This window comes from Sebastes fasciatus, chromosome 20 (assembly GCF_043250625.1).
Source record: "Sebastes fasciatus isolate fSebFas1 chromosome 20, fSebFas1.pri, whole genome shotgun sequence".
Classification (NCBI taxonomy): Eukaryota; Metazoa; Chordata; class Actinopteri; order Perciformes; family Sebastidae; genus Sebastes; species Sebastes fasciatus.
This window is the reverse complement of record NC_133814.1, coordinates 10,668,387-10,810,877: the sequence shown is the minus strand read 5'-3', so window position 1 is coordinate 10,810,877 and position 142,491 is coordinate 10,668,387. Positions and strand designations below refer to the sequence as shown.

The window sequence follows — 142,491 nt, the reverse complement described above, 5'->3', positions numbered from 1 at the left end:
AATGCACCCTAAGATTACCAACCACGAATGCAAACAATGCCTTTCATACACCTTAATGCGCTGTTGTCTCCACTCACACACTGTGACATCCTTTAATGTGGGTGGAAAACTCAGGTTTTAGTGATTGATATGCTTCATTTGACGCAAGTATTTTTGCCGCCATGGTGACTAAATCCAAGCGTAGGAGGAAACAAGAGCAAGACTGGAAACGAGAAGAACAAGGAGATTCAGATGATCATGTTGGTTGGCGTTATTAAAAAAAAACAACAGGATGAAAGTGCTATCATCATGCAGCTGACGCATATAGCGTCCGCTGTGTCAGGACATTGAGAATACTGTAGGTATATCTATCAGCGCCGGCTCCACTTGTTTGTTTGCCATTTGCAGGTATCTGTCATTCAAGCGCAGAGACACAACAAGCTCGCCGCCTGTTGTTGAGAACATTCACTCCCCTGGAGATGTACAGTATTACATTTCAAAGCCTGGGCCTGACATATAGAGACAGGCATTAGCAAGTCTGAAGCAACATATAAAGTTCAGTGGTGAGGAAAAATAAAAGTATATCCTCATGAAGAGAACGACCTGGTTCGTTAAAGAGGCGTTTAATTAATTTTACTCCTCTGTGGAAGCAGTCTTTCTGGTGTAGCTACTGTATCATGTGCTCGTCTTGTAAACAAGGTCGTCTTGCATTTCCTGTTGCCTGCCTGGCACTCCACGATCCTCGATCCACTACACTGAGAAGCTGGAGAGGTCTGTGAGTTTGATATATAGATATGTGCTTCTGTGAAAATGTGCGTTCACATGTGCGCTCGGGGAGTGGGGTGGATGTAGGCTTGTGGAGGGAAGGTGGTTCAGCCACCGCCCTGACTGGCTTCCAGGCTCCCCCGGCAGAAACCGCAAAACCCCGCTCACCCCCCCCCTCTGCTCACCCCTGCAGAGGCCGACGCCAGATTCAACACAGCATCCACCAAACAAACACAAACTCCCACTGTCCTCCTCTACGTGGCTCGCAGCGGGTTGTGCAAGACGTTCTGGTAGAAAATCCTTGTTTATATCGCAACCATAATACAGTAGATCCACAAAAGAGAAACTCCGGCCCACGCCAGAACCACTCAAAACATTACTGACCACCTTCTAAACACTGAAACTGAGCCTCATTGCAATGTAAAGGTTTGGGGCTGCGGAGGTTTGGCTCAGCCTGGGAACATTCTGCTCATACTTTTTAAAATGCATAAAATACTTTTTTTTTCCTGATGACCGTGCAGTTTGTTTGTTTGTCTTACGTGCTCGACTGTACAAGTATTTCGGTAAAAGTCTTGTTTCTGTACGAATGTGTGGGGCATTCGAGTCTCTACGTCAGATTGCTGAAGAGGCTCGGGAGGGCTGGTCCCCTCATGTCCCCCTCCATAAACCTTCAGCACGCCTCCCAGTCTAAGCACTGCCACTCTGTAATTGTGGAGAAACCACAGCACACAGCCCCATATATAAATACCCTATTCTCCCAGCCTTGTCAAAATAAAGGTTGTATGGGGAGAAAGAAATAGGGCTTTTTTTGGTGGCCCTCTCCCCCACTTTGGAGCTATTTTCGAGCAAACTGACTCTACCTTTGGGTGAAGCTGCAGAGATTTTGAGTATGATACATGAAGACAAATTTGAGGAGGTTCCCTCCTTCAAAGCTGAACATCAAGAGAGCTAAAAATACCGTTTTACAGCTGTGAAACTTCCGCAGCGGAACGAGAAAAGGTTACTACATGTCAATATGTTGACACTGACACTGTAGCGTGTCTGACACGGCGCCTTTATTACAACACACAGGTGAGCTGACACGAATGGGTTAAATAAGGCTTAAAATCCTTTGACACGCCGGTAGAGAAAGAGATACAGAGCTGCGTGGAAGAATTGCCCGCGATGTGTACATACGGCGGACCGTTGACGTGCAGCATGCTTTGATCTGTGTTTTTCTGTGTGCAGAGACTTCCTCATTGTCTTTGCAGCCCACTCACCTGTCTGTGTCTACAGCAGGTCTCGTCTCCTCTGAACACACACACAAAAATGCTTTAAAAATGCTTTAGTCACCTGCTGAGAGAAGCCTCTGACCAGGCATGAGACTAAACCTCATCACTTAACTTCCACCGATAGTGATGCAACACCTCATCTCAATAACTGGGACCCAGACTCGTATGAATATAATACTTGTTTTGTCAAATAGGGACCCACAAAAAGAGGGTCATTCACCCACATTAACAACAGATGTGAGTTAACAATGTATTTGGAAGTTTGTTAAAATGTTTCCTGGAAAGAAACATGTGGAGTTTTTATGGTAATTATAAGGAAAAATGGAGACGATTGATCCACTGGCAGTCAACTAATTTCACGAGCCTTTTATTAATTAGTGCAGAACAGGTCAGCTTACCGTGAAAACGTGAAATGTGTCTACAGATAAGGGACGTGTCTAGATGGTAATCCACAAATTGCGAAATATGGCAAAAACTTGCAAAAACTCTCTCGAGACTCGCTGCTCGACGGCGACGACCTATCCTAACATTAACCATTCAAGGTCAATGCCTAATCTTAACGCACCAGTAGGTAGAATAGATATGATTTTAAAAAGTTATTTTTATAAATTGGTCACTATGTCCTGACAGTAGTGCATGAGACACGTATCTGAAAAAAATTATGTGCCTATGTGTCCTCCGGAGAAAATGAGAAATGAGAAAGTTTGTGACCCGGCAGCCGTGTTGAGATCAGTTGAGGAAACACCAAGCACCGCCAACCAGCCGGAGCAAACTTTCTAATTTTACATCTAAACAGTACACTACAAGATGATTCTGAAAACATTTGAGGGGAGAAATAGGCTTTACAGTAACAAAATATTGATTCATATTTCATCAGCGCTGCCTAGTTTGACCGTTTGATCCGAGTTGGCGGGTGATTGACAGCTGCCTCCGTTGAATGAACAGCCAATAGGAACGCTCTCTCTCTCTGAAATGACCTGTGATTGGCCAAAGTCTCCCGTCACAAACTAGATTTTTTAAAGCCTGAAAACAGAGCCATGAGGAGGTGTAGAAGTCTAGTTTTCTCTCAGAACACTTGAATTACAATATGCTGAAAGGTTATTATGGGATTTTTGCCCAACGATGACAAAAACATTCTGCCTACTGCAGGTTTATCTATTCAAGGTCAATGTCTAACCTTAAGTATTAGAGGTCAATACCTTACCTTAACTATTAGAGGTCAATGTCTAACCTTATCTATTCAAGGTCAATGCCTAACCTTAACTATTAGAGGTCAATACCTTACCTTAACTATTAGAGGTCAATGCCTAACCTCAACTATTAGAGGTCAATGCCTAACCTTAACTATTAGAGGTCAATGTCTAACCTTAACTATTAGAGGTCAATGTCTAACCTTAACTATTAGAGGTCAACGCCTGACCATAACCATCCCGCGAGAGTTTCCCAACTTACAGGTTACCTTCTAGACACAACCATAGGTAAGCACACTATTCAACATACAGTATACAGAGAATTAAGTTTTCTAAATTATTGAATAATTAATGATATTTAATCCTATTTTTTCCATTAAAAGTGCAAAGTGTGGGATATGGTTACACATTGCAACCAATTGAAATTTCTCCCGAATAGCCCTATGGAGAGCCAGTGTTCGTCTGTTCTGGGCTACTGTAGTAACATGGCGTCCGGCTCCATCAAGAGGACCCGCTCTTTATGTAAATACAAACAGCTCAATCTAAGGTCACAAAAACACAACAATTTGTATTTTCAGGTGATTATACACTAAAGAAAACTTACTTATTAATATTAAATTCCATTTCTGCCAATAGATCCCCCTAAATGTTACACACTGTTCCTTTCTTTTCAGGAAACTTTCAATGAAATTATGAGGAAATTATTAGGAATTACAAAACGGAAAAAACTAAGTTTTACCGTTATTGCAATTCAAACAAAATTACTAAATCTTTTAGTGTCACATTGTTAAGCAGTTAGGTTGCAAATATCATGTCTCATGTTAACCCTGTATGAAATATTGTTGCAAAGGATTGTTTAAGAGCAAAACGTATGTTGACTGTAAAAGACTGAATTAATTTTATCTTATGCTAACCCTTGCATAAATACATTTTCCTGCTGTCTCTTATACCCCGAATGTGTTGTCTGCAGCCAACAGCCAATCTGTCATGTCATATTAAAGTAAACCTCCATAGAGGAGAAACCTGAAAACATGCCGATTGTGGAACTGTATGACGGTAACGTATATAACGGATATAAGGGTGTTTCTCTGTTTGTTCATTAATTAAAGTTCAGGTTTCAGACGTCTCTTATTCATTTTCATACTGTATAATGGTAGTCAATCAAATATTTGCACAACTTTTCTGGCGTTTGCCTTCAGGACAGAGCCGTTCCTCAAGTTGGAAAAAAACACATGAAACTGAGCCCTGCTCTGCATTAAACAAAGTCTACAAGATATTAGACTAGGTTCTGCATGTCAAAATCATTCAAGTGCCACTTGTATAAGCGTGCCAAAGAAATCTGTCTATTCAATGACAGCAATATCATTGAGGACTTAGAGGTCCTTCTCGCTCTCAGCTCAGATGTCACGACTCTCGTTGGGATGGTTGATACTGCCTCGTGTGCACTATCTGTACAGCCCGGATGCAAAACATGATGTGTACATGTCCTTATGAACATGCACACATATTGCATCTTTCACACATTTCCTTCCCTTGCTCCTCTGCCTCGCACACATCCACGCATATGCACACACACACGGGCAGGCAGCCATGGGAGGAGGGAATGCGAGGAATGCTCCAAACCCCGGGCTGGTGTTCTGACTCGTCCCAGACTTCATGCCGTCACCGCCGGGGTCTGTGGCCAGACCTCCCTGTGCCAGACCCACTGGCTCCAACACCCGCCCAGGCCAGCCGAGCTGCAGCTCGCGACCCATAATTAACCAGCAAGCCGCACTGCAGCGCACATCCCCCTCCCCCCTCCGCACACCACTGCAGGGGCCCCTTGGAAACTCAAGAGGAAGAATATATACGACCACGTACTGCAGCTTGTAGATGAGGATGCTCTGGAGGACGAGGAGGTATCGATGATGTATATAGTGTGTATTAACAGCATTATGTGTCAACACTTTTAATCATTTGCTTTCAAGTGTCATTAATTCACTCGCTGCAATTTACCGTAATTATAGCCAGTCTCTTGGCAAAGATCAAAGTCGCAAAGCCAAAATGGTTTTCTGGAGAGTTTACGAACTCGAGGCATGAGAAAACAAGAGTGTAGTACCTTTTGAAGAAGAAGAAGTAAGTGTGTGTGTATCTTAGAGTGTATTAAGTAATGCCAGGGTATACCTGTAATTCTCCCAGACTGGCATAATTATGGTTGAGACGTCTGGAGGTACACTTGAGGAGTAAAGCAGTGATCATCTTCATTCTTCCAAAGGCTGCTCTCTTGTTCAGGCAGGATAGGGCCTTTATTCAGGGTGAGGTTTCTTTAGATCAGCCAGAGGGTCTTATTCAGGAATCTTATACCAGCCTAGTTTGGGGTGCATGAGCGTCAAAGCACTAAACGGCGACAGAAGTGCCCCAAGGTGAATGATTTATCGCCTAAGAATCTTTTTTATGCCGAGCCAAACTCAATCGACCTCTGATTAAAACGAAGACGAGATTCTGAAAAGCAGCGACACAGCTCCATCAAGTGCTAGACGTGAAGTTTTAAAGCTCCATCCAACGCTCCTTCTTCTTCCCTGTCAGAGGAGCCTCCTTCCCCGCTGATGTGGGGTCATGGCTTGTAAATTTAACAGGGCTTCCTCGAGGAATACCTCATCCTTTGAAAGAGAAACAGGAAAATTACATGGTGGACGGCCCACTTGGTTTTTCACCCCCTTTCTTGCACTGTAATTTGCTTCTGGAGCGGGTCGGCCTAAAATAACCTTAACCTAATATTCACAACATAGGGAGACTTTGAGAAATGCTGGAGGTCTCCCCTTGGGTGGCAGTGGACCGTTCTCAGCCTGTAGGCGTTTAACAGATTGTTTACTTGCTTACCTCTCTCAGATACATCAAGAGCACGTAGGCGAGGTACTCATTTGAGCTCCTGTGCATTCCCTGCCACAGCTTGCGATACGGCTATAAAAAATCTGCTCAACTGATTTTCCCAATTCTCAACACATTGAGTCATGTTTGTATTCATTAGAAGCGTAATGTGGTTCGTCACTAAAATACTGCGAATATACAACAGATCCTCTGCGTCTTGGCGAACGGACCCGCAGCCCTGTTTCAGCATTATTCCACACGTCTGCAGGGCTCAGCCAGAAAACCACTAAACCCAATTGATGGGCATCAAAAGAGAAATGCCCATGATCTCACTTGAACCAAAGTTTCCTACAGGCAGGTTTCTCATTAATCTGAGGCTCCGCTCTTCTCCGTATCCTCATCGTATTTCCACGATCAGCAAACCATGACGCCCCAGATGTTTATACGGGCAAGGTTAGAAAAGGATCTCGGCTCCGCTGTGCCCTCTATAGATTCAAAATTCATAAATCAGAGAGTGATTTATGGAACATGCGTTGGCAGGTTCGTGTTCTCATTGTAGGGTTTAATGAGAAGTGTTTCGTCATGCTTCATTTATGACATGTGAGTCAATTCAGGTAAATGTGTCTTGTTTACTTTGCTGCCAATTATTTGTTGGCCGCAGGTCATAATCAAAGTGGATAGTCTCCTATAATAGGATATAATGGATTTTAATAAAGCACTAAATACACATGCATTTGTATGACAGCGCACACCGCACAATGCCTGCAGACATAAATATAAAGCCGGCATTTCCTCATAAAAGCACTTGCATTCACATACACACGCACACAGAAAACTTACCCCGCCACCTCCCTCCCCTTCAACCCCCCCAACACTCACACACACACACACACACCACACCACAGGCACCACACACACACTGGTTCTCATATGGAATATCGTGGGTGGCGCTGGACCGGTAGAGGGCTCTGTAAATAGCTCGGGAGCAACCCCTCCATTTGAGCGACCCAAATTTCCTTTTCTGAGGTCGGCTGCCTGGGCTGGAAGTGCTGTGCAGCAAGCCTCCAGTCGCCACGGGAGACCGCAATGGCCACGCTGACAGCACTTCACAGGGACCATGGCATGGCAGGAGTGACCAGATGGCCCTCCACATACACACACATCACGTTGGCACACCGGGGCCTCTCACATACACACAGCGTTTGTGCATATACCGCATGCACCAGTGCATTTAGCCATGCATTCATGCACCTACACATGTGAGCGTGTAGGTTCGTGCACATGCATTAAAACACACTCCTAATGTGTTCTTTTGCTTACAAGGAGATGCACGCAGATCACACAAACCGTGCGACTATATTCTTCTGTCACAGACACTGTCAAGGAGAGAGACAGTGGGTGGGAAGGATGTGAGGATGTGTGTGGTGCATGTTTGAGTGTTTGGTTTGTATCTGTGTGTGTAGGAGGCAACTAGTTTGCTCTACTGTTTGACTTTAAGTATTTGTGACATCGGTTTGTATTATATATGCGTGTTTGTGTGTTTGTCGGGAGGGTAAAACTCCACGAACGAGAGATGGAAAAACATTGAAATGGAAGTGCTCCTTACCGCCGCCACCACATATCAGTTCAATTTCACGGCTAGGCATTTACACTGCAGGTATACTGTACTTTGGTAAAGTTGTAACTCTGCCATCTGCAGTTGTGGAACTGATTTTAGGGTTCGAATTACTGACACTTAAAAAACTGAAGTGTCTTCCAAATGTTTCAAAATATTTTGATTTTATTCAGGAGATTCTGACTGGGCTGATGGTTTACAATGCCTCTTAGAGTGGTGCTGTACCATTGCAGTAATATTAAAGTAATATTTTGTCATTTTGAGAAATTCACCTACATGTCCACAGCGTCCGTTGTCTATTGTCTATGTAAGCAGCCGTGCAATATATGCAGGAAGGCTACTTTATGTAAATCGGGGGCGTACGGTGCGACTCGCCACCTTTGGAAACTCCAGAGAAACTTTTAAACTAACCGTTGTCGATCTAAAATATAGACAGATTCAGCAACTCCATGGCTTATTTCTCGCATGCAGTGCTTTCAGAAACGCATTTTGGTGAAGTATTTTCGTGATATAAGAGAAGAAAGTTTCCAAACCAGCCGCCATGTTGGTTCCGGTTTGAAAGCCGGGAGTAGCAGCCCACGAGGGAAAGCGCTCGTCCAATCAGGTGCCTTGTGTCTAGTGGCAGCCCATCAAGCGTCCAATGCTTGGAAGCGAGGCGATCCCTCGCGATAAAAAAACGCCCCTGTGGACATGTAGCATGAGAGTTAGAGGAGAAGATCGATACCACTCTCTCATGTGTGTATGGTAAATACCATGCTGCATCAAGCAGCTGGTTAGCTTAGCTTAGCATAAAGAATGGAAACAGAGGGAAACAGCTAGCCTGGCTCTGTCCAAAGGAATCAAAATCTGCTTAGCCAGCATCTCTAAAGCTCACTAATTAACACAAGATATTCAGTTTGTTTAATTGCCAAGAAATAGTCTGGCACATAACACGCCTAACGACATCAATATATAATTTCCACAATGAGTTAATTGCTGCAGCATTTCCATTTTCATTAATTGCCTAGACCGTGGCGGCCTGCCATAACCTATTTTGTCCGGCCGCCGTTTCATAATGAACCATGAATATTTTTACGCCTCTCAAGTACTGAATGAGAACGTATTCATTATGCAGAATCGCATTGCTGTGATATAATCACAACATACCACGGCCTGTCGTGAGCTAATGCTTAATTATATCACTGGATTATAATTATGGATGCATTAATGTTTTCGTCACTTTAATGTTGCAGCTGGTAAAGGTGGAGCTGATTTTAACTATTTTATATACTACTTAATAATACATCGTAGTTTATTAGTTGATATATATTTCATATTAAGAAATTGAATCTAGCTAGTAGCTAGTGACTAAATGTAGCGAAGTTATTTTAATTTTGCTCTCAACGTGCTCCAGATTGATGCATTTAACTTTAAAATGTATCAAATTTTCCTATCGGTATCGATCTTCTCATCTAACTCTCGGCAAGAAAACAAATCATATTTCCCAAAATATCAAACTAATAGATTAAAGAATTTTCAAAATAAAATATCCTAATTTTTGAAGATAGATATTTAGCATGTGTTTTCTTTATCTACGAAACCAGAAATGCCCAGGAAAACCACATACTAACTATACTTTTAGCGACTGAGCAGCTCCACTGGCGGAGTTAGGGGTGTGGATGTCTTGCTCAAAAGCACATTAGCTGCAGTAAGTGTATCTCGTTTTCCCAAGATTTTCCCAGCTGCTTTGTGGATTTGAACCAGGGAGGTTCCAACCCCACTTGACAGATATCAAATTAAACTATGTTAGTTAAAATAGTAGGTAACTAGAGTCTTTGGTTGAGAAAATTACACAAACATATTTACAGACTTATCAGTTTACCGTGTATTTCCAAGACATGTGTGGAATTTTAGAAATAAGCTGTGTAGTGATAGCACTTACAACCTACATTAGATGGTGTTTCCAGGTAATTTGAAGCCATAACTATGCAGCGATGGTGCCAATAAACAGTTAAAGTGCAGTTCTCAGAGGTTATTACACCATATCATGCACTATATCTCTGCCAGAAAACACAAAGCACTTACTAGAAACTCAAAAGAACTATGAGAAAAACAGTAAAACACAAGGGTTTGTGCAGCAAAGGTAGCAAAAACAACAGCGACTGCACCCGTGTCTCTCCTTCAAAGACCTTTTGTTTGTAGTGGAGAGACTGAATGTTGCCATTCACATTGGCCATTTTTACCCGAGACAATATTTTATGGGCCCTTCAGAGAGGACCTTTCGCTTCCTTTTCCTGTGGTTTGGCCCGGGCTGAGCTGTCGGGAGAGGGGAACAGCCAAACCCAAATGTAGATGCTCAACTTGGCAGGCTCTCCACGGAGTGTCCTGACCAGACAAAAGCAGGGAGAGAAATACAGCCATTTATTTATATTCGCTGTGGTTTTGCGTGTTGCGTCCTAGACTTCCAGACCCCGGGTGGATATTCCGTCTGAGGACGAAGACAGATGGATGGCTTTCCATTGACATACTTAAAGGAACCTTCAGGATTAATGTCAGATCCATATGTGTTAATCGAGTGCGAGGTTTTGATGTGTGGTCCGGCCCCATCCCCCCCCAAACACCCTCTCTTGTCTTCAAAACAAAATGCTGTAGGTCTATCTTTCAGAACAGGTTGTGGTTGAAGACAGACTATCCTCCTGTAAAGACTTGACATTTTGTATGATGGTCTGTAATGACAGCAGCGGGGAAAGTATGAAATTTGAGCATTGACAGAAAACACCAGCTTTTTTTCTATGGGGGATGACCTCACCACTGTCAGCCAAGGTATGGAACCAATTTAGAGGAGCTCCCCTGAATTGCTTGTGCGTTCGGATTTGTCAAACTCCAGTACATCTGGGCCCTCCTCCACTTCAGTTTCATGTACTACTGGGGAGACTGTGTGTATACGAGAGGGGTAAGGATTGGGGTTTATGACAAAAGCTCTTCCAACAGAAACTGTGCTCGAGCCTCTCTGACTCACACCTAGGTACCGTTTCTATGTGGGAGAGCCCATAAATGAGTCAACCAAAGCTATTTCTATATAGGCTTAGAAGTTAGGAGTGGGGGAGGGCTGTATATGTTCACACACACATACACACACACACACACACACACACACACACACACACACACAGTGGCTGTGGCTAGCTAGACCTCTCTGGTCAGGAGCTGGTGCCAAGAGCGAGCCGAACAGTGGAACACTGGGAGTCTTGTGCCTGGTTTTGGAGCCTCTGGCTCTCTCCCGACCTTGCTTCAAAATACACTGCGGCTTCGAGGAACAGCACTCTCAGCAGTAGGGAGGCCAGGCATGGAAAATTTAGACGCAACAAGAAAGACGGAGAGGGGGAAAAAAAGAAAGAGGCAGGCGAAATTTATGTGCCCGTCCACATTTGCGGCCGCGAGCGTTTTCCTTAATGCTTTTAACACACTTACTGTAAAAGGGAAGAGTTCTCTGAGAAAGATTCAAATCTGAAAGTGAAAGAAAAAACTGCACCGTAACAGTTAAGTTTGTGACTCTATCCAAACAACGCTGGGATTATATGTTGCAATGTGATGACAAGTCGCACAGCCAGATGTTTGAGAATGTCATGTTGTATCAAATTCAATGCAGGATATTTCACTTTTAAAATCGAGAACCTGTTCAGCAAAGTCGTGGCTTATCAAAATACAAAAGCAGTGAATCACATTCAGAATATGTTTACATTGTTGCCTCTTAGTTCATGTGTTTGTATTACTCACTTGTTACTGTGTAAGCCTGCTGATCCAGCAATTGTGAGCATGACACAGACTAGCTGCTCTGACATCTCACCTGACACCACAGGCATAATAACACCTTGTCTTGCTAATAGTGTGTGTTATTACTGCAGTACCCTGTAATCTCTTCCCTTTCTGACGCTGGTAATGACTTGAAATATCGAACTGGCCTGCAGTGATACAATCCATGCAAAACACACGCAGACACAAATAGTATGTCATACGGTGACACAAACACAAACGTATGCGCACAGGTCGACACGGCTTCCAGTGAGCTCACCCGAGCCCGAAAAGGCAACTTAACTCTTTTGTTTTCAGTATCAGGCTATCTGATCTTGTGCCGTCTTTGTTGATCTGAAAGTAGACGAATAAGACTCCAACCAACCCACACGCTAATTTAAGATAACATTAGAGTGGTTCGGTCTCTTTTGGGTACTGAATGATATATCTTCTGTCTGTACTTTGAAAAAAATACCCACCTAAAAAGTCCCCGTCGGTGTTTTAGAGGGTGCTTTCTTTACAATGTTTTACTTATGTGCGATTGCTTTGAAAGAACACAGGTGAGAAGGCAGCCACATGAGAACAAGCAGGTATGGTTGAAGTACCATCAGAGGCCCGTATCAAAGCCAGTGGAAACTTTTTTTATACCCCAGTGGAGACTTCTTTTCTCCTTTCATCATTTTATTTGCTTGACTGGGAGAAATCACCGTGTTTTCTCTGCGAGACAAACAGAGACGAGACGATGCCACGCGCTTTCAACGGAGCATATCTGAGAGGATGTTTGATCACGTCTTCTGTGTGGGCCCCATCCTGTCTGTCTCAGTGCTAATCCCTCTGCTCTGATACACTAATTTGTACACAAACCCGGCATTCCTCTAGCGGAAATATAAACAGTTAAATACCTGAAAGCACAGCCCACGCTTCCAGGTATTTTTAGTAGGCTGTAGTAGGCTTTCTTGAGTGTTTGGGAGAGACATTTATTTTAGTGGCATTTATATGATAGGGGTGGGGAGAAGAAAAAAAAATCGATTCACCTATGTATTGCGATTTTTGAATGCCAGAAAAAAAAATATTTGCTTCATTTGAGTCTATGCGGAGGTAGAAGGAAGATACCGCTTTTATTGTTGTAGTCAGAGTAACGGGACGTCATATCCATTCTGTATCCGTCACTCAAAACAAACAGTAGCCGGCCAGACGTAGCGAGCAGACGCCGGCAGATACGACAGAGCAGAAAACGGCAAAAGGTCGACGTGGATACGACCTGCACTTTCACATTTTAAATCCAAAGTGGTAAACACTACACATACAGTAAAATTAAGGAAACACTTTGAGTTTCACACATTGCCAGGAAAAGCAGACGGCTAAAGCTGCATGCTAACTCTGTCATGGACAGGAAACGTTATCGTATTGCGGTAACGTGTGGTCAAGCCAGCCGTCATCTCTGTGGTCAAATGGGCCGACGCTACAACTGTAGAGCACCCATATACTGATATTGCTGTTCAATGCATTCAAACGGCCCCGATGGTGCTGACCATGGATGTATAAAGAGAACAGAGCTGACGGGAGAGCTAGCGACAGACTTGGAGGAGTTAGTGGAAGTATACACGAGTGACTACGTCTGGTTTTCAAAATAAGGCGTTAACAAAGGGAACTGTAAATACAAAAAACATATATATATGGAAATAAGATTGATTGGATTATATTCACCAAAAGTATAAAACATTACATGTCCCTTATAAATTAAATAGAAAATACCACTCAATTGTGAGGGTCTTTATTCTTTGATTTTTGGGTTGCTGACATTTTTTTTATAAATAATGCCTGACAATGACTGATAGATTTGACATCAGGACATCTCTGACTACATACATGCTGAAAATCAAACATTTTTACTGTAACAATTTAGATATTTTCCAAAGTAAAAGTCCCGAGAAGTGTATGATTCAACTTTTTCACATGGTCTAGTGTTAAAAACTGACAAAAGTGTTAACAAGAATCGCGATAAATCGTCATATCGAAGCGCAACACTTCGGAATACAGAATCTCAATACATATCGAATCAGCACCCAAATATCGTTATAGTATCAAATTGGGAGATAGGTGTGTCGTCCCAGCCCTAGTACCTGTATATGATACTGTATGTAGCATATATGAAGTATATATATAAATATATATATATATATATGGAACTACATATTTGGAAAAGTACTGTTGTGTTCCTTTCTCAGGTGAGAGGATGAGTTACGCCTGGGGGTCTGAAATCAAACATGTTTTGTCTGCTACTCACTCACAGTTTACACCTCAACACACCTCAGCACACCTCAACACACTTCAACACCAAGTGAGTTATGATGCATGGGCACGCCTGTGGGTGAGGGAGGGAGAGGGAGGGTGGGGAGGTGAAGTTTGGGAAATTCACACAACAGAAACTGCATGGGCCCAGAGAGGGGAGAGAAGAAGAAGCATGAGCGGAGGGGTGGAAGGTGGGATGGGGAAGAGGAAAAAGGGGGTGGTGTGGAGACATGAGGAGTGAGTGACTGAGTGAGTGAAGAGCTGAAGGAGGGAGAGGATGAAGGGAGGAAGGAGGTGGTGGTAGTGGTGGTGGGGGGGGTTTTGCTTCCTGTCGCCATTCCTGCCTGCCCACATAGACAGCCCGAGAAAGAAAGAGAGAAAGAGAATATCTGGGCGGACTGCAGGCCACATGACATTCCCTCTCTGGGTCCCTTGCTTTTCCTCCGCGCCGAGTGATGTGCTCCCTCCCTCCCTTCTCGTTCCCTCCCCCTCTCCCTCCCTTCCTCTGCCCTTCAAAGCTTCGACATGTCATCTCCCACCACAAAAACAGAGGTGGGAAGACTCGCTGGCGCTACCGCTGCCTCAGGGTGTCTGGCACTAAAGCTGCCTGCAAATACAGCAGGGAGAGGAGGAGGAGGAGGAGGAGGAGGAGGAGGAGAGAAGAGACAGAGAGAGAAAGACAGAAGGAGGGAGGGAAGGAGGAAGAAGGAGATAGAGACAGAAAACTCAAAAGAGAGACACAGGGAGAAGCAGGACGGTGTGCATTAAACAGGTCTCGTAAAGCCCCTGGCATCAAAGTGTGTGTGTAGAGAGGAGCTGTTATTAAGGTGGAGATGTCTATTTATTTTTTTTAAAGCGACACACTGCTGCAACCGCACTGTCTGCCTCTAACGTCTCTCTGTCTCTCACACACAGCAGCAGCTGACTGAAGTTTATGGAGAGGCATTGAGGGAAAAATATTCTCAAACTCTGGGGGTGAACAGTTTCAGATGCAGAGCCGGGACACAGTTTTCTAGCTGTGTGGCCTTTCCCACCAACAGAACCACAAAAAACACAATGATACCCATAAAGGTTGAACAAATGAGATGAATTGGACTAAGCCTAATGTAAAATGTATGTAAACCACAAGCCCATAATTGAACATATCTTCTCTGATTCAAATGTAATTTTCTCCAGGACGCTGTAGCATTTTGTGTGACTGTAAATACACGCCATGGACAGCCGTTCCTCGTGAATAAACGATTCCAGGCCAACTGTTTGCAGCTCGGATACCGCGAAATTTGCAGATTGATTTAAGGAGCAATTATGCACTTGGCTTTTGAACCTCTGAGGCTTTGGGAATGAATTGGCGATTGGCTCCCCGACAAAGTAAGCACATCTGACCGAACGAGGCCTCGCCATAGGCTGAGAGCGTCGAAGAAGCCACAAGATTCCAGCAAACAAGAACATCACTAAGCACGGCCAATTGTGGGCCTCTGGGGACCCGTGGGCTCTGACCTAAGAACCAACAGGTGAGCGCTGTAATGAGGCTGGGAAAAGACAGCAAACATACTGAGACAGAGGGATTCAGCATATTGATGACGAAAGACTATAACTTAAAGGAAAAGTTTGACATTTTGGGAAATCATTTATTGACTTTGTTGTCGAGATTTAGATGAGAAGATGACACCACTCATGTGAACCTACAACCAGCAACTTAGCTTAGCACAAAGACTGGAGACGGGGGGGAAACAGCTAGTAATTCATAAACAATGCAATTAGTTGACTATGGGCTAAGTCTTTAACATGACCTAAATATCTGAAAGTCGACAAGTTCAATGCTTTGAGGTAAGGCTTCGTGCCAGCAAATTAATTCCTCAACTAATTGCGAACCACCCCTAGCGTGAGCAGGAAACAACACCTGTAACATAACTTGATATACCAGTAACATGCAAATATGCAACAGTAATTAAGGTCATGACACAGTTCCAACCCATCCATCAATGAAAGAATTCTTACTGACAAAGATTCTAGAGAAGTAGCACTGGTATTTTAATTAGCATCTTCTCGCAGTCACGAGGCAACACTGAAACTCAAATCTCCTCACAGACATTTTGAAAAATTCAAAGCCAAAGAATCAGCTGCTTTTAACACAGACAGGCCTCTCAAGGCAAATCTTTGCATCTGAGGAAGCTCCAGTGAACCTCCACCGCCTGACATCATCTCCAAAAAAGCGTGACCACTGCGATAAGACATCCGCGCAACCTGCCGACGTCTGAGTGTGCCGGCGGCGGGGGGAGGGACGCCTTTATTATATAATAGTGAATGATGACATCTGCTCTTTACACTGGAGCCCGCTCGGTGTGCCATCGAGTGTGGTCAAGCACTGCTTTTTTTGATACGGTGGTGTGTTTGGTGCTGAGATGCAAACACATTTACGCAAATTACACCTCCCATACTCATTTTGGTTCAAGATTGGTGCAGCCAATCCCATGACACTAGCCTCCCTGTCTCACACTGTCAGACGCATCGAGACAATCACCGCAGTACCAGCCCGAAGCCCCCAGTCTGAGCATGCAAAGGCAGACAGTAATATTTCATTCTCGGAGAGCCTTGAAGAGCCAAAATGTGCTTCTCTGGAGAAACCACACGAAAGCGCCACAGGGCACCCAAACGGGAAAAACAACTCGGGGAACAAGAGAGTTGGGAGGCATTCAGCGCAACAGTGAAAACTCCTATGATAATTTATAGTTACATGTACACTAGGTTGTACCGCCTACCATTGTATGGACGCAGTCTTTGTCATACAATGTCTGATCTATTCTGGTGTTTGATACTTTAAAAACAACTTGTGTCATCTCACTGAAAGTGAGATGGACAAATAGTGATTGCCTTAAGATATATGGTTGTGTGATACAGAAATGAAGAAATTTATCTTTTTTACGCATAGATTTACCTTTGATTGTTAAAAAATTTGGCTTGTGGATCTAAAATAATTAACAGAGTAGCATAATTTCTTAGTGATGGTGTTGTGGTGCTAATTTCTAAACGTTCTCTCCTATTCTGAAAGCGTTTTTTACGGTTATCTGCATCGTGGTCTGAGCAGATGTCATCCTACAAAGTCCCAAGATTTTCTTGATTTGTGCAAAACTAGCATTTTACAGCACCAAAGTTTTCATCTTTTATTAATTTAACACAGCAAGAACGTCACCAGTTCAGTGTGCAACAACAAAATATGTGGTCAACACTGTATGCTGACACTTCAAGTTTAAAAACTCACAAACAGAGCACAAATGAACCATAAAAATCAAAGACAAATCATAATATGTGTCACATTGCCCCTGACCAAGGCTGTACTTGCACATTCTTTCATTTTTTGTTTGGATATGTCAGCCAAGTACACGCAACAAATTCATCATGAGGACTTTAAAGTCCTCTTAAAATATGAGGGGGAGGGCAACACTTTGGTAGCACTGCAGGTTTCGGGGGTTTGATTTTATCTGTTAGACAACACTGCCACCTGCTGCATGTAGATGTACCTTGTCACAAACATTTAACAGCAGAAAAACTCATATAACTGATACAAAAATACTTATTGGGGAGAGAATTAATGCACTGGTGAAAAGTATACATTTACAGAGGTCATGTATAGTTTTATATCTTGAAAAGTACTTGCATATTAAATGACAGAGAAGGAATAGGTGTGTACACTTTTAACTTTTAACAAGATAACATCAGACACAAATAATGTAATGTATTTTTATGTCACTTTTCTTTACTTGACAGACCAGCTGCAGTAATGCCCACTTAGTCTTCATGAATGGACTAATTCGTCCGTGTTAAGATAGGTCTAGATTGTGTGGAGATAGCAGGTCAAACAGTCGGCCTTAAAGCCGCTCTGTCAGGCTAAGCGGTGATGATATCACGCCTGTAGTCTAAACTCACCACAGTGCAGAATCTAGACTCATCTGATAACACCGTGTCTGTCAACAGGAGATTATCCGCTCTAACAATGAGCCGTCCTCGACTGCCACCTTTTGTCATTTACATGTACAGTATGTACCTGTATCTTCTTATAGGTGAGGAACAAAATAAAATGATTTAGTTCATTCTAAGACTAATTTATGTAAAAGTTCTATAAGAAAAGCAGTGAGTCTTGTGAATTGACAATATGGTGGCATTTACTAAACGCCATATGAAAGCAGTTATTCCTAGGACACACACGAATAGCAAATATGATGGTTTATAATACTTCAAACCACATAGTAATGATGCACAGATACTGTTTGCTGTACCTGCCATGTACAATTCACCTCCCTGCTGATGATCAGTGTAACCAGCACTACTACTTTGAAGTAAGTTTCTTGCTGTCAAAATAATTCCTCAGGTAATTGCATAACCGCCCAGTGGTGACTAAATGATGATAGCGTGAGTGAGCAGTCAACATAACTTATAATTTCACTTTGTAATGGTGCCAATATGCAAATATGAGACGACAAAAGGTCATGATGACACCCACTACTGCAGTATGATGCATTTCAGCAGAGGTGAAAAGGGCACTTGAATACTGTGCTCAAGTAAAAGTTCTTTAAAGAAGTCTTAGATGCACCGATCCGACTTTTACAGACACGATACGATACCTGGGCTTATTGTATCAGCCAATATCGAGTACCGATCCAATACCACTCTTTAATTAATAAACTGTATGCCTCACTGAGTGGAAGTGACTGGGATCGTTCTTTTATGTGTAAGACATCAGGCTTGACTTAAACATCGCTTTCCTAACTTTGTAAAACAAAATGTAACAAATATATATTAGATATCATAACATAAATTTAGTGAATTGTTATTTATTATTAAAATAATAAATCTTATACCAACGTCTTGGCAAACAAATCCTCAAGATTAACATGAATTACAATCCAGGTGTCCGTTTCAATGCAGCAACAAATTGGTCAAAACTTAAACAGGAATTCAAATTCCACTATGTATGTAATAGGCCTATATAAACATGGAATTGAATTCAATAGATTGGCCCCATTGTCACCGATACCCAATCCAGCTATTTGAGTCAGTATCAGCCCGATATCTAATCCGGTATTGGTGCATCCCTGAATTTTACTCAAGAAAAAGTAAAAGTTCTTGTGCTTAAAAAAAATTGTGCTTAAATCAAAGTAAAAAAGTAGGTCAGTTAAAATGAACTCTGAGTAAATGTTACTGCCTTACATTTTTAAAAAGGAAAGGGGGGTGGATATATACTGCATGATACTACTGTGAAATTACCTAACATCTACAAAATAAATTGCATTAAATGTCAACGCCTACACAAGGGGGAACAACACCAGCAACAACAGCCCTCATGTTCAAAAAAACAATAATTTTTATAGACCAAGATGAGGCTTTGCAGCCTGGTACAACTGTTATCAGTTATAAATATACAATCGCCTTCCTCTGTGTAGCCTTTTACTGTAATTAACCAGAATAGAGACAATGTTGAATAAAAAGAATTGTGGACACCATGGCTGGTATAACAAGCTACATAACAATTAGCCCAACAGGTGTTATAGAATGAACAGTGGAATAAAACATAATAAAACAAGACAAACAACGTGTATATGTATATATTCCATAGCAGCTGCAGCCCATAAACACACATATTAATGCAGAGGAGAGATATACAGTTCAACACACAGCCCATACACACAAAATGCTAGGTTGCTAGGTTGCCAGGTTGCTATGGTGCTAGGTGGTAGGAGTTTGTTGTACTCACCTGTCTGACGTCATTGTGACTCTTGAGCGCCGTGAAGTCCTCCTCTTGGCTCGTTCATGAAGCATAACATAACCATTCTGTCCACTCAGACACTTTGTCCCAGTATAACCAGTCCACTCAGCCTCAAAGTTAAAGGTAAAAGCTCCACAATGAAGCAGAAGTCACCACTGGAGGGTCCAGGAGATAATACTAATGGTAATATAGCATTTAGCCAGACCCAGAATGTACCTGTTGGAGAGGCATGACGGGTGTGTTTGATTTGAGTCACTTAGCGCCCGCGGTGCGTTAATTAAGGTAGATGCTACCTTTTTTTCTTTTCTTTTTTTCTTTTATTTCAAAATGACAGTATACATAGTAACAGCAGAAAACATTAAAACATTTACATACAAAAGAAGCATAGCGAAAACATAAACAAAGAGCTGTGCCAAACATAAAAGGACAACAGAAATGAAACCAAACCAACATAAAATAAAGAAATTAATAAAAAAACACAATAAAAATAAATAAATAAATAGATAATAATAAAAAAAGACCATGCGAGAGTATGACAATAATTTCACTTAAAAACTTTAAAGATATTGCATACATTAATTGTTTTCATTGCTTTTTTGTTTTGTGATTGTTGACAGATATAGATCCATTTCTTTCATAAATACAAATAAATTAGTTTTTTTGGGGGTAAATTTACACTTGTGAATGTGTGAACTTCGCGAGAATTAAAATTAAATTAATAAGAAAAAATGCATTACTGTCTTTGTCAGATGCAACCTTTTTTTTTAAACAATGCCGAGGTACTATGATGCTAACCGGGGATATACTGTATGATACTACTGTTAAATTACCTGACATCTACAAAATAAATTGCATTAAATGTCAATGCCTACACAAGGGGGAACAACACCAGCAACAACAGTCCTCATGTTCAAAACAACAATAATTTCTATAGGCCACACAGCCACTTTGTCCCGGTATAACCAGTCCATTCAGCCACTTTGTCCCGGTATAACCAGTCCATTCAGCCACTTTGTCCCGGTATAACCAGTTCATTCAGCCACTTTGTCCCGGTACAACATTTAGTAAGTAAGTAAGATATAACATAATATAATAGTATAGTACAGCAATATAACATAGAATTGAATATAATATCAAATATGATATCATATGGTATCGTATAATATATAAAGAGAAATATAGTATGGCGAGGTATATAATCAGTCCAGCAGAGAGACAATGGAGAGGGAGGCGAGGTGACTGTCTCTAGTAAACCAGATACTGTGGAGAAATGGGTCTGTGTGTGTATGTGTGTGTGTTAGGGGGGTTATAGTCTGTGGTTTCCACTGCTGCAGTCTGATAGAAGCAGGTACAAATGAGCACCTGAAGCGCTCCGTTTTGCACCTGGCTGGGATGATGCATAGAGCTGCCCATCTGCTACAGCTCATCATGGAGAGACGGATGGTTTTGATCTTGTCCCTCATCCTCCCTCCTCTCTGCCACTGACTTCAGACTGTCAAGTACAGAGCTGGCCTTCCTAACAAGCTTTGTTGAGTCTACCGGCCTCGCCTGACGTGATGATGCCACCACCCCAGCACACCACAGCGAAGAACAGTGAACTGGCAACTACAGACTAGTAAAAAGGAGCCTGTTACACACACTGAAGGATCTGAGTCCCTGCAGTGTTGTGAGACCAGTCCAGTTTTTTTATTGATTCAGACTCCAAGGTACTTATGAGTCCACCCTTCAGGTGATGGATGGTGATCGTCCACATCTCAAAATCATAGCCTACTCAAACAGAGGACAGCGTGTTATTGTCTAAATTAACAATTGTATTGCAGCAGGGGATATGAGATTGACTGCTTATTTAATTTCCTCAATAAAAAACAATAGCAATACTTTATAGTGACGCATGCTGTTGTCTCTGTGGACAAGTCTCTCCCAATAAATATGAACCACAGTTAATCTCTCCAACCATGCATGCTCTAAAGAAGCATGAAAAGAGATTGTACTCGTCACATTACAGTTACAGTTAGGTAACATGTTTCTTGTCATATCAGAATCAAGGCTCTCTAAAGAGAAAAAAAACATGCCCATGGTTCAACTTGTTGAGCATCACTTGAAATGTATATTTTATAAATGAACAAAAAACACTAGAGGAGTCACATATTTGAAGGTGAAATATATCCAAGGTTAACACCAGACTCAACACCCGGAGTGAGCAGTGCAAACCCTGAAACGGCCTACAGAACCGCTGCCCGGTGTCTCATGGAAACACGGCGTTCTGTCATTACGAGAGCTCTTTGTGACTCAACCATTTCATATGCAAATGTTGTGCCTCTGATTTCTTTTGATTTCGGCACTCCACGTTAGCTGTGGGGTTAGACTACGTGCACACGAGAGGGCTGTTCAGGTGTAATTGCCTTTCAGGGCCTAATTGTCCCGGGCTTTTCTTGCTTTTAGAAGCACCTGTGCGCGGATCAAAGCATTTGATGTGTGTGTCAGCTTTGTTTCGAGTGGGTGTCCTCACAGCACACGCAGATTGTCAAGTAATTGCCTCTCCAGAAATTTCTATAGTGTTGGAAAAAAGAGCTCATCTTTCATAAGAATAGAGTATTTAAATGGCTAAGTAAGTAAAGATTATGAAAGGGTTTAATAACAGCAGCGTAATCATCTCAGGAGATGGAAAATAAATGATCTTACTGATACGTTGCGTGATCAAAAAGTTACAAATATTGACCAGGTTATGACGTGCAACACATTTCATACATATTCCATCGCACTTGAAATGTCAACTCCATTTGCAGGCGTTCATCAATAATGAGCACTTTTGACACTCAGTGTTAAATACAGCCTTCAGCGTTTTAGTCTTAAGTCTTTATAAATCAACACAGATGTGAGGTCAGAGGTCACGTCTCTATGTTGTCCTGATTCATAAATCCAGAACTAGCTGCCAGAGTCAATTGGCCAACTAATAAAGCAGTCCATTCAAAGCAGATGGTTATATTTGCCCCGACGCGCCTGCATGTCCTGCCCTCCTCCGTCCTCGGTGATATCAAAGAAGCACATCACAAGGGTTTTTTATAACCAATAGCAACCCAGATGTCTAATAAAAATGGAAATGAAAGGTGACCATCTGAAATGTAAATATTTAAGCTTTAATAGTATTGAACATGAGGGCGTTTTCTTAGAATTTAGCTTGTAAATTGTTGGATGACATCCTTATTGGTCCAACTACAATTCAAGAAATACTGTTCAGTGTTTTCAATTGAAAATATTCTTTCATTCATCTGATATTTAATGTGTAATTGCCGCAAAATACATATTAATACTTGAGGTGAAAAGAGACCTCATGTTGTAATGTAGCAAATCTGGAAGTTGAATAATGCAATGGAGGCATGAAGTGCATAATCCTGTTTAGAGGGGAGGGGTCTAGCAGCATGGGGTGTAGAGGTATAAATGCACCCTGGATACAGCTGCAGGGGCAGATAGAATAACACTCAATCACATCTGTCCAATAGCATTATTACATGTATTTTTAGCTAAAAGAAAAACTACTTTGATTGAAGAAGCCAAAGCATTTTACCCCTGACCAAGAAATGGATAGCTGGAAGATTCAGCTTGTTGTTGTGACTTTTTGTGCTTTGGTGCAAACCCATCAGGCGCTGTCTTCTAGTGCGGAAGAGGAGAGAGGGTTATCTAAAGGCTGGCAGGTGAGCATATATCATTTAATGTTCTCTTTTTTAAACTTAGTTTATATTTCAGTTTCAGCAACTTATACAGTGATATTCACAATATTGCCTGCTGTTTTTTTTCTATTTATTTCCATCTGTATCTATATGGTTTATAAATCATTTAACAAAATACAAAATTAAATAAATAAAATCACTTTAACTTTAAGTATTGAAGTTTAAACCCGTTGAAGGGGAGTTTTTCCTTGCCGTTGTCGCATAAGAATGCATGCTCATGGGGGGGGGTCTCTTGTTGTCTCTAAATTATAGAGTACGGTCTAGACCTGCTCTATATGAAAAGTGTCTTGAGATAACTTCTGTTATGAATTTAACGCTATATAAGAATAGAATAGAAAAGAATTAGAATAGAACAGAGGTACAAATTAGGAAAAAAAAGTGATTTAATGTGATCAGAAATTAGAGAGAATATGACTATGGATACATTATTTGTTTTTATTGCAGAAATGCAAATTTATAAAACAAAAAAATATATTTATCTCTTTAATTTCTTGATTTCACTACAATAAAAAATTAAAAGTGTTTTTTTTAATATATTTTTCTGGCAGGATGAGTCAGTGGAGGCCGGTCTGACCCAGCCGATAGCCGGTCTGATGAAAAGATCTAAAGCCCTTCGCTTCTATGGACTCATGGGGAAACGTTCAGGTGGCCTCTAACCTCACCTCTGCATTAAAAAAATGATTTAAAATGTATTTTTTAGGGCTCATTATACTGTATGTGTCTGTGGTAATGAATATGAATGGACTGGTACATGACTATAAATACATCATTTCTAACTTTGGTGTCTTTTTATCCTTCACAGATATAAAAAAACCTTTTAAAGTAAATAGACGTGAGTAGATTAATGTCACTTTCACACTGTAGTATAATGTAATGCTGCTTAATCCTCTTTTAACTACTAATATGTCTGACTGTTGATACCTTTTCAATCTAAAGAATGTATTTCATGGCAGCATCATTATTATATTATAACCATGAAACTGCTACTTTACAGGAAACAAAGGAGAGATGTTTGTGGGTCTGATGGGAAGAAGCGTTTCCAGAGGTGGTAAGCACAAATACCAACAAACAAAATCTAACTCATGTCAAAATATCAAAGCAGCTTTATTGATATTAAAATTATCAAATTGCTAATACACATGTAACAGCTATGATTTAAAAGTACAAGTCAAATACAGTCCCATTGAAATGTTGAGTTAAAATGTTCTGTTTATTACAGAATCTTTAACAACCACTGCGATCGATGTTTCGGAGAAACCACACAAGCAAGGTGCGATTGGATCAGTATAAAAACCTGAGGTTGTTTTATTTCTGTGTGCATTCTTACAGTGGTGTTGTCGTCATTTTCTATTCTCAGCAAATTAAAAATATTCATAATTTATATATTCCATTATTTGGCAGGTTCATCAGAGGAATGGGTCCAAATCCTGTATTGATGGAGCTAGAAAAAAAGAAGTACACATTATTATGATCTATACAATTTTACACCAACCAAAGAAGACGTTACCATACATCATCATACTCCTCAAAAATACACTCCGCTTACGGTTTCGGTTCATGCTAACAGTTATTGTATTAAGCCCAAACAAAAACTACTATCTTAGAAATGCACATTTCTTGAATGAAATAAAAATAACAGCCTGTAAATGCTGCTAAATGTAGGTATGTATTTTTTCCTTTTTTTTTGCATGAGCTAAAGCAAAACATTCATGTTATCCACCACACTGGACCATTTATCATTTAACATTCAAAGCTTAGTAGATGTAGGCAGTTTTTTTTTAAAAAAGAAACAGGACAAAGAGATTCTCTACTGTTAATTGTTTGACAATGTTTAAGTCAAGAATCGTTGGACTTGGAATCTAAAACGAAAGTAAAATATAAAAGTAAAAAAAAAAAGTTCAGCGACACAAATAAAGCAGGGTAAAATCCTGAAAAAAAAAAAAGAATGAACACTGGTCTTTATTGACAGTTCGTAGGTCGAGGCTACTTGTGGCTGGTGAGGCTGGAGGTGAGTTCATTCAGTAGCCTGAGGATCTTAGTGCTTATGTCCCTTTGGGAGGGGTCCATTTTAGCGAGCTCGGGTCGATGGTTTTGTTGCTGTTGCCTCGCTTGATCTCCTTCGCTTTCCACTCATCAATAAGGTCCTAGGAGGGAGAAGAAAGTAACAAACTGGGCTGTCAAATACACAAATTATATTTAAGGGAAGCTGCATTTTTTCTAAAAAGATTTATGTGATAATTATCAAAGCATTATCTTGAAATTGACTTTACTTTGAATTTATTGTCCACCTTAGTGGAAATTTGTCTTTGGCTTCTCTAGTACATACAAGATCAATACAAACATGACACAGCATATCACCAGGACAATACAACATACAGTCATAAAGTCAAATTTAAGGTCCAATATTTACTGAAATATACAAAACATGAGTCAAATATTAACTCTGGAACCTAGTTAATTAAATGCTTTGTTTGTTTGACCAGAAGAAAAGGTTTAGGTTTATTACCGTCCTGCGGCAGCCACAGATACCAGATTGTTTTGTAAGAGCTTTTGATTTATTGATTGGTGTCGGGATGTAATGAGAATTTCAACAAATATAACAAAAAATGTTTTTGAAGAACACTACGGAACCTAGCTTTAATATAAATATGATGTTAAAATAAAAATGATTTAGAGAAATTACAGTAAAAAAAACTAAAACAATGGACTGGCATCTTACCTGTCGCTTCAACACCAAGTGCTTTCCCTTCCAATACTTGAGCATCTGAAGAGACTGCAGGGTGCTCACGATGTCCACCGGATTGACGGCCGTTTCCTGACTGATCTCTGTGCATCAAGCAAAAAATATTGCAACAGTGAATATCTTCTGTATAAGCATGTGTGTACTTTGTTCATCTTTTCCTGTGTTAATAAAGCTTTCACAACCAAACCTAAGATGAAACACATTTTGTATTTTATCTTAACGGTGGTAGAGGAAGGCAAGTGGACTTCCTGCTTGAACATCTATGTCCTCGCTCACCTTTGATGGAGATCTCTTTGCCCTGGAAATTGCACATGTATCTGAGTAGCACCTCCTTCCAGTAGCTACGGTAGCTGATGAGGCCCAGGTCAGACAGAGGCCTCTCGGGGGAGCCCACCTTCTCCTCCACTTTGGACAGCAGGTAGCCTAAACAAAGCACAGACAGTCAGAGCAGTTAGGAAGAACACCCTTTACATTAGGGTCTGCAAACAGGGCATAATAATATTCAAATAATATTGATTTCTTCCCAAAAAATACATCAAATTAAAACAGACAATTTAATCAAGAATAAATCTGAGATGACAAATCTTGCAATGGCTCATAAGTCTACACACTAACGGCTTAATGTGCTTCAGCTAATTACAAGTGGAGATACAGAGGGTGGACATAAAGTCACAAACAACTGAACAATCTCATACAATCTAATGCAAAAGCCCGGGATAAATATTACTTAGTTGAAACTTATATTAGAAATATTCTGCATTTTGTTAACTAAACAAAAACGGATTTAAGATTAAACCATTTTTCTTTAATGTGCCTTAATCTTTTATTTTGACATTTTAGTTTTTCGGTGTTCATACTGTTAGGACACTCGTTTAAATCATTTTGGCACTGTAAACAAATGATAAAATGAGAGAAAAAATAAGTGAACATACTGAAGTCAATGAGCATCTTGCCAAAGCCCTGCCTCATGTACTGTGGCATTGTCAGGATACAGGACACATTGTAGTTGAGGAAGGAATTCTTCTCCTGGAAGTGATAAAAAAAAAAAGAAAAAAAGAAAAGAAAAACATTCCAGTTACTTCTGTATACAAAATATAATTTATACAATATATAATTATTATATTCTGTATTTACACATAGCTTAAATGTGAACTTGTTTTCCCTTTTACCTTGGAAAAGTATCCCACTAAATGGCAGCCGGTGTTGTCGGCCTCGGTCATGACGTAGAAGAGAAAAGGCTCGACGTCGTAGTACAGGGTTTTGTGGTCCAAGAAGAGCTTGGCGAGTAAACACAGGTTCTGGCAGTAGATCTGGGGGAGAAAAATGGCACTCATTAGTGAGATTCCACTGTGTGTGACGCATCACTTTACAGATGTACGTGTAACCGATCTCTAAATATCGAGTCTCCTTACCTTATTCTTTTTACCATCAACTTCAAACACAGATATCCCCCCCTTTCTGTACACCTCGTCTCCTGGAGGATGCTTCCACACACACTTGGCCTGAAAGGACACGTAATAAAACACAAATCAGCGTTATTTCATAAGAACTCAGGGGGTATAAAACACATGTTAAATACATATAATTGAAGGCCATAATGCACTGTTAATAGGCATGATATGTTATATGAATATTCTTTATCCAAATGACTGGGGAAGTGAGTTGGTCAGCCATCAGATTTTTTTATAATGTAGATATCTCAGGAACAGACAGAAAAAAATATATATATATATTATTGAAAAAACTGTCACTCTCACCATGTGTCGCCTGAGAATGGTCTGACTTTTCATGTACTTGAGGCAGAATTCGCAGACGTAGAGGCGACCCAGGCGTGCATACTCCTCGGGATAGGGCGAGTGGTACCAGGTGTCCAGCTCGTAGCGACCAAACAGGATGGTCTTGATCATGTTACTGCCCTCAGTGATTTGACCCTGGATACGCAGCTTCTCCTGTAGGGGGGGGAAGTGAAACAGTGTTACTGCCGGCCTTAGCATCATTTAACCTGTGCGAGTTTATTTTAGTATATCAAATATTGACACTGGTGGAGATGTGAAACACCCCGTTACCAGATCTTCAGAGGCACGGGCCTGGGCTTTTCTGAAGAGCTCCAGGTCGTATTCACTGGTGATGTTCTCCAGCAGAGGCTCCCTGGTGTTGCTGTGTGTCTGCCGATGCTCCTGTGGATCAAACAAGACAGAGGATTATACCATCCGACACGCAAATATACAAATGGAGTGGCAGTTGTTGTAATAGCGACAGATGGAGTGCGAGAGTCAAAGTGTACAGCAGCGAGTGCCAGCGATGTACCATGTGCTTTTCTTTCTGCTCCTTCTGAAGGCCAGAGTTTCGCCCCTTCCTCATCTCGGACACCTGCTCTTTGTATCGGCTCTGTTTCGATGTCGGTGTCTGAAAATCAAGATAGAAATACATTAACTTCCATGATAATATCAGACCTGCACAATAACAACTATATTTGTAATTTGATATATACTAGGGGCGTAACGATCCATCGATTTCGATCGATATATGGATTCAATGATTCAATATCATCGATGCAGAGTGAAAACATTGATACATATCATCATCTTTAAGATACGCCTTTATATAGAAATTCCCATGGCATGTCTGTGTCACCATTTCCATTCAAGCACATCTCCTTACTACAGAGCCCAGTACTAAAATGGTTCAATCATATTTGAGTTGCTTTTTGTGAGTTTATATAAATTTAACAGATTGTGTTAAATGGGCATATGATATCGCCTCATATCGATCGCACGCCCCTGAATTTGATCTAATCGTATCATGGCAGACTTTGTGACATCAGCAAATATTATATTGTCTAAAGAATCTATATATCGTATTGTGATGAAACTGGTGAGTTCCTGCATATTTTCCATTTAAAAATCCTTACTCTTCCAGACTCAAATATCCAGACTTCTCGGTAGAGTTTTCAGACCATATTTGACTTTGTGACTCTGGGGGCAGAAGATGCTGTGCAAAGACTACAGTGCTTGCATATGGCTTACAATTGCCACCTCATGTTGGAGATGTCGAACGATTTTACACAAAGTTTGCATCCAGCTTTCTTTTCCCCATTTGGAATCCTTAGCCAACCAGGCTTTGTATTTGGGATAGTCAAGCCAGCCCCTCGAAAGACTTGCATTTACACACTGTGGTCGTTCAGTCCACACAGAAAGTTGGACGATGTTCCGCTGTCAAACATCTTGCACTTGGAGCAGAAATGTTTTGCAGGCTGTGACGTACAGGCGTAGAGGCACCTCTGCATAGGAGTGTGCGTTCAGTCTAGGGCTGTCCTCGACCAAAGAAGTTCTTAGTCGACTAACACTCATACAATTTTGTTAACTAATCGATTAGTTGATTTAATCGACAGATCTGTAAAACTGAGTTTCTCCACAAAAAAAAATCACAAAAATCTTATGTTTACAGAGATGTGCTCATAAGTTTCTTGGAAATGAGGGATTCAGCATGAAAAAATTACTAATTGACTAAAAAAATGTCAGTTGACAAAGACCAAAACGACAGATTAGTCGACTAATCAACTAAGAGGGAGCAGCCCTAGTTCATTCTCACGCCATATTTCTTGCCTTGCTTTCGACAACATTAAGCTCACTCTGGCTCGTGCTCTCTCACACAGCGGTAAACATTTTGGCTGCCCTGTCTGCCTGCTCCAAACACCATGAAAAACACTCTGCATGTATGATCAATTTGTTTTTAGAAATTCTGAATTTTATATTTCAGAAAACAGAATAGGGGCATTAGTCTGGAAACACAAACACTTTTCCATAGTATCTTTTCTTTTTTTCATACTTATCCAGACTTGGAAATTACTTAAAATTAAAACTAAAGTCAGCTAATTAGAAAAAGCAGTAAGCAATTATGCGGCCGACCACCACCTGCTCACTATCAATTGTGCGGTCCTACATAATATTCATAATATGCTTCCTGTTACAAAGTAAAAATAATGAATGTGATGCCAATCATTGCAAAAAGAGGCTACCTGGTGACGAGTTGCATGGCGCGAGTTGTTTTCTTCCTGCCCCTTCACCTCCTCTTCTTGTTTCTCACGGCTGATGGCTTTCACCTGTAATGAAGAGTAAGATGCAGCTCAAACAGTCAAATATGTTTTCGTATTTTTCCATTAACTTATTGTATGGTGCTGCTTTGTTTTTGTACCGTTTGTCTGTAAGTCAGTGTTATGGCCAGGACAATCTAGTTGAGCATTCCCTTGCTACCATGAAGATGAAATAAAAGCACAGTGCTACACGATTGTGTCTGACCATGATATTAATTAAACTGACTGATGTAACTCAATGCAGACACTCCAAAAGGTATAATGGAAAAATGTATGTACAAAATATCATTAATATTAGCGGGATTACATCATGAAGGGAAAAATAAATCATGGAAGATGAAGAGGAATAGATGTGTTGAGCAGCCAAGCACAATGCTTACAGTGTTGGTGATCCTCATCATAGCTAAGGACAGTAGACAAGCAACTGAACTATATCATCATCATCATCTCACCTTGCATTCATCAGCAGAGAGATTGTGGTAAAGAGGGCAACCTGATACAGCAAAATGACGCTCATGTTTTCCTGTGAGGTGACCTGGGCAAATTGAGAAAAGGAGATAATTTATATTAATACAATGACATTATAACAGTACAGGATGTCACATCAAATTCAGTATATTCTAATAAATAATCAGGGATCCCATTGATGAACCTATGTAAGAACAATTTTTAAAAGGGCAGAGATTTTACCGAGCGAATTGCATCCCGGCGTAGGGCATTTCATGTTGAAGTTGTAGGTCTCGTGACAGCGGCGGCGCTTGGGTCGATGGGAGAGGTCCTTATCCGAGTCTCTGCTGGCTTGATCTTTGGCCTGGCTCTCATCGTGGGAGGCGTTGGGGCTGGAGATGTCCAGCTCAGATTCAGAAGAAGGCGCATTTCCTGTGGGCGTCAATGGTGGAGATTCATCATGGTCGGCAGCTCGCTTCAAGTCCGGAGTATCTAAAGCAAAAGGAGTCAAACAACCATGTTGATTAAACAGCTGAGATGAAGTACACTGTAAAAGATGAATATTGTATTTATGGGATGTTTGGCCAACCCTGAGAGCTTTGGCTAAGGCGAGTAGAGGCTCTGGTGAGGCGCTGTCTCTTGGGCATGTTCCCATCACTTTCTGAACTATTGGTCTGTTCTCTTTCAGCGGAGGAGTCAGAGTCTTCAGTTCCATCTGAACCACTCCCGACCATATGTCGCTATCAGGGGGAAAAAACACTTAAATGAGAGGCATGCCATACAAATTCCGTAATTATGGTACAAAAACATAGGTGCTGATGTTCCATGGCATGTGCCAATGATGTAAATTAGACCTGGCAATAGGAGTCTGTCCTTTATCTTATCTTATCTTAATAGCCCTTCATTAAACACTCCCAATAAATCTGACAAAATGTCAAGATCCACAGCTGTTTTGTTCTGAAGCTTTCAACCTTATCTAATGGTCTTCCTCAGTGGATGGAGTTTAAATACTTGGGTTTAATGTAGGCCTAAAGTTTTACTTCTTTTGAACTTAAAATAAGAGAGTATATACAAAAATATAGGTGCTGATGTTCCATGGCAAGTGTACAATGATGTAAATTAGACCTGGCAATAGGAGTCTGTCCTATAAAGCACAATCAATGAAGTTAGCTATTAATTGTTGATTTTGGAATAATAAAACCAGCATCCCAAAAATGTGTAATAAGAGCTGGTTATGGGTCTGCAGGCTGTTTTTATCCAGTTTAATGATTCATTGAGAGAAAGGCCACAGACAGCTGATAGCTAGTTGTTAGCTGGGCTTGTCATAGGTTAAACAGCTGTGACTAATATATTCTACCACCATATTCAAAGAGAGGCTGTCAAATGATGTAGTAGTGGCTACATGTCAATGTATCCAGCCTGGTTATCACCTCAGCAACCTACCGGTATTATCATAGTTACCTTCACTTGTCATGTTAGCTAAGCTGCCCTCGTCTTCTCATCCGGCTAATAGACTGTGGCACCAAACTGCATTAACAAATCTCTCATTTTAAGATGCAATGCTTATTTGTGCTTTTCTCTCTGTGCCTATTTACATACTATTGACATTACCTGAGTTATTATGGTCTTATGGTCAATTCGGCATACATATAACGCACAAAGCACCGTTTTATTTATATAATACTCAAGGTTTTAGATTTGGTTTAGCTGCTTTACCACCACCCACCAAAGGTGTTAGCTATCTTATTTTAATGTTAACTGTTGACAAAAGCAAAATATGACAACTAATACAAGTTGGAAATTAAATGGGACAAATGGTGCTTGATTGACTGAACGTATGTATGAGAAATATCCATGCTTTGTGCATGTTAAATTGTCAGATTATTGAATGGAGTCTGGTGGAGCGTCATGGAGAGTGAAGCTAACTTAGCTAACGTTACCCTCATTTGTTCTTACCTGTCGTCTACGAGGCATGTTCACCTGGATGAGCGGGACTTCCTGCTGGTGTGTAATCACAAATGGCAAAATTCCCCCAAACTTAGGATAAAAAGAGGAAAATAAACAAACTATTTATTGATTTATTTGCAGACAGAAGTTTATGTACACAGCGTTGCCAGGGAGGTCTAGCGCGCCACACAGACACAGCAGAGAACTGCACTTCCTGTGAGGAATCTGTGACGTGTGAGGAGCCGCCGCACCTGCAGGGGGCGACTCTGTGCAGCACTCCTGTAGACCATGCTGTAGACTGGGTGGTTATCAGACTCTACTGGGTTCTAGTGAACCACATTTAGCAGCACCTTTACAACAGATTAAAGCATTGAAAAATTGCACCGTGCTTTCCTATTATATGTATGATATGTGCAGTATCATTTTCCCAGTGCAATATCATTTTCTCTGTGCAATATCATTTTCTCTGTGCAATATCATTTTCTCTGTGCAATATCATTTTCCCTGTGCAATATAATTTTCCCTGTGCAATATCATTTTCTCTGTGCAATATCATTTTCTCTGTGCAATATCATTTTCTCTGTGCAATATCATTTTCCCAGTGCAATATAATTTTCCCTGTGCAATATCATTTCCCCTGTGCAATCTCATTTTTCACTTGTGCAAATTTGTAATAGTCTGTTTATTGTCAATACTGTATATACTGCACCTATTTTTTTACTGCCTTCTATTTAAATGGTTCACATCTTGTTACACTTTGTTTAGCTCTTATTTTACTGTGTAAGCTGATGCATCTTGTTTTTTGCACTATCCCCTTTGCTGCTGTACACTCGAATTTCCCCACTGCGGGATTAATAAATGAATATCTTATCTTATCTTAATAGCCCTTCATTAAACACTCTCACCAAATTTGACAAAATGTCAAGATACAAAACTATTTTGTTCTGAAGCTTTCAAATGTAATGGTCTTCCTCAGTGGATGGACTTTAAATACTTTGGTTTAATGTAGGCCTGAATTTTGTTTGTTTTTGTGTTAAACTAAGGACACCCTTAATTACAAAGGTGTAGAGGCACCCATAGCCTACTTATCGTACCCACCAACCTTTTTACATGGAACAAAAATGTAAAATAATGTTTCACTTTTTTGGTGAAGAACCCTTTTATTCAAGTGTGCTATTAGTATACTTCTTTTAAACTTAAAATAAGAGAGTATAATTTCAGTTTACTTTTTATGTACTTATCAGAGATATACTTAACAAAAGTATACATAAGTATACTTGGCTCAAACTGACAAGTATACAGAAAAGTCTAAGTATACTTGGCTCCTACTCACAAGTATATAGAAAAGTCTAAGTATACTTGGCTTATACTGACAAGTATACAGAAAAGTCTAGGTATACTTGGCTCAGAGTGACAAGTATACAGAAAAGTCTAAGTATACTTGGCTGAGACTGACAAGTATACAGAAAAGTCTAAGTATACTTGGCTGAGACTGACAAGTATACAGAAAAGTCTAAGTATACCTGGCTTATACTGACCAGTATACAGAAAACTCTAAGTATACTTGGTTTATACTGACAAGTATACAGAAAAGTCTAGGTATACTTGGTTCCTACTCACAAGTATATAGAAAAGTCTAAGTAGGCCTACTTGTACCCAATCTTTTGATCGAGATGAATAAGAAGTATAATTAAGTAATCTTGCCTTACAGGCCTACAGAAAGTTATACTTGGTTTGTAGTTGTGCTTACTTTTTGATAGAGTAGCCTATTAAAGTGTGTGATCCATTAGTTCCCTTACTTCCCTTGATGAAAATATAGCCTATTGAAAATAAATGTAGTCCATCCTCCTCCACAGTTTGGTAGTTTTCTCATCACTTATTGTATTTACAAAGACAAACAACTAAAAAGAATAACACCAAATCTGAAAAGAACAACCCAAATAGTCTGAGTAGACATCTAAATAAAGTGTTTACTGACTTCTACGGTTCCAAATGCTGATTCTACAATTTCAGATGCCCCAGTTTGTTGTGATACTCCTCTGTTTTGTGTCTCCCTGCCTCCACCTTCACCCTCTCAGCACCGAGGGTCGGGGGTGGCTGAAGTATTGGAGAACCCAGAAAATGCATCTGTTTTCCCGAGAGTTCCACAGACAGACTATATAAAGTGCAGTGGCTGTGGCAGCCAATCTCCAAGCAGCTGATACCAACTGCTCTCTATATATAGCCTCCAGGGCCTGGACGCTGCATTAAAGCACACAGCCAGAGCGAACAAGCCACATGCTGTTTGCTTTCTGGCAGTCAAAGGAATAAGAAAGTAGTTTCTTTTGTAGTACTGCGCAGGAATTAGAATGAACAAACCCAAAATTGTCAGACCTGAGGAGTGGTAAGTGCTGCCAATCTCTATTTTGACTAACACATGCTTTATTTACTATTCCTAATATGATCATATATTTGATTCGTACAGTTTCTCTGTGTCCTCACAGCCAGCCAGCACATGCGGTGTGGTTTGACAGAAAGAAATATGTCACCATCAACTTCATGGTTCAGAGACCTAAAGATGTCCAGGTTGATATCCAGCCAGATAAAATGATTTTATGGTGAGTTTAAACGGGTGCCATCTTTTCTCTTTCTTGCTCTCTATTGTATCTCGGCCTTGTGTAACATACAAGTGCAACAGGGTTCATATAAAATCTTAGCCATTATTTTCAGGGAGTGAAATAATAATGTGTCGAGTTGTATATACAATAAAATGTTGTAAACTGTGTGTATATTTTGTACTAAATTGTTCCCTTGACAACCCGGTCCCTGTCTTTACAACAGCTGCAAAAACGACACAGATGACTGGATCTACAATGAGCTGTACTTCTACGAAAAAGTTCAAATCCATGTAAGCATCTCAGATTTTTAGGCATTATGAGAACAATGCAATATAACTGATTATAAATGTTGTATGCTGAGATATACACTCAGTGTGATGTTAAATATATTGTAAGTGTGTTGTTATATCTTTCAACGCTTTAAAAGGACTCCAGAGAAAGAGTCTTCGACCGCACCATCAATATCTTGCTGAGGAAGGTGAAGCCCGATTACTCATGGCCACATCTCCAGAAGGATCTAGCTAAGGTAAGTGTGAGTGTGTTTGTCTGTGTGTGTTTAAATTGATCGGTCACACAAGGTTTTCTGTGTCATCAATACTCAAAATTGGCCATATTGCCCAACATATAGGTCTAAACAACACTCATCACCAAGTTTTCATGTGTATTTTATGACATGTTTGTAGGCCTATTCTATTTTTAAGAGCATGGATCTATTTCAGAATGATTTATTGTATTTCTCACAACGTCATTTGCAAATCAAGTGATACCACACAAGAGGACGCGACCCCTCGGTTGAAAATTCTTGCCACACCATAGCTGCCTAGGAAAAACCTCCTGATATTTGCAAGTTTAAATGACACTTCATCTAAAAGTATTAGGCTGCCTGTAGGCAATACTATAAACCTCCAACAACTGCATAAATATGAAGGAAGGTGCTGCATGCATCCCCTCCCAACTTTACTTTGTGTTGTCTCTCCTTCTCTTTGCAGCCCAGCTGGATTGCTGTAGACTTTGATAACTGGAGGGACTGGGAGAACGAGGAAGACGATGGAAAGGAAGAGTTCGAGAGATACATGGATGTGAGTAAATGCAATGTGTCCAGTAATAAGTAATAAATAACTGAATTCTGTTCTACGAAACGTGAGAAAACGTGATGAAGTGCCCTCTAGGGTGACCTTCCAGTAGAGAAAACGTGATGAAGTGTCCTCTAGGGTGCCCTTCCAGTAGAGAAAACGTGATGAAGTGTCCTCTAGGGTGCCCTTCCAGTAGAGAAAACGTGATGAAGTGTCCTCTAGGGTGCCTTTCCAGTAGAGAAAACGTGATGAAGTGTCCTCTAGGGTGACCTTCCAGTAGAGAAAACGTGATGAAGTGTCCTCTAGGGTGACCTTCCAGTAGAGAAAACGTGATGAAGTGTCCTCTAGGGTGCCCTTCCAGTAGAGAAAACGTGATGAAGTGTCCTCTAGGGTGCCCTTCCAGTAGAGAAAACGTGATGAAGTGTCCTCTAGGGTGACCTTCCAGTAGAGAAAACGTGATGAAGTGCCCTCTAGGGTGCCCTTCCAGTAGAGAAAACGTGACGAAGTGTCCTCTAGGGCAGGGGTTCTCAACCTTTTGCAACTGAAGGCACACTTGTGATTGTCAAAACATTTCCGAGGCACACCTTCCGTGTTGACAGAGAGGGATATTGGTTCTCAACCAATGTTGAGAACCAGTGGGCACACTGGTTGAGAACCCCTGCTCTAGGGTGACCTTCCAGTAGAGAAAACATGATGAAGTGCCCTCTAGGGTGCCCTTCCAGTAGAGAAAACGTGATGAAGTGCCCTCTAGGGTGACCTTCCAGTAGAGAAAACGTGATGAAGTGTCCTCTAGGGTGACCTTCCAGTAGAGAAAACGTGATGAAGTGTCCTCTAGGGTGCCCTTCCAGTAGAGAAAACGTGATGAAGTGTCCTCTAGGGTGCCCTTCCAGTAGAGAAAACGTGATGAAGTGTCCTCTAGGGTGCCCTTCCAGTAGAGAAAACGTGATGAAGTGTCCTCTAGGGTGACCTTCCAGTAGAGAAAACGTGATGAAGTGTCCTCTAGGGTGACCTTCCAGTAGAGAAAACGTGATGAAGTGTCCTCTAGGGTGCCCTTCCAGTAGAGAAAACGTGATGAAGTGTCCTCTAGGGTGCCCTTCCAGTAGAGAAAACGTGATGAAGTGTCCTCTAGGGTGACCTTCCAGTAGAGAAAACGTGATGAAGTGCCCTCTAGGGTGCCCTTCCAGTAGAGAAAACGTGACGAAGTGTCCTCTAGGGCAGGGGTTCTCAACCTTTTGCAACTGAAGGCACACTTGTGATTGTCAAAACATTTCCGAGGCACACCTTCCGTGTTGACAGAGAGGGATATTGGTTCTCAACCAATGTTGAGAACCAGTGGGCACACTGGTTGAGAACCCCTGCTCTAGGGTGACCTTCCAGTAGAGAAAACATGATGAAGTGCCCTCTAGGGTGCCCTTCCAGTAGAGAAAACGTGACGAAGTGTCCTCTAGGGTGACCTTCCAGTAGAGAAAACATGATGAAGTGCCCTCTAGGGTGCCCTTCCAGTAGAGAAAATGGTATAAAATGCCCTCTTGGATGCCCTTCCAGTGGAGAAAACATGATGAAGTGCCCTCTAGGGTGCCCTTCCAGTAGAGAAAACCTGATGAAGTGCCCTCTAGGATGCCCTTCCAGTAGATAAAATGGTATAAAATGCCCTCTTGGATGCCCTTCCAGTGGAGAAAACATGATGAAGTGCCCTTTAGGGTGCCCTTCCAGTAGAGAAAGCGTGAAGAAGTGCCCTCTAGGGTAACCTTCCAGTGGAGAAAGCGTGAAAAAGTGCCCTCTATGGTAACCTTTCAGTGGAGAAAACAAGATAAATTGTCCTCTGGGGGGCCCTTCCTGTAGAGAAAACGGTATAAAGTGCCCTCTTGGATGCCTCTATGGTAGATAAAACGTGATAAAGTGCCCTCTAAGGTGCCCTTCCAGTGGAGAAAATGAGATGCAGTGAACTACTGGGGGCTCTTAAATGGAGAAAATGTGATAAAGTTAACGATGGGTTTTTCTTTTTCAGACGCTCCAAGAAATGGCTGCCTCTAATAAAGGACCAGCGCCAGATATGGGAGATCTTAGTGATGTAAGTGTAGTACCAGTAGTTTTGGTGTTTACTTTTAAAATGTAATATGGATTATTTCCTTTTGATCATTTAAATGTTGTTTAAATATGACCATTTTCTTCCTTCTTCCCTTGCAGTCTGACTGAGACTCACAGTACCCTCTCGCCCGTGTTGGAGGCCACTATAACTTTATTGCTCATGAGACTGAAGACAAAGCTTGTGATATTCACTGATGATTTGATATGTTATTGTCCAAAAAAAACTGTTAATATATATGTGATATTTTCTATGGGATTATTTATTGTCATATTATTGTCCACTGTACGCTGACATATTATTGTCAATTTTAATAAAAATGAAAAATATTTATGGTTTGAAAGTCATTATCTATTATCTGTTAATAGGCTTTTACCAGTGACTGGATTATTAATGGGTAAGCATGGCAGAACATGGTTTCATGTTTCAGTAACTCCAGAAGATGGCAGTAATGAGGCAACATGTATGCCAGCTTCATTAATTCTTTCTTCATTCTTGGTACAACAGTACAAATACACAGACACCATAGACACAGGCAAGAAAAAGTGCCTTGTGCAAAAAACAAATCTTGTCTTGTTGATATCAGCAAGATGTTTTTATGTTTTGTTTAATATCATTCCATCAATTTTAAATGCTTATATTTCAGCAGATGATTAGTCTTGGTTGGTGAAAGGTAGCCTAATTATGTCCAGGTTCTAGCACATGTTTAACCTATATCATATGTTGTATGTATTTTATTAGCCTATTTTATTACTTATGTACCCACATGGCCGGCTAAACCAGAACCAACTCTTGTCCCTAACCCTAACTACCGAGAGGGGTGCTATCATTTTATGAGGAGGGAAACACTATTTGACAGGGGAAACACAATTTATTGTAACACCTACCAAGTTTATTCAATGTTTCGCCTGCAAAACTAAATATTTTCGGACAGAAATAAATTAAAATCAAAAGTTCTCTATCTATGTCATATTTAATTGTGTTTTTAAATTAAGTTTTAAAAGCTATGTCATAGAAGAAGAAAAAAGGAACACAATATACAAAAACATGTTGGACAGGGAGAAAGGTGGGCTGGAAAAGAAGGGAAGAAAATCTCATCACTCCACTGAGAATCGGACATACAGGTCTTAACAATACATTATATAGAATAGGCAAGCACCCAAATGGGAAATGCACACACTGTAACCAACCAGAAACTGTCGAACATGTACTGATACACTGCAGGAATTAAAGTATCCAGAGGAATCACCTTTTACAGTCACTAAGGAAGGCAAAACATCAGGACTTTTCATTGTCAGGTCTATTGGGGAATACAGCAGATAACATATACTGTGAAATTATTCAGTTTTTAAAGGGACTATTTGTAACTTTCAGAAATGCTTCTTAACAGCGACACCTGTGGCCGTGAAATCAACGAAAGTCAGCGTCGGGCTCGCGCTTGCTCGCTCTAAATATACCTGAACGAGCATCACTCAAAACAGTGAGGCGACACAAGTCAGCTAAAACCACGATATCACTCTATATTTCAGCTGCTTGGCAGTAATGTTAGCTGACCAGACGAAGGTCTCTCCATGAACATGATTTAGATCTGATCCTAGTGTTGGCTTTTCCTGCCTAAGTGCAGGCTGAGGCAGCGGGGCTCTGCAGCGTGTCTCCCCTGCTCTCTCCGCCCGCAGCCGGAGAGAGCAGAGGAGACACCGGCACCCGGTCGGTAACGAGAAGACAACTCCGTAGAGCTCCGTCACTTCACAAGACACGGAAAACCTCTGTTGGTCTGGAGGAGCTGCAGCAGTTATTTCTGCACAAACGTCCCCTGTGCATTCACTAGATATTCTCAGAGCTAAACTAACTCGTCTGCAGTGTGGAGTGAGCCGCGTTCACGTCTAGAGGTGGAGCGAGCTGAGCTGTCTGAGTGAAGGCGAGCAGGCAGAGGAGGAGGGTACAGCGGCTACACGCGAACGCGCATATGCGAGCGCGCATGTGTGACGACCCGCTACATTTATGCGCGTACAAAGTTACAAATAGTCCCTTTAAGAGAAACTGATTTAGTTAAACAAATCTAGAGTTTTCCTCATTATTATTAATTATTATCATTATTATTATTATTATTATTATTAATTAATTAATTAATTTATTAATTAATTAATATAATTTTTTTGTTTCTGCACAATCTACTGCTCCACACTCCAGTCCAGATGGTGGTGGTAATGCACCTCTAAGATGGTTTGCCAATCGCCAATAAACAACAGAGAAGAAGAAGAAGAAAGTCGGTCTGATGAAGTTTGGACTCTGTCACTAGCCGTACTAGCTGACAGCTGTACTGTATTTGTTGCAGTAACTCGTGTTTCAGGTAGTTTCTCCTCAAAAACACTCCAGCATGGCTTTCCAGTGTCAACGAGACTGCTATATGAAAGAGGTAAGGAACAGTTTCAAGACATTTATCAGCTTAATAGTGTGAGAAAACACCAAATGTATCATTCATTCTCTGCTAAAGTGGAGTTAGCACGGTCGCTAACTACAGTGCTAGTTACACTGTAACTATTAACTTTGTTTTATGGCACTGCACACTATATGGTATTTGTCAAGTTATATACTGTTGTGACAACACAAAGGCAGAGCAGTCTAATGTGTTAATGTTATTCCTAGCTAGCCGCTCACATTTATTGTTTATTTGTTTATTTGTTTTGCACAATTTAAGACTATACAACATAACAAATACAAATAAAAGAATCATATACAGTGCAGGAAGAGGCAAAAAAACAACACTGGGCTTATCTGAAGCCTCCACCTAGAGACACGATTAATATAAAGAAATAATATGACTACATAAGTGATAAACAATCAGGACAAGATATATATATATAATAACAATACAGTAAATATATCAGAAAAAGACATCCCTGATAATTCATTCATTTTCAGAGCAAAATAGCCCATTGTACAATCCTGACAATGTCATTAACTGTATTATTTGTTTATTTGTTTATTTATTTTGCACAATTTAAGACTATACAACATAACAAAAAATAATAATATATAATAATATATAGTGCAGGAAGTGGCAAAAAAAAAACACTGGGCTTATCTGAAACCTCCACCTAGAGACAAGATTAATATAAAGAAATAATATGACTAGATAATAGTGATAACAAACAATTAGGACAAGATTAATATAATAACAATAACAATACAGTAAATAAATAAAAAAAAGATGTGTGTGTGTTGCGTGGAAGTGTATGGTTAGTGTTTGTGAGGAGGATATTGATTTAAATATCTATAAAGACTTCTGAGCAATCGTAACCAAACAACATTGTGAGTGGGAAAAATAAAAAACATAAAAACAGATACATGGACAACATGGGGAAAAGCAATTTCAAGACAGCAATTAAATGACCCTTTAAGCGACTTTTGAAACATTTGACAGATGAACAGTTTATTGATAAATGTGAAAAGCTACGCCATAATTTGGTTCCCCTAAATCTTATCGAAAACTAACCTCTACTAGTGAGGAATTTAGGAGGATGAAGATCTAGAGATTGACGGGTTGAGTAAGAATGGACCTGAGAATTTGTTTTCTTGAACTGCTCAGAACGTATCTTATAAATAAAAACACATACTTGAGAAATATTGATATCATAAATAGTAAGAATCTGGAGTTTCTTAAATAGAGGAGCAGAGGAGATGTGTCATTCATGTTTTCAACCAAAACCCATTGACAAAATGTAGGATTTTCACATTTAATAGTGAGTACTGAGTACGCTTCTCTTTTTGTGCAAACCCAGACCTAAAGTAAAGTTAGTAAAGTTATATATAAGACTGAAATCCCACGCCACTTTAACACCTGCATGCCATGGTTTTTCTTTTAGTTTGTTACCTCTGTAGTATCCTGCTGCCCAGCTGAGCTCAAACATGAAGTCAATGGAAAGAAAGAAACTCTGAAGGGCTTCAACGTCAAGCTCCAAGATACCATCTTGTTTCCTGAAGGAGGCGGCCAAGTAAGCTGGTTTTTCCAAAATCATACTGTAGTGATCACTACAAATATGTACATAAATGTTCATGTTGCTCATTTGGGAAATTGTTTGTATCAACAGTAATTCACCAAAGTCTCCAAAAAGGTCATACTACATGATATTACTCGCATCATTATGTGTTGTCCTCTTTCAGCCAGATGACCACGGGCTGATTGGAGACGTCCCGGTGTTGAGGGTGACGAGGCAGGGGCCTGACGCCGTTCACTTTGTGGGCTCACCTCTGGAGGTGGGTCAGGAGGTGCAAGTGAAGGTGGACTGGGAGAGGAGGTTTGACCACATGCAGCAACACTCAGGTGAGTAACACTAAGTAACGAAAAAGGTCAGGGACTGTTGCATCATATATTGTTATTACACACTTGTTCTAAGCTACGATTCCTGTTTCTCAGGTCAACATTTGATCACAGCTTTGGCAGACAGCATGTTTGGATACAAGACCACATCCTGGTACATCACCACCGCACAGATTCCTTTCCCTGTAACCTTAAAAACTTGTGAGTTAACCTCTCTTCTGTGTTTTCTCAGGGACCTGGGACGTCAGAGAAGCACCATTGAACTGGACACTCCCTCTGTGAAGCCTGCCCAGCTCCAGGCCCTGGAGGAAGTCATAAACGAGAAGATCAGAGTCCATGTCCCGGTCACGGTTCAGCTTCTCTCCATAGATGATCCTGCTGTGGAAAAGGTGAATATACGGATATTACTGGTGCTAAAACACAGTCCTCTGCGATCATTCAAGTTTTAGATTCAAAACATATCTTCTGTTGATTGAACTGCATCTATTAAAAAAAGGAGAGTTTACATGTGCAGTATGTTACATGAGTTTTGTGTGTGAACCAGGTGAGGAGTCGAGGGCTGCCGGACGACCATGCAGGGCCTATTCGGATCATCGATATCGAGGGCGTTGATGCCAACATGTGCTGTGGAACCCACGTGTCTAACCTCAGCCACTTACAGGTTCAACTTCAGTTCAAATATACATGCATTTTAACACGTTAACACACAAGCACTTAGATGCGCCTATTTCTTAACACATATTCATGCGTATAACATTTCTCTTTATCTGTATTTTAGGCTATAAAGCTACTGGGAACTGATAAAGGAAAGAAAAACAAAACCAACCTGATCTTCCTGGCGGGAAACAGGGTGTTGAAGTATGCTGAGAAAAGCTACAGCACAGAGCGATCGCTGGTGTCTCTCCTCAAGTAAGTCTGAATCATCTAAATATCACCAGTGTGAGTTAGGGTGCTTTCACACCTGTAGTTCAGTTTATTTGGTCTGGACCAAGGGGAAAAAATTATACATTATTGCATTTTAGTTCTTCTCCAGTTCCTGTTTACACTGCCTTTTTACAAACAAACCAGAGGACAGAAGTTTATGCAGCACTTTACACTCCCAGATGTCTGGTGCATAGTCTGAACGTCAGGGAACAGACGGGCCACGAACATGATCGGCGTACTGTGGAATGCTGTCACACACTTTTTAATGGAGTTAATGAACTGACAAAGTACACGGAGTCGGATACAAGCACAGCCGTTTTAATAGCTTTTGACCTATGAATGAGGGAAAATACACGCGCTGATGTGCTAACATACATGGCCTTAAATACAGATCATTTCCTGAACAGATTGTACGATCAGCAGATGGATTTATTAGTAGTTTAACTTTTGAAAAATGATAAAATCACATATCTGCTATCATAAAATCCTGCGGTTGCTTCGTTTGCTTTCACATCACAAAACGAACCGCACCAGAGTCCGCTTGGAAGCGTTCGGTTGCTTGGTCCGCACCAGAGTTCGATTGACAGCTTTCACGCCAGCGAAAAAACAAATCGTACTAACCGGACCATGAGTTAGTTTTAACCGAACCAAACAGGTTAGTTGTGAAAGCACCCTTAAACTCATTCAGGAAGTTTGAAGTGAAAAAATCCTTATTGTTGGTGTACAACAGGACTGGACCTGATGAGCACGTTGAGGCCGTCGACAAGTTGCAGAAGTCTGTTAAGCTACTACAGAAAGTAAGAAAAATGCCTCACCCTCATTAACAGAGCCCCATTTAGATGAGAAGCTTTCCATTTTGACATGTTCTGTGTCACATATATGTTTGCTGCAACATAACACATTGCGCAGAATCCCTAATCATCATAAACATGTCTTGGTCAGACTAACCTGGGCCTGCTACGAGACATGGCGGTCCTCATCTCTCAGAACTTTAAGAACGACCCCCAGAAAGGCGACTTCTTCAGCTTGCACAAGTAAGAGACGTGGTCGAGTTTAAAGCACAAGCATCAATATGCTGTATATATATTTTATAGTATTTCAGAAAGAAAATGCCGTTTCTTTTTTTCCTACAGAAAAGACGGTGACAATGAGTTCATGAATATCATTGCCAATGAAATGAACACTGAGGTAAGTTTATAACCGGACTGCTCACTTCTTGGTGTTAAATATTTTTTGTTACGCCTTGTTTGGTCTGCTCTTAGGAAACGTTGGTTTTCCTGACTGTTGGAGAGGAGAAGGGACCTGGCTTGTTTCTTCTGGCTGGACCCAGTGGACGAGTGGCTGAGATGGGACCACGGTAAGAGACGCCACCGTATCATTTATTTAGCCTCTGCTTTTAAAAAAACATTAATAGGTTGTTACTGTATGAATTCTCTGTGCTCTGCAGGGTGTTAGAGATGCTTCAAGGGAAGGGGGCGGGAAAGAACGGACGTTTCCAAGGAAAAGCCAACAGCCTGGCACGAAGAGGGGAGGTGGAGGCTTTCCTGCAGCAGCACTGCAAACATCACACCTCAGAGGAAGAATAAACCCTTCTCTTTTATGAAGAGAAACAATACGTTTAGAAGCCAATCAGGATATCATAATTGATAATTTCTGTGAAACTGTATATAACTGGGAATTCTGTACAACATGCGCTGTACATATCTGAATGTTAATGTCATGTACAGTTTTTATTCATTAAAACCTCATCCGTTAAACCTGATTTTCTGCAGTAAGATTTCCATTCCGGCCTCTTTTTTCCGCAGTATCATGCCGTTTTATATTTACACCTTGGGGCTGCATTAAGTGCCTGGCTCAAGGGCACCTCAACACAGATTATTACAAATTATTAATTAAGAAAATCACCCTTTTTAGCGTCCTGCTGCTCATACCGTTTACTGCTGTTTTGGACACATTAAATATGCATTTCTCCCTACTGATAATAAACACCAACACCGGTTGAATAATGTTTTCATACATTTAATTTAAAACATCTGAAAATGTAATATACAAAAGACAGACGCACTTCGCTGTGCATGACTGTAGCTGAAGTCTTAAGTTGTTTTTGGCACAGTTACTTTGAGTGACCAGAAAAATAGAAACCCTTGTACATTGTAATGCAATCCAATACAACAGCCCTGTAATAAGTGCTATCTTGGTGAGACTTTTTTCATAGTAATTATATATTTATTATTATTTATTATTAATTGTTGTTATACACCTTACAATAATGTGCATTCCAATACAACGCAACCACTGCATACAGCTTCAAAACACTCCTGAATCTCTCGCGCACACCATCACCAACAAATAAACATGATAAGATTACAGGACGATGGTACTGGCTTTGCATTAAACTGTACAGGAGCTTCTAGTTTCTCATCCCTCAGTATGTGTGTGTTATGAAAGCAAGTGGTTTGGAAGCAAATTACAAAAGTATTGCTCACAAGTCTGTCACAGTTTAGCGGTGTAGACAAAGTGTTCATGGTAAAATACAGTAATATAGTGCAATTGTGCAAGCACCCCTTCCCATTTAAACCTTTATAAAATACTATAGGCAGTAAAAAAAAAGATATTGAGATGCTTTGGCAGTTAGTGTGATCATCCTGTAGACATTTTGACTCATCCTTTGACGGATTATGACCACGGCTTCACTATCTTCATTGAGATGTAGTTCTGGAAGAGGCAAAGAGAGAACAATCAAATCACTGCTTCTCACCACGTCACAATTTGACATCATCACATGGCCCATTGGAACCACTGCATGCATTTTAGGTTATACACAGCTGGACCAAATGAAGTCAGAATATATGACTAATATTCTCAGATCCCTCTCGTCTGTCCTTACCGGTAAAGAGTACAACAGGATGCCGAGGAAGAGAAGCACTAGGAAGAGGAGGATGAGTCCGATGAAGAGGCACCTGAACCTTCGCCACACGATGAACTTCATGGTCTTACATGGGTTGGTGAACCAGAAGAAGGACGTTTCTGGACGTCTGTTATGGAAAATGAAAGACGGAGTGTATTTATTTATCTGCAAAACTTAACTAGCAGTTAAGAAAAATGGATGAGATACGTTTTTAGAGATCCAATCTGCAGAATGTCAAATAGGATGTTTTCACAGGGTGGGTTCTTACTTGGGAGGGTCCAGTGTTGGGTTCATGTTGGGGTCGTCTCTGCCTTTTCCTGCAGGTCTCTCATCTGCTTGTGCTTCACCTACAATCTCCAGTGTCATCTCCACCTTTCCCTGTAAGCACATAATGAGCAACATGTTGTATAACAACGTAATGCTTTCTGACTATACTAATAGGGCAGAATCCACTCGTCAGACATCTGCAGGTAACTTGTAAAGCGTTCATTTAGGAGTAATGAACATGAAATGCAGCATTTGGTGCTAAAACTCAAGCAGGTTTTCAGTCAACGGTGTTCTTGATGTCATTCCTAATCTATTGCAAAAACTCTGAATTTCCTTCCCATCCAATCCCACTGTTTGAACAAGTCAATTTCTAATTTCTACTTACGCCCAGGACCGTCTTTCCGTCCTGTTCAATGGAACAAGGCCACCAGCCTCTGACCGACTGCTGAGCGAACAGAGACTTGGCGTCTTCCGCCTTCTGTGGACCTCCAATTTCCACATCATCCATCATCTTCAGAGAGCACTTCTCTGGCGTCTTGGCAGGAGCAACCAGGTTACGCAGATCCAGCTCCAGTGTGCCTGGGATCACAGAGTATTATATTACGATGGTCAGGGTTTATGATGGTGGTCTGCAGTGGTGGAATGTTACTATAGTACATTCGAGGTACTTGTATTTTACTTGAGCATTTCCATTTGATGTAATTTTATACTTCTACTTCACTATTTCTCAGAGGTATATATTGTTCTTTTTACTCCACTACATTTGTCTGACATCTTTAGTTACTCTTCAGATTACAGTTTTTCACCCCCATCCTGTGTGTGAATGTTTGTGATAAACTGAAGGCTGAAAAGATCCTTTATGGGTTACTTCTTAAACTAAATAAACTCTTTAAAAAGCCTCTTGGATCAGCTGGAAAAAGCAAAACAGGCTGTTTTTCTGACACCATGAGAAGTTGACTTTTTAGAGATACGTGATTCTAACAGGACAGCAACGCTACAAACATGATGATCCTATAGACCATGATGCATTGCTGTAGATTTAACTACCCAACAGTATACAGTATAAAGGAGTTAAAAACATCTACAGCAGTAAAATGCAACATACACATCAATTCAGCAGTAATCATATGTAATAGAACATTTTACTGCACAATAAGTTATTTTATTTTTGATACTTTTAAGCACATTTTGCTGATAATACTTAAAGTTTTATATAATTAAGGTTTTGAATGCAGAACTTTTACTTTTAGTGGAGTATTTTCACAGTGTGGCATTAGTACTTTTACTTCAGTAAAAGATCTGAATACTTCTTCCACCACTGGTGGTCTGTAGGTAAAGCAAACACCCAAAAAAACAAGTAAAGTTTTTCTTTGTTTAACTTTAAATGACGTGTCTCACCGAGGTAATCGTCCAATGAGAATTTGTCGTTATCCCAAATCTGAAGAATCAGCTTGGGGGGAATCCTGAACTCCGATTTGTCAAGACTCCAGAATTGCTCCTGTTGAATGAAGGACACGTGAAAACATGTTTTAAATTTGCTATTTCAACAACGCAGGCTTTATTTTTTTAATCTGCGGTATTAAAATGGTCCTTGGTCTCACCTTCTTGGACACGAGGCAGAGTTGTTCAGCTGGCAGGTACTCAAAGTCAAAGACGAACCTCCAGTTGAAGTTGCCATCTCCGTCCAGAGACCTGTAGTGGACGTCGGTCTTCTGCTTGTCCTCCTCCATGCCTGGCATCCATCTGGCAAAGGGAACAACAAGCGTGAGCGTTCATTGTCCTGTCCCAACTGGTTCCACGATAACCTTCTACTATACAAGTCTGCTTTTAAAGAATTAAATTAAATCAATGTAAATCAGCTAGAAGAGGATTTTAGAAATGGTTGCTGATGAGAAAGCATCTTAAGGCAGGACTCCAACTATTATATATAAAATTCAGAAACCAAAGTTCATTTGAATGATTCATCAGCCTTACCCTTTGACATAGATGTCACTCATGTGTTCTCCTGTGATGCTGGCCTCATCTAAAGTCACGTCTGTGGTGTTCCAGATGACGGCACGCAGGAAATACCTGAACATTGAAACACAGTGAGCAGTGACATCTTAATGTGATCACGAGTGATGAAGCACTGAAGAGCGGCACAGCACTCACTTCTTAGGCTTGCGTGGTGTGATGTCAAATGGAGGTCCGGGGAGGCCGATGCTTTTGGGGAAAACGTCCACCCACATCTGAAGCCTTCCCTAAATCAACACAATATAAAAGGTTGTATGAAATAGCTGTGAAGTGGACGGATACAATATGTGTGAGCTGCGACGTCTAACCTGAGAGAGATTGGGCTGGAAGGAGCTGTAAAGGGTCCTGGTCTCCACGTGTTCAGGGACAAGTCCCTGTTTCCTGAGCACGTGCAGGCAGAGACGTTCTCGGGCCGGACCCAAGTGCTCATGGATCTCCTTGTTGGTCTCTGGATGGGAAAACATGTTTAACAGGCTTTAATTAGGTTTCTGTTGCGTTATGAATAGTCAAATTAGATGTGGAAAAAACATTCAGTCAATAAACATCAAGCATTCAAACAACAGCCTTCTATTATTAAATTAAGAAGTGCAATAACATGTTTCTAATGATCTCTAGCACATTATGACCATACTGTGAAGATTTATTCAATATTTGGGTTTATGACCAAATACTTTCTAATTAATTAAATTAATTAATTAATGCAAATTTCACTGAGAATTAACTGTAAATGAACTACAAGCCATCACAACGTGTGCCAAAAACATACAATTTTCCAAGTCCTTTTATCAACAATAGAGTGATAACAAATGACAAAAGTACATTTGTGAGGACGGTTGAAAATAAAACCATTATCACTGATGTATATAAGATGTGGACGTAGGCACCCATTGTTTTATGGACTACAATTTTGAAGCCTCAAGTTCGGTATTTTGACTGTCGACATGTTGTTTTTTGGCAGTCACCGTCTTGTTTTTTTGCAACCAGAAGTGACAACAGAGGGTGGAGCTAAGCACAACTTAACGCTGAATAAGACGTTTTTAGGCGACCAAAATGTTACAATTAACTTTCATGAACTGAAAACACACTGTTGAAAAGGTTAAAGTTGTAAGACGAAAACATGGACAATTCCCAGACCGGACAACGCTGTGGTAGCGACCTGTCAATCACAAGGTAGCCACGCCCTAAAGCATACCCTGCTTTATGGTCTATTTGACTCTAAATGGGACCATAATTTACTAAATGAACATCATGCTGTATTGAAGAAGACTTGAAACTAGAGATTGAGACCATAAACTCATGTTTACAATGTTTACTGAGGTAATAAATCAAGTGAGAAGTAGGCTCATTTTCTCATAGACTTCTATACAATCAGACTTCTTTTTGCAACCAGAGGAGTCGCCCCCTGCTGGCTGTTAGAGAGAATGCAAGTTTAAGGCACTTCAGCATTGGCTTCACTTCTCAGACCCGGAGAAGTGAAGCACACTCATTTAAACTATTATATCTTAAACCGTTGACCTTACCAAACTCCGCCAGCGTATATTCTTTGCTGTTGAAGGTGAGCGATGTGCCGTTGTCTTCTGTCCTGGGTTTGGACAGGCCTTTTAGACGAGCCAGGTTCTCCAGGACCTGAGACGGCTTCAGCTGGTCCCGCCACCTGTTGATACCAGAACTGAGACACAAACAGAAATAAAAGTGAGGATCCTGACTGCAGGTTTTTAGGAATACATCCTAAATGTTCCCCCCTAAAAGCTATTTCCTTACATGCAGTAGGATTGTGGCAGGCCGCAATAGGAGTTATATCGGGACAGGAAGCGGTTCTCCAGGTCGATCACGGTCTCGCCAACCTTCTCGTCGCGGCTCAGGAGATCATAGTCATAGATGGAGATTTTCAGGTCCTTGTCCTGGGGCAGGAAACACGTCATCTCAAACATCCTAAATAAAACAAAAAGGAGCGTTTGAGAAGGTTTAGCCTTTAAGGAAAATATGGTCTATTTACATTACTATACTCATATTCATAGCATTTACTGTACCTTCCAAACACAGGACTGGTGGTGTTGGGGGCGTAATTGTCACGGTCATCAATCGTGTTCTTTCCCAGTGACATCTTTATGTATGGATCACACTGAGCAGGAGAGAGAACACAAGGTCAAGCTGACTGGGTGTGTTGAAATATGCTGCTTCTATTCCTGGTAATACAGATTCATCCTCACTCTGCCGTTATTGTCTTTGGGCTGCAGGTCTATGCCCCGGACCACATAAAGCCTGACCAGACACTCCTGAGGACCGCTCTCTGGCAGCTCTCTGAACTGACGGGGAGGCGGAGCAACACCTGGGTCGTCCGGCAGAGGGTACACCTTGAATGAACCCTGCAGGTACAAGAACACATTTCTGTTTTGTAAATCTTCAAGAACTGGGCTTGGTCCTGAGCTGAGGAGATTCAGCTAATTTTGCAGCTTTACTTTTGATAGATTCCGATCTAGTGTTCGTCAAACTACCTTCAACTCTCCGACCACAGTGGGGTCATCATCCCCATTTTCATTCTTGCCCCGCAGCAGTTTGAAGGTGTTGCAGAAATCAGTCAGCCCTTTGAACTCGGGGACATCCTCCAGGTCGCACTCATACACCTGAGGACACACAGTCACATTAAAGTCATCCACAACACCTGTGATGATCATTATTTATACACAAGTGAATTAACTATATTAAGCGTTTTGTCTGTGGGACGAAATAAAGCCGACTCACTTTGAGGGTGTCGTATCCTTTTTTGAGGTAAGGGCCGCATTTCTGCTGGTCTCCAGTTGAAGCGTAGAATTTACTCCACCAATCGACTGTCTCCTTTTCCTAAAGATTTAATAGCACAATGTTAATCTCCTGTCTGCATTTGGTATAAGAATCTGAAATCTCAGTCCTATTCTCTGGTTTACTCTCACCTTCTCTACATGCTTTGGAGAAAGGACACAAAACAGAAGAGAAGTCACAAGTACGTACATACACACACACACAGCGGTAACAAACACGCAGTTCGTACAATAGGCCACAAATATTGACAAGAAAGTGAAAGAATGAAGGAAAGGTTGATGAGGAGATCCCGATTGTAATTTCACGATTGGCAGCAAATCGGAAAACAAGGGCGTAACAAAGGGCCGCTGCAGAATGTGCAACTGCATTAAGGCCCCACTAACACCACCTGTTCCTTGACTTGCAACATGGCACCAGGTGTGTAGTAATATCCATGCCTGCCATGAGACCTGGCTTTGACTTCTGTATGTAATAATAATGTAATACACTTATTTGCCTGGAGTTAGATGTGAAGATTGATATCACTGGCGTGTCTGTATGCTAAATATGAAGCTACTGCCAGCAGTGGCGACTGGAAACATCTAGCTTGTCTCTGTCCAAAGGTAACAAAATCTGCCTTCCAGCACCTCTAAAGCTCATTAATTAACATGTTACATCTCGTTTGTTTAAATCGTACAAAAACCCAAATGTTAAAACTTCCTGGAGCCTTGTCATCAGCGTTGCTAGGCAACTAACGGAGACTACAGGAAGTGACTGAGCCTGATGTGTTATTTTTACACAGGTTTAAAGGACCAATATCTAATACATTTACTGTAATAAATCATAAAATGACCATAACCTGTCATCACAGATTAAGGAAACATGCTAAATTGAAATACTGTCTTCTCTGACAACAACGCTACAGCCAGTATGTTCTCCTTTGAAATCTCCATTCCGGTCCGGGACATCTGTTTTTGTTTTGGCCAGTGTGATCCCGTCCACTGCCCATTTCAACACCTTGTAGCCACATATGAAACAAACTGGCACGCAAATGCAGCCTTCTGTAGCCGTGGAAGCAAGCAAACCAACTGGATCAACAGAGATAACGTTAACGTTAGATTCTACCGACCTGAAAAGCCTCGGCACGTCTCAGACTTTATGTTGAGCTGTGCGGCTGCTGGCGGTAGCTTCAGCATACAGACATGAGTGGTATAAATCTTCTCGTTTAACTATTGGCAGGAAATTAAATCAAATTTCCCCAAAAATGTCTAACCTTTGCTTTAAGTGGAATATTGGAAACTGTACTTCCAGCCACATCATGGCAGTGATGGTTCAATAGCAAAATCTACTTCCATGTGAGTAGATGCCTGCAGGCTTGATTTGCTACATGTTACGCCCTTGCTGTGAAAAAAATCATTAAAATGTGCTCATTAAAATAGTGACAAATTAAGTACAATCGCAGTAATTGAGACAATTCCCAACGTAGATTAATGGCATTGTGACGTTATTATGGGGGCCTTTTTGTCGAGCCCGCCGCAGCGCTGTGGATTAAGTGATCTCAGCCTTCCTGTGTCATTGGTGCCCAGCCTTGTGAATTAGAAAGCTCTAATAAGTAACCATACATACAAAGTAGGAGGTAGGGGAAGCCATTTTGTTGACAGCAGCTGACATGCTGTGCATGAACTGTAAGCCAGAGTAATCAAGTTTGTCAAATTTGACCGGGGGAGTCAAATTCTGCACTTCTTAGTGACAAGAGGAAAGAAGAATAAAACTGGTTACGAACAACACGAGGAATACGTTTCGGTGAGGTGGAAGAGTTTACCTGAGTTTCCAGTAGTGGTCTATTCTCCTCCATGTTAATAGAGAGATGTTTGGAAGGAGAAGCCATCATCATAGCCACTGGAAATGGTGGGAGGACAACATTTAAATCAAGGCTTTTTGTCTCTCTGTCTTAATTGTATCAGAATATTCTGTCGTTTGTATTTTTTTTGGATGCCTACTTACTTTTGGAAGACATGGCTCCCTCTGCAGTGATGACATATGGGTCACATCTGAACTGCTCCAGAGTAGTGATGGTGCACTGACCCACCACGGGCTTCCTGCCAAACGGACGGTGGTCGATTATCTTTAGCACGATGGGAGGTGTGTACATCTCCTCCTTTGGAAGGAGCTGGGGGAAGGCGTAGACACGGCGTCAGATGTCAGGTTTTTAGTGCAACATATTTCCATATTTTACATAACACCTATTGATTGTGGCAATTTTTCTCCTCTTCAATCGCTTTTTTCTACTTTTTTTTCTCACAGATACTTGTTTACTCGTTTGCTTTAGTTCCACACACTCATCCCATGTGGCATGTGTAACCCTGCCATTACCACTTTGACGAAGAGGACGGAGCTGGGGAAGTTGGGGCTCTTCTTCATGTTCTTGATGACGGCTGACTCCACCCTCTGCCCTCCACACTCCACCACCAGGCTGGGTGAAGATATCGAGGCCAGCTGGTACGCCTTCATGTTCCTGAGGCCCCACGCCAGAATCTGAACACAGAGAGACACACACACACACACAGAGATGATGGTAGAGACATTATGGATATCAGTTCAGAGGGACGGTGTCTAAAGGTTGTGTTTTACCTCCACAGCAGTGAGCTGCACCACAGGCCGGATGCCCTGAGGAACCATGTAGAGGTTCTCTGCTCTCATTGAGGGAAGCAGGGGAAGATCTGACTCGCCCGACTACAAAGACAGAGACAAGGGAGTATGGATTATGCTTACCTTTATGTTTTTACCAGTAACTTTACATTAATTCACACAGTAAAACATCAGACAACCACAGGCCTAGAGAACATAGCTGTGTTTTAAATACTGTAAAGTAGCCGTTTCTCCATTACGTTCAGGACAAACCTTGTCTTTAAGGATGAGTTCTGCAGCGAGCAGTGCCTCCCCCGCCTTTTGACCTTTGTGGATGATGGGGTACCACAGCAGTTTGGGTGTCTGATCTATGCCTGGGTTCAACTTCACCATTGGCACGCAAACACTGCGGCCCAGCAGCTCATCCTTCCCCTGGGCAGAAGACAACATATCACAGTTATGTTTGTTTTTTTACTTTTAGCTGATGCTCTCAAAACATTTTTTTTTTTTAAACATTACAATTTCAGCGTAGCGGAAAGGTGGACATTACTATAAGAAAGAAGAAAACGTAAAGAAAGACATCAAGAGTTTTTTTTGAGGTAGTTCATACCTTAAAAGTAAAACTTGAATTTTCACTCATATTTTTCTGTTAATTTGGTTACCAAAGTTTCTAAGTGAAATATGTTTCACTTTGTTTTTCTTTATAGCAATTATCTGCAATAATCCACTGTTAGATGTATTATATGGTACATCATTAAAGGAACAGTGTGAAACATTTCGGGGGATCTATTTGCAGAAATGGAATATAATATTGAGCAACTGTTCGCTGATCACCTGAAATTAAGAATCGTTGTGTTTTCATTAGCTTAGAATGAGCCCTTCATATCTACATAGGGAACGGGTCCCTCTTCATGGAGTCTGCCATGTTGCTCAAACCAAACACTGGCTCTAGAGAGAGCCTTTTTCGTTTTTACGTTACCTGAAAGCCACCTTAGTTCTCCAATACGCTTGTGAAACTGTGGTAACGTGAGCCGCAGATTGCAAAACCGTGGTACCGTCAGCCGCCGTCTGACTCCCGTTGCTCCTAAAGTAGTGTTAATATGGTAAGGATGGCCTTTCAGCAAGGAAACGGCGTTACTACGTTTTTGCACTCGGCAGCTCATGTTACCGCAGTCTTGGAAAGAGTGTAGTGAGCAGAGGGTTACTCAGTTGATTGCAATCTGCAACCACACCACTAGATGTTGCCAACTCCTACACACTGTTTCACAACCTACCACTTGGTCGTGGTCGTAGAACTCCACCACAACATCAGGGGGGCGCTGAGAAACATTCTTGGGGTCTCCATAAATCTCCACGTCACTGAAGATCAGAGTTTGGTCCCAGGTCGGGTTCAGTGTTGCCCGCAGCTTCTCTGTTGTCTTGCTAAGATGCAGGAAGGAGATGTGTGCATACGGATCTACGAAGGAATAAAAACATATGTGGTTTAATGGTCATCTTTTCACATCAATCATTAACAGCTATTTTTGCAATGAGACTCCTTTCATTTTAAATGTAGCACTTGAAATCCATCAACAGTCTTAATATTGATATTAAAAACTATATCAAGTCAAATCTTACCAGAAAAACTATCTTTATCCATAGACGCCAAGTTCTGGGCCTGATAGACGTAGACACGAAGATGGTACACATGTGACCCTGTGGAGAAAAATAACATTATTCAGTAGCATATATGTTTTTATATTTATTTGTATGAGCATTATCATTCATATGTGTCACTGTATGCATCGCTCACTGTCAAAGGAGCAGGACACGGTAGGCGTGTTGGCACCGAACAGCTTGGTGGCGTCGGCCTTGGAGCCTTTCTCTTTCTCCTCAGTATCGACACCCTGCAGAATAAACCAGAGCAGAGCCTTTTACCTTTTCATGCGTCACACACTGTCGAATAAAAAACACCACCATGGAGCTGCAGATGTGTTTAAGACATAAGTAAATATTTGGAAATAGTTGGTGACTCATAGAGCTCAGATCCGGTTCATGCCCTTCCTCTCCGACTCATATATGTGGACGGATACTTTAATGTTGCATTCTGACTATTTAAGCCAAACTATCTTTATTAAAGCAGATTCCGACTAATCATAGTGGTTGATATGGTAATACATTACTGAATCTTGATCTCAAACAAGAGATTCAAATCAGAATATTTTCCTATCTTTACTCACCAACGCCCCCTCCAGTTGGAAGATGGCGGCTGCTCCGAGCCGGTCCTCTGGCGCCATCTTCCGCCTCCAGCGCCTTCGACGGAAAGTATCCGATGAACGCTCCTTCCTGTGGAACTTCCAGCCAATCAGAGAAGAGAATTCCCAGCCCTCAGGGTCACTTAGGTCCCGCCTCTGTGAGCAAAGAAACATTTCTTTTATGAAAATCTGAGCAATACAATCATTAGTAATGCAAGATTATATACTGTGAAATAAAGAGACACCGTTGTCTTCCGGCAACACGTCACCTCGCCAGATTTCAGAGCGAGACTTCTCCTCGAGCGGGACTCTTTCCATAATGTCAGACACTTTTAATAACAATGAGAGCCGGACATGGCAAAAACAAGCACTTTTAGTGGACGTAAATGACGGTGCCAGCTTGCCCCAACAGCAACATATTGCAGCCTGTGAGCAGCTGCCGTCTACAGCGCTCTATCTCAATACTGGACTAGTTTCAGTAATTGCTGTCCGTATTGGTCAGTTAGAAACAAAACCACGGGAAACTATGGTCCAGGTTGAAAAATACCAAAGTCACTCTGTATCACATAATCAGTGAATCTGTATCACATAATCAGAATTTGCAAAATTAACTTCCTACAGTATATATAAAATGTATGGCACCAAAATGCAAATGATGCTACAGTATATACAGTAGCACTGCCATATTGACCTCCACGACGGCTCCAGCAGCGAGTGCAGCTCTCTTGCGAGGTCGAACCAGCCTTCTCCGGCGGTGGATGTGGTACACCTTCTCCGCGGGGACCCAGGACCGGGGCTTGTCATCTGGGGGAATGGTGACTCCATACTCCCAGCCTGTGGAGTGCACACACAGACACATGCGCACAAACAATTTTACTTTGTTTCATTATTGTTTGGATATGAGAACACATGGTTTAAATCTCACCATGTGAGTTTAATTTATTATTGTTATTATTATTACAGTCTAACAAGGAGGCAAGAGTGAGTCAGAGCCCTGGGAAACCAGGAGAGCGAGAACAATAGAACTGTAAATACAAAACATTCAACACATTTTTGTCATTTCCTTTCTGAATAACTACGTATGCATCCAAACAGCTTGAAGAATGCTCCTCTCTAGATTTTAGCCGGTGTCTGCACCTTGATCATCCACAGCTCTGTTGTCATCCACAGTCCACTTGTCCTCCCAAACCCAACCTGGAGGACAATCGAACTCTCCGGGGTTACGGCTCTTCTCTCCATTCTATGCAACACAAAACCTCAGTTAGCTGAACACGTTTTTAACATTTTTTTATTTGTTTTCTTCATGTGTTTTGGCCTACTCATATATTAGAATAGTTTTTTTTTATTACTTTATTACAATGTTTCTTTCATCACCTTCCAGACAATTGTTTACTTTAAAGTTCAATGCACATTTGTATACTTTATTATGCAAGTTAAATTAATAAACTAAGAGACAATACTCAACCATAACCAAAAACTAAATGAGATAAAACACACAAAAAAGAAGAAAAGAAATGTAGGGGAAAGGGGGATTGGGATTTTTATATTAGAATAGGTTAAAGATTACTCTTCCATCATAGGCATCTGGAGGAAACCTGAGTGGAAGTAATAATGGAACTGACTCCAAAGTCAATGAGTAGCTAAGAGATGTGTTTTTGTGTTGCGTGTCACAGACACAAGGAAACATATTAACTGTGCTCGTGTGGTATTTAAAGCCACCCTGCACATCATTTGCATGTGAGCGTGCTGCTCTCACCACATCGGTGAAGGGCTCGTCGGCAGCCTTCCACTCTCTGCCGGGGAAGCGAGTCTCATTTTGGAACGCCTCGTCCATGAACTCAGTGTGTCCTGCGTCTGCCTCCGTTAAGAGACTGAAACACAAAGTCAAACATATGTACCAGCTGTGTGCGAAACACGTAAACACATTTTACAAGAGGCTACTTCAAAGCCATAACCGGGGAAATCTGGCACCCTCCAGTGGTATTACCAAAAAAGACACGCCAATGCATGCCACAACTTTTTGACATCTTTGCTTCAGTGAAATTGTGTGTAATTCCAAAGAGGTTTTTCTAAATAGACAGAATAGCTCGTCACCCCTCGATTAGAACGCATACATTTACCACCTATATACTCAATACAGTAGCCTATAAATGTAAAAATAAGGTTTGTGAGTACCCACAATTACACACAAATCATTGTACACTCTTATACATCTTATTTTACATTTGAGGATCATGTAATACACACAGTTGTGACCATTTCGAGACTAATTTCACTCCATAAGCGTGAGCTATAAACGAAAAGGTTTGCATGTTTTGACAGAGACCGTAATAATCATCAAACATTTAATCCAAAATCAAGCTTTCAAAGTGTGTGTTCCTCTTGTTGCTTTTCATGTATTGTAATGGTTCACTTATGATATTCAGATGGGCGGCAAATTTAAGATAAAAAAACACTATAAAGATGTTTTCCTCTCATACCCGGTATGAAAGAATCTACATTAGTTATGTTTCTCCACTTTCTTCAGCCCTTTTCTATATTTTGTCTGTACATAGCAGAAATATAGCAGTTAGTGCTCGAGGGGTACTCGCTCACAGAAATGTACTGATGGCGTTGGCATCGAAAACCTAACATTTATACATGTATATTTGAGTCAATATTGAAGTGCAGAAAGTCAATGGAGGTGTTTTAAAAAAGTAAGTGTAAATAACCTCCAGCTCACTGACACGTTCTGGTACAACACTATCTAATACTCATGAAATAATGCTTTAAGGCATGAGAGGAATGTAAACAATGGAGAGTAGACGTTGCTCACTTCCATTACTTAAGTCCACAGAATGTGTGTGTTCAGTGGAAAGAAAGCGCATTCAACCACTATAGCCAGTAACGAAACTTCCAATACATGAAGACAAACTTGTGTTTTTTTTCCCCTTATTAATGTAACTAGTCTGAATCCTGATATAACAAAATCACATGGTCTTCCTCTTGGTCAAATGTTTTGAATTTTAGGAGGACAGATGCCAAGTAGTCATCTGCAATTATACTCACGCTTTCTCCGGGTCGATGAACCATTCACCTTCCCATTCCCATCCTCTCGGAGGCAGGAAGTACTCCTGTTTCAGCTTCAGTTTGCCCGTTACGTCTGAGTATTTGTGGCGCCCCACCAGTCCCGTGGTCCCCCACTTCCCAAACACCACGGCCTGGTTCTCGTACTGGAATGAAAAGGAGGACATGTTTAGTTTTATACGCTGACTTGTCCGCTGGCTCTGAATAACATTCAAAAGAAAATTTTCAGACTTTGTGAAGATATAAAAAGTACACATTTTTGCATTTTTTATTTTGGAGTGATATACCATCTCAGCAAACACGCTGAAGGTTCCCTCAGAGAAGGAGTTGAACTTCTTCTCATGTGCAGACAGACCCAGCCACATGTTGACCCGAATCTGAACGGGCACCTTCAGGCCCTTGTTCTTGTCCATGGGGTACTGAGGGGAACAAAAATCACATGAGCATTAAGATTTCAGAGAAAGTAATCATAGTGCAGTACCTTTTAGTCTAAAGCCATCTACACATGATCAGCGGTAACATCACTGGCTGTGCTATTGTTTTTCTATGGGGAGAGCGGTGCCGCCAAGATTGCCACCGAGCGCTAGGCTCAAATTTCTAATTATTTAAACTTTGACCTCGGCTGCCGCTGACCTTTCAAACACAACCAATTGAAAACAGCTGCAAACTGTTGTTGTTGCCTGGAAACAGTGAATGGCGTTCCTTGCTCTCTGTTTGGGGAGATATTTTTACCTGCTGCCTCTGCAAGTCTCTGCACCCTACCTCGCAGTGAGTCAAGAGCAAATCTCTAATCATGTGAATGCAGCTTAACAGCAAAGTACAAACTGCTACCCCCTAGTGTCAAATTATTTATTTAGCTGACAGACACCAAAACCTGTTCGGAAGAAATCTAATAGAATACAGATGTGTACCTGTAAAAAGACAGTCTGTGTCTTGCCACAGTTCTGGCCGCAGGCCTGCTCGCTGTATGTGGAGAAGAGGACTTGGTAAGCGGGGATGCGACAGTAGGCCACCCTCGTCTCCCCCCGTAACATCCAGATGATCACATCTGGCATGCTGTTCTGGGGCTGCACAGAAACATGTAAACAGAATTATGGATGGGCAAAACAAACAACGTAATGCTCGGAAACGTTATTTTAGGTCCCCCTTTTGTCCAAGCTTTGCTATACCTCCTCAGCCAGCTGTTGAAGTTTGTCGGCCCAGGACTCTAAGTCGGGCAGAGTGTCACGGACCTCTCTGGCCTCCTCTCTCATGCATCTGGCTCCGTCCTTGATGGTGGTCAATGCGCTGTCTCGCAGCTTCTTGATTTGGATGTCCAGAGATGTCAGGTTGGAGCGGCCCTCCAGGTCTGGTGTCGGGAGACTAGAGGAGAGCAGATACAAAACATGGGACTTAATTAATTTCAGTTGAACACATAATGAGATTATACTAAATAATTAACCACTAAATGACCACTCTTGTTTCATTTGTTTTATGGTGAAACTGAACACATTTTCCTTCCTTTTCATCCAACCCTCTTGGACTCATCTGACTTTTTATGACATTAAAAGATGTGCAGACAACAGAAATGATCTTGATGTATTTTTCATTATCCTCTATTTACCTTTCTAGGTCTTCAATCAGCTGAGTGAGCAACTTCAGCCACACCTCCACAAGCTGGTTTTCAGACACTTTAGCCGAGATGGCAGTTTTGAATAACTCCAGGTTGGATTGCTGCAACAACAACAACACCACAATAGGGATGAGGACTACACTCCCATCTTAAACCTCTATGACTCTCACACCGACACATGTACACACACGTACCAAACATTACTACAATACGGTATGCTTTAATTGCTGCAAAGCTATCAATAAATCATAAACTCAGAGGATAATGCAGTGTTACCAGGCGGTGAGTAATGTAGAGGATGATGTTGACAGAGTCCATGCGGTGGCTGATGTCCTCCCAGAATGAGAGAACCACAACCACTGGTTTAGTGTCCACCCAGGGCAGGTAATAGTAGTGGTTACCTGGAGAAATTACACACCATTTAAAAATCCATGTGACAAGACAGCATGTTTTTAAATGCGTCTTTACTATTAAGAATCACATTGCAGCTTCCTCACTCACCATCAAATACAGCACAGCTATACTGAGTGGTGGAGGCCAGCGGTTTGCAGGTGGTGTCCAATTTGTTGCCGTAGTTACCGATGCTGACCTCAAACTGGATCGGCTCTCCCGGTTCCTGTATCATGGAGGCGCTGTGGAAGACTGCACACAAGCTGTACTTTCTCCTCCTCTGGTACTTCTAATGTAGTGAAGAAAAAAACAGAAAAAGGTAAAGAGAAGTAGAAAATATTTTAACAAACTCAAATTTACCATCAGGGAGAGGCACGTGAAACCGCACCTGCACCACCAGGATGTCATCGTTGTTGATGCTGTCTATTGTTTTGTCCGCTTTCCCCTCCAGCTTAGTGGACAGCTCGACCAGGACCCTGCCCCTGTACGCCACTCCTTCTCCCTGCAAACGCATTGATATGAACTGCTGAATAACTAATAGAGAGGATGTCGGACAGGGATAGACGTGAAGGGAAAGATTAAAATTGCAGATAAGATTCTGAAAAAGCAAGTCTTCACTACCTTGCCATAATTGAGATCCTCATAGGGGTCTGGCAGGCCGGAGAACTCTCTGGGGCTGCCGTACAGGTTGACGTAGCAGGGCCCGAAGACGGGCAGGAAACCCACTTCAGACTGCCCTGTGTTTGCTGGGAGAGACGGAAGTAGACTTAACCTCTTTATGATTGGACTCACGCTAAGCCAAGCAAAGCTTTATTGTTAGTATGTCAGTGTTGCGGCATTTCAGGCGGTGGTGATGGACAGATTGGGATGGAAACAGTGAATGCTGGGTTAAGCAGGTGGCAGGGATTACGACAGCAAAACGGTTAAACACTTAAATACTAACAAAAACAGAGCACAGTTTTATTTAGCAATGTGCACGCACAGAATGAGATTTGTTCAGCAAATTGGCGTGCACGACATGCTTAACGCGCTACATCTCATGCAACACAGAGCAATAAAAAGAGCACAGTTGAACCTTCGTAGGACGGTATTTCCCCATTTCCTGCATGTTCCTCTATTCCAGGAGAAAAAGGACAATTCAAGTACCGTTTAGAAGATAATAAAAACACAAAGCACATAAGAGTAACAACTGTAAAATAGAAATTTTCCAGACTTATTAGGCACATTATTTCCAGCTGAAACATTTCTTTTTGAAATAATGTTTTATTCAAAACAAAATACCTTCTATCTCTCCACCAGAGGAGGCTATCTTGGCCAGGTTCAGGTATGTGGTGCCAATAGCATCATTTCCTGTCAAACGATCCCTGCAATCACACACGACATCTTTACACTCACACTGCACACACACACATGCTGTAGCACTACACCCAATATGAACTGTTAAATAGCATGCAAATTTCACAATGTAGGGGCATTGTTATGCTCGGCTTTTTCACTACCTCTATGAGGGGAAGTACGTGGAACTGAAAATCTCTTAGTTGTTGATCATGTCTACATGTTTTCAACATTGTATGTATTGGCTCAGGGATCCCTGTGTGGTTTTCAACACCTTCTGAGGCACACACAGTTTTTCTAACCTTTTCCTTTTGCACTTGTTTCCTTTCAGCCTTCCTGGACCCTTGTTATCAGACCGTTCATTCGCTCAGAAAGACACAATAATGAAAATTGGCTGAGCGACGGTGCCAACAGGGGAAGGGATGGGCCGGCACAGCCTGAGTCATAGGCTGCTACATTATTGTCTTCTGATGGGGCATGGAAACACAGCTGACCACACTGTAGAAATGTTGTGGGAGACTTTCTCAACCCCAAATAACTCTAAGAAACAAAATAACATGACCTCTTCTTGAACACAAAACGACACAGGCCACAATCTCTTAAATATAAATTGCAATCTCCTTTGACTTACCAATCAAAGACGGTCAGTTTGACGCGCTCACACATGGAGGGGAACTACAGAAAACACAAGAAGAAGCAGGTTAAAAAAAGACTGACATTCATTCATGATGTGTATTTTTATACTTTTGTGCTGCTTGGGTCATCCTCTTACCTTTACTTGGAGGTTCAGCACTTGGTTCCACTCGGGGTTTGCGTTCTTCTCAATGATCTGAGTGCACAGCTGGAGATACGGAAAAAGCACACATCAGCTTTTCTTCTGTTAATGTTATATCCAGAATGCTTACATTTGACACCGCAGCTAAGAAGAGACAAAACGATCGGGAACCTTTTTGCCAGCGAAGCGAGCCTCCAAGAAGGGATCCACCAGGTTCTTCTTGTTTTCATTCCCTCCAAATATTTCTTTCATGCTCTGGACGAATGCATCATCCACTGTAATGAGAAAAAAGTTGGAAGAATTGAATACAGTGTGTTGACATGCATTGCTTTTATCAGTTTTGGAAGCCAGAAAATGGGAAATAATTAAGTTTCAACAAGCTAAACTTCACAAAAAAACAACTTTTTTTTTTTAGTTGTGCTGTTTAAATGACAATTTAATTTTGTTAGAATTACTACAGCGTGTCTTACTCTGGGGAACGTCCTCGGCTCTGAACACCTTCAGTGACAGGGTGGCCCATCGCAGAGTCAGACCAGCTGGCAGCAGCAGGTTACTCTCTATGTCGTCCTGATCGTCATTTAAATCCCTCTTCTCCACCTGCAATATGGGAGGTAGAAAAAAGAAACAGAAAAGAGTTCATGAAAGAGAGCTAGGGGGCATAGCCGCCGTATTTACATGAGGAAAGAGGAAGCAACCAGCGCCAGTGAAAAGTTATCTGAGAGATATAGTCTGTCAGACGTACCGGAGGCTCGTCTCCAGCTCCCACTACAAAGAGGCTGACTTTGAGGTAACCTTTAGCCCCGGAGCTGGAGTCATCTGGGTCATTCAGCAGGAGCCACTTCCTCATGACACAGTGGGCTGCAACAGGACACACACACATATATATATATAAATACACTACTACTAATGATCTCACTCTGTGTGGGTTCATCACTATAAGCAACATCATTCACATACAAGTACTCATGTGACCTTTTGTTAAAGCGTCCGTAGGCAGGATGTTTTTGTCATCATTGGGCAAAAATTCCATAACAACCTTTCAGCATATTGTAATTCAAGTGTTCTGAGAGACTTCTGCACCTCCTCATGGCTCTGTTTTCAGGCTTTAAAAAAATCTAGCCCGTGACGGGAGACTTTGGTCAATCACAGGTCATTTCAGAGAGAGAGCGTTCCTTTTGGCTGTTCATTCAGCTGTCAATCACACGTTAACTCCGATCAAACGGTCAAACTAGGCAGCGCTGATCAAATATGAATCAATATTCTGTTACTGTAAGGCCTATTTCTCTCCTCAAAGGTGTCAGAAACATCACAAACTTTCTCATTTTACAGCTAAACAGTACACTAAAAGATGTTTCTGAAAACATTTGAGGCGAGAAGTAGGCATTACAGTAACAGAATATTGATTCATATTTGATCAGCGCTGCCTAGTTTGACCGTTTGATTGGAGTTTGTGAGTGATTGACAGCTGCTCAGAGACGTCAAGGCTCCAGCTCGGCTCTGATTGGTTGTTTGGTAAATGGTAAATGGACTTGCTTTTATATAGCGCTTTTCTAGTCTTCTGACCACTCAAAGCGCTCTACACTACATGTCAGCATTCACCCATTCACACACACATTCACACACTGATGGCAGAGGCTGCTAAGGTGCCAACTTTGTCCATCATGATCTAACCTAAATACTCATTTACACACCGATGGCTATGCCTTCAGGAGCAACTTGGGGTTAAGTGTCTTGCTCAAGAACTCATAGACATGTGACCCGGAGCAGCCGAGGATCGAACCACCGACCTTCCGATTTGTCGACCTGCTCTACCCTCTGAGCCACACACAGTGGCTCAGAGCCACAGCCGCTCCAGTGTCCTCCGGTCTGTGAAACCAGAGGACACTGGAGGACACAGAGGCACATGATTTTTTTCAGATTACCCGTCTCATGCACTGCTATATAGTGACCATTTTATAAAAATAACTTTTTTTAAATCATATTTGCTCCAATTCTACCTACTGCTGCCCATAATTTAAAAAAAATATTGATTATAGTTGCTTTAATAATAAATTTAAAAAAGAAACATTAACCACATTTATCACATTACAGAAACACCTATTCTGAACATCGCCAACATACAAACCACCTAAAAATAAGACCATAATGACCCTCTCACATTCTGGCCTCCACACGCCAAACAACAGCATCCTCTAAGCAAATGTAAATGACACACAAATCTGTGGTTTTGTGACAAGCTTACCTGGTTCATCATAAACATAACCAACGTCCAGCTGTGTGTGAGAACAAAACGAGATCAGCCAGACATTAACCAACATTATTTGACTTATTAACAATTATGTGACGACAAAAATTATACCTTGAATTGTCCCATCATACTGTCGGCCCTCAGTGAATAGGAATTATACACCTGCAGAGAGGAGAATTCACAGTTTATACAGTATATGTCTACATACTGACAGAGCGTAGGACCTCAAAATTGACATGTGTGTACTGACCCGGAAGCTGAGGTGCTTATCAAACATATCCGTTGGTAGCATGTGGACGTTGTAGAAGAATATCTGCAAAAAAATCATACAAAGTTTCAATAAAGATAAAACGACAAAAGGACAACGTTTAAAGTAGACCCCTCAGCACAACCTAAGCCTGGCAAAATTATTTCAAGTGTGAGGCCTGATAGAATAAAAATGCGTTCCTTTTGATTCTATTTCAAATCTGTGTTGTCTATTGTCTCTCTGTGTGAGAGTGAAGGGATCTTTGTTTTGAGTTATTGTTAACTATTCATTCAAAAGATTCGTCTTCCAAAAAGCTAGAGGCATGGAGAATTGATATACAGGAGGATATTCATGAAGCGGATTGGGAAATGGCTCGGAGGGAGGGGGGACACCTGTAGATTCGGCGTTTTTCCACATTAAACTCAGTGAAATTACAGTCCAGTTCGACCAAAGCACACTTGGTGATTGTTGGAAAGAGTAACGACGACGGTTTAGGTGAGTTTTACTTTGTTTCTGTCCAGTTTGAATGAAGTGTTTTACGCTGCTCCGCTACCTGCAGCTTATCTTAACATAAACAAAAATACACATGGATGATGGCGGAAGCTGCACGGAGAGGGGGGTGGAGGTCTGCGCTCTCCGAGTGCCATTCTAGTTGGAAAGGAAATTCCTCTATGAGCCAAACTTTGTGTGCTGGTAATGTACCCTGACGACTTTGATGTAACTCTGCAGCACTCACTGCTCAGAGCCAGAAGGATAATTGCACACAAAAACATGGATATCCCTGTTATTGGGATGTGGATAAAGGAACTATCAGCCTGTCTCGCTTTGGAGAGACTAACTTATATTGTAAAAAAGGAAAGACAAGAAAACTTTGCTCACTTGTGGAGAACCCTATATGGAGTTTTGGGAATTTCATAATTTTTAATGATTTGAAACTGTCTGGAAAATATGCACTGCTGTGAGTTTTTTTTGTTAATGTTTGTTTAGTATTTCAAATTCAATAAAGAAGAAGGGGGGAAAAAAGTGAAGTGAGAGTACCTCATCAAAGAAGGGGTTGTTTCCCCTCTTGATCCTCGTCCTGTGGGTCTCTCCGCACACATTAACCTTCACCACCGGTTTGACGTTGTTGCCAGACAGCTGACGGGCCTCGATGATTCGGACCCGAATCTGAAGGACACATAGTATCACAGTGTCAGTGTAGATGAATGAATATAACTTACGACCGTATGAGTGCATCCGACTCTGACCAAGAGCATCTCAATATATTTAAAGGAGACATATCATGCTCATTTTCAGGTTCATACTTGTATTTTAGGTTTCTACTAAAACATGTTTACATGCTTTAATGTTCAAAAAACACATTATTTTTCCCTTGTACTGTCTTTCTGAATAATATACCTGTATTCACCCTGAAACCCTTTTTCATGATATGTCCTCTGTAGATTTACAGATAATCTGAGTGAACCTAACCTGGCTAGGAATAACTGTTGTGGCCACCTGAAACTAAACTAACATTTACATTTAAGAGAAAAAAGGAAGGAAATAGTCATTTATTCTTGCAGTATGTAAAGTTTTTCCTGTAATTAATGCCAAAAAATAATTAAAACTTATTTCAGTTTTTGCTGATTGTTTTCTTATTGCTGGCTTTTCAAACATCCACAAAATCCTGTTCTTGATCTGCGTATTAAACATTTAGAACGGTGCCGTAGTTGATGATGAAAAACACTATGAAACTGACCTGGAAGTCCTGAGGTTTATTGACCAGTCGGTGGCGATTCTGTGACCTGGCCAGCCGCCGGCGGATGTTAACATCCTGACCAGGGGCCGAGGGGACCCCTGCGAAGCCGCTTTGGCCCCCATCTGGTAGAGACTCATCCCCCCCGTCACCACCACCACCTAATCAGCAGAAAAACAAGATAATCAAATACCTGGCATGCCTCTAATCAAATTTACCAGTAAACCTTTACTACATTGCACTGCATCACTAAAAATTACATAAAACATACCAGCATCCACTGTGGCGTCTCCTGCTTGAGGGTCGTTGACGTTTGGTGCAGCGTTAGCTGGAGGATCGTAGCCAATCACAAGGTCGATTGTAGCCTGGAAGGGAAATGATTGGCTATATCATTTATTTCTTTAAAAAGGAAGGTAGCCTTCCTGTTACTTATATTATTTAACTCATGAAGAAAAACTTACTCCAATATTCTGTCCACTTTCACCGGCCAAAGGGACATTTTTGGATGGCAGTGATCTCATTTGACCTGAGGCGAGATCTCTCAGACGGATTTTGGTTGACCCAAGGAATCTGTTAGGAAAATAACACAGCAGAAAAACATTACAATACAGAAATATTTTCATATCCACTGTCAGATACTGTGAGTGTATAACATGTGACTTGGGAGAATCGGCACTGATTTCCTGATTTAATAGGGCAAAACGCCGGCTGTTGTTGTTATCAGCCAACATATCAGTGATCAGGTTACAGACCGCACAGAAATTAAATGCTGTATGTACACTGAGTGTACACTCAGTGTACATACACAGTGATGTCACATTCACAAAACGGGCTTATAGAAGGTCACCACCCAGAGCTAACAAACCCTGCCTGCCCAGACAAATAAACGCACCCCATGAACCAACGTACTGTCAACACCGCACAGGAGCTACCTGCCGGTGATTCACGGTGTGTTTAAATCATCTGTGACGACTAGAGAACTGGAAGTTCTTCCCTTTGAAGGTCATTTGAGCACCAGTTATCCAAAGTGATTCTGGAGGCGTTCAAACTAGACCACCTATTATTTACCAGTGGTTAAATAACAATACGGTAAACCTGAATAGTTGGCTGAAAATTACAGGAACTTCCTGAAAACAAAAACATCATCCCTACCGTCTGTGAGTCATTTGACTCTGCGAATGAGTCAAAGAACATTTTACTTATGGATTGTTAATTGCAACATTTCTTGAAAAATTAAGTAATCATTTACATTTTAATGATTAAGTAGAAAAAAAACCAATCTAATGAATCAAACGAATGCAGATAAAGTTGAACTAGAGATGCTATGAGAGCCGTGTGGCTTTAGACTTGAAATGTAACAATAACATTCCTGTTAACTCCTTCATAGATAATTCAAAGAAAAAATTAAATGAAACTAAAGAGTCTGTCTGTGTTAGATCTGACTAACAATAATACTGGAGTCTTGTTACACAAGGAATGTAGCCTTTTCATGTAGTGTCAGTTGAAAAATGGCTCTGTCAGAAGCAGTTTGTTATAGCTTGTGATTGATTGCTGTGTTCCTGAGGTGTAGCCAAAAACTACACAGCTTAAACCTGCAGTAGGCAGAATGTTTTTGGCATCATTGGGAAAAAAATCCATAATAACCTTTCAGCATATTGTAATTCAAGTGTTCTGAGAGATAACTAGACTTCTGCACCTCATCATGGCTCTGTTTTCAGGCTTTAAAAAAAAATCTAGCCCTTGAAGGGAGACTTTGACCAATCACAGGTCATTTCAGAGAGAGAGCATTCCCATTGGCTGTGCTCCAGCTGGTGGGTGGTGCTTGGTATTTCCTCAACTGATCTTAACATGGCTGACGGGTCACAAACCTTCTCATTTTACAGCTAAACAGTACACTACAAGATGTTTCTGAAAACAGTTGAGGTGAGAAATAGGCATTACAGTAACAGAATATTGATTCATATTTGATCAGCGCTGCCTAGTTTGACCGGAGTTTGCGAGTGATTGACAGCTGCTCAGAGACGGTAAGGCTCCAGCTCGGCTCTGATTGGTTGTTTTCCTCCGGTCTGTGTAATCTTGCAGATGCCATTAGGAGCACCGGAGGACACAGAGGCACATGATTTTTTTTTTCAGCTTATCTGTCTCATGCACTACTGTCAGGATATAGTGACCGTTTTATAAAAATAACTTTTTTCTTAATCATATTTGCTACATTTCTACCCACTGCAGCTTTAATTAGAAAAAAACAGTTGTCAAGAAAAGGCTGCAAGTAAAGGATGCAGATAAAGTTGAACAACAGATGCTATGAGAGCTGTGTGGCTTTGGCCTTTTCAATGTAACAATAACGTTCCTCTGTTAACTCCTTCTTAGATATTTCAAGGATAAAATTTAATTAAACTAAATGTGCCAAAGAATCTGACAATAATGCTGGACTCTTTCCATAGAGTGTCAGTTGAAAAAATTCTTCAGAAGCAGTTCGTTATTGCCTGTGGTGGTTGTCTGTCTTGGTATGGAGCCCAAAACTATACAGCTAAATGTGCGGCTTGTTTATGATCAGACATTTAGCTGTAATTATGAGAGCAACAACATACGATAAGCTCCGAGAAGTTTTTTTTAAAACAAATCTCAGATGTTGCCAACGAACCATTAGAAGCCCCGATATTTGAAACACAGATGTTGCTATTATTTTTGTCCTCCCCATTTATATCATTGACAGTATGCTAAATAACAAAAACACCTATTTGTATAATGCAATACTGTACAACAGCACCATGAAATGCAATTAACGATTATTTTCATTTTCCATTAATGTACAGATTATTTTCTAGATTAATCGTTTGGTATAAAATGTCAGATAGTGAAAAATGTCCAAGGTCCATCCATCCATCCATCTTCAACCGCTTATCCGGGATCGGGTCGCGGGGGCAACAGCTCCAGCAGGGGACCCCAAACTTCCCTTTCCCGGGCCACATTAACCAGCTCTGACTGGGGGATCCCGAGGCGTTCCCAGGCCAGAGTAGAGATATAATCTCTCCATCTAGTCCTGGGTCTTCCCCGTGGTCTCCTCCCAGCTGGTCGTGCCTGGAACACCTCCCAAGGGAGGCGCCCAGGAGGCATCCGTGCTAGATGCCCGAACCACCTCAACTGGCTCCTTTCGACGCAAAGGAGCAAGGACTCTACTCCGAGTCCCTCACGGATGACTGAGCTTCTTACCCTATCTCTAAGGGAGACGCCAGCCACCCTCCTGAGGAAACCCATTTCGGCCGCTTGCACCCGCGACCTCGTTCTTTCGGTCATGACCCAACCCTCATGACCATAGGTGAGAGTAGGAACGAAGATTGAACGGTAGATCGAGAGCTTTGCCTTCCGGCTCAGCTCTCTTTTCGTCACAACGGTGCGGTAAAGCGAATGCAATACCGCCCCTGCTGCTCCGATTCTCCGACCAATCTCACGTTCCATCGTCCCCTCACTCGCGAACAAGACCCCGAGATACTTAAACTCCTTCACTTGGGGTAAGGACTCATTCCCTACCCGGAGTAGGCAAACCACCGGTTTCCTGCTGAGAACCATGGCCTCAGATTTAGAGGTGCTGATTCTCATCCCGACTGCGTCACACTCGGCTGCGAACCGATCCAGTGAGTGCTGGAGGTCGCAGACCGATGATGCCAACAGGACCACATCATCTGCAAAAAGCAGCGATGAGATCCTCAGCACACCGATCTGCAAACCCTCCTCCACCCGACTACGCCTCGATATCCTGTCCATGAATATCACGAACAGGATTGGTGACAAAGCGCAGCCCTGGCGGAGGCCAACCCCCACCGGAAACGAGTCCGACTTATTGCCGAGGATCCGAACACAGCTCTCGCTTTGGGCGTACAGGGATTGGATGGCCCTGAGAAGTGCCCCCCTCACCCCATACTCCCGCAGCACCCCCCACAGTATCTCCCGGGGGACCCGGTCATATGCCTTCTCCAAGTCCACAAAACACATGTAGACTGGATGGGCATACTCCCAGGCCCCCTCCAGGATCCTTGCGAGAGTGAAAAGCTGGTCCGTTGTTCCACGGCCAGGACGGAATCCGCATTGTTCCTCTTCGATCTGAGGTTCGACTATCGGCCGAACCCTCCTTTCCAGCACCTTGGAGTAGACTTTACCAGGGAGGCTGAGCAGTGTGATACCCCTGTAATTGGCACACACTCTCTGGTCCCCCTTTTTGAAAAGGGGAACCACCACCCCGGTCTGCCACTCCTTAGGCACTGTCACCGACTTCCACGCGGTGTTGAAGAGACGTGTCATCCAAGACAGCCCCTCCCCACCCAGAGCCTTCAGCATTTCTGGGCGGATCTCATCAACCCCCGGGGCTTTGCCACTGTGGAGTTGTTTGACTACCTCAGTGACTTCCACCAGGGTAATTGATGATGGTCCCCCATCAGCTTCCAGCTCTGCCTCTACCATAGAGGGCGTATTGGTCAGATTCAGAAGTTCCTCAAAGTGCTCCTTCCACCGCCCGATTACCTCCTCAGTTGAGGTCAACAGTGTCCCATCCTTACTGTACACAGCTTGGATGGTTCCCCGTTTCCCCCTCCTAAGGTGCCGGATGGTTTTCCAGAAGCACTTTGGTGCCGACCGAAAGTCCTTCTCCATGGCTGCTCCGAACTCCTCCCACACCCGCTGCTTTGCCTCCGTCACGGCAGTGGCTGCTGCTCTTCGGGCCCGTCGGTACCCTGCAACTGCCTCCGGAGACCTCCGAGATAACATATCCCGGAAGGCCTCCTTCTTCAGTCGGACGGCTTCCCTGACCACCGGTGTCCACCACGGTGTTCGAGGATTGCCGCCCCTTGAGGCACCTAAGACCTTAAAACCACAGCTCACCGCCGCAGCTTCAGCAATGGAAGCTTTGAACATCGTCCACTCGGGTTCAATGCCCCCAACCTCCACAGGGATGCCAGAAAAGCTCCGCCGGAGGTGTGAGTTGAAGATCTCTCGGACAGGGGCCTCCTCCAGACGTTCCCAGTTCACCCTCACTACGCGTTTGGGCTTACCAGGTCTGTCCAGAGTCTTCCCCCACCCTCTGACCCAACTCACCATGTCCAAGGTGATGTCTTTAAATGTCTTGCTTTGTCAGTCCAAAACCCAAACATATTCAGTTTAATATGGTCTAAAAGCAGGGATTCTCCATATTTGAGAGGCTAAAAACAGCAATTTTTGCCATTTTTGCATGAAAGATTACTTTGACGATGATTCAATCAACAATAGTTGCCAATTATATTTCTGTCAATCGACTAATTGTTGCAGCTCTAAACTGCATCCTTTCAACAAAAACTTAGTAGCTATTATTGCATTCATTTAAGTTAAACTGGCAACTCTGTGTATGTTTTGCTGGATAAAATAATGTTTACTGTATTGTCTCCAAAGTAACATAATGTAATGCAGCACATCATGTATAAACTGTATCATTCTTAGGGTGAACTGAGTAATATTATTTTGGCAGCATTCCTGAAGGGAGGAATTTTTACCCAAGAGAGATAACTCAATTACTCACTACGGACGCTAGATCCAATGACAACACTGGAGGCTCAGAATCAGATAGGTCAGATAAGACTGGCAAGAACTCAAAGCTTTCAATTAGATCCAAATATTCAAAGGGTATTTTTCCCCGTTGCTAACCACTTTTACTTGGCCTGAATGGAAAATGTCATGGGACAAAAGAAAATTGCCACCACCAGGCTGCGAGATGCCAACAGAACTTACATTGAGTCATTTGAGCTTGACTTCTATCAGGGAAGCGTACATCAAAGCATTAGCATATCATAAGATTTGTGCTGCACTCCACTGAAAGGAAGATAAATAAATAATTAAATGTTCTATATACAATTACTCAGAGAGCTGCATAGTTGGACAGAGTTTTGTTGGGGAGGAGAGATGATGGTGAGATATTGTTTTGGCAGCGCTACATCAGGAAGGAGGCTGACACTGGGGATTCTCCAGGGAGTCAGTGACTCTATAAGCCTGGTATGTAGCCTCCAATCTCACTGGGTGACCAACAAGGTTAAAGTGTAGTTTTATAATGGCTTTTCAGCAATAATGTTAACAGGATTTGGACGTCAGGTGGGATGTGACTCATTCACTCTGCTATGGAGTTTTTCCTCTCTGCCAGCTGCCTCCAAAACTGTTCAGAAAGTTTAGGTAACCTGATTCAGACACATTACAGCCGTCCCTTCTCAGATATTATTCATTTTGCAACTTTCAGCGTGACTGCGTTCTGATAAGAGCATTCAAATAAGAGATTAACTCATACAGTAAGATTGTAGGGTATCAAACACCACACACACTTGCTTCGAACATCTTCCAAAAGTTATGGAACAGTTATTACCGGCACCCGGATACGGAAGGCATGCTCAGACTGACATTTTCCCCCATTGTTTTCCATGCAAACACACAGTGGTATGACCAAAACAGACTTTGTGACTAGTGCCAAGCCCTGCGTGGTGAGTCACAGGGGAACATCGCACCACAGCTGAATACGTTCCCACGTCCAAACAATCCCCCACAGACAGAAATGATATGTATGGAGTTATCATGGGATGTAGGTACAGTTTGTCAGCCTTCTGTAGCCAGTGGAACAACAGACAGCAGGGCTTCTTGCCACCAGACTTTTAGTCATACACACACAAGTTTAAGCATTTGGCCTTAAAGTTCCCTTATCCAAACCAACTTTGATCACCTATCCGTGAAGGGAAAGGAGTGACTTTCAACACAGAGTGTTCTTTTGCTGGGTTTCAGGTCAAAATGTTACCACCCTTCCCCCTTGTCATAATTAATTTTCTTCCACAGACCTGTTAGGATGGATGAGTGTGATGATACAGCTCATTGCAGATCTGCGACTACAGTGTGAAAATGAGCAGTCACAGTTCCCCGATGCTTACTGTAGTAGCATATTTATTAACAGAGTTTCCAGCACTGCAAGGCTATAAATAACAGAAATATTTTTCATAAACAAAGTAGGTGAATTATTTGGACAGAAACATTGTCTGACTCTGCGTTTTATAAGACGGGAAATGAAACAATACTCTGCTGTTCTGATGTGAAAACATTCTTCCAGTCATATCAGACATTTACCCTGCTTTTTTGTTTTTTTAACCATCCCCATATTTTACCATTCCAAGTGTACTTGGAGCGCAGAACAAGTTAATATTTAATACTAATGATAATATTTAAGTCACCATTTCCTTGTCATGTTAGCGTTATCAGAAAACTAACCATGCAATGATTTCTAAAAGTCTGCAGCCTTGTTGTAGGACTTTACAGCGTAGTTAATGAATCATGTTAATGTAAAAAAGCAGGATAAAAAAAGAAAGCTCTGTAACAGTAGCATGCAAAGGAGGTGCAACGCAGGAGATGACAGGTAAATTAGTAAAACCAGTTCATGGTTAAAAATTGTCTAGACACTTTTGACTGTATTAATGTTTAGCCATGCTGGCGGTGTGGCTTAAGGGATGGGAATGTCAGTCTGTTGACTGGTCCACCACTTTAGCCTTAAACTGAAATATCTCAACAACTATGAGATGGATTGCCATGAAATCTTGTACAGACATTCATGGTCCCCAGAGGATGAATCATCTCGACTCTGGTGATACCCTGACTTTTCATCTAGCGCCACCATGAGGTTCAGAGTGAAATATCTCAACAACCAATGGATGGATTGATGTGAAATGTAAAATAAAGATATTCATGGTCCCCAAAGGATACATTCTAATGACTTTAGTGATGCTCTGACTTATTCTGCGGCGCCACCAGCAAGTCAGAGTTTTCACTTATTCAGTGAAATATCTCAGCATCTAATATATTTGAAATATCTCAAGTATTGGATGGATTGCTGTGAAGGTTGGTACAGATATTCATGGTCCCCAGAGGATGAATCCTCACGACTCTGGTGATACCCTGACTTTTCATCCAGCGCCACCTTGAGGTTCAAAGTGAAAAATCTCAACAACTATTGGATGGATTGCTGTGAAATGTAAAATATAGATATTCATGGTCCCCAAAGGATACATTCTAATGACTTTAGTGATGCTCTGACTTATTCTGCGGCGCCACCAGCAAGTCAGAGGTTTCACTTATTCAGTGAAATATCTCAGCATCTACTAGATTTGAAATATCTCAAGTATTGGATGGATTGCTGTGAAGATTGGTACAGATATTCATGGTCCCCAGAGGATGAACTGGAATAGTAATGTTGGTGATCCCCTTACTTAATCCAGTGCCATCATCATGTCACTTTCATTTGTCAAATACTTTGGTTTGACTAAATTCCTGTAAAATTAATTACATTCCCATCAACTTCAGCTGTACTTTGTGTTTAGTACTAATTAACAAATACACTTACATTACCTGCTAAACATCAGCATTGTCATTGTTAGTATGCTGACGTTTAGCATTTAGCTCAAAGCACAGCAGTGCTTAAATACATCCTCACAGAGCTGCTATCATGGCTGCAGTTGTGTGGCTGTAGACTTGTTTTGACCTGTCTAAAATACTTTAACAGAACATGTGCTGACTGTTAAATGGCTTTACTTTACTGGGAGATGGAAATCAAACCTCAGTCATGTGTGAATTTCACACCCAAAGAATATAGGTGTAAGGAAACAAGACATTTTGTCCATGATTGTAATGAATCTCACTGGAGGAAGATAGAAATCTTATGATAAAAATGTGTGCTGCCATACAGGGGGAACTTTGTCCGACTTCTGAATCATCTCTAAAATCGAATTAGTTACTAAGACACCGATTGCTTTTTTTTGTTAGGTTCCCCTTTTGTTGCTATGACGACAGGGATTACCCATAACAACAGCTGGAAAACTATTTGAGTAAAGAGAGAAGTCCTTTTTTCTGCTCCCACTGTGTAGATCTTTAGGGAGTGTGTCAGACGGTCCAGCCCAGTGGAAAACTTTACTCAATTTAACATGGACTCGTGTGCTGGAGACGCACACTTTAAAAACTCCTCCCCTCAGTTATGACTGTCCCATGCACTGCAGGGAACTTCTACTAGATAAAAACATACATCTCTCTCTTTCTTTCTATATATATATGGTCTGTTAAGCCATAAATTATAAACACAGACGCTTTTATGTGCCTTGTTTTCTTACAATAGACAAGACTTTGATCGCAGTAATTAGTGATGTAGAGGAAACATTCTTCGCGGTTGGTCTAGATTGGTCCCATATGTGAGCCCGGCTTTTATATGGAAGCAACAACCTTGAGCTCACTTGAGGCAACTTAGAAGTGCACTACAGCACCTCTCCTCACACAGTATTAAAGCACTGTACATACTGCAATTACAGCACTACAATATAGTTTGGCAAGTAAATGCCACGTAAAATATGTTCCTTTAACATTTTCCCCTGTCCTCAGTGACAGAGTAGCTACCACACAAACCCAAGAGGGAGCGAGACAGAGAGAGAGAGAAAAGACAAACAGCAATTCATCCATCCACAGTTGCCCAATCGGGATCAGGCGTCCCACACAGCCCGACAAGTCTCAGCACGGCAAGCAGAGTGTGTGGGGGCAGAGACAGCCAGCTACAGAACTCAAACACAGGGTTACTATGATAATATCTAACTTACTTTCCTAGTGTGTTACTGTGTCAGGGTTGATAATGACGTGCAGAAGAAGTTTGCACAGTGATTCAAAAAGAGGTGAGGCACACATCTTCTCTTTCATCACTGCAATCCATCTGTTGCACAAAAGTCTGAGGGGGGTTGCATTGCACTTACTTATTTTTCCCAAGAGTTTCATAGTCTTTCACAATCACGTCTATGTAGGAGCTGGAATCCAACGCAGTGCCTTTCAGATCAAACTCGAGCACCTGCAACACAAGATGAGGGACACACGGACCATCAGATACGGTGCTGTTATGTCCTGAGGAAGCAAAACTGTATCTGAGAGCAGGACTTTTAATTGATGTAACCTAGACTCCATCTACATCAGTCACGTAATCTGTTGACATGGTCCATGCATACTGTGAGAGTCATATGATGAATGTCACAGTATATGTTTACCATGTGATGTGTAGGGATGCATTTAAAAGTGAGGATATATCAATTATTCCTGCTTTCCTTAGCAGCAACTCTGATTAAAAATCAAAGTAAGAGAGGGAGGCAGAGATATCTGCATGTTTGAACATGTTTGTGTGTAATGTAGATTTACCTCGTTCCAGACAGGATTCAGCTCACTGTCAATCGATTTTGTTTTCTTCTTTTCATCTGAAAGTGAAATCAGCTTTTGTGAATTGAAAATTCGACACTCGTTTCAAAATAAAACATCAGCAAAGAAAACACTGTTTGGTACACAATTTCTCAACATTAGGACCCACATAGGTCAACCAGCCCAAGAAGAATACACAACCACTTGTTATGCTGGCACATTAAGCTATTACTGTGTCTAAACTGGCATATCTTTGCATACTTTATGGCAAGAATGAACGCTGGTGTCAGTGGGTGTCAGTTTCTGCCTTTACAGGGGAAAGGGTAAAAAGAAGGAAGCTGCCACACCTGTGTGGGTGATGATGATACAAAGAAAACAGCTGAGAGCAACTAGGGCTGATTGCCAGCATTATTTCCTCAACAGGGAGGCAATACCTGATACCATTTAAATTCAGTAGCCGAAGGCTGAATGCCCTACAATTCCTAACTTGTCTTTTGTCTCCATTCTTTGTTCTGTCTGAGCTCATAACAGGTCCCATCATGATCCCTTTACCCAGCTGTCTGTGCAGCACAAAATGCTGAGACATGTTGGGAAAGTGATGCAATATGCTGATTATTAAACATATTGCACTTAGATGAACTACAATCACTTTTTTTTTTTATTCTAAAAGGGCAATTTGGACTTCCAGTTAATGTGCAAATACAAGAACATTAAAGAATAACACTACTTTATAGTTTACTTATTGCATGGGCTACCATATAAAATCACAACAAAACTATTAAATCCATAGAGTGATGTCATACTAGGTCAAATTATAAGCAAACTGAGCGACCATTTATAGTCCCAAAGACACACTTTACATCCTTCTACAGGACCTATTATTATAGGCTACAATGATTTTTTTCCCCCGCAGACAGAACACAATTAAAACTTTATAATACTTTTAAAAGGAAAGGCTTACCTTTAAAAATCACAGAGACAATTGGATCAGGGCTCCCAAGTTTCTTTTTAGGCAGATCTTTAGCCGACTCTACGACAACCCGCAACATGGTGACAAAAACAGGTTAAAAACAAAGTTGAGGAATGAAATTAAGAAACAAAAGTCTCCACAGGACTGTCGTGCTTTGGCATCCTCACTGCCCCATCATCAGTGAGGCAGACAGGGCAGGGCTGAGGAAGTATAGTCCTGGTTGAGAGAGAGAGAAAGAGGGGAAATAAGGGCGGATCACATGGGAGTCATTATTCCTAGTGGAGGTTAGTGAGCTGCTGCTGCCACCGTGTGATGACCAGGTGAGAGGAGAGAATAAGTTTCTTCATTACATCCAGAAATAAAATATATTATAGCAGCATAAAAGATTTTATTTTTTTAGTGGGTTTAATGTGGTCAGATGCTGGGCTATCCTGATTGCTGCCACTCTTCTTGGTTACCCTCTGCATGTCTGAGCACTGAGCACGTATCTGAGCTGTGGCTCCATCTAGTGGCTGAATCAGGTAATAGCATGTCGATTAGACAGTCAACACTGGGGCCATCCCAGGCTAACAAATACCTTATAAGGCTCTTTGTTTAAAAAAAAAAAAAACAGTCTGAATAGCATTGCATGGGTGGGGACACATTATAATAATTAAATGAAATAAATAAAATAGGACTGACTGGGAGAAATAACCAAATAAAATAGCCAATCATGAATAATTAATCTCTAAATTGAACAACAGACTGTAGGTATTGAATGACTTACTATGGAGAGGTTATTAACGTTATATGTAAGATGTTATTGTCATGATGTGTGAGAGTCGCCTGCATTGTATGTTGATTATATGTATTTACATACTGTTGTCATTATCATTATGAAAAGAATATTTGCATTGGCTGTTTCTATCATTTTGATTATACATATACTGTATATGTATAATCAAAATGATAGAAACAGCCATATATATACATATATACATACAAACATATATACACATATATACATGTATATATATATATACATGTATATATATATATATATATATATATATATATACACACACATATACATATATATATATATATATATATACATACATATAGGGTATATGTATGCTGTTTTTATCACTCCAGCTTCCTAACACAATGGGAACAGAAGCTAAATACTGGCATATCTACAGTAATGCTGACTAATGTGTCCCAGTGAATTTGTACAAAATTCATTTCATATCCACTTTTGTTCACCTCCCTATTGTAGTAGTAGTGACTGTCTGTCTTAGCTCCACGTAACACAGTATGACATAGCCTAGTTTAACATTTTACAAAGTTGAAAATGCTGTACGTAGGCCTACTATATTTACACCATATTATCCCCAAAACATGCATTATTTTGTGACATTTTTAATTTGTGTCCACATTGATGATGCCACTAGCATCCCCTCTTTCTGTAGACCTCCAGAGGTGTAAACCCCCCACCCATTTCTAGCACCTGAGCTAAATGGTATGCATTGCTCCCGGGTTGTGACCCAGGTCGTATCTGAACTGTCTTGAGGGCAGGGATTAACCCGTGTTGACTGGCTTGGTTTGAATTGACAAAAGAAGGGTTGAACATGGGTCAGATAACCCTGGTCCGACCCTGGTCATTGATGTGAAAGAGGTATTAGAGATGCCTGTGGTCACCGTCAAAGGTACACTAATGACATCACCCTGCTGTAAAAGGTCTACGTGGTGAAACAGTAAGCATTTTTTAACGTTACTAGTTCCACCTGTGCTTTTCTTGCTATAACAAGCCAAAATATGCTGTGTTTCTGTTGTCCACTACTTGTAATTGCATCATATCTCAGATGAATTATGTATATATTTGAGCCAGTAACAGTGCAGGCTACTGGTGTGTGTGTGTAGGTCTAATATTAGACCAGGTGCAAGACTCAACTGGGACTTGGGTGGCTTCATTAAACATAGTGGGAGGCCACTCTGGATAGCTCATGCTCATTGACGTGGTAAGCAAAGAGTGCTGTGGGTTGCCTGGCAATAATTAAACTGCATTAGTTATAGATGTCTGTGAGGCTCTAACAATATGACAACATATTTGCAAAGTACAAAGGCTAATTTAAAATACAAAGATTTATGCATTGTCCTTAATATGTTTAACCGGCTGAACTGTCCTTGTGAAAAAGTCTCCAATATGAACTCTCATGGGTCCTGACTAACTTGGCCTCCTCTCTAAATGATTAACCCACTGAGGCCTTGTCTGTAGGGTTTGTGGCTCTGTTACCCCCAGCAGATTTTCAGTTATTTTGGAAACTCCCAACTCTCCACGGTCTTCTTCTCACTAGTAATGTGTTGACTTTCCCCTCTCGGAGCGGTCAAACACTTGTGACGGACGGCTTATTGATCCGTGGACGTGGACATTCCTTCCCCTGTCTGGAGACGAGAAGCTTTGTTTGAGCAAATCCGAGAAGGAACAGAGGGAGGGATGGAGACAAAGACCCTGCTGCGTGTTTAGACTCAGAGCACGGTGAGGATCTCAGACTGGCCACAGAGCATGTGGGTGCTGCATCAAGATCTGAATCTAAAGAATTTGACCAAATCTAGATTAAATCTGGATTTAAAATTCAACAGGAAAAAGATGGAGCAGTAATGGAAGAATTTAAAGAGGCGTTCACACAGTGAAGCTTAGGTTTTCAATATGGATACCTTAAGAAACAACAAAAATCCATGGGTGCTTTATGAGACAGAAGTGCCACACAGCAGGTTTTGGTGAGTTTTCTTTGGCTTGTTTTTATTTATTTGATCTTGATCAATATAACTGGTCACTGTTAATTAACTGTGTATGACCTGTTACTGCATACCAAAGCCTGTTTGTAAATTTTGCATGTGATATGTAGGCTGTACGTCATAATATTCCTTCATAATATTCATCATATAATTGCTGTCTACTGTGTATATTTTTTAAAGTGACACCAGTTCATATATTTTCACATTTTATCATCTCAAATCTCTTCCTGTCAAATAAAAAAAAAAAATCACTGTGAAAAAGATCCGCTGGTTTCATCCATCTACCCACGAGTCCATCCTTCCATAACAATACAAAAAGTTATGTCAAGTCTTCTATGACGTTGTACTTTTGGTTCAGAGTCACATATTTTCTCAGACACTGACAAGGATTTCTTCCACCCTTCCAACACAGATTCACAAACTCTTTCAGCCTTTTTACACTCCTTTTTCAGCAAACTAATACACTTTTATTACTTAATTAGTTTACGGTTCCATTAGCATTGTTGAGAAATGTGTATGATGTAAAGGACCACTCATGCATGTCTTAGTGGACCTGGAAAAGAGCTCACAATGCTGCAGACATGTGACTTATTGTTCCAGCTTGTAGTCTCCCCGAGCAACAGGGCCACACAGGAGCTGCTGGTGTTGAAGAACACTTTGATGTTTTAAACCCCCCAAAACCTAACTTATTCCCCCACCACCTATTCCCCATTTGCAACATTTACCAAGTACAACACATTAAACTGGGATCAGCAGTGTGTTGCGCCAGTGTTGCCACTTGGGAGTGCTGCATTCATTCAGCAGTGAGCCAGACCAGATGTCAGTGACTGGATGGAGTAAATAAACAGTCAAACTTACTAACAAAAACTAAATAAGTAATGCTAAGACATCAGATTGTCCCAGATTGATCAATCTTTGGCTTCAGTTGGCTTCCATCCTACCTAATTCGTATGTCCTGCATGTTTTGAACCAGCTGTACACCTGCAAACTCAAGAAGTAAGTTGAAAAACTGTCCAATGTACGTGCAAATGAATTAAGATTTTCCTTTAAATGGTCATTTGCTGCAGTGACCCTGCCTGTGGAGTCAGTCCTGCAGAGAAACTGACCCCCGAGCACCTGCAGCTCCTGAGAAATGCATTCACCAGTCCGAAAGCTGGAGCGCAGATGCATGAAAACAGGCCGAAAGGAAGGAGCGGAAGGAACAGAGGAGGAAATGAAGAGCGTGGAATGAAGTTTGAAGAGTTTCGGGAGGTTTTGAGGTCTGTGGTTGGTCCAGATGTTGAAGACATGTGGGTTGAGAGGTTTTTCAGTGAGGTAAGGAGAAATAAAGAAATGTCGTATACTGATAAATAAGAAAAGCCATAGGCTACACACATTACAGGACATTATAAAGCACATCCCTTCAATGTACTAAAACAAAACTTCCAGATGGTGATGCAGGGCCACTGAGTTTTCTAACTGTTTCATATCCAGGTAGATATCAGCTGTACAGGTCAGGTGAAGTGGCAGCAGCTTTGTTCCTACCTGCTTCTGGAGTACACTGAGAGAGAGAGAGCCTCCATCCCCAGAGCAGCTCTCCTGGACTCCCAGCCACAGATCAGACACTGCTCTCACAACAAGGTAGAGATACACCGGTCAATATCTGGTAAAATGAGAAGGAATGGTGCATTTGTATAGGATGTTTCAATGTTTAAATAGTTGATTTTTGGAAAGACAAACAGATCCCAACGTAGTTTTGAGTGTGTAGACCTTCTTATATACAGTTTATGGTGGAGACAGATGTGTGAACCTGCTCGGGGACTACAGATGGAAGGTAACTTAGCTAATAATGAAAACTCATCTTATTCTACTTGTATGGAATTAGCTTTAGTTTTAGTTCTTGATCCAGGTGCTGTGTCGAGTACGGTTTCCCGTTGATATATGTTTCCCCCTACCTAAACCTAAACCAACCCTAACTACCGAGGGAGGCGCCATCATTTTAACAGGGTAGAAACACTATTCGACGGGGGAACAGATTTCAACATAACACCAACGTAAACTAAACGTAACCCCAACCAAGGTCTACTTCTGCCCCTTTGTAGCCTTTGTTTTCTCTATTCATTATCCCCAGGTTCGATATTTGACCTGATATTTAACAAATGTGAATAATATTGATGTATAAGTATACAACTTATAACACATCAGTTTGTTTTTTTATTGCTCCAAAAGTTGCCTGCAGCATCTGTGTGGGTTGACAGTTTTCCAACTTTTCTACACTGTCCTTCTGCATATTTATTTCTAAAAGTAATACTTGTATTACTCCCAATAACCTTTTTTTTATATATATACTGTATATTATACTGATTCCTCTACAGCGGGAGCCAACAGTGCGTGTGGTTGCAGTCTCCCATCCTCCTCCACTCCGCTATATTAGTGTCAGTAAGGGAGGTCAGATCACTGTCTGGAACAGCAGCCTACACATCCTCAAAACTCTAGGGGTGAGTGACATCATGCTACTACTTTAACATCCACAGGGACGTACAACACACTCACACTAGCTCACAATTTTTATATTTATTCCAGCTTGCTGGAGACCCAACAGAGGAAGTGGCCAACACAAGGAGATTCAGAGGCTGGACCACTGATGCTGTCTCTATGGGCAACGTCCACAAGGTCGCCATAGCAACCGACTGCAGGGACTTGCACTTTGTGAATGTCTCGGGCAGCGTATTCGAGGATGTCCACCTGTTTGGTATACTTGATTGCCAACATGTACTGAATGGCACTAAACTGAGCTGCAGAATTGTTAACCCTTTGTCTCATCATTGCTCCCAGGGTTTCGCAGTGTCCCGACTGCTCTTTGTTACTGGTACGATGTTCAGGTAGGACCACTATTCCTTTGAGGCAAATTCACTCTGAAAGCAATAAACTTATCATTTGAATCTATGTGGTTTTCCACTCCAAGTGTCCAGAGCGACCCTCTCTGTTGATACTGGGGGATGAAAAAGGAGGAGTCCACCTCATGTGGTTCCTGGATCCATCTAAAGGTCTTTTCAAGAATCCCTCCAAGGCAGAGAACGGCCCACAGAGGATCTTTTTCCCAGTAAGATTGGCACCAGTAGCAACCAGCGTAGCAGTCAGCAATGACAACCACTTTTTTGATTACACTCCAATTTTACCAACAAGCATTTATTGTGTTATCCATCGTGACAACAGGACCTCGCTGAACACAGCAAAACGGTGTCCTACCGTCACATTCCCAACATCCACCAGGAACCGATCAATAGAGTGATGTTTGAGGCCGGCACCAACGTCGTCATGACATCATCAGAAAGTGACACCACCTCTGTGGTCTTTATGAGTGTGACACTGAAGCAGGAGCCTTACATTTGGAAATTTAAGCAGGTAACGGACATCACAGTGTGGTGTAGCCTGATCTGATGTTTAATAGTAGGTTATTATGTGTTAAGTGTTATGTATTCTCATTAGTAAATATAACTGTGGTCTCAAAATCACAACAAATTATTGTGGTAAGTACTCATTAATATCAAGTATGTTTTTATGCATCAGATGTATATTTCCAGAGAAAATGAAAAAGGGCAGGAAGGAAGTGTAATGACTTTTGTCGTTATCCACTTTTGATGTGGATTAAGGTCAGATGGAGGTCGCAGTACTCTGGTCTGGGTGACCCTGACCTAACTGGGTGAAAATCAATGTTCACATGTCCTTATGTGGCAAATGCAAATAGTACTGAACTCATTCTGTGAATTATCCCCAGCCAGTTTTATCTAGAAGAACAAATATGAGATGTGAGGTAAATTGACTCCTGCCCAGCATGCAGAGACAGACAGCGCCACTGACTGTGGAGAGAAGAAGTAACGCTGTTGCACAAAGCATTATTAAACTGGGTGGTGATGCTTCCTGTTATTCACAATGGCTTTTTTTTTTGAACGAGCACACTCATTTTATACTCCAATTAACTGTCTGGACATTTTAACAATGAAGCCACCCTTATAAAAGTCCCCAGTTCAAGTCACCAGCTGACTTGTTTTGTATTATTAGAAGTGAGAACACTTTTCTGTATACCATTGTGGTCTTTTTGTCTCATTACAGGGAGCTAAATGTTTTGACTACAGTGCGTCTCTGCAGCTGATCGTCACAGGAAGTTGTGACCGAGCAGTCAGACTGTGGACTCGATATGTGACCACGAGTCCCGTAGCTACGCTGCTGGGTCACCGCGCCACTGTGTTGGATGTTGCAATTTACCAACCTGTCGGGCAGATCTTCAGCTACTCCAGAGATGCTGTGAGTTATTAGAGATGAAGTCTAAAATATTATTTAAATTTACATTGCTTATTGTTTATCATATAAAATCATATTTGGTATTTTTTTGTGAAGCATGACATATCACAACAGAGCTTGAAACACCTCGATGGAAGTCCTGCCTTTTCTTCTGTAACATGGTGATGTCACTATGTAACACTTTTGCATAACGGCTAGTTTGGCACACCCTCAAACAAAGCTAGTTAGAACGAAGCTGGAGTGGAGTCCAAAGAGTTTGGTTCGGTTGACCAATCACAACAGAGTGGGTCAGCTGACCAATCAGAGCAGACTGGATTTTTTGGGAGGGGGTGGAGCTAAAACAGAGCGTTTCAGACAGAGGGTGAATCGAGGTGCTGCAGCACAGCTGGTATGAGAAAAGTAAAGTGTTTTTTGAACATTAAAGCATGTAAACATGTTCTAGTAGAAACCCAAAATACAAGTATGCACCTGAAAATGAGCATAATAGGTCACCTTTAATGATTTGTTCCTTTTTTAGGAGCTGAGGGTTTGGGACATTTCCAGCCATCACTGTCTGAAAACTGTTGGCCTGCAGTTCCCCTGCCAGCAGCCGGGTCGAATCCCAGAACATGGCAACTTCCCCTTCCTGTTGCTGAGCCCTCCTCTTCCTGAGCAGACACAGTCTCATCTAGTGGTGGGATGCAAAGATTACCTGGCACTGCTCAACCTGGCTGAAACGAGAAGAGGAGGAGGCGGGTGGTTGACAGATGAAGGACCAAACATTCACAGTGGTCCTGCCCTCTCCTGTGCTCTGTACAACTCCACTCTGAGACAGGTGGCAACCGGACATACAGACTCATCTGTGTCTCTGTGGGATGTAGAGACTGGAAGGAGGCGGCTTCAGATCTTAAACGCTCATGGAGAAGAAGAGCTCACCTGCATGGCACTAGACTCCTCCCACAGAAGATTGATCACTGGGGCTCGCAACGGCACTATAAAGGTTTAATACCACATCTTCTCACTATCAGTTTGTACAAAAATACTGTGAATTTGATACAATTGGTGCACCAGAAATTGCTGCACATATTTAAAGTTAAAAAAAGAGTTTGTTAATGATAAGACCACTCCCCCGATCAGGTGTGGAACTTACTAAACGGCCTCAACTTACACAAACTGGAGCCCGTCACCGACTCTGAGGTCACCGGGTTGACCTGTCTCCATGACAACCAGCTGCTGTCCGTTGGGTGGAGCCAACGGATCGCTCAGTACGACATCGCAGCTGCCAAGGTAAAATTAAAGGTGCTTTAAATTGATAATCCACAGCAGTTTCACACAAACTAACTAAACACCAGGCTGAAAAGCGATGTCTCACTGCCCTCTCTGTGTGCTCTGTTGCACCTGTAAAAATGTGCAGGGATGTCACAAAGTCCTGGAGTACACCTGTGTATCACTGCAACAAATAATAATAATAATAACTTTATATGTAGAGTATTTTTCATACAAGAGATAAAATAAAAATGCAACACATTCAAACAAGGGCAGATAGGCAATACAATTGGACAATAAGAGGACAGTAGATGCTAAAATTTATAAGTGAAAAGTAAAAAGAGAATTGGTAAAACAAATAAAATAAAATATATATTAATAAGTCAAATTAACTAGGCTGTCGTTTAAAAATGTTCACATATAATAAAAGTTTGCGAAGCCCTTTTTTTGGAAGCAGAAGAATTTGAAACTCACATTGTTTATATATATATATATATATATATAAATATATATATATATATATATATATATATATATAAATATATATATATATATATATATATATATATTACTTGCTGGCAGTCTTCTTCCTTGTTTTTTGTTTTGGTGCATTGCTGCAGGGTACATCAAACTTGAAGTAGAGAGAACATTCAGTGCGAGTTGGACAGAGAAAACAACACAAACAAAATAAAACAAAAATGCAGGAGACATTCTTAAATTTTTTGTGCATGTCTGGTGGGTCTTTTCAGGGGAGAATACTCGGCATGTTTCTATAATTGTTTTTGGAAAAATAGAAGAATAACTGCTGGACAGACGAACAGAAGCTGACCAAAAATCCTAAATATATCAAGATGTACCTACACATCAAGATGTCTTAGCCTTCGCACTTGTGCTCATCCACAAGTTCTTCCCCAGATGCTGAGTGCTGGATGATGAGTCCCACACAAAACAGCTGTCACCATAGCGACTAATCTGGTACAGACTTAAAACGCTGTGTTTTTTTCTTAAGAGTGCTGACAACAGTTTGAGCTTAAGTCGTTTAGCTCAGCCTCAGAAAAATATTTCCTGCCATAGTAGCACCAAATATATTTGATTAAATCCAATAAATACGTCGTTAAATCTGTCTCTTACTGTATGTCTTTTTATTGCTAGTAAAAGAAAATGTCTAGAACGTTTCAGAGCATATAAAAACATTCACCACATCCTCCTACACGTTTATACACGCTGACGCTCTGGTCTCAAAGAAATAAAGATTAAAGCATAGCCAGTGTATAAACACCAGTATGAACTGCAATGTGAGACAAAAGTCTGGGCGTGCGCTTTTTCACACCTCAGATTCTTGTGTTACATTTTTACCTCTCAACCTTTTACTACCATCTGCTCTGCGGTTAGATTCACCCCTCGACTACAGTAGTAACATTCAGTCTTCATGCTTCTCCAGCAAATCAAATCCTGTTTTCCCCCCACTCATGATGTTTCTCCTTGTAAAGCCCCCCTGTGTCAGCAGAGCCAGGTTCTGGTGAAAATATTTTAAAGGCAGGACTGTTTCTTTTTACGAGTAAATGATATCAGCGAATGACGTACATTACATCTACACAAGCACCTGGTGAGATCAAAGACATCTGCAGTATTCCTCTGACATCCACCATGCTGAGCTTCGAGATCCATTTTAAAGAGCTGATCTCAACCATGTAGCCCAGAGGTGTAAACAAAATCAGTAAACCAGAGAAGGAAATAGCACTGCTATCCACAAGGCAACACAAACAATTACATGTTATTTCAGACCATTTGTAAACTGTCACACAGTGGGGAAGTGACAATTTCAGCCAACAAGCTCTTCGCACACAGTGGAGCCTGAAGACAACATGGTACTGTGTGCACAAAGCTGTTAATACTGCTGATTTTCAACATCAGTACTACATACAAATGTTTCCTTAATTCCGATTTTTCAAATCTGTGTATATTCTGAACACATAGGATTTGTACATAAGAGCAGACATGTCGTGGAAGTCCAGCGGTGTCCACAAATCCGACATCTTGGCGGTGTGTCAGTGCTCTGCTCTGGGGGTCGTCGCCACGGCAAGCCACGACGGAGAGGTCATCATCTGGAGGTTGGAGACCCAGGGACCGGTGCTCCACCTTCAGAGACCGACACAGAGAGGGTGAGAGAACGCAGGGGTGAAGTAAAGATGCACAAGTCCAGGCAGTGGTGGAAAGTAACTGATTACATTTACTCAAGTACTGCACTTAAGTACATGTTTGAGGTACTTTAGTTGAGTATTTCCATTTTATGCTACTTTATACACCTACTCCACTACATTTCAGAGGAAAATATTGCATTACAAAACATAATACGCTTATAAGATACAATGCATTGTTAAAGATTAAACCAGTGGTTCCCAAACTTTGGGGTTTTTGACTCCTTATTAACATATTTGTGTCCAAAGACTATATTTAGTATGATAAGGAAAAATGACACAACATTAGATCTGATTGGTCAAAACTCTTGAAATTTGGTACGGACATACATTGGACAAGTATCTAACAGTACAACGCTGACATTTTCAGATCACATGAAAAAATCACACTTTTATCAATAGTCAAAATCATGGATTTTTGAATGAGAAAAAACACTAACATTGAATTTATTAAATTTCTTTCATATTAAATATTTTTCTACACTGCATATGTGTGCATATCTTTGATAGTCAGCTTGGTATGAGTTTATAGATATACTAAAATATACCAAATACTTGATTGTGCTCCTTGTAGTTTCTGAGATAGACATTTTATTATCATACTACTGTATACTGTATATAGTATTTGGACATACTGTTTTTTCCTAACAGAGTCTATTGCAAAAACAGTAGTCCCATGTGCCCAAATACTAGATATAGTATGATAAGAAAAACTAACTTTTCAGCCAAACGGTTTGACAGATTTTGAAAATGTCTTCACATTTGAGCTTCACATTTGAACACTTCCACTCAAGGAAATAAAGGTTTCAGTTGCGGGCACAAATGGGTTAAAAAAGAAGTGTCTAGTTAGAGACCTTTGTCACATTCAAGAGGTAAAATTATCCAATTATTCCCCATAAAAGAAGCAAAGATTAGAGAAAAGGCAAAATAACAAAATACAAATTTCTGTAGTTTGTTTTTTCTTCTTTCATATCCCATTAATTATCTCCCAACCCCGCAATGACAAACACTAGCTCCAGTCTGGTGGTAAACCACTTTTTTTGGTAAGAGTTCTGCATCTTTACTGGGTGGCATCCATTTGTTGTGGCCTGTTTGTTTTTGTCCTCTGTTTGTGTGCATCTAGAGCGATGCCCCCTGTGGATGACCTCTTGTTCCTGCAGCACCGGGCCGGCAACAGAAAGCTGAGAAACAGAGGTGTCCTGGTCTCATCGCAGGCTGGCTGCCTCTGCTTTTGGAGCGTCACTGGACAGACGCACACCTATGGTGAGTGGGGAAGAGAGAGGATGGATGCATTCAGAAGAACTGGATGCAGAAGTAAAAAGACAGGAATTTAGATTAATACTCCCACAGTACGAGGGAGGTGGAAGCACCAAACTGCATAAGCAATTGACAAACAGCTGTCCGTTTTAATGATCCTCCCGTAAGATGGATTTACAAACAGCCAGAGCGGTGACAGTCGGGCTGAACTGTCGACTTGGCCTCCCGCCTTTACCATTCCTGGCAGCCCACAAGTATGTCCCTTTCCAGATCCCATCTGTGTTTAGTGGTGTGGCATTCACGCACTGTGACCGCTGCATATGTGTACGAGCATGCATTAGTGTATGAGTGAGCCAGTGTGCATTTATGCATGGGTCTGCATAGGAAGAGGAATCTGAGAGTGTGACATAATAGGGAGATGTGTGACATAACATTTAAGGGTAGCAATTTGTCTCAGAAGTACATTTCTCATTTAAGTCAAAACAGTATTCTTGAAAGTGGCACAAAATCTGACTAGATTTACTTGCATGCAACTTTCTCCCTGTAGACCTTTGGAATATATAATAGATAGCGCCATGAAACTTCCCTAGTTGATTACTTATATTAAGGCAATTATTTTTTGTTTTGCAAGTTTTCTAAAAATTTAATGTTTAAATATGCAAATGAGGCATTATCTAATAAAATATGTGCTAATTTGCATACATTTCCAGAACAGAAATGCCAGGTTCAAAATTCTTGTTTCATTTTGTTGACTTATTAGACATTGAAGTTGAAGAGGAAAGTTGGGATATCTCTTTGTATCACTCCATAAATCAGAAAATACTGTCAGCAGCCATCAAGAAAACCAGTTTTTAGCAATAATACGTCACATAAATCAGGCTATGAATGATTTATGGACAAACTCTTCTGTAAAAAACCTTCAGAATATAGATGGGAATGAAACAAATGTAAGTGCCACAGAAGTGGAGATATCTGGCCCGGAGTTTTGAGAAAACGACCTTCAGAGATGTGGATGGTAAAATTCCATACGTTTTGCAAGACACTACAGGTGAATAGATATCACCATGAACCAGTTAATTTCTTACATTAAGACCATTATTTTGTGTATTACAATTTTCAGAAATTGTATGTTTAAAATTTGCAATTGAGGCATTATCTAATGCTAACTTTTGGTGAATTTAGGAGAAATCTACAGACGCATATAGACAAAGTAGTAAAATAAACACTTAAATGTGTATTTTGGGTGTTTTCTTTCCACTAGTCTGAAAGAAGACATGTTATAGAAGCGAAATAGCCCAAAATCTCAAAATTGACCACTGGATGAAAAACAATGTTTTTGCCTCGGGAGTGTCGCCTTAATTTAGATTTCACTTGGTTTCTTTATGTTTGCAAAATTTTGTGCGAATCAGTTTTTTCCTCCTGGTTCCAGGCCAGTTCTACGCTCCAGAGCAGCCAGGTGAGCGTGTGCTGAGCTTGACCTCAGATCAGCCTCAAAACAACATCCTGGTCTCTGGAGACACAACAGGCCGGGTTCAGATCTGGGACATCTGTCACTACGCACTGGACATCCAACACGAGGTGAGTGTGTGTCTTTGAGTGTGAGCTGCTGCTGTGAATGAATAAAAGATGTGAAGAAGTGTGTACTGTACTGTATATCCCCATGTACCTGAGGTGTTCTTTTTCCACACAGCCAGTGTGTGAGCGGCCTCCTCTGCTGCAGAGCTGGAGAGCTCATGAGAGAGCATTAGTAAGTGTGGACGTCCTCGAGGTGGCCGACGGGTTGTTCGTCCTCACAGCCTCGGCCGACGGCTCTGCTGGACTTTGGACAAAGGACGGAGATCATGTGGGTTCATTCGGGCAGGAAGTGATGTGGAACATCAGTGAGCCAGCTACGTACCAGAGGTGAGACTCATGAGCTCGTCTTTGTTACACTTTTATATCTCATGACCAAATTATATTTAAATACATGACACAAAATCTAGTAGGAAAAAAACAACATGCCAAAATTTGAAAAAAAAATTCAATGGTGGCTTACTTTTCCTAATTTGCTGAACCCACTCGACTCTGTGTATCACTCAGTGTGCTAACTCTTCCATGGTTGAGGCCATAAATGCTAAAAATGACTGCACACATGCATATTGGATCATACAGTCCAAATTTTGAGGATGACGTGTGTAAACATGGCAGCCTTTTTTGGGGGATTTTATCATTAAATTCTGCCAAAACATAGTGAGTACAGGAGATGTCCAAACGAGAAACACTGAATGGTTTGTGCTGAATTTAATATAGATTTGGAATATGTCATGGTTGAGTGCTTCCTCCAAAAGAAACTTCCCTCGTTGTTTCCACGGAGTCTTTAATAGAAACTTCGGTTTGGTTAAAGGTCATAAACTCTGGCTTGGCCCAGGCCTTTGCTGTGTGCTGGACTGTATTTCTGGACCATAAAGGAGAGAACTCTCTGAAATAATCGAATTTAAGAGAGACGAAAGAGTGAAGTGAAAGAGAGTCAGCACATGCGTGTATACATGTGAGAGAAAAAGTTTGTGGTCTAAAAGTCAATCATGTTTGCATCGACTTCTCTAACCTGCCAATTGGGAAGAAAACGAGCAGGAGTAGAGAGACACTACCTGTTAACTGTATTTTATGTAGTATTAATATCTGTGGATGTGTTGCGGTTGTGCCTTTTGAGTAAGGTGAGAGAGTTTTGAAGCAGAAGTGTTGCTGGAGTTTACTATCTCTACACCTCAGAGCACTAGAGTACATGTTTCTGTACATTCAGGTGAATAGCTTCAGGACTTAACAGCAGTATTCCTAATTACACTTCATGTTTACTCCCCCTGATCTTTACCTAACGAAGCAGGGTCAACAGGGGCATCACATTAAGTAAACATTTCTATTACATGTTATATTGTTATATTACATTAGTATTATATTACATGTTTATTATTGTATTATAGTACATGCAGTGGTGGAAGTACTCAGATCTTGTACTTCAGTAAAAGTAACAATACTACCATGTAGAAATACTCTGTTACAAGTAAGGGTCCTGCATTCAAAATCCTTAAGTAAAAGTGCAAAAATATAAGCATATTAATATACAAAAAGTACCAAACATAAAAGTACACATTATGCAGAATAATGTATATTATTGGATTATACTTATTGATGCATTAATGTGTCCATCACTTTAATGTTGCAGCTGGTTAAGGTGGAGCTCATTTTAATGACTTTATATACTGCTGGTTCTATAATCTATAATAATACATCATCATTTATTCGTTGATTATATTTTGTATTAATAATCTGAATCTGTAAAGTAACTAAAGTCATTAAATCAATGTAGTGGAGTGAAAAGTACAATATGTCCCTCTGAGATGTAGTGGAGTAGAAGTAGAAAGTATCAGAACATGGAAATACTCAAGTAAAGTACAAGTACCTCAAAATTGAACTTAAGCACAGTACTTAAGTAAATGTACTTAGTTACTTTCCACCACTGAGTACATGTTATACCGTTGTGTTTTTCTAAGCATTCTTTACTGCTCCTGTTGGAATAAAATAATTGTTGATTATTTAACCGCAAAGTAGTAATGTGTTTTTGATACCTTCACTATTTGCATTAAATCATACTGGGATGTTTGATGAAATTGTTTGGATGTGACACCACAGCCCTACCTAGAAAAATTTCCACCAGCCACCACTGCCTATAAGCCAAGTATACTTAGACTTTTCTGTATACTTGTCAGTATAAGCCAAGTATACTTAGATTTTTCTGTATACTTGTCAGTATGAGCCAAGTATACTTAGACTTTTCTGTATACTTGTCAGTATAAGCCAAGTATACTTAGACTTTTCTGTATACTTGTCAGTATAAGCCAAGTATACTTAGATTTTTCTGTATACTTGTCAGTATGAGCCAAGTATACTTAGATTTTTCTGTATACTTGTCAGTATGAGCCAAGTATACTTAGACTTTTCTGTATACTTGTCAGTATGAGCCAAGTATACTTAGACTTTTCTGTATACTTGTCAGTATAAGCCAAGTATACTTAGACTTTTCTGTATACTTGTCAGTATAAGCCAAGTATACTTAGACTTTACTGTATACTTGTCAATACAAGCCAAGTATACTTAGACTTTTCTGTATACTTGTCAGTATAAGCCAAGTATACTTAGACTTTTCTGTATACTTGTCAGTATGAGCCAAGTATACTTAGACTTTACTGTATACTTGTCAATACAAGCCAAGTATACTTAGACTTTTCTGTATACTTGTCAGTATAAGCCAAGTATACTTAGACTTTTCTGTATACTTGTCAGTATGAGCCAAGTATACTTAGACTTTTCTGTATACTTGTCAGTATAAGCCAAGTATACTTAGACTTTTCTGTATACTTGTCAGTATAAGCCAAGTATACTTAGACTTTACTGTATACTTGTCAATACAAGCCAAGTATACTTAGACTTTTCTGTATACTTGTCAGTATAAGCCAAGTATACTTAGACTTTTCTGTATACTTGTCAGTATGAGCCAAGTATACTTAGACTTTACTGTATACTTGTCAATACAAGCCAAGTATACTTAGACTTTTCTGTATACTTGTCAGTATAAGCCAAGTATACCTAGACTTTTCTGTATACTTGTCAATATGAGTTAAGTATACTTATGTATACTTTTGTTAAGCATATCTCTGATAAGTACAAAAAAAGTAAACTGAAAGTATACTCTCTTATTCTAAGTTTAAAAGAAGTAGCACACTTAAATAAACATCTTTTTGTTAAGGGACGCCAAAACAGAGATGTAAACCAAGATGGTGAACATGGTAAACATTGTACCTGCTCGACATCAGCATGTTAGCATTGTCATTGTGAGCATGTTAGCGTCCTGACATTAGCATTAATCTCAAAGCACTGTGCCCGAGCCTCACAGAGCCTCGAGCATGGCCGTTTTGCCTTGTTTTGGCAATGCATCATGCAGTTTTTAGCCAAGCAGTAAACACTGCATACTACCACATGTTTTAATAATGCATTAGCAAGTGTAAACATCCCAAATTTGCATCAAAGAATTCCACATATGCATGATTGCACAAGATGTTGTCTTCAACAGAGAGGCTGCCAAGCATTCCCTTTTAAACTCTTCATTTTGCCACAAAAGTCTTGAACCATTCAGATGTCTTTTAAACAGCTAATGAAATTTAAATTTTCAGTAAAAAAAAAGTCAGTTTTAATTTACTCAAGAAAGCAGTCCTAAAAGGCACACGCACAGAAGGAGCACACAGAGTACTCCAGTGGAGGCCAGCTACACCACAGAAATGGAGACAGTTCTAAGAGTTCTGGTTTAAATCAAATCTAACAACAAACACTCGCACAGATATCAGACTCTGTGACAAAGTGCAATCCAGCAGACGGATCGCTGATCCTGTCTAGTTCAGTGACATGAACAAAATTGTGAAACCTGTCTAATCTAAAGTAAACAGCTTTTGTGTTTGCTCAATTCAATTCCCTTCAGAAAAAAAAGTTATGTCTTTTTGGTTCTGACATCCATACTGTAGGAAGACACAAAAGAAACTGACAGAAGACACAAAGGAGGAGAGGACTGAAGGTGACGACCCGGGGCTCAGCGAGGTCAAAGGTCAAGTACCTGGCCCCGCCAACAAGGGTCAAACTTCACAGGAGGAATGCTGTCCTGAAGGTAATCCTTCAGTGCAAACAGGTGTTTTAAGGTGCTGTCAACACACACACACACAAATGTCCTTTCCCTGACCCAGGCCATCTCCAGTCACTTTTGGCAGTACACTGGGAATGTCCTTTCCAGTAATTACCACTTTCGTTAGAATCCCTCTACACGTGTACGGGTGTGTGTAGCTGCTGCTGCAGAAAAGGGTTTAAAGGTACAGGCCAGGACGGCCTTCCAAGGTAATTAAACCTGATGCTCTGATTAAATCATGTCCAATTTCACCACATTATGAAGAGAAGAGTCAGAGCATTCCTCACATTCTCCTGCTCTGAAGTCTGGAGCTCAGCTCGGGAACATTTGGGCAATGTTCTGCTCCAGAGACACAAGCCAGATTGTAAAAAAAAAAAAAAATTAAAGTGCACAAATGCTCAAGGTTTGTGTGTGTGTGTCTTTCCTATACTTTCCTTTCACTGTCCTCCCGTTACCCAGAACTTGCCAAAATAAGCGATTAGCTGTGCTTTCTCTGCAGCCACACCCAGGCAGACCCAGTTATGTACACACGCTCACATTAACTAATGTCGTCTCCTGTCATCCATTTTAGCTTCACCCGCCAGCCCAGCAGAGAACGTCCACGAGCAACCTCAGCAACCTCAGCAACCCTTGGTAACCTGCAAACACACAATCAGCAGCTGTTGAGTGTAAACACTTGTCATTCTCATCTCAATTGTGTTCTTTCCGTCCCTCCATGCATGCTCATCCATCCATCATCTGTGTGTGTCAGTATCTGTGTGAGGACTTGTGCAACAACAGGAGGCATCGGTTTGAAGACATCCACCACAGCAATCACTGCTGATTGGCTGTTTTCGCACCATCAGACTCTGGTCCTGCAGGTGACTTTCACACTGATTACTGGGGCCTTTCCCTTCTCTCCTCCTCCGGGTTGCTTGATAAATTCCTCATCTTTAAGTTTTGTTGGTGTCCAGTGACTGTAATAACAATTACTTCATCTATTTCTAACAATTTCATTGCACTTCTGTTGTTCTAAAAGAATTCCCAAAATTGCGCAATTTAACTAATCAAACTTAAATTGTTTGACATTTTGGGAAATGTGCTCATTTGCTTTCTTGCCAACATTTGGATGAGAGGATCTTGTGTTTGCACGGTTAATATGAAGCTACAGTCTGCAGCCAATTAGCTTAGCACAAAGATTGGAAGTGGAAATTATCCCCTACTTGTTTAATTTGTACAAAAAATGGGGTTATGTGCCAGACTACTGCATTTATTGTCTGAAATTTCTAGGCAAACAGCGAAGACACCCGAGGTGCTGCTTAGTAGGAATTGTTGGACAGAGCCAGGCTAGCTCAGCGTTACACCCCCTCATGTGTAAACACAGGTAACAAGACAACACGACAATCAGAGAAGGCCAAGGAGTCAAAGTTGAAGTGGAAAAGAAAAAAGGTGGTTTATTTTCTGCTCAATACAACACTTCAAATAATCACAAAGGTTCTCAAAAATGTAGGAGAGGATGGAACAAGGTGGTTGTGCCAAACAAACAGAAATTAAGAAAACAAAACTAGGCCTAACTAATTCTGCCTCATAAAACAAAACCACAAAAAGAAGACCTAACTAACTGATTATCTAAAAAGAGACCTTCAAAATGAATACAACCGTGGCACCAACCAATAACCTAGTGTTTCTAGACAAAAAAATAAATACACGAGTGAAAAGTGTAAAGTGTACCCCAGCTTACCTACAGTATAGTCCTCCACCTCCCACTACAGACCTTTTTTAAATATCTTTAACAAGTTTTTCTCAAACAATGCAGCACAACTCAGGAAAGCTGAGAGCAAGGCACAAACAAAAGAGCATGAACTCTGAAGGCGGACCCCTTTTATTGAAAACCCCGGATGTTGATTGGCTAGCTCCATGTCTGAGGGAACCTATAGGCAGCATGACCAGAGTGCACAAAGTGCAAACTCAACAAGCACTTTGGCCCTGCCTGGCACATAACACTCAGAAAGAATGCAAAAAATGTGGAACTATTTAAAATAAAATTGTATACGTGTTGCCACTTAAGGCTGCAGTGGGTAGAAATGGAGCAAATATAATTAAAAAAAGTTATTTTTATAAAACGGTCACTATATCCTGACAGTAGTCAGGACTCGCCGAAATTGAGCCAATCGCAATGCACGACCGCAGCTTCAGTTACACTGCGCATGTGTTATACCCCATACCCCAAGACCCATGTCCGCCCGTGACCCAGCCTCCTTTCCATAGGCCTTGACAGTAGTGCATGAGACAGGTAACCTGGAAAAAAATCATGTGCCTCTGTGTCCTCCGGTGCTCCTAACGGCATCTGCAAGATTTCACAGATCGGAATGAAAACAACCAATCAGAGCCGAGCTGGAGCTTTGCCTGAGCAGCTGTCAATCACTCGCGTACTCCGGCCAAACAGTCAAACTAGGCAGCGCTGATCAAATATGAATCAATATTCTGTTACTGTAATGCCTATTTCTTGCCTCAAATGTTTTCAGAAACATATTGTAGTGGACTATTAAGCTGTAAAATGAGAAAGATTGTGACCCGGCAGCCATGTTGAGACCAGTTGAGGAAATACCAAGCACCGCCCACCAGCCGGAGCAGAGCCAATAGGAACGCTCTCCCTCTCTGAAATGACCTGCGATTGGTCACGGGCTAGATTTTTTAATGCCTGCAAACGGAGCCATGAGGAGGTGCAGAAGTGTAGTTTTCTCTCGGAACACTTCAATTACAATATGCTGAAAGGGTATTATGGAATTTTATCATTTACATTTTACCATATACTGTTATTGGGACTTGAAGTGGCTGCTGATCAGCAAAAGTTACACTGCTCTTTGCTGCTGTAATAACAGTGCCATTTTAGTTTTCAATGTAAATATTCTATAGCGGCAGTGTTTATTGTCTAGGTTTGTGGACATCCAATAGCGGCCAGCATGAAAAACACTGGTCAGCACACGCGACTATAAAAGGCTTGATCATTTCTGGAGGAATGTGAGGGCGCAGTTCCACTTCCCTTCGTCCCGGCTGTGGCTGTAGCGCTCCACGCTCAGGCTGAAGTTGTCCAGAAAAACGAAATTGATGGGAAGGGATAATGAAAGAGGGATAAAAGAAGAAATAGAGGAATACTGCCATTCTATTTTAGATACATTTGATGGGAACATTTCTTTCATTTGAGTGTCTGCATGCATGTCTTCCCCACCTCCTCCTTTTCTCTAAACCTTTCTGCTAATCTCTCCCTCTGTTGAGCCTCTTCATCCTCTCTCTGTTTACTTCTCCTCGCTGTGACCTCGTCTCTTTTTTATTGTGTGTTGTGCTGCCACACTGTGCATATGTGGCCTTGATATTCCTGTAGCTGCCAATTTATGTAGACTGACCGCTGAGAGGTCACAAAGGAAGTTAAAGAGACTTCTACCAATTCATCTGACTGCTTTTAGATGTTTGTCGAAGGAAGAATGTCAGAAATGCCTCGATGATGCTGCTCTGTGAACTCTGCTCCATCTTCATGAAAATAGTTTCCTGAACCTGAAGCTGAAAAGTCTGTTCTTCATTTTCCTCTTTTTTCCTCTTTTTCCAGGAGATGCCTCCACTGAGGATTTACCCACAATCCCCTGGGCGTGGTATCAGAGTTTGACTAACAGCAAAAGGCTCAGCTCACAGCATCTGGAAGGAAAAGTGAGCTCTCCACCTGTCCAGTCTGATATAAAACGAAGATGCAGACATGAATGCTGGTTTTCTGCCTTCCTGTTTTTCATGAAGCCGTCTTGAAACCGCATATTGAATATGTCTGTTTAAATATGTCATCTGAACACTGTGCTGGCAGTATTTTCCCGTTCAAAACAGCCCGTGATACACACTGCACCACATTGCTTTCAGCTATTTTATTATTCTTTTTCATTCATTTCAAACACTGCTCACATTTCCTGATGTTTGGTCCATCTCCTACTCATCTCTTCTTCTCTAAAGGAATAGTTTTGACATTATACGCTAAGAGTTAGATGAGTTAGATCACTCTCATGTTTGTACACAAAATATGAGATACCGCCAGCAGTTGTTAATCTCAGTTTAGTTTAGCATAAAGACTGGAAACAGTTATCATGGCTCTATCCAAAGGTACAAATTCTGCCTTCCAGCACCTCTAAAACCAACTAATTAACATATTATATCTACGGAAGTGTAAAAATGACATGGGGTTATATGCTGTAGGAGCTACTCTTTCTTGGCCTGGCACATAACCCCCATAAAATCACAACGTGTCAAGTTTCCCCCTGCTTCAAGTCTTTATGTTAACTTTAAGCTAACTGGCTGTACCTGTTAGCTTCATACCAAAGAGTATAGAAGCAAAGTGAATATCAATTATTACCATCAAATCGGAGATACAGGGTTCCACGATTTAATAAGGTTAGACTGAAGCACTCTTTTGTACCCCAGTCAATCCTAAAACTAAATATGGAGCCTAATCCCAGATCAAATGTGCGTTGAAGGGCCCTTAATATCGTCTTCTGTGATTGTAATGTTTAAATGTACGTATCCTTGTTTCTTGTCTTTGTCCTTTTTGTGATGCTGCAAATGGAGCTGCTGTGATGCAAAACAAATTTCAGACCTGTCTGACAATAAAGTATTATCGTGTTATCGTATCGTAAAGAGACGAAACTCCGGTGTTTTTTCGACAACAGCCGCCATTCTGGACTGAAACGCTTATTATATTTATGATATTCTATTGTTCAATATGACAATAGAAGAGAAATCATTTTGTTTTACTTTGTTTTACGGCACTTTTTAGGCGGACGTTTTTTCACTGGCGTCCAGTAGTAGCTTTCAGTCCAAAACGGCGGAAGCGTAGCTTTGCTGCTGGGCGCTGATGTTGCAATCGAATGAACAATTGACTTTCACTTCTTTGCAGTATTTGTTCATACTTAGTGCTCTGTGCTATTTCTTGGCTGGGCGGCACAGTCACTTCCTGGAGTCTTGTTGCCAGGCAACCAGCGAAGACCCCAGGAAGTTACTGCCCCCATACAAGAAATAGTCGGCACATAACATTTTGTTACCTTGTGACGGAGCAAAGCTAGCTGTTTCCCTGTTTCCAGTCTTTAACGGTATTTCCCAAAATGGTGAACTACTGCTTCAAAATGTTTAGCTGTGCATGTCCCCGTTGTATTTGTGAGACAGGGGCTTCACAAAACCCTTATTGTTGTATTTTTTATCAGCAGTGTGAAATGTGATATTTGAGACTTGTGAGTCATCCAGACAGACATCTAAGCCATCTCACAACCCAACCCTGTACATACGGGTCTGCTGAATTGCACAAATTGGTGACGCAGGACTCAATGCCCTATTTTCGCTTGTTTTCTTCCCATATTCGATTTCGCAACTTCTTTGCATGTGCATGCTCGATCATCCCTAAAAAACGGGTTATTTTAAGCACCGGTCTGGATGTTTTAGCGGGGGAGGAAGCGAGCGCAGAGCCCTTTCTGCAGTTTGTATCTCTGGGATGAATACAAACAGACACAGCCGGGACAAACAGGGCAAGTCATCTCGAGCTGCACTTTTGCCCCCTCAGGCATCTATAACACAACATAGCATTACTGAAATATGTTGTGTTGTCAGAAACATCTTCTGCCTGCTAATGAGCACAGATGGTTTGACATTAAGTGTTTACATTTTCAACCAAAATTACATTACCTTGTTTTTGTACAGCGAAATAAAAACAAAATAACACATTCATACATTTGTCAGTTTGTTATCCGTGAGACAGTGGGACCTTTAGTTGTGGGATTGTTTTGCCTTAAAAGTCAGTTTCAAGAGATGTACAACCGACAGAAAATAGAAAGCTCATTGAGCTGTGAAAAATGTGGCTTCTGCTGGTCTAAAAGCAGATATTTTTTACATCATGCATTTGGGTCAAGACAACAACAGCAGCGTCTCTTTTTGTTTTTGTAGCTGTGTTCTTCGAAAAATCTTATAGGAGGCAGTCACCCACTTAGCTTGTGTGTGTGTGTGTGTGTGTGTGTGTGTGTGTGTGTGTGTGTGTGTGTGTGTGTGTGTGTGTGTGCGTGTGTGCGTGTGTGTGTGTGTGTGTTTGTGTATGGAGGCAGAACAGGAGCTCTTTTACAATCTGGCTAAATGGCAGGTTAAAGATTCCTTTCACTAATTTCCAACATCAGCAAAGACTCCTCTCAGCCTGTTAGCTCTCTTCAGAGAGAGTAAAACACCCTGGAGAACAACTCCCAGACACTCATGCGTAATTTTGCCAGACTTACACACACACACACACACACACACACACACACCCAAACAGACGACAGATGTTCTAAAATACCACAGTAACAACAACGCAGATGCAGGCTGGGAAATGCCCTGTGAGATCTTCATTGCTTCAGTGTAAATGGCTTTTAGACGGGGCAACAAGCAGCGTTCGTAATTTATACACTGTATGTTTTTGCAGGAATCAGAGAGCGAGAGAGTAAAAGAAAAGGTGGCCTGTGAACGAGGGGAGATTTTTTTCCCTTGCGTGTTTCCTCATTTGAAGTTGTGCAAGACCCCAGCAACTGCCTTTTTCTGTACTTGCGTCTCTCTCCGTAGATCAGCGTGACAGGGAGAAAAGCGAGGGATTCATGTGTGGGAAAACTGCAACAGGAAGGAAAGTGCAGCTGGGAATTTTTTGCCTGGAGCGAAACAGACTGGAGGTCTGTGGCGAAAGAGACGAGAGAGGGAAAAAGAGAGGGAAGGAGAGAGGTAGAAAAGACAGCAGAGAGAGAGCAATGAGGATGAAAGTTTGAAGCATGGGAGGAGGAGAGAAGATTTGAGATGAAGGAGGAGTGAAAGTGGAATTTACTCGATGAGGAGGAGACTGGAAGATGACAGAGGGAAGGGAATCTCGTCTCTCACACCTTCTCTGGATGTCGAGGCAAGTCACACACACACTTTTACACCTGTAATTCTACACACTCACAATCCCCCCTGCCAGAAAATTGGGGAGGAAGGCAGCCAACTTACACACACACACACACACACACACACAAGCTTGAATGAAAACTGGACTTGGATCTGCAGCTGTATACACACACATGCATTGCATCAGAGTGGTTTCGCCAGCTGGACGTGGTTTCATTCAGATCTGCTGTGACAAGAAGAAGTGCACTGTCTCCACCCCTTTCCTGCTCTCAAGGACTTCTGCTTCTTCAGAGTGTGTTTTCAACGCCCTCATTGCACTCTCAATCTACTTACCTGTCACTTGATGCTTGTGTACATACCTACACACACTCTCTCTCTCGCTCTCTCATTCCTCAGAGCAGCAGGTCCCTGGAAGCAGCCAAACTGTCAGTGACTGTTGCAAACACATGCTCGCTCTCGGCTCGGCTCTTTCTTCAGTCGCTGCCAAGGGAGGAGGAGGAGGAGGAGGAGGAGGAGGAGGAGGAAGAGGAGGAGGAGGAGGAGAAGAAGAGGCTGGAAGAAACAGACTGAAGCACACAGATAGAAAAGAGAAAGAGACAGACTTGGACCAACCTCTGCCTGGCTGACTGTGTGGGAGACTGGAGGCAGCAGCCTACAAGTGATGCCTCGCACTCTCTGGAGCAGCACATACAGTCAGGACTTCCTTTAGCTTTCTCCTTCCTCTCTTGTTTCAATGATGAGGAGAGACCGTCTCTTCTTAGCCGCGACCCTCACAGCCATCTTCTCCGCCGACCTCTACTTCATCCTCCTGCCAAAGCTGCGGCGCGTGGGGCAAGGGTCGGGACACTTTTGCTTCCCATGCGGTGACAACAACCTCACTCTTCCCAGGCACGGGGGTCTCGCCACCCCGCAGCTCTCCAACTGGACTTCTGCGGCACCCTTGGATGGTACCACACCTGAACCCACTGATTGGGGCTCAAAGCTGGGGAGGCTATTTGCTCACCCTCTGTATAACATCCAGACTCCGGCGCTGGGGCCGGAGGAGAGGCTGCTGCAGGTGGAGCAGCTGATGGAGTACTACAAGAGGAAGGTGTCACGCTGGGAAAGGTCAGTTGTCTTGATTTTTCACATTTTAGACATTGCTTCTTTTGTCCACAGTGCAAATTATTTTGCAACTTGTTAACAATGGTCTAAACATGGCTTCTCTTACTCAACTGTATTGTGAAAGAGGAGCATGTTGGCTGACAGATCTAGCAGTGAAAGGGCGCGTTAGGGCTTGACTGTGGTCACGGGGCAGGCAAGGTCGCCGACACCACGGCCAAACCCACCACGCAAACACACATCCACGCACACAAACACACTTGTGCATGTGCTCATGATAACAGATGTACACCCACAGAACCAACATCAGGATGTGTAGACAAGTCATGTGCGTCACAAAAGTCCAATGTCGAGCGGGGCTGGTGGCGGAAAACCCTCACAAACATGTCACGCTGAGAGCTCGCGTCTGGCACGCTCTCTTTTAAGGTAAACAAGGATTTAAAACCGCCAAAGCCCATTTTAATCTGCGGGAGCCGTCTTGGCTTGTGAGGCTGTCTGTCTATCCCGACGCAGTGCACTCCCTTCGAGAGATACAGATTTTGGGCTCTCACGGTGGAAAAATAAGAAGAAATATGAGCAATGGATCTCCTCTCTCTCCCTGGTGCCTTTTATGAATGTGCACAAAAACAATGGATAGCCCAAAGGCTTGTTTTAAGAGTTGCAAAATCTTGCAACAGCATCTCAACACTGCAACAAACACACCTTTTTGACTGCTGATATGAACATTGAAAACAGGTTTCATGCTGAAAAAGGAAACGAGCTTAAAATAAATGTCCTGGTCAACTGTTAAGAAATCACCACTGAAATAGTCCAGTTCCTCTTTGCTGTCTTTCGTGTGACTACACTCTGTGGTCTGCACTTGTCCATTGTCCTGATTACCTTAATCTGTCACTTGTCGCTAGCTGGCTGACTGATGGCTCATATTTATAGCCCTTCGCTTTAGCATTATCTCTACACTCTATGCAGCCTGTGATGGAGTTTGTTTGGGTTGGGAGATGACCGTCGTCCCACTCAGTGCGGTCAGCTCTGGTAGTGTGGTGCCGCTGTCTCACCACAGACTTATTTGTTTTGGTCTCAGATTATTGTTGCTCAGAATTTGAGAGGAGCAGAGGCTGTGGAAATTCAAAATGTTGTTACAACTGCTGTTAAAAAACAACAGAGCCCATAAGACAACTAATAAAATTCTATACGTGAATGCAAAATAGGGCTACAGGGGGAAATGGGCAAATAAAAGAAGTTATAAAACAGAGTGTGTATAATAATAAACTCAATAAATGCCTGTATCCCCGTGTAGTTCTCATATCCTCTGTCATTTCAAACACATCCTTGTAAGAGCTGCTGCTGCTGCTGCTAAGAAAACCTGTGCCTGGATTTCTGGCACTATATACCGCTCCAAATCTGCGGTCTCGCCAAAATAAAATACCGCCGTTACAAAATGTTGTAAGAAGTGATTCCCAAGCCGTGGATTTGTTTTAAAGCTTGGCAATCCAGGTTAAGCAAGAGCAGAGCGAGAACCCTCTTTTAGTCAGCTACCTCATTTGTGTTTATGTAACATGCCAATCACAACCCCTCTGCACTTTGTAGCAAGAACATGTATGAAAACACATATCCCTTATCACATTCATTTCCTACAGTTAACCTCTGGGCCGCTTTTTACTCCTCAGACATATGAAGCTTTACAGCGAGGCAGCGGCTATATCCAACGTCAGTGTGACTGAACATGAGGTGACCTTTGACCCCGACGCAAGCTGGCTGAAGTTCCACCTGGGAATAAGCCGCTATGCTTTGTACTCCCGCGATGACCCCGCTGTCCCACAACTCCTCAAGGACATGCAGAGCATGACGGTCGTCAGCTCAGGTGATGGATGGATAGATCTGTATCATCTGTATGTAGCCACCATTTGGTTTTACTTTCTGTTTTGTGCCATAAAGTAAAAGAGCAGTTTTCTGGACTATAGAGGCTTTTAGGGAGGCTAATGTTCTGGCTATGTGTCCAAATCCTTGTGGTGATGAATTATTGATACTAATATGTAACACTTTTAATGCTAAATTATGAGCTAACAAACCTTTATCTCTTACAGATTACACTCAAGATGAGAAAGCCCTAAAAGGAGCATGTGATTGCACCCAAGGTTAGTCAACGAAGCTTCTATATCTGTTTGGGTTTTGAGCTTCTTTGTATTCGATATCTGACTAGACCCGTTGTTTCACTCTTTTTGTTTCTCTCTGTGCTCGGCGGTACCGTCAGAGGCAAACACACTGCCGCCTTTGTGATAGCGAGGATTCATGTTTTCATTTGGCATCAAAATCCAGATTTGTCTGTCTGTGTAAGACACTTGCTCTGGGGCAAAAAAAAAGCAGGCATGCGTTTGTGTTCAGAGGCAGAGCTCTTAATTACAGTAAATGTTTGATGTCTGCGTGCTGTGAGGAAAGCCAATGTTTCCAGGCTTCAACCTACATACCAGCCGCCACCTACGCTGTTATCTCCTACTGAACTACTGAGCAGCACGCAAGCCAAAGCTGCAAATGTATGGATGGATAATTAATGGAAAAAGCTACTTTTAATAGATGTTGTTGTAACAAAAATGATCATACAGTACATGCCGGATGGAGCAGTCATGCAGCCAGTTGTTTGGATACTTTTTCATGTCGAAATAGGAACATTAAAACAAATTTGGATGGCGAAAAGAGTATTTCAGACTTACACATATTTTTGTATATACTGCTTTTTGTCCTGTCTGTGCCTCACCAGCACAGCGAAGTGGCCGACCACACAAACATCATTCACTGCCAAGAAGAAATGCAACAAAACAAATCATCCCTTCTATTTAAATTTAACCTCAAAAGACTTTCAGTAACCAGAGAGCGACAGAGTCCATCGGCCAGAGAGGCTGTTTACGCCAGTTTGGTCCTGTTTGATTCATTTCCAGACAAAAAAGTAGTGATTGTGAATCTTATATGATTGTTAACTATTAATAGCCTGGAGTTAGACAGAGCGCAGCAGGGGGAAGGTGTGTTTGTGGTTAGGCTGGCCTACTGCTGTGACATAATATACAGCCAGACAGAGAGAGAGAGGAACGCAAGCTGTGTGACCAACCCCCCAATTACTCACCGAACTGGTAGATCTAGAAAGTGTTTCAGTTTGAACTGGCCTCAGGTGCTCTATACGATAACCAGAGCATTAATATAGCAGCAAACAATTATTTGCTATGTAAAGATATAGAGAAGTAATGTCTACCTGAGCAGAGAATGAAGTCGCTCTCCCTCTGTGTGTGTTGTAATCCAAGCTTCTCTATGCTTTGTTGACATAGCCGGGTCGGCTGTACGTGCATGTGAGCGTGCCCCACTGGCTAGCTCGCGGCCGCCGCTCTGCACTGCTCTCACTCGTGATTTATGATTGCCGCATCCGCGAGGTTAACGTCATAACAGTGAGTAACGTCATACCATCAGACACGGCTCTTCGCGGGGCTTCCGTGCGGCATGTATTCGCCTGTCTGCACACATCCAAATTGTTCTAACTACACTGACGCAGATGGGTGGAGAAAATGGAGAACTTTGAGGAGCTTTGATAATGTCTGTTTGCCACGAGGAGAAACCCGCATAAAAGCAACACGTCAGCTCATGTACTGACTCAGTTACCTGGTACTCAGCGTCTCCTTTCGTCAAGCTGACATTCAAGATTATACTTAATGTAAAAGAAATGTTTCTTTCTCTTCCTGTCTCTCCGCTCTAGTTGTGAAGCCAAGCGGACATCACCTGAAACTGGCTCTGAAGATGCAAAACTTCGCCAAAGCCATGTTCAAACCAATGAGGTGAGGACTGAATCCACATTTGACTGGTCTATATCAAACACCATCAATGGATTTTAGGTCAGTGAAGGTGAAGTGTTAGGTGAAGTATAGCTCTGTGGTTCTGCAATCCGTATATTACAGTGCATTATCTCACGTCATGTCCTATGTTAATTTACGTCAGGCTAAATCATCTAGTATTTGTGAAGATGATAGTATTTGTCGTGTTGATTATATACTCACTGGCAGCTTGATCACTATGTACGTCTTGTGTGTGTGTGTCAGGCAGCAGAGGGACGAGGAGACTCCAGAAGACTTCTTCTACTTTGTTGATTTCCAGAGACACAATGCAGAGATTGCAGCCTTTCACCTGGACAGGTGCAGCCCCCCTCCTCCTCACTCATAATGCTCATTATCACTTCATTGTTCTTCCTGTTTTACTACCATCTCTGTTACACTCAGTGTATTTTAAGAGATCTCTGAGGGAATTCATGCCGCAGTGGTGCTTGGGGGTAATTTTAGTTTTTGTTGCACATCTGTCATTTTATTGGCCCTAGTTATGGCTCTGGCGCATACTGAAGTGCAACAAATGTTTTTCTTTGGGCTCTTTATTTTAAACGGACAATACGTGACGCAAATGTAAAAGTAAAAACAGGAAGTAAAGAAGCAAGTAAAAATGAGTTATTAATGGCTCCCAGTGCTGTTAAATAATTGTGAACAGCAGTGTAACATACCTATATTTTAAATTAGGACCAATTCAGAAGCACATAAAAAGCTTTATCATCAAATTTTATACATTAAACTTTTGATTTCCCCCCAGCAGCATGGCTGTAGGGATGGCACAATCAGTCGGTCCAGCACTTTGATCCAGAATGAAATATCTCAACAACTATTGGATGAATTGCCATGACATTCATTGTCCTCAGAGGATGAATCCTACTGACTTTGGGGATCCCCTGACTTTTCCTTTAGCGCCACAATGAGGTTTAAATCCCTGCAAAACTAATGACATTCCCATCATCCTCAGCTGTTCTTCGTGTTTAGTGCTAATTACAGTGCCTGAAATGGGCGGGTACGTCAGATTTTTGTCCACGAGTACCTTAACTTCTTATTGCGTACCCCTAAAAACCTGCGTAAACCTCTCTGTGTAAACATATAGCTTAATGTTGTGCTGAACAGTGCTGAAAATGCCTTCTCATTATCCAATTTCATCTGTAGGCCAAAAGATATCATATTTTAAGTTGGTTTTGATTTGCATCAATAGCTACATAAAAAGCGTTTATGTTAGTTAGTGTATGTAGGCCTATTGTATGTAATGAAATGCATACAAAAATACATTTGAATTGGGCTATATTACCAAGATATACGTATAGATATAAATATATCCAAGACACACATGCAATGATTATGTCATGCAACTGCTGAATTAAGGTTCTGGCACCTTTTGTTGGTCCCATTCAGGCACTGGCTAATATATCCTAAACTAAGATGGTGAATATGGTAAATATTATACCTGCTTTGCGAACATATTAGCATGTTGACGCTAGCGTTATTGTGTCTTAGAAGAGCAGTGATGAAAGTAGATTGTAAACCTTCTTGTAGTAGCATAACACTGATGAACAGAAACAGAATGCAATCATTTAAAAAAAACAACTAAATGGTTTTTCAACAAATAGTTATGATTTAAAACTACGCCTTCAGGTGCTGACAAATAAACCACCCACCCTACACAAAGATTGCAACATGTTTGCCCAGCCCATGATTTCCAAACTAGCTGATGAGTATAAACCACAGGTTATGGGCAAACACCAGAACACACACACACACAAACAAAACCTTGTTCGTCTATCTTTGTGAGGACCTTCATTGGCATAATGCATTCCCTAGCCCCTTACCCTAACCTTAACCATCACAACTAAATGTCTGACCCCAGCCCTTACCTTTACCCTAACCTAAACATAATTCTAACCTGAACCTTAAAACCACGTCTGAATACTTAAACGGGCCCTTGACGGTCCCAAAGTGAGAACCAGCCAAAATGTCCTCACTTTCCAAAAGCGTCCTCACTCTGAAGGTCTAAAACTCAAATTGGTCCCCACAAAGATAGCTGTACGAGCACACAACCCACACACTCACACATCTTAGTCTAATTGCACAACATTAGCTGAGGTGAGGTGATTCACTCTGAAACACAGTCGTCTGCGCTAGACGGTATCATTAAGAAGCCACACACAATGATAAGTCATCGCTTCACCACATGAAACAGGAGTGACACGTCAACAACTCAAACAATCACTATAATTATTATTTGACAGTATATCCGCTCATATTTTATAAGTCTTTAAAGTGTAAGAATCATGAACAGTTTCTCTCATCAAACACAAACAGATGATTTCTCTGCTCTCTCCTATTTTTAATTTATGGCGGTGTGTGTTTTTAATCCGTGGCAGCGTGTTGTCTCTCTCTGTTGTGTCTGCGTTCGCTGCCAACCCTTATCATCATCGCGAGCAATCAGCAGTTGGGGAACGCAGACGATCTGAGAAACAGCCATTCAGCTTCACACCCTGATTGTTGTTTGATTACTGCTTGCGAGACAAGACTGAAATATGGCCCTCGGGGAGGTATAAGCTCTTGATGGTGTGTATGAACACAGCCAGCTAAATTATACAGCGTGGAGACTGTCAGTAGGCTACATTCATTGATAAGCATCAGTGAAAATGAACCGCAGGCTCCTGTGAAATGAGGCGAGGCAAGACGGAGATAAGGATACCATCATCTTGACAGGGTTCACATTACATTTACATTAAATTTATGTAAGCATGAACTGTGTGAACTGTAAACTTTTCCTGACACAAGAAACTATTAGAGTTTTCTTCTGAATCTCATCTACTTGTTTTTTAGGGTCCTGGACTTCCGGAGAGTCCCGCCGGTGGCTGGCAGACTGGTGAACGTCACAGGAGAAGTCCTCCAAGTCACCCACAACGAAGACCTACGAGCCGTCTTCTTCACCTCGCCAGGTAAAGAACCAGCAGGTCTCTTTTAAAGGAATAGTTGGAGATTTTTGTCAAGAGTGAGACGAGAAGACTCTCGACATGTCTGTACACTACAAGTATGAAGCTAACCGGTACAGACAGTTAACTTCCACTTAGCTTAAAATAGCATAAAGACTGGAAGCAGGGGGAAACATGATAAATCATGGTCTTACATAGGGTTACAAAATACAACTTGACATTTTGATGTTTTGTTTTTTTGCATGGATGAAACAGAGCGTTATCAGCTGTAACCGCTGTATAAGAGCAGTGCAGAGTGGTGGACGTGAGCTAGCCAGTGGGGCACGCTCACATGCACAAACATGCACTAAAAGGCACACTTAGCCTGCCTGGCTATGTCAACAAAGCAAAGAGAAGCTCTGAATGCAACACACACAGAGGGAGAGTGACTTCATTTTCAGGCTCAGATAGACATTACTCCTCTATATCTTTACGTAGCAAAAAGTCGTTTGCTGCTATGTTAATGCTCCGAATATCGTATACAGCAGTGGTTCTCAAACTATGGGACACTGTGAACAAAAAATCTGTGTTGAAATCAGCAGGAGGAGAGTTAGTAACGTTAGCTGTTAGCAGCTGGTGGGCAGCACAGTCCTGACTGGCTAAATACCGGAGATACGAACTTTAACGGAGGTGCCATTGAGTTATTGTTATGAGGTGTTCAAAGTCGGCTCAGGAAAAATTACTATTGGGCGAAGGTAAATTACAATGTTAGCATGATGTGTTCAAATGTAATCTCATAAAATGTAGTTTTTGGTGAGAAACTTGAATACAGTTGTTTAAAGGAGATGTTTTCACATCAATATAAAATAGATATTAGAGAGAAAATGTTGACCTGTTTAACTTCCTAACACTAGCTCTAAGCAGCTTGCCAAGATTTTTTTAATCAAAGCAAATATTTAAATAATCAATATCATTTGAATGTGTGTTTTTATGCAAACGACCACTATAGATGACAATAACAAAGTACAGTACTTTGTACCCTCCCTGCCCCCGAAAAAAAGGGCTTTTTGGACCTGCAGTGCATGTTTTTATATTTTGGCATGCTGGGGGACTCTCTGTTTAGTTAAGTTTTGTTAATGGAAACATTCCTACCCAAAACAGTCAGTCCTGTATGTTTCAAAAACCCCTGCATATAATGTAATGTTCTTAATAATATGCTGTTTGGAGTGATTCCCCCCCAGGAAAAATAATTGCCCAATATTTTCTGAGGTGGTACGTGGTGTAGAAAAGTTTGAGAACCACTGTTATAGAGCACCTTTAACTCTCGGCAAGAAGGCGAATAAGCATAGTTCCCAAAATGTCAAACTATTCGCTTCATGTGTCCTGTAGCTTGTGTTGTTTGTTTGGGATTTATAGATTTTTTTGAGGAATCTTTGAAGTTTCTATATTTGTATAATGGAGCTGCTCTTAGTGAATATTTTGTATAGCTTTCCAATTCCCCCCTCCCTGTTTCATTTCATATTTGTATGCCAAACAATTATAAATGTAAGGTGTTGTTACGCCTGGCAAGGGTGAAACCATATTAAGACCATTTTTGCAGTTTATTCTATATCATGCCAATATCAGATGTTTTACAACACTTTAGACTTTAAAGTATGTTCCAATATCTTTGCAAACAACACATTGCATCAGTATCAGTAGGAACCTTTAAGCCTATCAGTGAGTTATTTTGTTTCTGGTTTGATGTTCTTCAGTTGGAGGGAAAAGGCAGAGTTGATCAAACAGCATGTAATTGTATGTGAACATTAACACTCATTTTGCATTCCGCCATTTCGCGCTGCTTCCCCAACAGCGAACAACACGTGTTTCTTTGCCAAGTGCCTGTACGTGTGTAAAACGGAGTACGCAGTGTGCGGGGGCCCCGACCTGCTGGAGGGCTCCTTGTCAGCCTACCTACCCGGCCTCAGCATCGCTCCACGCATCTCCATCCCCAACCCCTGGATCCGCTCCTACACCTTCACCGGACGAGAAGAGTAAGACCCCAAACCTCTGTACACTCAGGAAGAATAACATTTTATTTTATTCTATGATATAAATAGATGTAGCAAGGATGTTGCTGAACATATGTTCACCAGAATGGTTTGGTTAAAGGTACAGTATGGTACAAATTTACTGTCTTTTACTGACTATAATCCAGCTGTGGTTGAGACAGTTGGTGGTCTCCAGTCAGATTGTAAATTCAAGTATATTCAAAATAAAATAAAAGACCAGATTTCCCATAAATCTTGTTGATAATGCATCATGTCGGATGTTTATCTCTTTGGTCAAAGGCTTTTCTAATTGGGGACAAAAGCGGTGGAAGAGTGCTTTGTTTAATTTTACCCTTTCTTTCTTTCTTTGCTACTCCGTGTACTATTTTTGTGTACCATGAAATCAGTTTGTACCAAACAAACAGCAGCCTCTTCCTGTTTTGTTCCACAAATCTGATGAGCGGGTTTCACCATTATAATAATGTCTCAAAATCTAAATGAACTGAGAGGGTAATTTTAGGTTGCTCAAATTGTTTCAAACATCTGGTCAAAACATCCAAATGCAGTAAACAGCTCTGAACATGATGTCATTTATGTCCTTTCTTTTTTTTTTTTTAAAGGTGGGAAGTGAATCCGTTCTACTGTGACACCATAAAGCAGCTGTATCCTTACAACTCAGGCAACAGGCTCCTCAACATCATAGACATGTCCATCTTTGACTTCCTCACAAGTATGTTACATCACCTACTATTCACACAACTTTTACCATCAGAAACAATCTTTCTATAAAGTGTTTGTCCCTACGTTACAGGCAACATGGACAGACACCACTACGAGATTTTTACTAAATTTGGGGACGAAGGGTTCCTTCTCCACTTGGACAACGCCAGAGGGTGAGACAAAAAATGTCACAGAGCTTTATAAATTATTGTGAAATTATCCGTTGTGCACTGTTAAGAATTTCCCAGTAAAATAACAGTAAAGAACTGGCAGCAGGGTTGCCTTTATGTTACTGTAAAATTAACATTATTATACTGACGCTGAAATTTACAGTTTTGTAATGTTAATGAAAAATACAGTTTGAACTGTTTTTTTTATTAATTTCACAGTATTTTACAGTTAATTTACTGTTTAAAGATACATTATATAGCTGTTTTTCACCTTTCTTTTACATTATCTTACTGATAATGCACTATTTAGGTTGTATTTTTTACATACATTTTAATAAACATGTTTTTGCCTAGATGAATTGACTTAGCAGGTTACAGACATAGGAATAGTCACACTAAATAATAGACTTGTTGACACTTTTCCCAAAATGTCTGTCTCTAGCTGGCTACAAGCACAGAATGCAAAGACAGTTAGACAGTTGATCAGCAGTAAAGTGCTGTTTTTTTAAGAATGCATTATAGTTCAGTTAAAAAACGGCCTATGAGCGTAATTTAACAGGTTTTCTTTTGTATTAACAGTAAAGCACTGTTTTTAGCAATAACAGGTTAATACTGTTGAAATCCTGATGTAAATTAACAGCAATTGTTTACAGTGTGGTTTTATTTCCTTGTCACGTCTTGTGCTTAGGTTTGGGAAGCACTCTCAAGATGAGATGTCCATCCTGGCTCCACTAACTCAGTGCTGCATGTAAGTAGAGTGCAGTTTGTTTGTGGATTCACATTTGAAATTCATACGTTATGAGTAGTTTTGGGAGGAAAATGAATTTCTCTTTCTCGTCAGGATAAAGCGCTCCACACTGTCTCGGCTCCAGCTCCTGGCCCGACCAGAGTTCAGACTCAGCGATGTGATGAGGGAGTCCCTGGAGGGAGACCCTTTACAGCCAATCCTGACAGAGCCCCACCTCTCGGCGCTGGACCGCAGGCTACAGAAGGTCCTCCGAGCGGTCCAGCGCTGCGTCCGGAGGCTGGGCGAGGACGATGTGATCGCCAAGGACTTTGTCAAATCCACAGAGACACCTCAGACCGCCACAGAGACAGAGAAGGTCAGGTAACACAGGGTCAAAGGGTCATCGGTCCTCTTTGTATATATAGCTGCTCATTTGCACCACATGAAGACTTCAAGATGAAGTTTGCAGTGAGCAAACAAGGCTCAGATGGGTTTTAAGGAACATGAAGCCATAAATGGAAGAAGACGCTGTTGAAATCTTCTGAGTAATCTCATTGTGGAGGTTGAATCACTGCTGGTCTCAGATTCCTATCACAGAGGGAGCCGTACCTTTTATTTCCTTTTGTTTCTCTCATGGTCATAAATTCCCCCAAGGGTGCATTTTATGACAGGGCTCTCACTTTTTTATGTCCACCTACACCATCAGGTTAGGTTTAGAGTTGATGCATTTAAATTAAGACCTTTTAAGGAACAATTAAACACCAAAAAAACAGTAAACGTGTCAAGGATTACAGGAGATTTCTTTGATACATGAAGCTATAGGCGGTCTCTCGCTGTCACACACACATCAAAACCAGCATTAATATTCATAAGAGAGAGCTGTGATGCACTGGATCAGTTGTTTATCGAATTAATGTGGTGAATTATTAAAGATTTATGTGTCCATGTGATGTTATAATTATAAAATAAAGTTATTTTGAAGAGAAATTATCACCTGCAAGTAACAGAAGTGTGAATATGTGCGAGAGAAAAACTGCTACCTACTAAAACAGCCATTTAGTTTCCTCCACCCCGTTTTCCAGACTTGTAATCCTCCCGTGTCATCGGAGTGTTTAACCAGCTTTACCACATCACTGTCAACTACAACAGGCTGAGACAGACCAATGGCTAAGCTAAAGCAACTGAGGACTACATTTGATACCACTAATAGTTCTGAACTAAGCAAACGTTTTCCTATTGTAAATCTGTGAATGTGTTTTCCTCTGAACGTCTTTGGCCTTCATTATTTGATTTGTTCTGATACGTTCCAGGTCTCCGTGTGATGTAAAGTAAAAGGAATAACCACAGGTATTTTTAAGAGATTTTTGGGATGCCAAATATAGTCAGACATCAGGCAGGGAGGCAGATAAGCGGCGGGATAATAACATGTGCTCCCCACCGCAGGTAAAATACCTTCATACCACAGTTTATCTCCACTAAGACATAGCAACAGGAATAAACTTTTTTTTAAAACCCCTGTCGAAAATCAGAGATGACAGATTAGGAAATGAAGGAACACACTGAACTTTTCCAACTCCAAATAACTAATAGCAACAATTTCAAATCGGCAAATGTCTGTAGTTTCCCCCGAGCCAAGTACAATTGTTAATAATTGAGTTTAAAACTTCTGCTCATTATTTGAAAATATCCCAGCATGGAAAAATGACCTAAGTTGTCTAAAGTCATAAAAATCCTCTTAAAAGGAAAAACTGAGTATTATTGACCAAACAAAGCATGTTTTAAAATAATGAGAGTTCACAAAAGAGGAATGGAGGAAAGGTTAACTTTCAAAAATGTGGGTATAGATTTAAATATATTAGACTATATATAGGTTTTGGTGCAGGAATGAATACCAATTATCATCAGGCTTTTACAAAGAGCAGTGACATGTCGCCCCCTGGTGGACAGATGTCATGTTACATCTGTTTTCAGAGTCACTTTAAAGGGGAACTACGCCCATTTTCAAAATGTATAGATGTTATTGCTATGGTCTAAGACAGTCCAAAAATATCAGCAAACATGAACATCTCTCTCCCAAATCCAAAAACTAGAGTGCTAAAACTGAAACTTGTGATGTCATAGGGTATAAAGTGTGGAGCTGCTCCATAGACAATGAATTGGGAGAGATGTTACAGATTGAGAGCACCCAGGGGATCGTTCTGAGTTTATGGGAACATTTTCTGTTTCACAACTGACAACACTACAATAGAATAAAGCTCATGTGGGTATAAAAAAAGAAAACAAACATCCTGCAGGTCCACAAAATCACTCGCAATTCCCGACTTTATACCCTATGACGTCACAAGTTAGAGACTTAGGGTGCTTTCACATCAGGGACCGGGAACCGGATCCGAGGACACTTGACCAGTTTGTTCGATAAGTGTGAACGCTCCGTACCGTACTCGCCAATCCGTCCACTTGAAAAGGTGGTCTCGAGTACAGTTCATGTGTACTCGGGTACGGTTCGCATCAGGTGTGAAAGCAACGTGTACCAAAAACACGGAAGTGAACCGCTATTTAACACGAGTAACGTTAGCAGTCAGCGAGTAGTTTTGAAAGCCGCTGGTCTCCTCCGAAATCTGTAACTGCGCGCAGCATGTGCCGATCTCATCCTGCACAGCCATGGGTGATAAAGCAGGAAGGCAGGCGAGAGGGTCCTTCAAATATAAACAATAGTAGGCATTAGAGTTCAGTAATGTTTATTTCATTTAGCTAATTTAATAGTCTGCGGAGTGTGAAATAAGGGTTTATTTTGATCAAACCAGAGTTGGTGATTGTTGGAAAGACTAACAATGATGTTTTGTTATTTTGTTTCTGTGAGGTTTGAATGTTTTATGATGCTCCCAACTAGAACAGCTGATCTCAACATCAACAAATACACGTGGATGATGACGCAAGTGTACTCGGGTACGGACCAACATTACTAATGTGAAAGCGGAGCAGCAGGGGGGAAATTATATTCGGGCACGGAACAGATCCATCATATCTAATATGAAAACGCCCTTATTTCTCTGGTTTCTGGCTTCAGAGAGAGGAGCTCATGTTCACAAATATTGATTGAACTTTTCCTTCGCCATGGAAATAACATATTGGAGTTCCCCTTTAACACCCTCTATACCAAATATTAGTCTTTCAAAAAAACAATTCCACATCATTTAAATTAGTTTTTATCAAAAGCCCAGTTAAAGTCATAGGAGGGAATGACTTAACTGGGAAGCATCCTGAACTGGAGCCACCATTACAAGCACAGTAACACAGTCAAAGCTGCAAACCCTAAAGGACGAAACCTGAGACAAAGCTGAATCGTTTTTACTTTTTTATTGCTTAAACTGCCATCTGGAACAATCTATACCAAAAGGATAAACATCTTTGCACATACAGGAGGTCAAACTGAATACAGGGTAGAATAGAAAAAGAATGGTCCTCTGATCGCCTGCAGCTCCTCTGCGCTGCGGGCCTAACAAACTCACTGGAGGGTCGGGCTAGCAGGAGTGACTGACTACTACCGTAAGCCCAGGTTAGGTAAGCTAAGGCAAACCGGGACGATTGCAGTGTGGCTAAAAACATTTTTTTTTTGGACTAAAACCGATGATGCTGCTATTTACACGAAAAACAAGATTTCGATAAAAGGTGAGTCGAGCCCACGCCCCCCCCCCCCTAACGGAGTCATTTCCTGTGGATCAGATGAAGATGATCAATTTAACTGTAAAGTAACATACATATTACTCATGTCCATTGACAAAACACTCCTCTCGCTAACCTGACTACCCTGCAATCGGCACCAAAATCAAATCTTTTTGGACGTACAATCTCAATTCTGAGCGCATTTTGCTGCGATTGAGACGAAACGGAAACACATATGACTTCTTTCTGGTAACAGACAAGTGAGGCAGGAATGAAGAGTTAAGCCTATAATCCAGAAGTGTGTGATTTGGTAAAGATCTTTTTAAAAAAGAAACAAAAAAAACAAAAACATTTTATACCATCTAAATAGTCATGAAGCAGTTAAGCTAGGGAGTAACAAACCAAATATTTGACAAAGTTCCTGCTTCTGCACGCAGCTGCAGGATTTATTTTTTAATAATACACGCTTCCATTCATACCGGATCACTGGATGCCTAAAACATCATGCCAAGTAAGCATAGAGAACAGATCACAAGCTACTCTGATGAAAAGACAGCCACCTTTTCAACAGGCAATAAGCAATGACACTAGTTTTAAATAAATATCCGCTCACTCTGCCCGTCAGCTCACCTGCGATGCTTTTTAATACATAAATACTTCAGATGTCCTGAAATCCATAAACCACCTTCTTTTTTTTTTTTCAAGACTTCACTTCAATAAACCTGGAATTACCCATTTCGATCTATTTTTAAAAACCCATGACGTTTTACACAATACGATTACATACTGTTTTTTGTCGGTTTGACAAGAAGAAGCATTTATTTACTTTGTGGCACTGGACACCTAAAATAGAATTTATGGAAAAATAAGTGTTTACAAAAGACAGTTAAACAGATTTTTTTAAGATCACCATCACTCCAAACCATAAGTTTATCATTTAATCAATGATAATAATATAACTATGATCGATTTGAACTATACTATGATAACATTTTGATTACAAACCATAGCAGAAGAGTGACCAAGTTATTTGGTATATACTAAAAAAATTGAATACTGAAATACACTTAATACTTTTTTTTTTCCTTTCTTTTTTTTTTATTTATTTTTTTCCTCAGAGTAGTCAAGGCAGTTCTTGTATGGTCGTTCTACCGATTAAAGAGGACAATAAGGGTAATAATAATAATAACTACTTCCTGTTCGGAGCTCCAAATAGTCAGGGAAACAGAACGCGCGCTGCATTTCCACGGCTATGCATCTTTGCGTCTTGACAATAATCAACAATTTGGCACTAGCCTGGTAGCTGCACAATAAAATGAAAAGTTGTACAAGCTCTCTCGCATTAAGCAAAACAGACTCGCCGTCGTATCATCGTGCCGATCAAAAAGGTAACCAAAATCATCAAATGGAGCACAGCCGTCGTGTAGCTGGAAACCTAGGCTCTGCTCTACGCTGTATATCTAATCAGAGTAACTGATGTCAAAAAGGAAACTCTTTAACGGGGAAGAAGGAGTCCTCTCTTTACTTCAATCTACAACAGAAATCTGTAACAAATTCACCAAAAAGCGCCGTGTAAAGTTTGATTGTCCTGTCTCATCAAGTCTGAGACCCTTATGTCTTTCCTAACAATCCTGCTTTGTGTGTTTAAGTCTAAAAAGAAAGCGTAACCAGCAAAATACATATATAACATAGGTAACAAGTGATGTAACTGTGCCTACAAGGTAGCGTACAGCAGCTGGTACAAGCGCTGGTGAATGGCTGAAAAGTCACCTCGGCGTGACGGGTGGTAACAACAAAATGTGTGTAAAAAGGGAAAAACAAAGAAGGGAGAAAAGCGAAACAGAAAGAAGAAAGTGACCAAAAAAAGCAAATTGCATTGGTGGACCCTGGGTCTAAAAGAAGGAAAGAGGGTATAGGGTGAAGGGAGGAGGAAGGGAGGTGGGGAGAGAGAGAGAGAGAGAGAAAGAGAGAGAGAGACACCCCTTCAGACAGACAGCGAGACGAAGCTGTTGTACTGTTGGATGTTACGTTTGAGAATGTCCGAACAGGGACCCAGGACGCGCTCGAAGCGAGGCCGGTCGAGCTTGACGCACTTCAGGGGGCCGCGGGCGACCACGGTGGCGGCGCGGGGACGGTTCATCAGCAGAGCGATCTCACCTGAAGAACACACAGAGACACACGCACAGTTTAAAACCTCACATAGTAACAGAATGCCATTTTTATCATGTGTTTAGCGCCATTAGTTATTTTTTTTTAGCACCTCAAAACAATATAATTTAATTTAATGAAATAAAAGACCGCTGTGATGATGTTTTTAGTTCTTACCAAAGTAGTCAGAGGGTCCTAACCTCCCCACTTCCACAAACTCCTCGTTCTCTGAGCGACGCTGCAACACAGCTGCAGAACCCTGAGACACACACACACAGAGATCAGTTTGGATCAAGCAGCTTCATCTTGTTCATCTCTTGACTTTAGTTACATGAACACTTTGTATCAGAAGAAAAAATCATCACCATAAAAGTAAATTTTTAAAGGCAAACAGGTTTTGAAATAATTGTCAATACTTTATAATAAAGGTGAGTTTAAAGTCAATTACTCATCCACTAAGCAATTAACTAATCACATAATATTATAATAATATTATATATATATATATATATATAATATTATAATAATATTATATATATATATATATATATATATATAACATTCATTAAATCGTCATGAATCAAGCACTTTTATAACAATTCATTTTTAGGGGCCCTAGAGTCATCACATTCAAATGGCATATTGAGATAAAGTTTTCAATCAATTAAAGAACTTAACACATAAGAAGCTGAAATACAGACATTATACGTAATTTAGTGAAATCTCCTCATGCATGCAGACTCTGTCACAATACTTAACATTTAATCCATTTAGTACCATTAAGCAAGAATACATTTAATATTTATGATTTTTTTTTATCAAATTGGGGCTTAAACTAAGGATTATTTTCATGATTGATTAATCTGCCAATTATTTTATGGATTAATTGGTTTATTATTTGATTTACAAAATGTCATTAAAAAAAAAAATCATCATCAAAATCATAGAAAATAAAAAATCCATCAAAGGTGACATCTTCAGATTGTTTTATTTTTTCTAACCAACAGAATGTTAGACCAAAAAAAAGCAACAAATGATCGTATTTGAGAAGCTGGAGCCAGTATTTGTCACATTGTTACATTTTTATTATTTATTTGATGATCAAAATAGTTGCAAATTAATTTTCTGTTAATCGACCAATCAGTTAACCGACTACCTTTTCAGCTCAAAGATCAAATACGTGTTAAGGGTGAGGCAAATGTTTCACATCACCACAAGAGGGCGCGTATGTTTAGACAACACATAGGTTGTTTTAGTTGAAAGAGCTGAAAATATGAAACGGCATTAACACTTTCTAAAGTGACGTAACGAGGCCAACAGTCGATTATAGAACTGATTCAACTTCCGAGTTCAAAAGGTAAAATTCAGGTATTGTGACAAACGTAGCGTGTTTTGAAGGCAAGTGTGTGTGTATGTGAGACAAAGTTAGTGATCAAGTGTATACCTCTAAGATGATGAAGAACTCATCTCCAGGCTCTCCCTGCACAACAATCTTCTGTCCGTCCTCAAACTGGACGGGCTCCAAGGCGTCGGCGACTGTCAGACGCTCCCATTTGTCAAGAGACTCTGAGGAAGGGAAGAACACAGAAGAAAGGAGTCAGCTGAAATGACAGACAACCCTGAAAAGAAACAACTCATTTGAAAGGTTGAACCAGGATATTTTTATATGCTCTTTCAGGTTATTTTAATCTCAGCACAGAACGCAAGTAACGTGCTGCTTCTTCTTCTATTTTTAACTTTTGGGATGAGGCCGATTTGAAAAATTAACTCACCTAAAATGGACACTTTCCTGAGGAATTCCTCGTACATCTTCCTCTTTCTCAAAGTGCTTCCCTGAAGAGAAAGATAGTTTTGTTAGTATATAAGTGCGTAAAACTTTTAAACAATTTTTTGTACTAATAAAACGCCTCCTTACCATAAGTATTCTCCTGTAGCTGTCTCTGTCGATGCCCCACAGCTTGACATTGGTCTTGGCTCTAACCGTGGCCGCCCTCGGGGTGCCGTATATCAGGGCCAGCTCTCCGAAGCTGCCTCCCTCCCCGATGCTGGTCACCCATTCATTGTTCACATACACCTGACAGATTAGAGGGGTAGAAACCGAGGTATTAAAAATGCAACATTGAGAAAAAAAAACATAAACATTTCCTGTACATCATGACGAGGATCCAATACTCACATCCATCTCCCCTTGGTCGATAACATAGAAATTGTCACCTTCGTCACCTGGGTGCATACAACAAGAGCGTTAGCATCACACCAAGACATGCTAGGATTTATGGAGACATAGAAGTGCCATAAAAACAAAAACAAATCTGTAAAAGAATAACCAAATAAATGTGGAAATATAAAGAGAAGTAATGAAATATAAAAGTATAGAGTATATGTGTGAAGGAAGTGACTACTTAGTCTGGGCAGGAAGGCCCGCCCAAAGCCAGTTGATTGACAGCTTGGCCCTTCAAGGAATAGCAAAAGCAATAGGGAAAAGAATAAGGAAAAGCAAAGGGATACAAATAAATAAATGGCATTATATGAAAATAAATATTTGCTTGTAAATATACAAATAAACAAAATTAGTAATTTATATGCAAAAAAATAAATAAATATATACTTTTTTAAATGGATAAATAAATATATACTGAAATAAACAAACACATAAATCAATGAAAATGCTTATAATTATTATTTTATATTTTGTCTTTATATTTCCACATTTATTTATTTACTTATTTATTCCACTTTTTATTTCCAAATTTATTTTCTTATTCTTTTTTATGGCACTCCTATTACTCATAGTGATTTGGATAAACGTTTGTTCAACTAAACACTGAAAAGATGTCGACCTACCCTGCAGAATAACTGTTTCCCCGGCGATGTAGGTGACTGGAAACATTGCATCAAATATGTCACTGGAAAGGAGCAGATTTGTGAGTTGATCAGCTGTCATCAAAACTTTATTCATAAAGACCTTGAAAAAAAACAATACTGTTTAAGACAGGTACCTCCTCTCATTGTCGTCCAGGTGTGAGAAGAGCACGTTCTTTTCAATAGCTTTGGCCAAGGCTGCCATCGTCTTGTAGTCTTTTGGAATGACCTTAGAGAGCAACACAGAGATGTCACAACGTTTCATAAAACTGATAGCATCAGATCGTTCATGTAGATTTAAGTGTTGCAACACTCTTGTAGCTGTTTGCAGGCGTGCATTTTGTCTACCTTTCTGACATATGAGGCTGCATCCTCCTCTGTGTAGACCTCTGCGCTGAAGGCTCCTCTCCGCCGGCGACCCTTCACCACGGGGTTCATGGGTGGAGAAACCTCCTCATCGCGGGAGTCTGAACGGGAACTGCCTGCCTTCTGCTGGTTCTGGATCTGCTTGGCCTCCTCCTAGAAGAGAGAGGGAGGGGACGGAGTGAGAACAACACGGTTTATAGCTGCTGCAGTACTCCAAAGTTAGGTCATGGGTTACTTATAAAAGCACTTTTTGTGCAGTAAAGTGCTACACAGAGTAACATAAACAGACACAAAGAACAATAAACCTATAGATAAGATTTCAATGAAAACTACATTCCAGCAAGTGTTCAATAAAACACAACTAAAAGACGATTTAAAGGTTACCGTCAGGCGAGCATCTGAAAAAAAATCTGATAAATTATAAAAGGATGAAATAATTCTAGAATAAATCCAACCTTGAATTAAAAAGCTAGTTAGCTAGAATCTAGCTATGAGTGCATCTTTCTAGCTGTTGACAGCATACAAGCAGTAGTTTCAAGAAGTCTTTTGCACACAATTCATGTATGTGCAGTTGTGTGTTTTAATTTAATTTAATGAATCGTTTGAAGCATCACTAACTTTGCCTATCTTTGTTTTAAACTGATATTTTTTAGTAAATGTAGCATTCGGTTTTGAAACACGGCTTCCGCAAGTCTGATCCAAGTGCATGTGTACACTCCAACATCTAGTCATGCATGTGTATACTATACAACAATCCTGTAATGCAGTGTTTTGTTCACTATGCACCGCTGCAGAGCGAGCAACACACAGAAAACGACTGAAAAGAGAAAATAATAAAATGTCATGCGCATAAATGTGCAGAAACATTTCATGCCAGTTAGAAAGCTAATTAACTTGCGCTTAATGTTACAGTTTTTTTTCGTTATTGCTGCGTGTTTCTTAGCCAAACTGCTGTTCTCGGACACGATAATGAAAAAATAAAAGTTAGAAAGTTATAGAAGTTTTAATTCAAAATATGATTAACAAACGTAATTGATGACATCACAGAAAAATAAAGTGCTTCAGGCTAAATGACTGAGAAAGCGCTTCATCTATGACATCCACTGTGTCATGTGTTGTTGTTTTTGCCTGAGAAATAAAAAAAAGGAAATATAGTCTGACTAAATGTAAATAAATACAGTTTATGATGCCAAATATTGTCTGGCTTATGAGACAGTAACCGCCTGGTGTAATATGGGAGTATATAATGCTACTGACCAATAAGGACAACCAAAAAAAGTTCACACACAAACCTTCTCCAGCCTCTCGAAGTACTCCCTGAGGAAGGCCATGGGCCGGTCCGGCCTGGAGGTGCACAGCTGGACAATGCAGTCCTTCAGCAGCTGTTGAATGTTGTGTTTCTGCACATACTGCTCACACTCCCTCAGGCTCCGCTCCTCCTCGCTGCTCGTACTTCCAGATGCCATGACGACAACCCTGCTCTGTGACCTCTAACCTTTGTACTGGAGAGAGAGTGGACAGTAACGGGGGGTGGGGGTGGAAAGGACTTCAGATCATCGCTGCACTATACAACGTGGAGTCGCTGGATTACCAGAAAGCAACACAGAGTAGGGTGTGTGACTGTGTGTCGTGATGAGGAACGGACAGACAGAAGAAAAAAAACGTGAGAATGTGAGAAAAATAGAGCCAGAGTGAGAAGACACTGAGAGATGTGGGGTGTTGTTTTGGCACTAAGGAGCCTGAATGCTTCTCCTTAGTGTCAGGAGTGAAAACTGGTCATATGATGTGATCACACATATCTGACCGCAGACAACAAACTAGGACAGGCACCCTGTCTGTCCTGGGTTTATTTACTCAAAACAATTCAACTTTTCCACCAGCCTGAAAGAAGCCCTCTATCAGAGAGGCAGTATCATACACGAGGCCTAGATTTTTAGACGAATGGTGAATCAATCCACTGTGAAACAGAACAAAACCATAAAAAGCAAATGCTTGGGGTTTCAACATTTTCAGGGCCCACAATACTGCTGCTGAGCAAAATAGCCTGACAGATCCCAGATCATGTGATCGGCCTCTGTGATATAAGCTTCTTCGGATGGCTCTGAGCTTGATCTAGCCGTGTAGTCTAAAACAGGAAGGCCTCGTGTAACCAACAATTTTTTTAGACAAGTAAAATGAGTGAACAAAAGAGGACCGATTCCATCCTGTCCCCCTGCAAGTGTATCATGCATGTGCATCAGGATAATAGGATTCGGATACTTTCTAATCTGACTAGGCCCAGGGGAGATTACAAGCCATGTTATCAAAGATGAGGCTGGCACCAGCTTTTATGCAATTAACTACACTCATGGTGGAAACTTGGCAGGCTTGCTTTAATCTAAACCTACCACACAGGAATAAACTAGGTGACAAATGATACTGTTTTTGGGAGCAGGTGGGATAAATTAAGAGCTAACCCAACAACAGGGCTCTTCTGCCTTTACATTAAGAATAGCAAATCTTATTTAGTCCCAATTATGCTAAAAACTTTCTACCTACCGCAGGTTTAATAATTTAATCTATAAGTAAACTTAAGACTTAAAATAAACCAATAAACAATTTACATAAAGGCAAGTTAAAACAAACTAAATAAAAACATATTTTGTACCTTTAAAAATTGTCAAATAAGACCATGATAGCTTTGTTTAGCAGTTATGTCTAATGGTTCCCAGGGTCGTTGATGTGTCGCTCTGCATTCACCAAGTAAAAAGCTTAATCCAGGGCAACAGGACTCTTCTGCCTTACATTAAAGTCTTATTTAGTTTGAGATATTTGAGGTAAAAGTATATAATTAACATGCTTAAAAGCTTGATCCAGAGCAACAGGGCTCTCTTCTACCTTACATTAAGAATAGTAAGTCTTATTTAGTTTGAGATATTTGAGGTAAAAGTATATAATTAACATGCTTAAAAGCTTGATCCAGAGCAACAGGGCTCTCTTCTACCTTACATTAAGAATAGTAAGTCTTATTTAATTTGATATATTTGAGGTAAAGTACATAATTAACATGCTTAATTCTCTAATTCAGTTACTGAGCTGCAGCAGCATCACCTCTGCTGCCCAACAACATTACATTAAGAATAGTAAGTCTTATTTAGTTTGAGATAAAGTACATAATTAACATGCTTAAAAGCTTGATCCAGGGCAACAGGGCTCTCTTCTGCCTTACATTAAGAATAGTAAGTCTTATTTAGCTTGAGATATTTGAGGTAAAGTGTATAATTAACATGCTTAATGCTCTAATTCAGTTACAGAGCTGCAGCAGCACCACCTCTGCTGCTGTCTACTAGGAAGTCAATTAAATTAGAGAAAACACTGCGATGCACAAATGACCTTGCTTGAATGAGTGACAACGAGGGTAAATGCTGCAGGATGGAGGATAATATAAAGCATCTAACGGTTTACAAAGTGAGTATCGCCCTTTAGAGACAGTGTGAGGAAGAAGATGCCCTGTCTGTCTGTAGCAGCGTCTAGGTCAGGAAGGCTTCAAGAGGAGGCTGACAGGAACTCACTCGCGCTGAAAAGCTACCTAGTTTACACTATAACAACCACTAAACACTACATGTGTGGTTAATACATGTTAACCTAACTACCCTGGGCCTACAGAGTGAGTCTAGTGTGATGCCTAGCTAGCTGGCTCGGTGCAAAGGCAAAGCTCTCCTCTCAGATGACGCCATCTTGAGCTGTATCATAAACAAACGAGACGGAGGAAACATATTCAACCTATCCAGAGGTCATATGAACCGAGCGGCTGAGAGAGCGCACGATACTCACAAGAAAGACTGTGATGTGTGCTGCCGAGCCCGCCCTCTGATAGCGACTCTGGGATGGATGGTATTTCTCTTAAAGCTCGTACCAGATAACCAGCAGATCCTCCTCGCTTCGGTTTTCTCTCTCTTCCCGAGCCCTCTGGACCGCTGCCCCACCGGATACCAGCCGACAGCCAATCAGCGGCCGCCTCTGACGTCAATTCTCCTCGTTCTGACATGTGAGCCCGTCACCCCTGGCAACCTTAAAGGAGCCGCGCACGGAAACCGTGACGTCAAGGAAATAGTTTTCAGAAAATGTGAAGAAGAAGAAAAAAAAAAATCGATTGATATCTGATTTACAAATTAGACTGATAACGTGAATCTCTCTCAGTGTTTTTGTCTTTATTTAGACCTCCTGGGTTTACTGCAATGTGCACGGACTTTCCAACATGATGTACAAACAACTTAAACTATTTAAAGTAAAGGGAAATATGTATATATATGTATATATATATATATATATATATATATATATATATATATATATACACACACGCACAGTCAGAATTATAATATATATATGTATATATATGTATATATATATATATATATATTATAATATATATATATATATATATATATACATATATATATTATAATTCTGACTGTGCCTGTGTGTATATATATATATATATATATATATATATATATATATACACATATATATATATATATATATACACATATATATACACACACGCACAGTATATATATATATATTGTATATATATATATATATATACAATCATTTTTGTCCAGGCCAGTTTCATTAGTTTGTTTTTTAAAATGATTCTGTTAAACCACAATTCAAAAACAATATCTTATTTTCATTAGTTCATTTTCAGTAAATTTTTATTTATTATTACTTTTGTCAGTTTCAAGTTATTTCAGTGACTATTGTGGGTTTTTCTTTCTTTAACGGAAGGGTACCAACAATTTTGCCTACGTCTGTATATGTACAGTATGTGTATGTATATGTATATGTATATGTATATGTATATGTATATGTATATGTATATGTATATGTATATGTATATGTATATGCATATGTATGTGTATGTGTGTGTGTATGTATGTCTGTATGTATATATTGCATGTTGTATTGCAGGTGCATATTGTATATTATAAATAGTAATCTGCGCATATAAGAAAATATAACAAATAGTCAATATAATTAAGTTAAATATGTAAGTAATAAATTGGTATTCTGGATTTATAACACATTTATATTTTGATATGGATAATTATATCAGTAATGAATTCATATTGCTGTATGACACAGATTAAAGGTAATAATTATAGTTAGAATAATTATAAATAATAATAATTATAGTTAGACAAATTTATTCAATTCAATTCAATTCAAACTTTATTGCAGACTCAAGGTCCAGATAAGAAAAAAAGAAAAAAACAACAACAATACATTACATATAATACATTACAATACAGGAAGCACTATACAAAGTCATGATTAAAAGATATTAAGAATATAAATATTAAAATATATATACATACATCAATACCTTACATATAAAGAACTATACCAGTGCCTCCACATCTGTGATTGGTACCGTGTAGTGCTAAATCTGATGTTAGACAACCGCAAGATTATGTCATTCTCAACGTAATTAAACCGGCCTATACATTTGTACATTAGATTTCTTAATATAGTTTGAAAAGTATTTATGCCTGCAGACACAAACATTTCACTTGCACTGGAACATCTTGGTCTTTTTTTTTAATATTCTCATTGCATCATTGAGAATATGCAACCTGAAGTCTCTGTAAACTCGCTTTTTATAGTTTGACCACAAATGGGCTGTATACAGTGGTGTACAATATGCTCTGAACAGAAACATCTTCACTCTATCTGAACACATACCAAACTTCCGTAAGAAAATGTTTGCTTGTGCGTACATCTTGCGGCATTGCCTATAAATATCATCATCATCTGTCATGCCTTCAGTAATGAAATGTCCAAGATATTTTACCTTATTACAAACAAAGAGTGTTATCAGACAATTTGAAGTCTGGAAATTTAAGACATTTGTCCTCCTTCGTTCGGAAGATCAAGACTACACTCTTACTGGCATTGTATTGGATATCATGTTCCACACCATACACAGAACATACATTGAGGAGCTGCTGAAGACCAGCGCTACTTGGATTAAAGACCACAAGATCATCAGCATACATGATATGGTTCACTAAAGTATTCCCAACCATGCATGTAATATATATATTTTACTGATGTATTAATGTCCACCAGTATTTTAAGACACAAACAAATATTATATATATATGTTTTTTTGGGGTGGTGGGGGGGGGTTATCTTTAAATATGGTCAAATAAGACCAAGATAAATTTGTTTAGCAGTTAAGTCTATGGTTCCCAGGGTCGTGGATGTGTGCTCTGCATTAACTAAGGAAAACGCTTCATCCAATGAAATCATCAAAACAAAGCCTCGTGACAAGACTGAAAGTCTAATTTGCCAATCAGACCTCTTCCCCTTAAATGGGGGGATCTTATTTGATTGGCAGCTGTGGCGTCCAATCAACAAGAGGCTTTAAACAGCTCAACCAATAGAAACGCCGGGAAGGAGAGTTGAGAGAGCCAATCAGGACGCACCTGAGCGTGACGCATCCACCCATCAGCTGTTTTTTGTTTTGCTGTGTGAACATTGGAAGTTAATAACATAATAACAACATAGAGTCGACTGAGGGAAGTGAAGCGGCTCATTAAGGAGGTGTTATCGTGTATCTTTTCTTCAGATTTTGATTATATAGTTCCCTTTGGTATGTGTGTTGTTGATGTGTGCCATCTGAGCCAGAGACATTCCTCTCTCTGAAGAGTGCGAGCGTGGCGCTTGGAGTCGGATCGGAGGGGGCAGAGGAGGGAAGCGGGTTCCGGCGGGTTAGACCCGAGCCCCAAGGCCTCCGACCTCGGCCCAGCGGACCTGACGGCTCCGATGGAGTCTCAGGAGAACCAGGATTCACCGGACGGCCTCGATGCGAACCGAGCCTTCATCTGTGCCTCCTTCAACCAGGACACCACGTAAGTAAGCGACCTGCAGGCTGGGCCCAGCATGAACTCAATCTCCTCTTCTGCACCTGACTGTTGCATCATTATTTACAGTCTCATTTTACATACTTTATTTTCTGACACTCTTATAAGGCTATAGCAGTATAATGCCAACAATCAGGCAGTTGTGTGGGTGCATAATGAAACTACAAGCTCCTGTATATGCCTCATTAAAACTTCTAGATTAGTCTCACTAGCAGCTGAAAATGAAGTAGGCCACTGTGTTAATCTTCAAGGCCGGTTGCACATTAAACTAGTCAAACCAAAACTTCTGGCTGTTGTGTAATAACACTTTTTTTTTTTTTTAAACAATATTTTTTATTGAATTTTACATATAAACATATATACACATACAGACAGACTAACAATATTAATAATTAAATTATACAATGAAATGTTTAGTCAGAATTTCCACAGTAATCAAAGAAAGAGAGACATGACATTTCATGTATTTCCCATATCTAACAAAGAAAAAAAAAAAAAAAAAAAAGATAAGACAAAACAAATAAATACCTCAAAGAAGAAGAACAAAAAAAAAACACAACAGTGTAATAACACACATTTCTTTCTTTTTTAAACAATATTTTTTTAGTAATCGTACATATAAACATATAAACATATATACACATACAGACAGCATAACAATATTAATAATTGAATTATACAATGAAATGTTTAGTCAGAATTTCCACAGTAATCAAAGAAAGAGAGACATGACATGTCATGTATTTCACATATCTAACAAAGAAAACAAATACAAAAAAAAAGATAAGACAAAACAAATAAATACCTCAAAGAAGAAGAACAAAAAAAAAACACAACAACAGTGTAATAACACACATTTCTTTTTTTTAAACAATATTTTGTATTAATTTTACATATAAACATATATACATATACAGACAGACTTACAATATTAATAATTAAATTATACAATGAAATGTTTAGTCAGAATGTCCACAGTAATCAAAGAAAGAGAGACATGACATGTCATGTATTTCACATATCTAACAAAGAAAACAAAGAAAAAAAAAAGATAAGACAAAACAAATAAATACCTCAAAGAAGAAGAACAAAAAAAAAACACAACAACAGTGTAATAACACACATTTCTTTTTTTCTTTTTTTGTTTTAAACAATATTTTTTATTTAATTCAACATATAAGGCAAAGCAAGGCAAGGCAAGGCAGCTTTATTTGTATAGCACATTTCAGCAACAGGGCAATTCAAAGTGCTTTAAAACATTCAAGAACATTTTGACAAAGTGCAAAAGAACATTAAGACACATAATTAAAACAGTTATAAAAAACATTAAAGATTAGAAAATAAAAACAAGCTAAAAATAAAAGCTAGGATCAAAGCTAAAATACAGTATAACACATAAGATTAAAAGATCAGTAACTTTATTTCACAAATTATATTAACTTGTGCAAAAAATCCCATTCATAACACTATCATTAAATTATATATTTCTTTACAGACTGTCCAGATAAAACTACAATTTTAAAGCCTATGAGTTAAATACAATCCACATAAATATACACACAGGTAGAGGTGCAAGGCAAGGCAAGGCAGCTTTATTTATAAGCTAGGATAGAAGCTAAAATAGAATATAACACACAAGAGTAAAACAGTATAGTGCTAACAATCAGGCAGTTGTGTGCGTCCATAATGAAACTACAAGCTCCTGTATATGCCTCATGAAAACTTGTAGATTAGTCCCTACTAGCAGCTGAAAGTGAACTAGGCCACTGTGTTAATCTTCAAGGCCGGTTGCATATTAAACTAGTCAAACCAAACTTCTGGCTGTTGTGTAATAACACACATTGATTGAAAACAGGCCTGTTCTATAGAGTTTCATGCAGGTTTCCAGCTTCACCTCCTCCTTGATTCACAAAATAAGATAAGATAAGATAAGATGAACCTTTATTAATCTCCGGAGGGAAATTCAGGTGTCAAAACAGCAACAACAGCAAACAGAGTGAAACACAGGAGAGGTAAAGGTATACAAAAATTATAAAAACAATATTAGAGATATAAAAGATACAGAGTGAATGGGTGAACATAGTGTGTACAGTCCGTCAATACATACATGTAGTATGTGCAATAAATAAATGTAGTATGTGCATATGTGCAGTCTATAAAGTGGTATATAGGATGTATAGTGTAAAGTAAGTGTTACATGCTAATAATTAACATGTAACTGTTATAACAACTGTGGTATTTTCTGAGGTTATAGCAATATTATTGAAAACAGCTTTACATTCAGAGGGTCTTGCGACTGTGTAATTTTGACCACCCATACCTGTCTACTGCACCATGTTTAGGGATTATTAACTATAACAGACAAATCCAGCAGATTATACAGGTGTCCCCCTTACATAAACATCTCCTGTGGTTCTGATTGTAAAACTAACCAGGTGGCCACACCTGGCCTTTTTATCTCTTTGTCCTCATGTTCTTTTCAAAACTTCAGCCATGATAAGATAAGGCAAGCTTCCTTGGGGGGAGATTTCAATAGAAGTCGGCTGTGCTGTCTAAACAAGATAAGATAGTCCGGGAGAAATCATGGCTACCATCCTTGGAGGAGGTAAAACCTGGATCTGACCTGGTGACCTCCTCCTGTCAGTTATGGACATACATTGGCCTCATGTTACTACTACTACAGCATGGTTCAGTTATCAGTAGTATATGATGCAAGTATATGATGATCACACTGTTGTTTCAGATGTGTTTTATTGTGAAGCATCATTTTTATTGCCACGCTTCTTTTACGTTTAAACATATAAACAAACAGCATGTTAAAAGACACAAGAAGAGCACTCTCCTAAAATAAGAAAATAAATAAATACATACATAATAATAAAAGAAAAGTGAATAAATACTGAATACAAACATGATTACATATTATATATATAATATAAAAATACACACAAAAATAATAATAGATAAAAACAGTAATAATAAATATAATCATGACAATAATAATAATGAAAATAATACTATTATATAATACTTGTATAACTCCACCTACAAAATGTTTATAGCCCACATATCAAGGAAAAACACTATGATGGGAAGCAACAGTCCTAGAGCCAGTGGCATCCATAACATAGATTTTACCCCATTTTCAAGTGATTGTACATGTATGTGTACATGGATAATCCTATTCTTTTCAATAGCAAGCTATTCCTTTTAACCAAATCCATTCACTAATCTGTTCTAGTAATACCAAATAAATAAAAAAAACAAGGTTTTCTGGGATTATTTTACTGCAACAATGGTAGACTATGTGTATCAAAATGTTGAATGTTATTATGTGTGTGTGTGTGTTATCTTTGTGTGACAGCGAATATAACACGTCAGACTTCGTGTGGAAAAGTTTCAGGATCATTTTTAAACCACTGTAATTGAAAACTGTAATTATAGTGTTATTATTGTATTTTTCATCCTATAACAACAGTGGATGTCGCTGGTAAAGTGGTCTTGTGTTTGTGTTTTTGTTTGTAGTTCTCTGTCTGTGGGCACCAAGACTGGCTACCGGCTCTTCTCCGTCACCGCTGCAGACAAACTGGACTGCATCCATGAGGGAGGTAAGATGGACACTATGCTTTAACTCTCTGCAGCAGACTTAAAGAGTTAACACAACCGGAAGTATATAATGTGGCATGACAGCTCCCCCTGCACCGCCACACCTACAAATCCAGTCGTGCATATGCAGTATATGAACACTGTGACACGGCAGCATGCATCCCCTCCCTAAGGTGACATTACTGCAGAGTTACGGTATTATTTGAGCTTTTGTGAGGTTCACCATGGTCATACAGCAGCTCAGACATGTTTGCTCATCTGCAGACGGAACGTAAACACAAGAACACTCAGTTTTCTAATCCTCAATAGCAACAACGAAAGAGAAAGTTCAGAGTCAGTTTGAGGAAGTCTTTGTCTGGGGACTGACAGTGTCAGTTAATGTGTAACAAACATTGGGTAGCTGAGCGTGATAACAGTAAAAGCCATTGTCGTTTGTGATCAAAGTGCAGGAAATTGTACAGGAATAAGAACATATTGTATTTGCCTCCACCAGTGCACTGGTAATGTGAGCTTTCATTGCTTTCTGAGTAAAAGTACGCAATCCAAGGTCTTTCTCCCGTCCCTCTCCCAGTAGAGTGTCAAGACGTGTACATAGTGGAGCGACTGTTCTCCAGCAGCCTGGTGGTGGTGGTCAGTCTGTCCATGCCACGGCGAATGAACGTCTACCACTTCAAGAAAGGGACAGAGATTTGTAACTACAGCTACTCCAACAACATCCTCTCCGTCAGGCTCAACAGACAGGTAAGAACAGGAAGTGGATCTTTCTGCACCTGCAATCATCAGAGTTGTTGCTTCGGGTCTGTGCTATCGTATATATTATTTTTTTATTCATGATTTCTCCGTCTGTCACCGTTTCCACAGCGGCTGGTGGTGTGCCTGGAGGAGTCGGTCTACATCCACAATATCAAAGACATGAAACTACTCAAAACCCTGCTGAACACACCCACCAACCCCACAGGTACGCTCAAGCTGTTATAAAGACATTTACCTATTTATAGACCATATCAAAAAGTGTGCACATTGAAAACGTGTTGTATTTCCCTTATAAAGACAGAAAATACCACTACTTTGTGAGGGAAATGTCTTTATTCTTAGATTTTTTGGTTACTGGAAAAAAAATTACTAATAATTCCTGATATATTTGATATCAGGACATCTTTGACTACATACATTCTGAAAATCAAACCTTTTTACTGTAACAATTTAGAGATTTTCCAAAGTAAAAGTCCCATATTTGTACCTTGAAAAAGCTACATTTCTGAATGATTGTGGTGCTATTAAAAAACATTGCTCCATAATTCCTGACAATGACTTCAGGACATCTCTGATTACATACTGTATATGCTGAAAATCCAATTTTTTACTGTATCAATTTAGAGATTTTCCAAAGTAAAAGTCCCTAGAAGTGTATGATTCAACTTTTTCCCATGGTCTACTGTTAAAAAGTGAACAAAAAACGCAATATATCGTAATATTGATTCACACTACTCGAATCGCAATGCTTAAAAATATCAACACATATTGAATCGGCACCCAAGTATTGTTATCGTATCAAATCGGGAGATAAGCATATCGTCCCAGCCCTATTGATTCCTAGAGACTCTGACCAAAATCTTGTTAATTACTTCACTTTAAAGAGGCCACTATGGTCACAAGTGACATTCACAGGATAATGGTAAACGCTACCACACATAGTTTAACAGTAGCACGACAGAGAGGAGTCACAAAGCCAGCAAACTGACTCAGTAATGTCAGTCGTAGAACTAGTTCGCTAACGTTAGCCACCAGAAGCTACTGGTCATACCAGACCAAATACAGTAAGGCTGTAGAAGCAAAATCACAGTTTGTATGGCAAGGGTGCATTTTATTGCTTATGAGCTCAACTTCCCATTTGAATGTGTTATTTCCTCTTTTAGAATGTACATATCGTTGCTTTAAAGGGGACATATCCTGAAAAACTAACTTTTTCAGTGCGTGTGCATATACATTTGAGTATCGGGAAAGCATATCAACCATTTTTTTATGTGCTGCCGAGATCAGAAAACATGTGATTCAACAAGCCATTCGGATTTGGCTCCTCTTCCTGTGTCACATACAGGCTCATTAAAATATATCACCCACAGTTTGAGGACTACCTTTGCAAAGGTGCGCCATATTTTTCTCGCAAGCCAATCAGAGCAAACTGGACTTTTTCAGGAGGGGGCCTTAAAGAGACAGGCACTAAAACGGAGCGTTTCAGACAGAGGGTGAATACAGGTATATTCAGACAGACTGTATGAGAAAAATAATGTGTTTTTTGAGCATTAAAGCATGCAAACATGTTCTAGTAGAAACCCCAAATACTAGTATGAACCTGAAAATGAGCATGATATGTCACCTTTAAAGCTACTTGCCAGGGTGCACAGTACCAATGTAGTCTTGTATTATTAATACTCAAAATAAAGTACTCAAACCATGCACTCAATGTTGTGTTTGTGTTATATTTGGGAGTGTTCAGGACTATACTAGACAAATAATAGACCCAGACAGATAATACATATGTAGCTCCGTTGTAAAGCAACTGGCAAATATTGGTCCATAGAATAGAAGAAGATTAAAGGTGGGAAAAGAATCACAAGGAAGGAAAAAGAAGACAGGAAACTGCCTAAACCATCCTCTGTTCTCTCTTGTAGGTCTTTGCGCTCTCTCCGTCAACCACAGCAATTCCTACCTGGCATACCCTGGCAGCGCCACCATCGGAGAGATCACCGTCTACGATGCCAACAACCTGGTGAGGCAATACCTTAAACTCTAAAATAGCAACAAAGGAAAAACAAATAAGTGGACAAGCGGCTCAGTGTTGATGCCGATGTCCCCTTTAGAGCACTCTGACGTTGATCCAAGCTCACGACAGTCCCCTGGCGGCCCTCACCTTCAACGCCTCCGGCACCAAACTGGCCAGCGCTTCAGAGAAGGTGAGGATTCCCTTTTTTCATCCCGTATACTCTGTTTTATCGCCCATCAGCGCTCTGTCCACTCTGACCACTTCCTCCTCTACAGGGCACCGTTATCAGAGTCTTCAGCGTCCCCGAGGGACAGAGGCTGTTTGAATTCCGCCGAGGGATGAAAAGGTTAGCACTCATGTTGTCATGTAGTTCAATCTGAAAGTATTAGCAAGCTGGATGAGATGATTCATGGAGATTAAACAAAGGGCTCGTGACAGGAAGGTCAGCAGTTTAAATGAGCGTCCCTGTTACTCAACAGTTAGTGTTTAGGTGAGTAAGACAACTCCTGCTGCTCAGTAGCCAATGGTTGTGGATGCACTTCCAGTGTCAATGTCCGAGTATCAGTGATTAAGACTACAGAAATGTGAGGAGCTGAATGGTGGAAACATTAGACTCAGGGACACTGTAGTGGTCTTAAATTTGGCTTATAAACAAATCATGTGTATGTGTTTGAGTAATGCAAATAAAAATGTATATTGAATCATAACTGTTCTGTCCTTTTCTGTCTGTGTGTGTCAGATATGTTAGCATCAGTTCATTGTCCTTCAGCGCGGACGCCCAGTTCCTGTGCGCCTCCAGCAACACTGAGACAGTCCATATCTTTAAACTGGAGCAACACAGCCCGAGGTAAACACACTCACAATCACATATACACACAGTCAGTTTGTTTCTACTGATTTGTTTTCTGTAGATCAGCTGATTACTTACTTGACTAACACAATGTGCTGATAAAGCTGATGTAGTATTGCTGGTACTTTCATCCAGATCAAAATAAACCCTGTTATTTGCAGAGTTCTTTGCTGCTTCCCATGTCCATTGTCCTTTTCTGAACCTTGCATGGTTCAGAGAAGGACAGTGGACATGGAATGACCAGCACCCTCTGCTGTATATCTGATGTAAAGTAATTCAGTTTTACAGAAAGAAATCTGAATGTCTCCAGTAATGATTTATTAATGTTAAAGTGGACCTATTATGCTCATTCTCAGGTGCATACTCGTATTTTGTAGTATATTTTGTAGTATATTTCTACTAGAACATGTTTACATGCTTTAATGTTCAATAAACGTTTTATTTTTCTCATACCGGCTGTGCTGCAGCACCTCTTTTCACCCTCTGTCTGAAACCAGGGTTAATATAGTTATCTAAAACTAAAACATAAACAAGCTGTGAAAAATATGTTTAGCAAACTGAAACTAAATAAAAACTAAATGAAAATAAAATAAAAACGAATGTCATTAAATTTCAGGTTTTTTTTAGCTACTGAAAAGGCTTATCACTACTGAAAAAAGGGAACAGCATGAATTTCCGTCAACTCTCGTGACGTTGAACCAAAGAAATCGAATGGACGTGATATTCCAGGAGACGGTGCTATGCCACCATTGCTTCACATCGGACACTAAAGTAGCGCGAAGATTAAACATTAAATATTATGGTCATTCCTACAGAGTACTCCAACCATGTATTTTGTATGTACATGTAGCTAAATACTTCTGAGACATACCTGGCCCTCTGAAACGTAACGTATTGAAAATTCAAAACTATTATAATCTTGTCTGAAACGCCCATTCTGTTGTGATTGGTCAACTGAACCAAACTCTTCGAACTCCGCTCCAGCTCCACTCTAACTAGCTTTGTTTGAGGGCGTTCCAAACTAGCCGCTAGGCAGGTATTATGCAAATATGTTACCTGGTGACATCACCACGTTACGGAAGAAAAGGCGGGATTTCAAGTAAGGTGTTTCAGGCAGTTCAGGAGCAGTGTTTCTGTGGCGGAGAGTAACTCCCTTTGGCGTGGACTTTGTAACTTTGCCAAACTTTTACATGAACAAAAAAACTATATAACACACTAAAGGAAAGGGAAAAAGCACAATATGTCCTCTTTAATACGCTTCATCTTTGCACCTTTAAACTATGACCCGTGTTGTTTCCTACCAGTCAAGACGAGGAGTCTCCTACATGGTCGGCGTACATGGGCAAAATGTTCACGGCAGCCAGCACCTACTTGCCCGCCCAGGTGTCCGACATGATGCATCAGGACAGAGCCTTCGCCACGGTGCGACTCAACATGTTTGGCCTTAAGAACATCTGCGCCCTGGCTACGTAAGGCAGAAGAGCAAAACCAGAGGGATGTTTTCTTAAGAGGTGTATTTACGTGTATTCACATCTTCTGTGTGTGTTTTGTTTGTCAGGATTCAGAAGCTCCCTCGCCTGCTGGTGGCGTCCTCAGACGGGTGTCTCTACATTTATAACGTGGATCCACAGGATGGAGGCGAGTGCGTCCTGGTCCAAAAACACAGGTGTGTATGTCTTAGTGGGCTGCATCGTGCATAAATGTCTAAATGTAAACAATATTCCATAACTTGAGTTGGGTGTTACGATAAGTTTTTGTCTGCTCTGTTGGTGCAGGTTGTTTGACTCCAGCGAGGAGCAGGTGGACCAGAAGGAAGAGGAGAATCCAGAGGACGTCTCTCCCCAACCAGCCAGCCAATCATACGCTGCCACTGTGGCTCTCCCTTCAACCCCGCCATCCTCCACCACTCTCATGGGTACAGTATTCCTAATCAGAAACTGATGAAAACCTTTCTTAACTGGATACTTGACAGTTACTCCTTAAAACCTACTGTGCACTATATCATTCTAGCTCTTATACTATATGTGTGAGGTTTTAACTGTGGATTCCACTGTTGTTATGCGACGTCCTGAAACCTGTTTTAAACATGGAGCTGTTTTGTTTAAAGATAAAAGATTCATATGCAAATAATATCGGGAATATTTCAAATTAAAATCCAAAACAAAAGTACTCCTAAAGTGATATTTCGGGTGTTCTGAATTGGTGTTGTATGAGGTACTCATCCATCCGTCAGTATATTACCTCCCTATTACTGCAAGGTTGGCGGCTCGATCCCCGGTTCCTACTGTCTGCATGTCGAAGTGTCCTTGAGCGATACACTGAACCCCAAGTCGCTTTACTGCAGTCCACTGCTCCTAACGATGGGTTAATTGCAGAGGTCAAATTTTATGTATGGGCCTGTGATGATGATATGATGAATCTAATAAAGTTTTTAATTTTAAGTTTGAAGTTTAGATGACAGTTTGGAGAAACAGACAGGAGTTACTGCACGGGAGCAAAACAATGTACTGCTGTGGACGGGGCTGGCAGCAAAACGTAATTTAGCCACCTATACACCTGAAAGTAATCAATATCAGTTTAAGTGTACGCTATATTTAGAATATTTTCACTGCTTTATTTTTCCCTAAGACAGCCTTTTTTTGACGGGGAACTGATCTACCTATCTATCTATACTGTTTTTGTCAACGGAATCTGGTGGCTTTGAAGAGAGCATAGATAAGTTTCACTTTCAGTTCAGTTTCCTGTTAGAAAGGGCTGTCTGACGGCAAGATAAAACAGTGAATATATTCTAAATATAGCGTACACTTAAAGTGATATTTCTTTTTTTTATGTGGGCCTTTCTTTTAGGTGGCTAAAATATGTTTTGCTGCCGGCCCCGTCCACAGCAGTACATTGCTTTGCTTCTGTGCAGTAACTTCTGTCTGTTTCTCCAAACTGGGGGTGTGCAGACCGTCATTTACTCTAGTTAATACACTGACTATGGAGAAGTACCTCATATAACCCCACTTCAAAACACCCGAACTATCCATTTAAGTAATTTTTGACAAAGAAATATTTCCTTAAAATTAGTTATTATCTGAGAAATGGTTTCATCAAAAACTCAAATGGCTCATATCTGGCAGATAAATAAGCGTCAATGCAGGAAAAAAGCAGTGCTTCGAGTACTTTTAGTGTTTTACAATATAACTGTTATATGTCTGAAAGTAATAGCATTAACCAAATTGTCTAATGAGTTTGGATTATAAATGTAGGGGGTTGGAAGTAGTAGTCGTCTGAGATGCCATCTAAGCTCTGACAGCAGTACACAACAGTACATCCTTTCGAAAACATATGTAAAAAAACAACAACAAAAAAACGACAGATTAGGGGCTACAAAAACCTTCTCCTCCTCCCTTCTCTTCCCAGGTTACTCTGAGGAAGGTGGAGCCCAGAAAGGCGAGGTCATCCCGGAGCACGAGTTCGCCGAGGGCCCCGTCTGTCTGGACGACGAGAACGAGTTCCCTCCGTTCGGCAACCAGAATAACTGACCAAACCTCCCTCTCATGAAACATAACAATCAGACTGTTTCAAGCAGGGAAGGTGGACAAAATATTCCTGTGTTGAGACATCGTGGATCCCCCACCCACCCTTCCACATGCACCCCTGCTGGCTTCGGGTCAAATCTCGCCAGAACGTTACTTCCTGGTGTTTCTGTATTCTGCGTCCCTCTCACTTTTTTTAAGGAGTAAAGATAAAAAAAACAAAAAAAACACTGTTAACTCCCATATTACGCCATTAACAACAGTGTTAAAACTTTTTATAAAATAATGAAACCCTGACAACACAGTGATGTTATTGTTGCACAATATTATCATGGTAGCAATCAGATTAGTGAGCAGACTGAATATACAACAGGCGGGCTTGGCCTGCAGCCGAATGTAGAGTAACCAGGGCTCGGATTCACAAAAATGCTCTTAAGAGAGGTCACCTGAAAGGTCATTTTTAGCAGCTTCTAAACAAGCTGATTGCTATCAGACAATAATATAAATATATTATAAAAAACTCATGTCTTGTTTAAAAAATCTTAGAAATTTGCGTCTGAAAATCTATCATAAGGGCATTTTTGTTAATCGGGAATCTGGGAGCTTATCAATGGGCATTAAATGCGTCATCACATCTCAGTAAACAGGAGCAGGAGTTCACTAAAGAAGGAAAAAGATGTCGTAAGTGTGATACACTATTTAAATCACGATACATGCGGTAAGTATTATATGACTTGCAGATGCAGCTGTCGTACTAATTATGGTAGCGATAGATGAGACTAAACACCTGCGGAGTCACAAATGTAACCTGATAATAATATGTGGAGGAGGAAAAGCAGTCAACAGCTAACTGTGAAGAGCTTGAAGCTGTACGCGACAAAAAGTTACACGTCCTTGAATTTCAGTGATATCCTGACGACCTTTTTATTTACTACATGATGCTGAATACAGTATGTTAAGTCATTTTTACTTTGATGTATTAAATATTCTTTTTTGCAAAATGTTTTAAGTATTACACATCGACGCATAGACTTACCGTGCGTAAA

At 40.7% G+C, this 142,491-nt stretch overlaps 8 protein-coding genes and 2 long non-coding RNA genes across 31 annotated transcripts in view; 5 read left to right on the top strand and 5 right to left on the bottom strand.

Annotated features, from left to right (window-relative positions):
- Positions 1-24,304: 24,304 nt before the first annotated feature.
- kat7b (K(lysine) acetyltransferase 7b) lies at positions 24,305-32,661 on the bottom strand. 2 transcript variants are annotated; one of them, XM_074619956.1, is made up of 14 exons: positions 32,459-32,661; positions 31,092-31,242; positions 30,746-30,994; positions 30,508-30,590; positions 29,981-30,064; positions 28,270-28,368; positions 28,029-28,139; positions 27,720-27,911; positions 27,375-27,464; positions 27,132-27,272; positions 26,895-26,988; positions 26,239-26,385; positions 25,939-26,045; positions 24,305-25,363 (listed from the first exon to the last, which is right to left on the bottom strand). In XM_074619956.1, the coding sequence occupies exons 1-14, from the start codon at positions 32,474-32,476 to the stop codon at positions 25,262-25,264; spliced, it is 1,668 nt and encodes a 555-aa protein (XP_074476057.1). In that variant the 5' UTR covers positions 32,477-32,661; the 3' UTR covers positions 24,305-25,261. The 2 variants fall into 2 exon arrangements, with proteins under 2 accessions (XP_074476057.1, XP_074476059.1); XM_074619958.1 differs by having other exon boundaries at positions 28,050-28,139.
- Positions 32,662-34,635: 1,974 nt separating this feature from the next.
- LOC141759114 (alanyl-tRNA editing protein Aarsd1-like) lies at positions 34,636-45,901 on the top strand. Of its 3 annotated transcripts, XM_074621112.1 has the most exons (17): positions 34,657-34,832; positions 34,933-35,046; positions 35,270-35,336; positions 35,474-35,572; positions 36,036-36,125; positions 38,128-38,190; positions 42,072-42,200; positions 42,370-42,529; positions 42,623-42,680; positions 42,759-42,915; positions 43,071-43,187; positions 43,305-43,435; positions 44,181-44,247; positions 44,393-44,484; positions 44,584-44,638; positions 44,713-44,807; positions 44,898-45,901. In XM_074621112.1, exons 1-17 carry the CDS (start codon positions 34,798-34,800, stop codon positions 45,034-45,036), a joined length of 1,668 nt encoding a protein of 555 aa, XP_074477213.1. In that variant the 5' UTR covers positions 34,657-34,797; the 3' UTR covers positions 45,037-45,901. The 3 variants fall into 3 exon arrangements, with proteins under 3 accessions (XP_074477212.1, XP_074477213.1, XP_074477211.1); XM_074621110.1 differs by lacking the exons at positions 34,657-34,832; positions 34,933-35,046; positions 35,270-35,336; ... (1 more) ...; positions 36,036-36,125; positions 38,128-38,190 and adding an exon at positions 40,463-40,621; XM_074621111.1 differs by lacking the exons at positions 42,072-42,200; positions 42,370-42,529; positions 42,623-42,680; ... (6 more) ...; positions 44,713-44,807; positions 44,898-45,901 and adding an exon at positions 38,307-38,535 and having other exon boundaries at positions 34,636-34,832.
- Positions 36,132-38,118, top strand: LOC141759121 (uncharacterized). 2 transcript variants are annotated; one of them, XR_012592009.1, is made up of 5 exons: positions 36,132-36,311; positions 36,439-36,616; positions 36,805-37,050; positions 37,136-37,313; positions 37,502-38,118. It is a non-coding gene; the product is annotated as an uncharacterized LOC141759121 (long non-coding RNA). The 2 variants fall into 2 exon arrangements; XR_012592010.1 differs by having other exon boundaries at positions 36,805-37,092.
- LOC141759106 (myoferlin-like) lies at positions 45,454-79,074 on the bottom strand. 5 transcript variants are annotated; one of them, XM_074621082.1, is made up of 55 exons: positions 78,854-79,073; positions 77,896-77,951; positions 77,463-77,554; positions 68,148-68,256; positions 67,958-68,051; positions 67,690-67,847; positions 66,990-67,118; positions 65,955-66,017; positions 65,816-65,866; positions 65,699-65,729; positions 64,199-64,314; positions 63,927-64,053; positions 63,628-63,731; positions 63,454-63,522; positions 63,313-63,356; positions 62,628-62,710; positions 62,422-62,460; positions 61,968-62,092; positions 61,735-61,848; positions 61,458-61,635; positions 61,233-61,357; positions 60,948-61,057; positions 60,514-60,706; positions 60,256-60,411; positions 59,632-59,763; positions 59,327-59,490; positions 58,035-58,149; positions 57,416-57,518; positions 56,970-57,112; positions 56,264-56,434; positions 55,837-55,930; positions 55,662-55,739; positions 55,319-55,500; positions 54,318-54,476; positions 54,048-54,149; positions 53,790-53,951; positions 53,421-53,586; positions 53,239-53,315; positions 53,043-53,099; positions 51,569-51,580; positions 51,381-51,479; positions 51,134-51,262; positions 50,849-51,004; positions 50,669-50,760; positions 50,400-50,570; positions 50,159-50,307; positions 48,947-49,086; positions 48,777-48,865; positions 48,600-48,695; positions 48,227-48,368; positions 48,024-48,123; positions 47,011-47,204; positions 46,627-46,736; positions 46,338-46,485; positions 45,454-46,165 (listed from the first exon to the last, which is right to left on the bottom strand). In XM_074621082.1, exons 1-55 carry the CDS (start codon positions 78,939-78,941, stop codon positions 46,127-46,129), a joined length of 6,225 nt encoding a protein of 2,074 aa, XP_074477183.1. In that variant the 5' UTR covers positions 78,942-79,073; the 3' UTR covers positions 45,454-46,126. The 5 variants fall into 5 exon arrangements, with proteins under 5 accessions (XP_074477183.1, XP_074477186.1, XP_074477184.1 ...); XM_074621085.1 differs by lacking the exon at positions 53,043-53,099; XM_074621083.1 differs by lacking the exon at positions 62,422-62,460.
- A 2,045-nt stretch (positions 79,075-81,119) lies between these two features.
- On the top strand, positions 81,120-100,651 carry LOC141759108 (cilia- and flagella-associated protein 337). Of its 5 annotated transcripts, XM_074621091.1 has the most exons (20): positions 81,120-81,380; positions 81,485-81,622; positions 82,708-82,954; positions 83,114-83,260; positions 83,995-84,117; positions 84,203-84,371; positions 84,455-84,501; positions 84,585-84,722; positions 84,836-85,024; positions 85,733-85,924; positions 86,439-86,900; positions 87,038-87,199; positions 89,144-89,328; positions 90,488-90,627; positions 92,051-92,199; positions 92,312-92,523; positions 96,171-96,310; positions 96,897-96,958; positions 97,077-97,185; positions 99,909-100,651. In XM_074621091.1, exons 2-19 carry the CDS (start codon positions 81,552-81,554, stop codon positions 97,146-97,148), a joined length of 2,907 nt encoding a protein of 968 aa, XP_074477192.1. In that variant the 5' UTR covers positions 81,120-81,380; positions 81,485-81,551; the 3' UTR covers positions 97,149-97,185; positions 99,909-100,651. The 5 variants fall into 5 exon arrangements, with proteins under 5 accessions (XP_074477192.1, XP_074477194.1, XP_074477191.1 ...); XM_074621093.1 differs by having other exon boundaries at positions 81,121-81,622; positions 97,089-97,185; XM_074621090.1 differs by having other exon boundaries at positions 81,121-81,622.
- Positions 89,736-98,215, bottom strand: LOC141759123 (uncharacterized). The gene is made up of 3 exons (XR_012592012.1): positions 96,863-98,215; positions 92,288-92,440; positions 89,736-90,622 (listed from the first exon to the last, which is right to left on the bottom strand). It is a non-coding gene; the product is annotated as an uncharacterized LOC141759123 (long non-coding RNA).
- A 2,115-nt stretch (positions 100,652-102,766) lies between the features above and the next one.
- On the top strand, positions 102,767-115,738 carry fam20a (FAM20A golgi associated secretory pathway pseudokinase). Of its 3 annotated transcripts, none has more exons than XM_074621102.1 (12): positions 102,767-103,238; positions 103,627-104,332; positions 105,991-106,184; positions 106,408-106,458; positions 108,060-108,138; positions 108,400-108,492; positions 111,016-111,131; positions 112,957-113,137; positions 113,755-113,864; positions 113,946-114,027; positions 114,713-114,772; positions 114,866-115,738. In XM_074621102.1, exons 2-12 carry the CDS (start codon positions 103,959-103,961, stop codon positions 115,134-115,136), a joined length of 1,611 nt encoding a protein of 536 aa, XP_074477203.1. In that variant the 5' UTR covers positions 102,767-103,238; positions 103,627-103,958; the 3' UTR covers positions 115,137-115,738. The 3 variants fall into 3 exon arrangements, with proteins under 3 accessions (XP_074477203.1, XP_074477206.1, XP_074477205.1); XM_074621104.1 differs by lacking the exon at positions 102,767-103,238 and adding an exon at positions 103,278-103,517 and having other exon boundaries at positions 103,622-104,332; XM_074621105.1 differs by lacking the exon at positions 102,767-103,238 and having other exon boundaries at positions 103,276-104,332.
- Positions 115,739-118,093: 2,355 nt separating this feature from the next.
- On the bottom strand, positions 118,094-127,827 carry LOC141759116 (cAMP-dependent protein kinase type I-alpha regulatory subunit). 4 transcript variants are annotated; one of them, XM_074621114.1, is made up of 12 exons: positions 127,686-127,827; positions 125,083-125,292; positions 123,773-123,943; positions 123,562-123,653; positions 123,407-123,468; positions 122,965-123,015; positions 122,739-122,785; positions 122,478-122,636; positions 122,335-122,395; positions 122,007-122,128; positions 120,740-120,821; positions 118,094-120,571 (listed from the first exon to the last, which is right to left on the bottom strand). In XM_074621114.1, the coding sequence occupies exons 2-12, from the start codon at positions 125,254-125,256 to the stop codon at positions 120,399-120,401; spliced, it is 1,194 nt and encodes a 397-aa protein (XP_074477215.1). In that variant the 5' UTR covers positions 125,257-125,292; positions 127,686-127,827; the 3' UTR covers positions 118,094-120,398. The 4 variants fall into 4 exon arrangements, with proteins under 4 accessions (XP_074477215.1, XP_074477214.1, XP_074477217.1 ...); XM_074621113.1 differs by having other exon boundaries at positions 127,604-127,773; XM_074621116.1 differs by lacking the exon at positions 122,965-123,015 and having other exon boundaries at positions 127,686-127,826.
- A 2,435-nt stretch (positions 127,828-130,262) lies between these two features.
- Positions 130,263-142,491, top strand: part of LOC141759113 (WD repeat domain phosphoinositide-interacting protein 1-like) — a 12,418-nt gene continuing 189 nt past the window's right edge. The window contains exons 1-12 of one of the 4 annotated variants that reach the window (XM_074621107.1): positions 130,263-130,692; positions 134,230-134,312; positions 134,885-135,051; positions 135,172-135,268; positions 136,983-137,080; positions 137,172-137,264; positions 137,350-137,420; positions 137,814-137,921; positions 139,229-139,393; positions 139,483-139,590; positions 139,700-139,839; positions 141,330-142,491. The exon at positions 141,330-142,491 is cut by the window's right edge and continues 189 nt beyond it. In XM_074621107.1, coding sequence (XP_074477208.1) covers positions 130,607-130,692; positions 134,230-134,312; positions 134,885-135,051; positions 135,172-135,268; positions 136,983-137,080; positions 137,172-137,264; positions 137,350-137,420; positions 137,814-137,921; positions 139,229-139,393; positions 139,483-139,590; positions 139,700-139,839; positions 141,330-141,451 — 1,338 coding nt within the window. In that variant the 5' untranslated portion in view covers positions 130,263-130,606 and the 3' untranslated portion in view covers positions 141,452-142,491. Of the gene's footprint in view, positions 130,697-134,229; positions 134,313-134,881; positions 135,052-135,171; positions 135,269-136,982; positions 137,081-137,171; positions 137,265-137,349; positions 137,421-137,813; positions 137,922-139,228; positions 139,394-139,482; positions 139,591-139,699; positions 139,840-141,329 lie in introns of all 4 variants that reach the window. The other 3 variants (XM_074621106.1, XM_074621109.1, XM_074621108.1) reach the window with 3 other exon arrangements.
- arsg (arylsulfatase G) overlaps positions 142,340-142,491 on the bottom strand; it is an 11,094-nt gene continuing 10,942 nt past the window's right edge. For both annotated transcript variants that reach the window (XM_074621101.1, XM_074621100.1), the window contains exon 11: positions 142,340-142,491. This exon is cut by the window's right edge and continues 840 nt beyond it. The gene's annotated coding sequence lies outside the window, so the exon portion shown is untranslated.

Excerpts from the sequence above, each read along its gene's own strand:
- fam20a (XM_074621102.1), top strand. The coding sequence starts at position 103,959 with ATGATGAGGAGAGACCGTCTCTTCTTAGCCGCGACCCTCACAGCCATC. Across the intron at positions 108,493-111,015 it reads GCAGCCTTTCACCTGGACAG|GGTCCTGGACTTCCGGAGAG; the intron begins GTGCAGCCCCCC and ends CTTGTTTTTTAG. Across the intron at positions 111,132-112,956 it reads CGTCTTCTTCACCTCGCCAG|CGAACAACACGTGTTTCTTT; the intron begins GTAAAGAACCAG and ends CTTCCCCAACAG.
- kat7b (XM_074619956.1), bottom strand. Across the intron at positions 30,065-30,507 it reads TCTCTGCTGATGAATGCAAG|GTGAAAGCCATCAGCCGTGA; the intron begins GTGAGATGATGA and ends TCTTCATTACAG. Across the intron at positions 26,989-27,131 it reads TAGTGGGATACTTTTCCAAG|GAGAAGAATTCCTTCCTCAA; the intron begins GTAAAAGGGAAA and ends TATCACTTCCAG.
- LOC141759106 (XM_074621082.1), bottom strand. The coding sequence starts at position 78,941 with ATGTTGCGGGTTGTCGTAGAGTCGGCTAAAGATCTGCCTAAAAAGAAA. Across the intron at positions 59,491-59,631 it reads TCAGCGTGTTTGCTGAGATG|TACGAGAACCAGGCCGTGGT; the intron begins GTATATCACTCC and ends TTTTCATTCCAG. Across the intron at positions 49,087-50,158 it reads ATATACGCTGGCGGAGTTTG|AGACCAACAAGGAGATCCAT; the intron begins GTAAGGTCAACG and ends TTTCCCATCCAG.
- LOC141759108 (XM_074621091.1), top strand. The coding sequence starts at position 81,552 with ATGGATACCTTAAGAAACAACAAAAATCCATGGGTGCTTTATGAGACA. Across the intron at positions 82,955-83,113 it reads TTGAGAGGTTTTTCAGTGAG|GTAGATATCAGCTGTACAGG; the intron begins GTAAGGAGAAAT and ends TTTCATATCCAG. Across the intron at positions 85,925-86,438 it reads TCAGCTACTCCAGAGATGCT|GAGCTGAGGGTTTGGGACAT; the intron begins GTGAGTTATTAG and ends TTCCTTTTTTAG.
- LOC141759116 (XM_074621114.1), bottom strand. The coding sequence starts at position 125,256 with ATGGCATCTGGAAGTACGAGCAGCGAGGAGGAGCGGAGCCTGAGGGAG. Across the intron at positions 123,944-125,082 it reads ACTTCGAGAGGCTGGAGAAG|GAGGAGGCCAAGCAGATCCA; the intron begins GTTTGTGTGTGA and ends TCTCTCTTCTAG. Across the intron at positions 123,016-123,406 it reads GGAAACAGTTATTCTGCAGG|GGCCAAGCTGTCAATCAACT; the intron begins GTAGGTCGACAT and ends TATTCCTTGAAG.
- LOC141759114 (XM_074621112.1), top strand. The coding sequence starts at position 34,798 with ATGAACAAACCCAAAATTGTCAGACCTGAGGAGTG. Across the intron at positions 44,485-44,583 it reads GACTTCTTCAGCTTGCACAA|AAAAGACGGTGACAATGAGT; the intron begins GTAAGAGACGTG and ends TTTTTCCTACAG. Across the intron at positions 44,808-44,897 it reads GTGGCTGAGATGGGACCACG|GGTGTTAGAGATGCTTCAAG; the intron begins GTAAGAGACGCC and ends TGTGCTCTGCAG.